Here is a 121,896-nt window from a genome sequence, read left to right as displayed (position 1 = left end):
CAGAGGTGTGACTTTGCTGATAAAGTTGATCCATATTCACCAGATCCTTGAGCTGTCTTGATAAAGATAACGCCACAGAGGGGTTAAGAAGAAGAAAGAGAGGGACCAGTGTTGCTTTATCAACAGCCATGATATAGACACCACCTCATGAAAAATCACTATAACATTCCTATCATTTTTCTAGGCAGATACAGCGTGTCTGTGGCAGACAGTAAGACAGTTTGAAACAAAAAGGAGATGATGAGATAACTATATACTCACATAACTTACATCAGTTTGATACTACTTAGGCCTGAATTGATCTAAACTATTCCTGCAAATTAAAGAGAATGCAGTATTTTTCTATTGCTTACAGGCTTGTTTTTTTTTTTAAACAGAAGTCACTTTTTCAAAACACTTAACACAACCCTCTGAACAGAATCACTCTTAACAAAATTAAAAATGTTACTTGCAAAATGCAAGTAACATATTTATAACATACTCTCAAAATATGCCACAAAATCAAATAAGTGCATCAAAACGGAATAATTTTTCAAATAATTTTTCACTTAATGAAAAGCTATCTATCTCATTTCGAAAAGTAGCTATTCTTTCACAGCAGTTCATCATACAAAAAACTAAAGGAATTATGCTGTAAATACAGTAAATAAAGTCAAGTCTTTTGCATTAAATGTAAAATAAACCAACATACAATATATAAAATAAAGTAATACTGTAAATCAATACAGTATACAAAGCTACATAGCCATTTGAGAAAATGCAACTAAGCGACTGAGAAAAACCAAACCCCTTAATTTTATCCCTGAAACGTCCTTAATTTCTCATTACATAAACATTAATTATCCATTAAAAATAACATAGTTTTAAAAAAGTAAGGTTAGTATCATGGGTTTTTAAGGGATTTATTCATGGGTTGGTTCGTGGAGACACTAGAAATTAGGGGATTTTTATGCCGTCTGTGCAGGTTTACAGGGTTATGGAAAGTTCTGAATTTTACATTAAATTAGAAAGTAAGCAGTCAAACATTAAGGGGTGTTTAAGGTGGTTTTGATGGGATCTCCTCCATTAATAACTCCCTTAACTCATTTTAAGGGCATTTTTGCATGAATTAAGGGGTGAATTAATGTAAATGTAGGGTTATTTTAAGGGATTACTGGTTCGTAGAGATAGCCTACTGAGGACCTGACAAGAGAGCAATCAAGTGTGCTGGTTTAGCATGAATACCCCCAAGCCCTCCGCCTCCTCCAAGTCTACTTTCCTGGTCTTATCTGGGCCCTGTGGCGGCTTCTCATTAACATAAGCAGTGGGCAATAGATGCTGCGCCCTATTGGTCAATCAGCGCCAATAATCAATCCCAGCCGTGTAGGTGAGGAGCGGCTGGGACATCTGTATCTGTGGAGAACTCCGTTGTTAGCCGCGGGGCCAGACATGACACCTTTGGTGCTTCTAAACGTTTTCTTTTTAAGCGTGTGCGCTCTTTCCAACGTGGAGGAGATGGAGAGCCAGGAGCGCTTGTTTTTAAGCTCTCTGGGGCTCTCCGGGCGGCCCAAGCCCGCAGGAACCCGCCGCAGGGTTCCCTCCATGCTGTGGAGAATGTTCCGGGGGAGGGAGGACAACAAGGCCCCGGACAGCGACCCCTGCACGGTGTCCGAGTACGGGGTGCGCGGCAACATCATCCGATACGTGCAGGACCAAGGTAGGCATGTAAAACTAGAAGGGCACTCGGAGAGCGCAGACCTCCGCCAAGGCCAATAGTCCAGTCTTCTATGATATGCAAATGTGCAAGCGCAACCAATATACGGATCCGCTCCAAAATTTAATGGATTCTTCCTTGGCCCATGCTACACCCTTCCACGAAGTTTCATGAAAACCGGGCCAGTAGTTTTTCCGTAATCCTGCTGACAAACAGACAAACAAACAAACGGCACCGAATACATAACCTCCTTGGCGGAGGTAAGATCCTGACCTCTGACCTCCATATGGAGAGGAGGGCGTGGGGTGTATTTCCCGACTGAGATAAAATATTACGTTATTATTACATTATTAAAATTAAAGCAAATTATGGTACTTTTAAAAAAATAAAATAAATGGTAGTAGTCCTAGGCTGACAAAATGCTAACACTGTTGCAAACTGGATAATCTGTTACGAATGATGAATTTAAGGTAATGATTATTGCCCATTCTTTTCAATGGCTTTGATATCAAACAGCACACTTCTTTTGTGAATAATGTCCACATAGCCTAGGCCTACTGTAGCCATTCATGGATGTAAGAGAAGCAAAGTATGAAGTGATGCCAGGTTAAATAGCCTACAGAAGTCAGTAAGTCAATAACTTTATAAAGAAGACACACTCTTATCTGGATCAAACCCTGAGCAGTAACTCACACTGAGTACTGTACTATGGGCATAGTAGTAGCCTAAATGCCACTTTGCTGTCCTTCACTTCAACAGCAAGACTGAAACAAAATACGTAAATTTACATGAGAAAAGTATGCAGTATGAGAGAGCGAGGATTATTGGTCAATGTGAAATATAGTAAGACATTGCTAAACTGAAAAGCAAATGAAAATACGAAACATGACTGCCTAATTTGCTGTCTAAATGCCTTTTTTATAGACATTTTTATGGAGATTCAAACAATAAGAAGGGTCCATATTTTTAAAGGGGAAGGGGTGTTTGCTCAACTGTCCTTCTAAAAATGCAGAGTGAGTAAAACTACAGTATATGCATTAGAGGGAGGAATGATTGAGGGTGACGATTCATCCTTCTCCTAATAGTGAGGGGGACATGCCCCCTGTCTCCCCCTAAATCTACATCTTTGAGTAACAGTAATGATTGTGTCCTTGTCAAAGAATGCCACATGCTGAACTTCATTTCCTCTTCATCTAATGTCGTGCAGGTAGGCTGATGTCTGGCCGGATCAGCAGCTGTCATGGCTGTCTGGAGAAACAGCTTTTCTTCAACATGTCAGTCGTGCAGTCTGTGGAGCAGCTCTCTCTGGCACAGCTGGAAGTCAAGTTCCACTGGAAGGTGTCGAGAGCCGCAGAGCTCTTGCTGGGCCCCCAGGCCCTCAGCGTGTCTCTGTATAAAGTGATCCGAGCCACGCTGAGGGGAGCGAACCACGAGGCCAACCGCCAACTCCTGCTATCCCAGTCTGTGCGGCTTCGACCTGAACCTGCTTCCCTCACGCTGGACCTCACCTCCCTGGCAGAAAACTGGCGCAAGCCGGGCCACAACTATGGTTTGGTTTTAGAGCTGCTGCCGCACAACACGGGCCCAGAAGAGCTGCTTCCTTTTCACCCAGGTAACTCCCTCCCGCTGGAACCCACCTTTACCCTGCCGGAGATCCAGGCCTTGTTGGTGGCCGTGTCCCTCAACCCCCACCAGTGCCACTCCAGACGGAGGAGAAGTGCCGTCCACCTCCCCGTGACGCCCAGCAATGTGTGCAAGCCACGCCGCCTCTACATCGACTTCAAGGATGTGGGCTGGCAGGACTGGATCATCGCTCCGCAGGGCTACATGGCTAACTACTGCCACGGCGAGTGCCCGTTCCCCCTCAGCGAGAGCCTGAACGGCACCAACCACGCCATCCTGCAGACCCTGGTGCATTCCCTGGACCCGCGCGGCACGCCCGAGCCCTGCTGCGTACCCATTCGTCTCTCGCCCATCTCCATGCTCTACTATGACAACAATGACAATGTGGTGCTCAGACACTACCAGGATATGGTGGTGGACGAGTGTGGTTGCCGATAAGACCGCCGGACATTTCTGATTGGCCCTTGACTACCAAATATCCACCAGTTCTTCTCCAGGAAATTGTTATGCTTCCAGGAGCAGAGGTTCAAATTCTTTAGGTCATGGATTGTTTGTTGATATGTCAGATGCATTTTAACTTTACACCAGGATTTGTTTGAAGGCAAGAATTTTAAAGATTTTGTATGTATGTAATGTGAATGCTGATGTTCATAATAAAATTGCAATAAAGCCACTTTGTTGGATTGGATTTGAGGTCATACAGGTTTCAGTAATGTCAGCTCTGCATTTAGATATTACGCATTCAGTTATTCCTCAGACAAACTGAATTGGGTGTGATTTTTCCTTAACAATCCACACTAGAAATTAATGTTCATATGCTGCACACTGGAAGAGTTATGGTGCCCTCCTGTGGCCAGAGTAGGAAGTGGTCTGTTCAAAGATTGGATTTTCAAAAAAGGAATTAAGAAATATGATTGCAGCTTTTATTCTATACAGTCACCGTGATGCTTCACTTTTTAGGTTTTCTGACAATGCAGAGGACACTCCTATGATCTACTGCAGGATGTAGTGTTGTAACAAAATAGCCAGAGGTCTAAAAGCGCTTTCAGACTTTGACTTTATTAATTCATACTTGCAGTAAGGTATACTGAAAATGCCGCAGAATTTTACATCAAAAACATTAAGATCATAAAACATGGACATAAAAAGGACACATTTGTACACGTGAAACAAGACAAGGTAAAAAAAAAAAAAAAAAATTAGAAGAATACATACAAGATTACTAGGAATAAGTGGAGCTCAGACAGTATTTTAAAACATGACAATGTCGCCTAGAGAGCTGTTCAAAGTGATCAAACAAAAACATAAATAAGTAAATACATTTAAGTAGAGGCAAGTATACACAAATGAAATTCTCATCACCTGCTTCATAAAAAATTGACAAGCTCTTTTAAGATGCTTGATTAATTAGCCTAACTGCGGTATGCAGAGTTGAATTTTTCAGTCGGTTTGTTTTGGCCCTGAACTCCGCCCGTTTGTTTTGGTTTCTTAATGTTCTGGCAGTACAGCTGCCTCGCGTTGGTGGCAACAGATCATGGAGGGGAGCTTCCTGTTAGTCTATTGCAGAAGTGCAAAAGAGGAAGTGCTGAAGCTGACAGAAACCATAGCCAAGTTTGTCAACATGTTGTGCTGCATGTTGAAATAAAACAGATAAAGCCCTATAAAGATAAAACACACATGCTCACAGTGCACACACACAGACAATACACCTGACACTTGCTAGTAGTCTAGGTCAATATGAATATATTGCTCAAAAGCATCATTAAGAATCATTTTCTGAGAATTTTAAATAATGTATTGTGAGTTAAGCAACAAATGTGCCATCCCAATGAATTTTAAAAAAAAGGCCAGTAAGAACAACTGTGCCAGAATTTGAAAACTCAATCTTCTACATTTGGGACTGTCCAAATGATGTGCAGTCTTTATTGTACTGTAGTGTCATTGTATTCTTCTGCTAGGTCTGTTTCATGGTTAAGTATTTAATACATATTCTATATACATATTCTATATTTAATTGCATCTTTCATCTTCCGCCTTTCTAATTTCCTATATTTCAATGTTACAGTTAACATCTGTTAAAGAGAAAGTGCTGTCAATGTGCTTTTAAGGACACGACTGGATTTAACTGAACTGAACTGAACTGAACTGAACTGAACTGAACTGAACTGAACTGAACTGAACTGAATTGAATTGAATTGAGTCAAATCAGATCCAATCAGACTGAATTGACAAGAATTGCACTGATTAGAATCAGATAAAATTGAATTGGATCAAATCTGCATTGATCCGTCAAACTAATTTAAAATGCGTAGTGCTCTGTCTGTTTCAACTGTGCCAAACACAGGATAAATCCTCTCGGTGTCGTCAGAGCTGATATCAAAGGTGTAAATGTGACATCTTTGCCCTGCATCATAGAAAGAGACCTGCCCTTCCTCCATGTCTAGAAACACCCCCACCCTGCTGGGTGCAGATCTCTCCAGCTTGGTGACTGGTGCTGTCATGGCCAGGAGCCGGCCAAGCTGCAGACGCAGAGTCCAGTAACCTGCTGTCGAGTTTAGACTTACAAAACCATTTCTAGGTGCAGACTCTTTGATGACACCGATCCTCCATTCTCCCTTCCCACTGACATCAACCTCCCAGTAGTGCCTTCCTGAATAATAGCCCTCAGATCCCAGTACACACCACCAGCCATCATATTTCATGCGACTCCTGCTGAATCCATCCCATGGGTTCTCTTTGCTCTCAATGATCTGGTCCATTTTCACTGCTTTCCTGTCCTCAGACAGCTTGAGACTGGGGTTCATTGTGGATGGATCCAGTGTGATCTCAGCTGCATGGTAAGAATTAAACAATGAGGCATGAGGAAATGAGAGATACAAGTGCAAGTAGAGGTGTGAAACTGGTGTGGTAATACTAGGGAATGAAACAAGCATTCAAACAAGTCTGAGCGGTTTTGTATCCACTGTTGTATTTGCATGGACATCTACGTATAGGAACCAATGAAAAGAAGCAACTTTTCTCACATGAAAGTAATGCAATAGTGTTTTGTAATACTAACCTGATGCTTTTGAAATCCATTTCCAAACTATAAAAAAAACACAAGGGTTATGAAGAGAAATGTCAAATAGCACTATAAATGTTAACTGCAGAGTGAAGTACAACTTACCAGACTCAGGAATATGATCTAGATCCGCTAATAGAGGAAGAACACAAACAAAATCATGTTTCGTAAGATATATATGAGATGACAGATTCAATTGTGATACCACCATGAGCAGAAATGTAAAAATTTAAATGTAAACCAAATGGTAACACATGATAACTGACATTCACCTGTAGTTTTGAACCTTTGTTTATTTCTGTGCCACTGTTTTGCAATTGAGCCCTGTAAAGAAAAACATGAAATCCATTTAAACTCTTGATTGAAGTGAACAATAATGAGAAACTTGTCAGTGTTTGCAGACCTTTTGTGTCTCTTGTTGAAGCAGACTCCAGATAATGAAGTCCATGACAGGGAGCATGTTGACCAGTTGGCCTCTCTTCCACTGTTTCTCCAGATCCTGCACCACCTCACACACATCCTCATCTAGACATACTGAGTCCTGCAGAAACACAGTATAATTAGACTTTTTTCTTGATGTAATCCTATATTGAATAACATTATATTTTAAGACCCAACAATTGCATTTCACCAACAACTATGATGAAGCTATGTCTGCTATTAGAGCATCTGTATTAGAAACGTTTCAGTACTGAGACCTTCATCAGGTTATCTTTACAGAAATGGGACAATGCTATCAAACGAAGAAAAAATAACTACATAATATATAATGGATTATGTATTTACATACTATTTTTTGGTTTCGTAGTTCAATCATTGTTGATGGATATAACACATCATATATGTGTTTGGGTATGTTTATATAGTTAGGCTTGATTGAACAATTGCTGTCTCTTCTCTATTGTTTTATGTTCCTCATAGCCTGCCATGTTATGCACACTGACTTGGTCCCAGTTTCCCCATTTTGCCTATCCCATATAACAAATTCTAACCTTTAAGTTCCATCACTGGGGGACATTTTCATTGAAGAACTGCTCCACCTCATGACAGCCCCACCCCCATACCTGTTGTGTTTGTTTCAGTGACCAGGCCCAGCCAGACAAGACCTTTCTGGCATCCTCCAGTCTCTGTTCCTTGTCTGCTTTCTGTTGGTCAGACTCTTTCACCTCTTCCTTCATCATATGATCTGTGGTTGAAGAGAAGATTCTGCCTGCTGTCTGCTAAAAAAAAATCAGGTGCATTCTTGTAATACATTTTATTTATATAACACCTTTTTAAGGAAGTAAGTGCTTGAACAATGTTAGATTAAAAGAAGATGCATTACACATAGATACATTAACAACAGAAAAAACAGCAGTAATGGAAGGATTGATTGAGTGATTCTTGCTTTACTTTCATTTTCATTTGCTGCATAGATTTACTGTAAACACTGGGTAACTGGTTGAAGAGGTACTGCTTGATTTCCAGTCATGTCAGTTAGGGTGTTCCCTGTAGGAATTTTATTTCTCTAACCTCTTGTGGTAGCTGCATGACGTCCTCAGCCCACTGTAGGATTAACTCTTGTCGCTCCTCCAGACAAGATCCATCTGCAGTTACTTTGGTCAAGAGTGAGGGTTTTCTAGTCTGCATGGAATGAATGGTATGACACAGTTGATTAAGTAATGACTATGCATAAAACACAGAATTTTCCAGTGGGAGAAGTCCCACCTGCACTATCCTGTCCAGCTCAGCAGCAAGTTCTCTGATGATCAGTTTTGACTCATCCAGGGAAAAATCATCTAGCTCTGTGTGACTTGAATGCTGCAGAAAAAGATAAGACAAAAAAAAAGACAGTTGATAAGGCTACATTCTCTTTTGCATTTGAGGAAGTTATGCAAAGTTGTTGGAACAGTTCAGTTTTTCAGTTCTTACCTTTGCCTGTGACAGAATCATACACACTTTTTTCACGAGTTTATCCTTGAGCTACACAAGAAGGAAGCAAATACAAAGACATATACTCACTCTTCAAAATATTTATTGAATTTCTGAAAGTAATATCACTTGCTGTTTTTGTGACAGCATATATATGTGTAATTCCATTGATGCAAATACACATCACATTTGTAAATGTCTGAGTGTTTTCTGTAGATGTTATTAATACCCCTTGAGTAATTTACCTTTTGTAAACCCATCATTGGTTTCAGAAATGGCTGTGAACGACAGGTTCTGGAACTTTTATTTGGCTTACAGGCATTCCCAAAACTGTTGTAACTGCCAGCCACTCGCTCTGCAAACACATAGAGTTGAGTCAGTCTAAATAATTTTTAATTAAATCAAATGAAATTAAGCAAGTTATTGATAAAATTTTAAATTCAATTTATACATTGAAAGATTTAAGCTTTACTTCAAATGATATATTTTTGTGCAACCTTTTTCTACAGTTCAGAAGTCTACATTTGACTGATTTGATAAGTTAAATTCAGCAAACATACCGGCTGTTTTTGAAGTCATCCTTGTCTTATGAAGTTAAACATCCACAGAAAGCAGTTAAGCAGTCCTTTGAGCCTGATCCACAACAAGTATGAAGAGGTTGTTTTTATTTAGCAGCAGTTTCATGATCCCTCCCCTCTGTGCTACATGGAATGTGAAAGCTCAAACTACCAACTGTTACTTCGCTTATGCAGGAGTATTTTCAGCTTAATGCCAGTAGAGTATCAGAGAGATGAGAACATTTCAGATCACAGAATACATACTGTACATCCTGAGGTTGTTTTGTTGAAGACATTACCATAATGTAGTATGAACTGACACTGTATGTTTTCTATATACCTTGTACATGCAGTTAACCCTCTGGACTCAGCTTCCTATACAGCTCATTGTGGGCTCATTCTGACAGTAAGCATCAAGTGTGTGATGGACTGAGCAAGCAGGCATGAGGACACAGAGAAGGGTGCAAAATATTAAGGGTTTTATTTACCCCCCAAAAAAGGCAAAAGGATAACAAAACCAGTAGTGCTGCATTAATTATAACAGAAAATAAATTAAAACATAATTGTTCTGGGCTCAAAATTAAAATACAGGCACCTAAACAGAAAAATGTAGCAGCACAGTCTGAACAGAAACAAAAACTGCCTCACAAATGGCAAACTGAGGGTATACAGTATATAGACTTGGCCAGGCTCATTAAACAAAAGGGGGATATATTAATTAAATTTTACAAACAACTTATATTCAAATCAATTTAACATAAGTAATTAACTTAATATAAAGAAATGTATATTCAAATAAAGTAACAATTCGTTTTTAACTCACAACTAAAACAAAGGCAACAGCCCGCTGTTCTGGTGCACTTGTGTTAGCTGGACACCCCTCTTCCGCTGTAATAGTTAATTCCAAACCCTCGATTCGTCTTGCCGGTTTGGATACGGGCGGACATGCAAGTAGGTGAATAATGGTAAAAAGGTTTGAGTATGTTGTTTGAAACAAAACCTGTGTCGTGTCGTTATGTGGTTTGTGTATGTGTACTGTGAATGTAAACGTGCCATAAACTTAACCAAAACGTGGACAGTAGTAAAAAGAAAGGTGAGGTAAGGGAGTGAGGTGGGACAGTAAGGTACTAACACTTAGGTGCGGCGATTTGGTGCAGCTGTCACAAAGTGCAAGGTGGCCATTTTCATATTCAGCTTTCTTGCTGCTACCAACTGTCACTGTAATGTATCACTGTTGTAATGTCAAATTGACTAAGGTAAAAAACAAAACAAAACAAAAAAACAACAACTCTAAAACAGTGTGTTTAGTTGGATGAAGTCAAAATCAACCTGGGAATTCATTTTTTGGCAGCGCATAAAGTAAAATAAGAATTTTTGTGCAAATGCAGCTTTTCTCCAGTCAGCTATTTATCAATCTGAATAGTTTTCAACACTCATACATATCAGCTCATGTTAGACCCAAGTGTTCCTAGTTTGTCACCTGTGGTATATTTTCAATCCAGAACTATCTGGTCTTTGTCATATGCATTGCACGGGTTTAACTATAAATTACTAATAATTTACTATAAATGAGGAAAACCAGACACAAGATACAAGTTCTGAAATTCTATGCATAATTTCTTGATGATTTCTTGACCGATGTCGTTAATTGGGAGATAAAATTTCCGATAACAATTATGAGTAATGCATTCACTCATTGAAATGTGCAACTAAAGTGCATATTTCCTGGAGACTGAGGTCCAATGATGAAAACATAGTCTACTGGAAACCCCTATATGGCCTATATGAAACCCAGCAATGTTGTTTCCTATGAACTTTTATGATTAAAATGTCATCTATAGGCTTAGCAGATGAGATTAAGCTTGGTTGCTAAGAGTTGCATGTTGGGCAATTTGAGTAATTAGCATAATGAGCCAATTAATCGCCAAAAACTGGAAATGGCTATAATTTTGCTTCTAGTTAACTTAGAAAGGTGATCTAAGAGTCTAAATCCATATTTGTGATGTCCAGAAATTCATCTATTACCATGGTGCAGTCATGCAACCTTTCCTCATTAGCATAATTTGCATAAATTATGTAAAAATTAGGTCAAAATCAGGAAATGGCTATATTTTTCACTTTTAGTCAATTTAGAAAGACGATCTTAGAGTCTAAGTCTATGTTTTGATGTCCAGAAATTCATCTCTTGCCATAACTAAATCATGCAACCTTTCTTCATTAGCATCATTTGCATAAATTATGTAATAATTAGGCCGAAACCAGGAAATAGCTATATTTTAGCTTTTAGTCAATTTAGAAAGGTGATCTTAGAGTCTAAATCTATGTTTGGATGTCCAGAAATTAATCTCTTGCCATAACTAAGTCATGCAACCTTTCCTCATTAGCATAATCTGGATCCACGTCCATTTTTTATTTATTTTATTTATTTATTTAACCTTTATTTGACCAGGTGAGTCCCATTGAGATTACAAGATCTCTTTTTCGAGGGAGCCCTGGCCAAGATAGCAGCAATACAGATTTTCAAACAACATACAAGCAAGGATTAAAAGCACATAAAACAAAACATACAGTAGTAACTCACAGAGTCATATGCCTAAAAGACAGACAGGAGGAAACGGGTCTAGCTAAGGAAGCAATTACAAATTCCAATTGAATTTGCCTCCAAACCCTTCGCTACATTTTTGAATGCCCTAATCGGGATCAGCTCATCTAGCTGCAAATCTGTCTGCAAGTGGTTCCAGGCTGCAGGGGCGGAGAACATAAAGGCCCGTTTGCCAAGTTCAGTGCGAACCTTAGGGATGGACAGTAAGAGGGTGTCATTTGAGCACAAACAATAATTACTAGTTTTGAGTGAGATATACCCACAGAGGTAAGAGGGGAGCAGACCAAGGATGGACTTATAAATAAATATGTACCAATGAGTAAGTCTGCGCAAGGCCAATGAAGGCCACTGAACTCTGGCATATAGAGTGCAATGGTGAGTGAGAGCTTTGCAGCCTGTGACGAACCTCAGAGCGCTGTGGTACACAGTATCCAGCCAATGCAAGCATTGGGCAGAGGCGTGCATGTACAACAGATCACCATAGTCAAGCAAGGGAAGGAACGTAGCCTCAACCAATTTTTTCCTGGCAGCATAAGAAAAGCAGGATTTGTTTCTAAAATAAAAACCTAGCTTAAGCTTTAGTTTCTTTACTAAGTTTTCAATGTGAAGTTTAAAAGTTAAACGATCATCAATTAAAATACCTAGATACTTGTATTGTGACACTAATTCAATCTGACTGCCCTGTAAGGTTACAATGTTAGGAAGAGAAGCTAATGTCTTCATGGCATTAGAAAACAACATCAGTTTAGTTTTTGCAACATTCAACACAAGTTTCAGATCAAACAACCGTGACTCTACAATACCAAAAGCAGACTGCAAATACTCAAGTGATTGAGCAAGGGTGGCACCACAGCAGTAAATGACAGTATCGTCGGCATAAAAATGAAACTGTGCATTAGGAATATTTTGACCCAGGTTGTTAATATAGATTGTAAACAAAAGTGGACCCAAGACAGAACCTTGGGGGACCCCTGACGCAACATCTAGTACACTGGAGGAAGTGCCATCAAATTTGACACATTGTGTCCTTTCAGAGAGGTAATTTTCAAACCAGCCAACAGCCTGCTCAGACAACCCAATATTGAGCAGCCGTTGCTTCAGGATAAGGTGGTCAACTGTATCGAAGGCCTTAGAAAGATCGATAAAAAGAGCTGCACAAGTTTTTTTGTGATCCAGTGACTCAATTATATCGTTAACAACCTTTAAGGATGCCGTGATGGTACTGTGCTGTTTCCTGAAGCCAGACTGGTACAATGAAAGGATATTATTAGCGCTCAGGAAGTCCTTCAGTTGATCACTTACCAATCCTTCAAGGACCTTCGACAAGACGGTGACATGGTATTAGATATTATTTAGTTTTTTATTTTTCATTATGCTATTTATTTATCCCCGACTCTGAATGTTTCATAACATGTTGTAAAAAAGATTTTATGAGCAACGATGTGCAGTCCCCCCTCCCCCATCCTTCTCCCACTGGTGTCACCTGCTACTCTCCACTTGACTCCCCTATGATGCCCCACGAATACACACGATGAATGATAATACCTCCAAAAATGATGAAAATGCTCCACTTCCCAATGTTGTCCTAGTTGATGCAAGTCAGCTGCTCGACCACATTGTCTGGCCTGTGGCAGGTACGATCAGGGACATTGCCTCTAGCATCAATGCACACCTCGCTAATGCCTATACTGCAGCTGGAGCTGATGAGACCCTCGTCATCTTTGACCGTTACAATGATGAGCACAGTGCCAAAGATCATGAGAGGAGAAGACGAGCAGGAGTTGGTGCAACTGAGTACAAGCTGACAATCAACACACCCCTTCCAGGTCGAGAAGCTGTGATGAAGAGCACATCAAACAAGACACAGCTATCACGCCTTCTGTGCACATATGACCTCACCGCTGATAAGATCCTGCTTGTGAACCACATGGACTGCATCGTCAAGCATGAGGAGGCTGACGTCACCCTCATTAGCTACATGCTGCAAGCAGCTGGAGCAGGGGCACCCACCATACGTATCCTAAGTGATGACACTGACGTATTCGTCCTGTTGGAAGGCCGACGTTCAATCAGCAGTGCAGATGGAGAAGTGGGATGGCACCATCCTGGACATAAATGCCACCGTTAGGGCGTTGGGTGACAAATGTCAGGGTCTCCTGGGGATGCATGCGCTGTCGGGATGTGACACTGTCTCCTACCCCTGTGGAAAGGGCAAGGCATCTGTGCTGAAAGTACTCCAAGGAAGTACCATGCCTGGTCTCAATACAGTGCTTGGGGAACCTGATGCCACTCACAGTGACCTAAAAGATACCGGGACCGAGTTCTTCCTCGCACTGTATCGGCAGAAGAAGGCCAAGTCGATGTTATAACGCTCGCTACCAGATCTACAGACGGAGGAAAAAGCCACCTGAACTTAAAAAGCTTCCTCCAACTGATGTCAACGTGATGCTGCACATACTGCGTGCTCATCTCCAGGTCATGTTGTGGAAGGCTGCAGATCAGAGGGAGCCACCTGCAGAGGCCAGAGACATCACTAAATTCGGGTGGGAGGTTGCTAAAGGAGGGGCTGTCATGCCCGATGTTTCCACCCAGGCAGTGGCTCCAGTTAATTTGCTTGACGTCACCTGCAGCCAAAAAAACTGCAGCTGCCACGCTGCAACTCTCAGTTGCACTGACTATTGCAAGTGTGAAGGAGGTGAGGTCCGCTGCTGCAACCCATTCACAATACATGAAGACGAAGACAAAGAAGATGAGGAGGCTGAAGGGAATGAGGAGAGAGATGATGAAGAGGGTGAAGGCCATTGAGTGTGAGGTTGTACAGACAACGTCTAAAACAGGAAAAAACGTTTTTTCGGGCAGTTCAACGCTGGAGTGAGGAATCCATTGCCACTCTCCAGGACTGTTTTGAAACCACAGACTGGCAGATGTTCTGTGTTGCAGCTGATGGGGACATTGATGAATACACAGACTCTGTCTCAGCCTACATCTCCAAGTGCATTGATGACGTCGTCCTGAAAGTCAATGTTAGGACTTTCCCCAACCAAAAGCCCTGGATTAATGGTGATGTCCGTGCTAAACTCAGAGCACGGTCCTCTGCCTTTAGCTCTGGGGACCTGGAGGCCTTGAGGAAGTCCAGATATGACCTACGGAAAGCCATCAGAGATGCCAAAAGAGCCTACAGAGACAAGTTGGAGTCTAACTACCACAGTTCTGACCCCAGATGCATGTGGTGTGGACTGCGCTCCATCACAGACTACAAAGGGAGAAATAGCAGTGATGCCCAGCCCGCCGCCTCTCTTCCTGACGAGCTCAACACCTTTTACTCACGGTTTTAATAGCATTGTTTCCTCTGTAATTTTATGCAGCTGTGGTGCTTGGGGGGATCATTCTAGTTTTGTGTTGCTGTTTGGGTCTAAGTTATGTTTTAAGTTGAGGTTGTAGTGCTAAAAATGTTTTTAATCATAATAAAGTCATTACTTCTAAAACATTTGGACTACACTTATTTTAGTTTTAGATGATAGTAAGACTAAATTACAATGCTAATTTTAATTTCACATTTTCTCTAGCAATGGTGGTAATTTCCTTGCTGCTAAATGAATACAGAGGAAACACTGTAGATGAGTTTACACAAATGAAAAAATTCCCCAAGTTTACAGGGTCATACAAATGCATATTGAGGCTTTAACACCCGTGGGTTATGTGTAGTGACCTTACTTTAGGGTGGGCCAATGTTTTCTACTTTGACAACGCCACCTTCTGTTAATTGAGCATAAGGAGCTCGACCTGATTGCAGATAGGTTAGTTGCTTTGGTTCTTACAAAATCACCAAGTGAGGCATGATTCATAAAAAAATAAAATAAATTTTAATACAAAAATAGAATTACAATTTAATATTTAAAAGCCCAAGAACAAAATAATCATTCCTGTTTGGCCAGCCACCTGGTACTGTCTCCGCCCTGAGACCCTCGGAGTGCCTGAGCGCGCTCCCACGCTCCGCCGCAGCCCCCAGAGAAGCGCCTGATAAGAGTAAAGACAGAAAAGAAAAACAGCACCGCAAGCCAGCATGCAAAACCAAATCACTCTAAATGGGAAACATGCAGTTCCTTTACCACTACAAACCAAACCATATCACAGTTATGTCTTATTACTGTACCACCTGAGGTGGGAGATGAGTTTCCCTTCCTCCAACAGAGTCCCTGGCGTGCCCTGTATGAGAGAAACGCACAGCATAAAATGCCAGCCCAACAGGTAAGCTTCTCCTTCCCCGTCTGTGGTGCTAATCAGACCTCCCTAATTGCTCCCTCCACACGGGGAGTGTTGATTGCGCAACCTCGTGAGAATGTCAGGAATGTGCATTGAAGGGCGCCAATTGGACCTCTACTGGTTGGGCTAGGGCACCACATATGGTTTAATTACCTCTGTCCTTACTCAAACTCTCTGAGTGTTGAGCAGTTTTACACATCTCCAATTGTAAACAATAACTTGACACTTTTTAAACAGTTATAAATACATGACAGTTTGGAGCAAAAGTTAAAATTCCACAAGTTTTAAGCTTAACTTAAAATTCCACTGGTCTGTGCATCACAAGTTACACAGCCTGCAGCAGCAGCACAGTTAATTTGACAAACTCAAGATAAAAAAATCTAAAAAAAATCTAAAATCTTCCTGGGCGGGAACAAATCTTCCATATTGGAAACACTGCAAAGGCTCTACTCTGAGGAGCTTTTGCAGACCAATCGCACCATCTGCTGGACAGATTGTGTATTGCTAAGCTGTCTGAAAACACCACAGGCGCCCCATTCCACCATTATTTTGAAGACTGTTACATTTGCCGATACAGATATATCTGTGAAAGGCCAACATCAGCCAACAACATTGGCTCGCCGATTAATCATCTGGGCCCTAATTCAAATATAAAATGTGCATTCTGTTAACTGTATAGTACTAAAATACACTATCCTACACAGGCAGCACTAGGAGTAAGAATGACTACTCACAGATCTCTCTCTCTCCCTATCTCTCTCTGTCTCTCTCACTCTCTCTCTCTCTGTCTCTCTCACTCTCACTCACACACACACACACACACACACACACACACACACACAAATGCCTTTTGAAAAACCACATTGGGGGTTGGTTATCTGGATACAGGAATATGATAAACTTCTACACATTCTACAATTTGAATATTGTGAATACCATGGGTAAATAATGTCTGAAAGTGATTTAATGGCAAAATGTCTACAAATATTTTGTCTCATGCCACAAACTGAAGGTGCATTTCCACATGTAAGTATTCTAGTGAACCTGTTCTGTCAGGAACACACAACACAGAGTTCCGCTTTCAGTGACATAAAACATTTCTACTAAACATTAATTGACAAAACATTTTGACTTAATTTTCAAGTACAATCTGAACTTCTTTTTCTCACTCATTCACACACACATATGCTCACATATTCAAGCATTGCCTGCTGTTCATCACACACATGATAGGCCTATAGCCCTCATAGCCCTCTGTGCAGGCTGCGTGAACCCAGCCATCACAGAAGAGGCATTTGACCCGCGGCTCACCGGGGATAGATTTATGATTTATTTATTTAAGTTTTTATATCTATTCCAAGATGTCACTCCATGAGCAGTCCGTATAGGCTACCATTTTATTAGAACGCTATGTAATATTTTCCATAAATGCAACCTGTAATGCCTACATTAAAATAAAAATAAGTAACGTGAAGGTCTGGGTTGTTAGAGCAGTGAGTGTGGGTGGCGGTAATGCACCTTTTAAATTGTTTATCAACCGCCGTTAAACAAAACTGAAGAAGAAGAAAATGAGCAGTGAGTGTGCAGTCGGGAGTGTTCAGCTTGTTGATTCCTCGCCTGACTGCACTCGGCTACTCTCGTCTATTTTCCAGGCAAGCAGGTAGTCATCTCAAACGAGCCTATTGACTGTGCCCGCGATGGTCCCGCGAGATCTCTGTGGCTCGCGCAGTCGGGTCCTAGGGGCAAGTCGGACAACTTTTCTACCCATCTCTCTCCATATGCAAGGTGCTGGTCAAAACTACGCAGGACTTATGGCAAGCCCTTTTGACATAAGATGGTTGTGCTTGACTATCCATAATTACATTATAGATAGCTGCAAATGCAATTTGACTAGTCATAGTAGACTAATTATAATGTGACCAGTCAGAATATCTGCAATTACAATCTGATTTGTACTGATGATAATTAAATATATCTGTAATTACATTTTGACTAGCCTAGTCAAATGAAATACTTAACCTCTTTTCAAAAGCAAACAAAATTGGTCATTAGTTGTTATGCTCATATTTTACTTTACTCCACTTTTTGAAATGAAGAGTGCGCTATTTTGCTGTATGGATTGCTTGACATGAAAATGACATTTTTTCGATATCTAGCCTACAATTGCATTTTGACTAGTCAGAATGATAATGCAAGATATCTCCAAAATAAGATTTATATAGCCTAATCAAAATTCCTTTCCATAACTTAGATATAACCTTAAATGGACTTTTGACTAGTCATAACTCCAGTTCAAGATATCTACAATTGTATTTTGACTAGTCATGTCTTAGTTTCAGATATCAAAAAAGATAATTTCGATATCTTTAATTATGAGGAATTAAAGATATATTTAATTGAAATTATGACTAGTCAGAGCTAAAGTGAACATAATTTCAATGGCGATATCTGAATTCACATTCCAGATAGTCAAAACTGATTTGTAGATATCTTTAATTGGAGAACTTAATGGCAAAAATAACTTCAATCTTACTAGTCAAAATGTAATTAGAGATATCTGAAATTAACATTTTGACTTAACTAGTCGTTAATGAATTACAGATGTCTGTAATGTGAATCCGGTCAGGCCATTGGAATGGCTTTCCATATGGGTGACGTCACTGCACTCCCATAGTGCACCGCACGAGGAGACAGAAAAGTAAACAGGAATTCACGATGGCTGCCGACAGTGATGTGAGTACTTAAGCTAAAAAACTCAGACTGCAGGTGGCCAACGACATACTTGTCTAAGCTGACATGTCTTAGAAGTCATAACAAATATTACAACTGAACACTTTTTGAAACAGGTCAATTTATTTCTCTTACAGCCCGAGTCAGAGGTGTTTGAGATCACCGATTTCACCACCGCCTCGGAGTGGGAAAGGTAGGCTAGCTTGCTATGTTGTCATTGCTTTGCTGGCTAATATCACACACTAAATCATAATTCTAATTACATTTAGCGACGTTATATACATTAGGAATTTCCCCAGGTGAATATGCAATTCGACAAGTGTAAAGAAGTGTAAAGCAGTTAGCTCACTAGCGCACGTCTGTCCATGCAATATCTCTGGGCTACGTTTTCATCAGTTAGGGTTATGTCAGCTAATAACATGTCAGCTAACTAGCCAGTAACTACGTGTTGTCAGTAGCTTGTTTGAAGCATGTGTGTTTTCATACTGTTGTGTCTGTTGGAGCTTGTGTTTTCCTAGCAAATATGGCAATTGTGCCATGATATGATACTGTGTATCCAGCTAGTTTCCGGTGCAGACAGACAAGCTCATTTTATCTCTTTGCAGGTTTGTTTCGAGAGTTGAGGAAGTGTTAAATGATTGGAAGCTGATTGGGAGCTCTGTGGGCAAGTTGTCTCCAGAGAAGGTATTCTGCTCCCATTTAACCTTGCATATTCACCCTAATAACACCACTCCCCAATCCCAGTTAGCATTATGCTGCCGTCTGACCATTCTCATGAATTCTTGCACGGCTCCTCTTTCCTTTAACACAGGGTGAATACACCAGTGGCTCCTGGGAGGAAAAGTCTCAGGACATTAACTTTGCTGACTTTAAGTTTTCCATAACTCACCACTACCTGAAGCAAGAGTCTGATGAGGGCGATGGGAAGGAGGAGCCCGAGGAAGGTACGGTGATGTTTTGGGTTGCCATAGTTTCTAGGCTAGATGATATACCAGATTTATAGCAATTTGTAGCTGGTGCATTTAAACCTCATGCTATTATTAGTGTTTCTTTGGGACACAATTTGGAGTATGCACTGATTAACACTGGTGTGTGCGCGATGCACTATAGTGAGAGGCAACCTTTTTCCAGTATGTCCCACTTCCATAGAGAATGCATAAAGTTAGTGCATGAGCATAAAAATGGTGAAAATGTGAATTTTAACACCAGTCCCTTGACATTTATTGAAAGCATACCTTTGTTTACAATGGACAAATGGTAGAGAGGGGTTAACAGATGAAAGAATCCCTCCAAAGCTTCCAGCTTGACCCAATTCTGATTCGTCTGTCCAGATGCCTTCCCCATGGCTATGCAGGACCTTCTGTGTATGAACAATGACTTCCCTCCCCGAGCCCACTGCCTGGTCAGATGGTGAGTTCAGTCAGTGTGACACAGCCTCAGCTGAATATTAAAGGCATACAGTGAGTTTAGTAGATTGTCCCGGTGGTCAACTTAGAGCTATGGCCATGCAATAGCCTATTCTGGCTATTGCCTTGATTAATCCCTGGTGTGGACAGTTACTTTCCTAATAGTTGGATCGCCACAGTGACAACACAATAACTCAAATTTACTCTGCAAAGTAGCTAGCATTGTAGCTAAGTTAATGATGGAAACTTGATCTACCCAGAAAAACAAACCAGAAGATCTAGTACGAGAATCTTATTTCAACCAATCAATCAGCCAATCAGTGCTGCCTTTGGCTCAGCAAGTTCTCATTATCGCACGTTTTATGATGAGAATGTCTCCTGACCTCTGTCATTTGAGCTGTAGGTGTAGCTACGCTAGATTAAGTGATAGTAAGCTCCATGCTAGTACTTGAGCATACACTACATTGAGTGATAGCAGGCCACGAGCATTATCTCAAAAGTAAGAAAATAAGAACTTGTAGCAGCCCTAGAGTTAAATGGTAAGTAATCTTAAATGCTATGAATATAAGCCAGCAGTTTTGTGTAAGAGATTGGTCAAATTTAAATGAAATATAATAGAAAAAACAACATACTGTTTTTGACTGGCAGGGACTACTTTCTCTGTTTCCATAGGAAGTGAAAGTAGTGGGTGATGGGAGACTACAGCTAAAAATCACTGCACAATGGAGTTGTTCGTCACCTGAAATGGGTCCAAAACTAAACGTGGCTGCCTCAGCTATTTTAGGTTAATGACATTTCCTTTTTATAATTTATGAATTTATAGGCCATATAATATAAAATCCAAATCCAAATCTTACTCTGTATAATGCTAGTGGCCTACTATTACTCAACATAGTGTATGCTTAAGTGTTAGCATGGAGCACCAGATCTACTGGACACACATGGTTGAGTTTGGTGTCTATGTTCTCATCAATAAATAGAGAAGTTGACCAATGGAACAATCTCCCAAAAACTTGATGTATTCCTTTAAGTTTAAATCCACCTGCATGTAACTTGCTGTTTACCTTGCTTAGTTGGGTCATCCAAGTGTTTTTTGTTTTTTTTCTGACCAACCAAAGCAAAACATGAAATATCTCATAAATATTTGTGTATTTGTGTTATATTAAGGTTCTGAATGAGTTTCAAGATTTTCTCCTAGCATGGGCTTTCTGGAGGGATTTTAATGGTCTTGCTTCTTGCTGCTTTGTATGCCCCTCGAAAGTCAGCTCACCCTGCTGGTGATGCCATGCCAAAACCAATCTTCAGAGCCCTGTGTGCCAAAATGCTAGTGGAGTAATGTAGAAACTTTGACGCTCTTGACAACCTCAGTGAAAATATGTTATCTTATGTTTGCGAAACTAATAGGTGCTGAAATACTGGGCCACAACTTATTCAAAACATTCCCTGATTGCCAAATAATTTTAAAAACTCTGTATTGTCTACTGTATTTTATCAACAGTCCTCTATGTATAAATGTTTGTCTGTCTTGCTTGATATCAAGCATTATATTGATATCCTACTGCTATACAACTTTGTAAGCTTTAATTGTACGTATAACCCATATCAGTCTTTCTCACGAAATGTCTCTTGGTGGAGTGAAAAGGTAAAACAATCTCATTCGTGTTGGAGAGTGAATGGAGAGTTTTAGTGTCTGATTCTGAAGAACTTTTAGGGTTTTTGAGTTTTTTCCTTAGATTGAGCTATCAGTCTTCATAACAAGCAATGTCCTGTGTCCCTTACCGCATTTACTGTCATTAAGTGCTGCACACCCTTTAGCCCAGCAGAGGGCACACCATTAGGTGTCAGGGTTCACCACAGATTTGGGTTTGGGGTTTAGTTACTCTTTCATTATTTTCCCAGTAAAAATTATTCTTGGCAAGTAATTTTATTTTTAAGTTTACCAGACCATGGCAGCTGAACCATTAATTTCACACACTGAATGGAATTTGAAAAAATTGTGAGGCAGATGTCTGTCTACTGCTATAACTGTGTCTGTGGTGACAGGTATGGCATGCGGGAGTTTTTGGTCATCTCCCCGGGAGCCAACTGTGAGGCCATCATCAGTGAATCCAAATGCAACCTGCTCCTCAGCTCCATCTCCATCTCTCTGGCCAACGGCGGCTGGTAAGTCACCTTCATCACACACCACAGGAGGTGGCTAAAGTCAATGTCCAGTCTGTCAAGAATGACTCCCATTCTGTGTTATTGAATCTAGATTTCGCATGTTGTGAACTTATACCCAGCTCCTGGTGGTAATGTCTCTGTGCAGATCCTCATAGAGTTTTGGTATTAGCATAGCTATTACCAAAACTAGCTAGAAGCACAGAGAGAATGTTGAGAAAACATTCTGCAGTTGTTGGCTGTTGGGAAGCGAATGTTTCATTCCATAGCCTTCCAAAGGAGACAAATATTAGAAACAAGTGGCGAGTGAAATAATAGGCTAACAAAGGATAACAAAGATAAACAACCAAGAAGATTACAACAGAACATTTCAGAATGGTAAATTCTGTTGTAATCTTCATGGTTGTGGCGGTGATTTGTTGTCTTCTCTCTCCGATTCAGGATCTGACTCTGGCTCAAACACGTTGGATCAAATTACGTTGAGCGGTTGCCATTGTTTACTTGCTGGAAAGTTTTCGCTACAGTTCAACACCTGTAGCTGGCCGGGGCATGGTGTGCCGCATTTCACTCTTGAAACGGTTAGCCAGTCAGAACAGAGGGTTGTTAATATTAATGAGTATGAATGTAAGAATGTAAAGACACAGCAACAAAAAACAGCCTGTTCTTGGTAAGGCTCAGAGAGATGCTGGATAATGAACATGTAAAATTGGATTGAGATTGTTTTTGGTACATGACACCACACAAACGTTTTTTAATGGAGCTCAAGACATAAAACACTGGAAAGTGTAAAATATGGGACCTTTAGAGAGAGAGAGTGTGACAGAGATATGGGTCCCATAGGCTTTCCTAACGATTGTCTGATCACAAATAAATGTGACTGTTTTGATATGCAAGAGTTTGTGGACAATATGAAGTTAATCCCTGATGTGGAAAAGTACAGTGAGATGTCAGCATTGTGTCTACAAGGACCCGTTCAATGAACTTTGATGGAAACTCGAAGTGGGAGGAACCAGTAGGTACCATTGTTTTGAGCTCAAGAATGATTCGTTCAAAATGGTTTGTTTGTTCTTTTTTGGCCAGCACTATTTCTGACGTGATATTTGTAGTTGGGGTAGCAGGTTAACCTGCTAGTTACAGAGATTCCCCCATAACCAAAAGAGCCAAAAGGTGAGATCACCACAACAGGCCAGTTTGCTTCCCATCACCAGCCATGTGCCCTGTCAAAGTGTCCTTGGGCAAGACATTGAACCCTTACTCACACATTGTAAGCTGTATTGTGGGTTAATAAGAGTGTTAGGTAAATGACTAAAATATAAATGTAATGCTAACATGCCACTGTATGTGTGCGCACACGCATACGCATCCACTAGCTAATTGTTTTCATGATAGAACTCTGCTGCTCGTAATGTATCCACATTAACACCCTACTGCTAGGTAATTATGGTAATTATGCTGATGTGCCTCTTTCCAATGTCTTCATTCCATAAACACTGTGTGTCATTGCGCATTGAGGTTTGATAATATGGACTGTAAAGCTCTCTGTTATCATTGCAACTTTCAATACTTGGGCTTCCTGTCCTGCCCTGTCCACTGTAGGCTCCCATCCTATTTGTGCTCTCTTATATCTCTAGAAAACCTTGCAGAAACCACTTTATACAATCAGAGGGATTGTTTTTGCTATCTGTTCCTAACGCCTGAATTGAAATAAGCAACTCATTGTAAAAAGATTTAAAACATGAAAGAGCTGGTCTCTCTTAGTCAGTTTAAAATAATTACAAAGTATCTTGAGACAGACCAAGTAAGGAGCCGTCTTTGCTTTCTAGAGCCAAGATCTGTTTAGCCCTGGCCTCTGATCCTTTTTGCTATTCATTGCTATGCACTATGCACTCATGTAGTGAACTTTGACCCAGGACAGAAAGCTCTAGTGGGATTTGAGTCATAATTATGGGTCCAGAGGTGGGGGAGTTAAAGCTACACTAGGCAAGATATTCATTTAAAAGTCTAGCTGTCTTATTAGCGTAAATCACAAAGTGGAGCTGCAACAGAGAAGAGCGCCTCATTTCTGCTAATTGAGATGCTGTAGATTCACTCATTCATTCATTCATTCATTATATTTGCCCAAAAACAAATTTGCTGTTGGGTATAGATACTGGTGTGAAATCAAAACTTAAGACTGAAATCCAAAAGTGTCTCCTAGACAGCAGTGAGCAAGTGCTCTGTCCAGAGAAAGCTGGGCTCACCAATGTTAGATCTTTTGCCACTCTTGTCCCTTTGGTATCTTTTGGTATAAAGCATTACAGGCTGGCTGTGGCTGTAGCAGTTTACTGACGTCACCTTAGATGATTTCTGAGGATTGAAGTCCACCGTTGTGACCGTTTGGGGCCACAACGTCGCCTAGTGCAATTTTAACCATTCCACAATGTCTGGGCACACCTTTTCAATGTCTCTTTTAATATACGTAGTTGTGTGTTTTTTTGGCTACTACTTATATGTTTGTCATTGATGCTGCTTTTCTGGCCGGGTCTCTCCTTGAAAAATAGGTTTTAATCTCTGAATGAAGGATAAACAAGGCATCCATGGGAACATTGTACTGCTTAGTAGTGGTAGCCAAGTTAATGTCCTTCTGCAGGGTAATGTATCCACAGCAACTGCCCGCTGCTAGGTAACTGTATCCATGGCAACATCCCACTGCTAGGTAACTATATTCATAGAAACATCCCACTGCTTGGTGTCTGTCTATTCATCTATCTATTCATTGTAACACCCTGCTGTTAACTAACTGTATCCATGATAAAATTCCACTGTGAGGTAACCATATCAATGGTAACCCCCTGCTGCTAACTGACTGTATCCATGGTAACTCTCCACTGCTAGGCAACTGGATCTTTGGGCAACACTCAGTGTTGGTGATGATTTGGCGATGTTTACAGAAATGGCCAGAAACCTGTCCCTTTGAGGCATGCATTCAGAGTTGCAGTACAATGTTTTAATACAACCTCAGTGAAAATATGTTATTGGTTTATTGACATCTTGTAAAGTATGATTGGCCGCAGTTGCTTCTAATGCGATTTAACAGAATCAGTATACGTAGTTGTTTTACTTAGTAATCATAGACCAATGTGAAAACCAATCGTAAACTGTGAGCGACAAAACCCTTTTGTTATTTTCTCCTGCATACTTGTTTACACAAATCGCTTTTTAAAATAGAAAAAAAGGTGGGTGAGAAGAGCATTTGCTGTGGCATCGGATTGCATTAGGTCATTTGGTATCCATGGCAACTGACGTGCCAGCAGCATGGCCCTGGGCAGCATCGGCATCATCAGTTGTGGAGAGAGCAAGGTCACTTGGCCTCCCTGCTGCTCCTGGGTACTGTAGTTTACAATGTGGAATTACACTGCTGTCTGCTGAGGCAAACACTGGCTAGGGAAAAAAAGCTTGGCCAAAATAATAATCATTATGATTATTATTATTATTATTAATATGCAAAATACGTTTTTTGTTTGAGTTACTGAGACAAAAACATTCACCTCTCTGGCACAAAAATATTACGTTTAAAATGTATTATTACACAACCATAGGGTAATATTTAGGGTAATATTTTATCTGTCAAGATAGTGAGTTTCATAATTTGATATTGCCCATCATCATCCATGTGCACCAGGAGGTTTATGTCTCTTAGATTCTACCTGCAGTTGCTCTATTGTCCACCTGGTGTTGCTGTGTAGCTTCAGTAGAGCAGGCATATTGGGAACGCCTGCCACAGCATCTTACTGGTATTCGACAGAACAACCTGACACAGGCTTATATTACTTCTTATTAATGCTCCTCTTTGCCCCTGTGCTCCTGTGCACACAGCCAGGTGCCGATGTTTGTGCAGATCCAGCAGAAGTGGAGGCGGATGTACGCCGGAGAGTGCCAGGGCCCTGGTGTGCGCACCGACTTTGAGATGGTCCACCTCCGCAAGGTGCCCAGCCAGTACAACCACCTGTCTGGCCTGCTCGACATCTTCAAGTCTAAGATAGTGAGTGTTACGGAGCAAGATGAGTCTTAATTTTTGGTCCAGTGCAAAATGAGTCTTTTTATAGAGGGCACTTGCATTTTGTGCTCCTAGCTCCAAGCATCACATACAAACGGACAAGGATCTGCTCTTTTCGGTTTGCTGTATGAACTGAAAATATTTTGTGAATATTTTTGTTGGCAACTACAGTGGTCCAGGCTGTATAATCTTCTTTTCCTCAAGCTTTATTGATATATCAAGGCCATAGCTTCCTTTGTGTACTGCTGACCCATTTCTCTTCCACTATTTTCAACCATTCCTCTTTCTTCTCCTCCTCCTCTGTCTCATTTATCTTTTGTTTATTTTATTTCAGGGCTGTTCCCTGACCCCTCTACCCCCCATCAACATTGCCATCCGCTTCACTTATGTTCTCCAGGACTGGCAGCAGTACTCTTGGCCACAGCAGCCTCCAGGTAGGCACAGGCACAGGCACAACAGGGTATAATATATCATGTTGCAATAATTTAGGGCATAAAGGAATACACCAACTTTTTAGCAAATAAGCCCTTTGATCAAATTACAGTTGCACAACAAGAACATTGGTAGAGTTTGATAGAATAGAGTATTTCCTGCCCTCCACTGTTTTTGAGATAAATATACACATTGTACTTAAGCATTAGCATGCACCAAGGTGAACCAAATAAATCCTGAACACACAGAGGTGAAAGGAAATGCTCAGAAATAATATTTGAGGTCTAGAGGAACATCAGAAAATAGATGTGAAGGTACAGTGAGAGACACGGTGGGCCAAGTGAATAATGTAAATAATATTAGCTTTAAGTGCTCTGCGAACTGAAACCTGGGGCATTTCTTTGCCTCTCCGCATATTGCTTCCTTTTAGGATACTGATATGCTCTGCTCTGTCTGCCCTAAATTCACTAGTGTGTTCTTGTCACAGCTAAGCATTGCTCTCTAGGGTGGCTTTTAGCAAAGTAAAGAGACGCTTGAGTTGTGGTGGTGGTAGTGGTTCAGGGCAAGACAGAAAATGCAAGGAGGTCAAAGAATTTTGTTTTAAAATGCCTCACAAGTGCACACCTTATCCACGGATCCCACGGTTAAGACGGAGAGGAATTGTAGTGGATGGAGAGAGGTCAATTTGAAGATTATAGCTTAAAATGTGAGTTTGTGGGTCTGCGCTTTGCCCTTTGTTGATTTTATGTGATGAGTTTGCCTGCCTTGAAGGCATGAAATACGCTACAGTAGGAGCTGCTCATTTATTGTCTTTTATACCAGTCCTTTGGGCATAAATAATTTTAAGCTGAGCCCACATGAAGATAATGAGAGAAAGTGCATTAAATATTTTTTTTTCTGGCAGACTTTGACGCTCTCCTCGGAGGAGAGGTGGGAGGGGTGGAGTTTGGGAAGCTTCCGTTTGGAGCCTGCGAGGATCCAATCAGGTAGAAGCGCTGTAGCCATGACGACAATGTATCCCTAATTTATCTCATCATCAGCCAATTGTATTTTTTGTGTATTCTTACAGGTTTCAGTGTTACTTTTAGATGTGAGATCTTTGTCACAAATTAGAAGTGTTATGGTTTGGTGAGTCAATCACTGTGTGCAAAATTGAATTAACTCTTGTTTCCTTTTATGGCTGTCGCAGTGAGCTTCACCTTGCCACCACTTGGCCACACCTGACAGAAGGCATTGTTGTGGATAATGATGTCTACTCGTGAGTGTGAACTGCACTACCTTTAAACTACATTTGACATGCCGCACCTGATATACATCAAGAAAATACTTCATTAAACATGATTTTATGAGCAGGGATCTTTTTTTTAATTACTGCAGTGTTTCTCACAGGTTGACAATTTACTTGTGGCGGTGGTTGTTGGTTTGTGGGGGTGGGGGTGGGAGCTTAATTTAAATAGGATTAATTACTTTTCCTTACCTACAGCGTGTTCAGTGGAATCCAATGGTAAACGGGGACAATATGCCAGTCTTTGCACTGCAGTCATGTTAACTCTCTGAGTGCTGAATAGTTTTACACATCTCTGATTAAAAAGTGTTACTTTTTACAAATACCGTTACTAACACATGCAAGTTTGGAGCAAATTGTATAATTTCAAGTTTCACTTTTCGCTTTCACAATGGCAGGCTCTGTCAGATTGAGTACAATGCTGCTGGTCTGTGCATCACCAAATGACAAACATGACATGATGCACACATTAGGTGCATTAGAGATTAATTTAGATCCATTTTTATACATTGACCAACTTTTGATTTTATTTTGACCAACTTTTGATTTTGATGAGCTTATATATGGGAAACACTGTACTGTAAATGTCCTCTTTCTTATTGACAGCCCTAGTTACAGCAGGCTCATGAGATGGCGGTGAACAAATACCAGCCAGGTGCTCTTGATAGAACAATGTCTTCATGGCCCTGTAACAGTGTGATAGCTATGTCATTAGCCATATTCATTTCCTCTGTGCCAGACAGTGTAGGTGTGTGAGGAGGTGAGAGTAGAGGAAGTGAGTTAGAAGGGGAGAGGGAGGAGACTTCAACAAGTACTTCAACTCCACCGTTCTAACTGCATTAACGCCATAAATTGATTCATGCTGCATGATTTTCTGCCCTTCAATTTGGTGATGAAACGCTGCTCAGTGAGCCATTGAGTCATTTTACAATGTTTATGTTTCCTCATGTTCCTCCTTTCCCACTCCCACTACAACACTGCCCCACCTTCTTGCCTTTCCCCCAAAGATTTACATGTAATTTAGTGGAAAAAGATGTAGTACAACCCTGCCCTCTTTGAAGTACAAATCTGCACCTGAAAAAGAGGTTGTGCATATAATCATGGAGATTATCTAACTGCTACTTTTATTTTGATGTGTGTTTCTGGGAAAATTAAATAAGTGAACTAGATGTTTTTAGACTAAAAATGTTTGTTCTCATTGACTTGGCACTGCTGTGGCAATACAGCGTTTCTCAACAACATTTCTTCATATTGGCGTCATATTCTTGGCCATGTAAACCAATTGCTTAAGCTAACATTGGGCAAATGGTGGAGTGGTTGTCTCAGCAAACAGATTTTTAGCAGTTTTATTTAGTCAATTTACAGATAGAAAAAACATGGGCTATGTGCACACCTGATAGTGTGGTTTTTTTGCTGGTCTAAAAGGACTTACAAGCTCAATCATATGAAAGTGAAATATGGCATACAACACTACCTGCTGTAAAAAAAACAACTAACATCTGTAGTAGAATTAGCCTTTGTGTCCCCTAACCCTGACAGTAATGAGCATAGGTGAGGTTCTGTGTTGGAAGCAGCCCAGCTCTCCCCATGTGATTTTACCATATGTCCTGTGTATGTGTGACCCGGCAGTGACCTGGACCCTCTCCAAGCCCCTCATTGGTCAGTCCGAGTCAGGAAAGCCGAAAACCCTCAGTGCTTATTGGGTAAGATTGATCCCTCAGTGTTTAGCAAGGATGCACTCATACTTGTGTCAAATATTAGGCTAAAATAACTGTCAATATTGGAGAATTTACCCAGTATTAAAATATGATACCATGAGCAACATGTGAAATGTCAGAAATAAAAGTAAACGTGACTTTTTCTCTGATCTTTCCACACAGAAGAGATATGAAATAATAGCTCAATCATTTTGTCTCGTTTATTGTATAGCATTAATGTTATGTTTTTGCAATAGGAATTTCCATGATCATTGTCAGTATGGAAAGGTGTCAGGAGGATTTAACCCCTTCCTCTCTTCCCATACAGGCGACTTCCTGACTGAGTTCTTTAAACTTTGCTGTAGGAAGGAGTCAACTGAAGAGATTCTGGGGAGAGGACTGGCTGAGGAGGAGGGCAAAGGTCAGGATTATGGTTTTACTGTTTACCATAGTGAATGGATGGTATTGTCGGGAACTCTATAATCACCCACTAACCACCATTTAGGCAGCATATAGACCTCACTTTCTCACGGGTTCTTTGATTATTTGTAGGACTGGTTGGCCTGGGTGTATGAAATCTATGTAGTGAGCAGCAGATAACACTGCACAAGCAAGACAAGGAGCACAGTTAAAGGAATACACCAAGTTTTTGGTAGATTGACATCAAAATCATCCATTGTCCCGAGTAGATCATTGACCCTGGAATAGTATACTCCGGGCTAACCCTGTCACATACACTACATTGAGCAATAGTACATGTTCAATAGAGGCTACAAGCAAAAGGCTTTTAATGTGATAACATTGATTTTAATAGACCTTTAGTAATACATAGGATCTGACGTAACAACATTGGTAAATGTTTAATACATTCACAAATATGTATGCAGAGAGTTTAAACATGGAAATTCATATTCATTCATACAGATATGATAATATTAGAAGGTAATTGCTACCATGTTAACTTGTTGTTTGCTGTTGTTTTTTTTTTTCCTCTAGAAAGCGGTGACATCGGTGCTGCTCTGTCCAAGCTGACAGAGCCGGCGGCCGTGCCCATCCCCAAGCTGTCTGTCTCCAACATGGTGCACAGTGCCCGCAAGCGCATCCAACGCCACCGACGCGTTGACGAGTCGCCGCTCAGCAACGATATGCTCAACTCCATCCTTCTGGTGAGGGGGCGTTCATGCTGTCTGTGGGTGTGGGTTTAGAGCTACACAACAGGACTGCATGGTACTGACAAAAGAAAATCAAAAGCCGTTTGTTTTCACTAATCATTGCCATTGTGATATGAATTCCAATACATGTGGACTAGGGCTGCACGATTATGGCTAAAATGATAATCACGATTATTTTGCTCGATATTGTGATCACGATTATTTATCATGATTATTCATCCATTTTGTTTTATTGCACTTGAGCATTTTAAGTTAACCGAAATGCCTTCACATTCATAATGTATTTTATAAACCTATAAATAAAAAAACATTCAAATGTACAAATCTTTGAACCTGTGATTCCGGTGCACCGGGTCCGTTGTTTTTTTTCCCGGGACCATCACCTCTGTAGCCTTAGTTTTTGGGCATTTGTATTCTAAGACACTTATTTTGTAAGAAGTCTATTTGGGTGTTTGTGGGCTTTTATTTTGAAGTTTCCCATAAGGACCCGCGGGAGAATTAGTGTAAATAAGGAAGTAGTACGTTTGCCTGTGTACTGCGTCTCTGGTCGGAGATTAAAAAGGAAATATTTTACCCCGTAACCCGTGCTTCATTGTATACTACACTTGGATCCAAGCTAATGGAAGAGTTTATACGCACTTTGAAAGGTCAGCGGCAAACTGGGTCAAAATTCAAGTAATTTGAGTTTTGATTAACTGTTGCAGCCCTACACCAGAGCAAGCTAAACCCAGCGTGAATAATCGCCCGCGGCCACAATCAATTAATTGTGGAAGCCAATATCGACATCGCGATTAATATACGATTAATTGTGCAGCCCTAATGTGGACACAGGAATGGCTGGTGATTTTTGAAAGCCAGAAATATCAGGACCTGGCCAAGTAATCGCTGAGCCATTGGTATTGATCAACAACCCTATCAACCCACCCACAGAGATATATGGTCATTTAGTGCTATGAGACGGTAAAAATTTGCACCTGTACATGTATTAGAAATATGTTTGTTTGTGGGGAAGTGACGCTCAGGATTTGCTCAGTTAAATAAGCATTTAACTGAGCAATAAAGTTAAATAAGCACATTAAATAACAATGTTAGACTTGATTTAAAGCCGCCAGGGATTGTGCACACTACAGCACCAAAACTGAACTTGTTCATAATGCTGTCTGTAACACCTCACTCAGAAAGCAAAAAGCTCACTCAGAGTGTGGGCCCATTTCCATTCCATCTTGACCATGGACAGAGTTGGGGTTAGACCAATATTTTGGGCTGATATTAGCCTTTTTTAAATATTGGATATTGCCCAGTAAGGTTCCTCCCTGATCACAGCTACATCAAACAGTCTGAAAAACCTGTAGTTAAAGAGTCTTTCTTGGCGCATGTAATTATTCATTTAAAGAAGAAGTAAGATATGTCTTTCTCTACCCTTCAGGGAGTATTGTGATCACCGGCAAAAATCTGTTGAATTGTTTCCAGAGCCAGAATTACCAGACCCAGCTGGGTCAGGTCACATGAGCAGTGTACCTTGGATGCTAATTTGTCACACCCCCTTTTCAGTACAATGTAGGGTTGGGTGATGTGACGATAGTATTGGATATCAACAATGATGGAAGCTGGACATTGTGATGACAGACAATATATATATTTCTCTACCTTGTTGCTGCAGTAACACATTGTTAGAGTGGAGTACTATTGCTTTAAGACTGTTGCTCTATGGGAGTTTGGGGGCCATCTTTGTTTTGGTTGTGTGTGTGTTTTTTTTTCTTCTCTGTTGGGGCTACAGTGCAGTGTGTGTGCTGATGGTGTCGTCGACTTCATTCAAGTGCTTTGCCCCGTGTAGAGTGCAAATGCAGTGAATAGAAAAAGCACTTGGCCAAATAAAGACGGTAACGGTTTATTTGCAGTTCATCATTTCTGGGGTTTTGTGTACCACAGAAAGATGTGATTGGGGGTTACTCCATCGTTTAGCCTGAGGTTTGTTAAGCTGAGAGGGATTCTGGAAATTCATGAGGAAGGGAATTTCCTGTGGGTTTTCGGACTACGGTTTGGGAGCAAGCCAGGAAAAGTAACAATATGTGTAGTGCGGCATCCTTCAAAAAGGTGTATGGGGGGGGATAGTACCGTATATCGTGATATTCCTTGAGTACAATATCATGATATTATTATTATTATTCACTCATATTGCTGAGCCCTGGTACAATGCATTATCAGTGGGAATTGGGATCAAAGACCTGAACCTGGTGATCTGAAGGCAAACTGAGAGCTTATTTGAGTGAGGCCATGCGGGTTGGCCTGTGATGTCCAGAGCTGAAGACTTTCTGACATGCAGAAGTGGCAGCTGGGCCTCAGTGGCTATCTGAGAAGCTGATTGTGCACCTCGGCGCTGCTACCTCTGCCACTACTCAGAGCAATGACCAGCCTTCTAATCAGCCCCAGAAGCTCATGGGTGAGCAGCGTGGTGAATAAAACATCACTGCTCAAATCTCATTCACTAACTTTGGCTGCCGCTCCACCGAATGCCGGCTTGTTCCGCTAGTGTAATTTATACTAAGAAGGATGGGTTTTAATCAATTAACTGCCTGGGTTAGAGCAATACATCTCTGTCAGGTAAGAGGTGGATATTTGGATGTAGATGGTTATTTTTGAGTATATTTGAGTATTTTTCTGTATGTTTTTGTGTGTCTTAGTATCTCTTCCCAGACGCCGCTGTGGAGAAGTCATCTGAGAATAGCGACAACAAGACCGCACGGACAAACACCAATGGGAAGAACGAGCAAGATAAAGACTCTGACTATGTGCGTCTGCCCTGCTAACATACTCACTTACACTAAACACGGATTTGTCTGTAATGAATGGAATGTAGACGGCGAGGAATGTTTTGGGAGTGGAAAAAATATTGGTTCTACATTATATGCAAGTGTTTGCCTGGCTGGAATTAAATAGTACAGTGATGAAGCAGCTGTTAGATTAGGCATTTGATGCTGAGACCACTGCACAGCCTTTGTCAAAGATTAACACATCCCTCTCCAACCAATCAGAATTGTTTACTCTCTCAGGCAGATTTGTTCTCCCAGCAGTACATGAAAACACAATTTATAATGAGAAATTGTTTGGCTCATTTGTGCCTTTTGAATTCAACAAAAATGAAAAATGTAGCTTTATGATTTTTGCCAAAAAAGGAACTCCATATACAATGACTTTTGGGAGTCCATGGAGCCAGTTAATATAAATGAGTTAAGCTAGCTTTTCCAAAGCAAAATTGAACTTTTCCATAGAATGATAATATCCACTACTCTCTCCTGCTTCTTTTCCCCCTTTGTCCAGAACCTGTTCAACCAGCTGAAGTCAGCACCCAGTGACAGTCTGAGCTACCGGCTGGCCCTGTGTGTGTGTCTGGTCAACTTCTACCACGGTGGGGTGCGGGCTGTCGCCCACCTCTGGCAGGAGTTTGTCCTGGAGATGCGCTACCGCTGGGAAAACAATTACCTCATCTATGGGTGGGCAAGACAAAGGGCCCCGGCTCTGCTCCTAGTTTTTTTGGGCTGGGCCGGCCCAGCACCATACATTACCCTGGGTTTAACATATTGCCAGTTTAACATTTTGAAGTGCGCATGCCTGGCATACACATGGTTTTATACATCTGAAAATTTCTGTGTGTACACACCTTTCTAGTTTTGTGCGTACGCTATATTTCAGTGTGAAATACACACAGACATGAGGCCCCAGATCACCCAAACCAGCTCTGGAGGTAGTCAATGATACATTTGGCCACATTAACAACAAACTGTAAGCAATGCATCTCCAATCTAGATATAACAACTGTGTAAAGGTAAATAAGCTGTAGTGCACAAATCCAGTTAGGAAGCACATGCAAATCATACCAGCGGCCTGCAACTCAGATAGTAACATAAATGGAAAAAATGGATCGTAAAGATACTTGTGGATGGGGAACAAGCCAGATGAAATGTGTTCAGACATAAATATTTCTAGTTGAATTGACACATGCTGCCCACTGTGTTTGATAATGGGAAGAGAAATCAGATTTTAATGTGTATAGTGGAGATGCATTTTAATGTCAGGTTTGAATGTTATCCAGCTAAATCATTAGCATTAGATACAATCTGGATAGGAGACACATATTAATGTCAGGTGGAAAGGGGGCCATATTCTGCTGTCATTTCTTGTAAGTTTAACCTCATAACAATGTTTTTGTCGAACAGTACAGACTCCCTGTACTGTTTGGTATTTTGGTATTGAGGAGGATGAATGTGGCATTTGAATCCACGAGTTCAGTGTCGAGATACATTCACTCATCTCCATCTGATCATCTTCTTCCAAATTTGTAGACTGGCTGGTGGACCTCCTGACCTCCGGTGCTGTCTTCTGCATCAGAAACTCCAGGTGACCATTAGTGCGCGCACGCACACACACACACACACACACACACACACACACAAACACACACTCACACACAGAGACCTAACTATGATTACACAGCTGTTTACGACTGTCCTAATAGGCGTTGTCAGCCTTTGCTGTCTTTGTAAGGGCCTACAACTAAGCAGCGTGCCAGGACTTTGATAAAGACCAGCGTAAGCCCTTGCTAGTAGGAACAATAGCCACAGTGAAAGCTTTAATCTTGTACCAAAGACAATTTGTCTGCTCAAATGAATTGTTTATGGGAAGAAATTACTTAAGATGGATTAAGATGGGCAGTTACATGTTCTCAAGGATCTGAAAACAGTTGTTTTATTCATTTTTTATTAGTAGAGCCTGCCCGATTTCTATACAAAATCACAGTACCACAAAATTGCTCTGACTCCCATGTGGTTCTCCATCAGTTTAATTTTAATTGACGCTGATGAGGATGAGCTGAGAGGGGAAGAGTATCAAATGGTCTGCGTTAGATAACAGATGCAGTGGTGAGATGAATCTATGACTTCCCACGCACAATTATATTGTCATCTGAAAATAGCAATTGGAGCTTAACACGTACAAGTACGTTGAGCTTAACAAGTACATGATGAGTGCTTAAATTATCTTTCATTTTGAGACAGAACTTGGTAGGACTTTGCTTAACAATGGCATTCTTTCAGTGTGTTAGCCTATGGAAAAATATTGTAAGTACACAGTAATACACTTGTATTATTCAAGTGTTATTCATGAAAATCTGTCTAAATACCTAATGACTTTATGAAAATCTCTAATACATAATATTATTACTATATATGTTATTACTTTATAAGTGTATATACATAATATACTGTATAAGGATGTAACAACACAATCTATTAAGTACTTACACTTACAAAAAATAGTTCCAGTACCTGACGTGTTTCTGAGTGATATTACGAAGTTTCCCAGTGTTTTCTTTAGTGAAAATGTGTTATGTTGTGTCACGTCTGTGTTTAAGGGGAGGTCAATATATATGAGATGATACATTTGCCAGCAGAAAACTGAATTGGAATAAGTGTTGCCATACCATTTTGTTTCTTGAGTTGTCCTTGCATGTTCAAGTTGGGCAACCACTTAGCAACTGCAACTTCAGCAGCAGGGGGCAGGGAAAGTTTATTCGTGGCCTGGATCCCATTTCACATTCAATCTCAGTTTTTTTTGCATGTGTATATGAATAAACACAATGAAATAGTCGGGTAGTAGTTACATAACATTCATTTAAACGGCAATATTATTAAACACAATTCCCATCCCTAGTGATTCAATTTTTGATGAGGTAACTAGTAACTGTAATGGAATATACTGTATTTTTAAAGTAACTTGCCCAACCCTAGATCAAAGAGAAACATCTAGTGAAAGAGTAATATCACCAAAATACTATAATAATAATAATAGTGCTTTGTTATTTGTTTTTTGGCTTGGGAACAAGTCTTTTACGCCTTCGTAGTTGAAATGTGTTTGCGACACCGGTTGCTCGCTTGTAGCACCATCCTTCATCTTTGAGCAGTTGAAAATGCAGGCGGATGGGGATGTCTCAAATGGAGTACGGGCTAAAAAGTGAGTTTGAAAAAATCATTGAGCCAATGGTACTGATGAGCAACTCTATCAACCCCCTACAGTTATATTATGGTTATTTTGTGCTGTGGGATAGTAAAAACCTTATTGCACTGTAATAAGGCTGTTAAGTGTTACTCAGAGCTATTTTTGGGTGAAAGGTTGCTATTCATTGGATTCAGCTTTACATAATGAGCTACATGGAGCACATCATCAATAACAATTTGGTAGTAGCTAAGATGTACAGGAGCCAGACTTTGGGACTGGCTTGGAATCCTCAGTGTCTGCCCCATAAACACTGATGTTATTCAGCCACCCACGCCTCACCTGTGGGAGAGAAACACACATAAAGCTAATAAAGATATCCAGGAAGAGAGGGAGGGAGAAGGGGTAATATATCTGTGGTTGAGAGGAAGAGAGCAAGAGAGACTCTTTATCTGCAATCACTTCAATAAGAGGAGACGCCCAGACAGAGCTGCACTGAGAGCTGAGCCGAGCTCTCGCTCTATTTATCCCTCTCTGTCTCTATTTTGTTTTCTCTCTGACTTCTTGGTTTTCTCACTTTTCTCCCTCTGCTTCTCTCTCTCTTGCTTTGTCTTTCTCTTTTTCCGCTCCACCTCACTTTCTGCCTGCTCCCTATTTACCTATCAAGCATCAGTCTAACAGTGCGAATTGAGTTTCATTCACAGTAATATAGTGCTAGGCAGGATGTCTGGAAGTTCACTGTGTATTAAGAGAGTAGAGCTTTAGACTGGACATATATTGCAGTAAGTATGAAGAATGGTGAGAATGGAGAACCATTTTATATGGCAAAGAATAATAAAGAGTCCATTGTATTCATATTCAGACACATATGCACACATTAACCTTCACCCCACACACACCTATAAAGGCACACATGCCCATACTCAAGCTTTTCCCTCATCACACTCTGTCTTTGTCGCTGCTCAGATGCTGAACTGCTGCATCGAGAGGAAGAGGGCGAGGGACGAGGCTCGCAAGGTGGCGGAGGGAGGCAAGGAGAGGGAGAGCAAGGTGTCCGGCGGTTGCCAGAACGGCCGCCTCGGGCTCGAGCGCGCAGCGGTGACGACGATGACTGCGTCCGACTCAACCAGAGAGGCGTCTCCAGGGAAATTGTGGGACTCGTGGAGCGACAGCGAGGACGAGTTCTTCGAGTGCCTCAGTGACCAGGAGGAGATGAAGGAGGCCCCATCCGCAGAAGGAGAAATTGGTGGGGCTAAGGATGCCAGTAAGGCTAAACCAGAGGGCAGGCTCCACCCCCACGGCAACATGACACTGCTCAACTCAACAGAACCTCTCTACATTCCTGTCACTCAGGTCTGGCACACACACACACACACACACACACACACACACACACACATAAACAGACTAGGGATGTGCACATGTACATGTCAAGGTTGACTATTCAGTGTGGTCAAAACAAATATTCAGATATTTGGTATGTACTAAAATTTCCAAAGGTTATAGCAGCACTCCTATCACTTTCTGCTCTCTACGGTTCTGATTAGTTCATATCTTAGGCAATCATGTTTGTAATGAGGGCAGAGATTCTCTCAGTTCAAATGTTATCGTGCTAGTTTAGCTAGCTCCATCTTCCTAGCTGGTGGAAATAGCTAGATGGAGCCATGTTAAAGTTTGCCCATGCTGGACTTTAGTGAGGCTTTGATGAAGACATAGTGGAGGATGAGTAAAAACAATGCCAGAAAGAGGTGGAGGGTTTTTAAAAAAAATAACTTTTTCAACTTGTTAGTTAATTCTCTAACCCACACACAATAATAAATCCCAAAACTATAAAAAAAACAAAAAAAAACATAGTTTCTCATGTTTTTATACCAAAATCCCATTACTTTTACTTCCTGGAAGATGGTGTATTTTTAGTTGTTACTTCAAAGCATACTACTAGATGTACATAAAAATTTCAACCAATAATAGCATCACAGATTTTTGAACAGTCCCATCATATAAAATTTGCAAATTCACAACTTTAAATGTGGCACGATTGGCAACATGGTACAGTGATGAAAACCCTGTTTCCTTCTCCTAAGACACCTTGTGTCCTGGTGGCTGAATTTTATTAATTTTGAAGAATCAGAATTTGGGACACCTTAAGATTATGCACAAAGCACTGAGTCACTTTCCATTTTTGTTCTGGTCCAATGTGCCCACCTTTGAACAGTCGTTTCCCATGTTATGTCCCTCCCTAACATCCTGTTTCAAACAGACGTTCGTTGAATTACAGAAGCAAGACTCCATTGGAATTCTGTTTCCCTGTGACTTTAAATGACACCAGGAGCCCTCTAGTGGCTGGCCTCAGCCATAGAGCTCTGCATTGTTAGTTCACTCTGTTAATATTATTTTAATGACATATCTCAATATTTTAAAAACATGTTAACAGCCAAATTACAAAAGTCAATATTGATCACTGTGAACAAATATTCCAACATGATTTTTATGACCCATCCCTAAGACATACACACACCCAGACATCGTTCCCCACTCTTATGAACTGGCAAGGCAGATAAGTCTCTGTTATGATACACACACATGATGCAGACCTGTTCAGTCTTGTCCTTGAGCCCTCTCTCACCCCAACACTTCATTTTCAAACACGTCAGAAAGGAAGAGGATCTCAGAAAAGAAAGGAAGGTACTCACTGCTCTCAAAATGTGTCTTAATAAAAAAAACTGGTAACAACATGTGCCCTTTTTGGTGGCTTTTTAAAAATAAGAAAAATTATTGCATTTGGGAGCAGCAAGACGATGAGTGAACATTCCTTCCTTTTTATGACGATTTTAGATAATGTCCAGTCTAATTTGGATGTGCGTAAAACTTCCGCTTTCTATTTGCATCTCTAGCTGTTAACAGGAGAGAGAAAATTCCACCGTAGGCTATCAACCACAACTCTAAACGCATCTAATCTCCTCCTCTCTACACATGTGAAGGTGTGAGGGCTTAATCCACCCACACACGCTGTCCTGATCATTACTACAGGTCAACCATATATCATGGTAAAACAAAAGCCTAGAGAAAAGACAAAGTGTTCACTACACAGTTCAATCCATTATAGCAACGAACCTATACGTCATAACCCGATCCCCATCACCTTAACATATTCACACTTTGGACAATTTGTTATTGCACTCTGTACTTAACAATAAATCACTGCAGCATAATTCCCCTAATTGGCTTGAGGGAGTGTGCCTGGCTATATAACGCTACTCCATAAAATAGCAACTGCTCTGGAAATCAGTCTAACAATGGTGAATATATGAAAGTGGCATTGTCTCGAGCACATGCAATTACCCATCCGTCTTAGTAGAGCGTTACTAAGTGACCACCACCTCCACTGATTAGGGCCGGGAGACGCTAGCTGAATTAGCTGGAAGCTAGCCTGGAGAGATTTGTGGCTTCTCTTCCACCTCATCAATTATAGAAGGGACTGAATGGTTGGGGCTAATGAATGCAAAAAGGCTGACCCTGCTCAATAATTAACAGTGGGAGAGGTGTGAGGACGAAGAGAGCCTGGCAGACCAAGACACTGTATCACTATCCACTACTGGCACACACACACACTCTCACACTCTGCAGATATGTGGATGTATCTAGGTGAGGTTTGGACAGAGCGCTGAGTTAAGAGAGCGGAACGGAGCGGCAGTGGATGGAGGGGAGAGAAAGAGGGGGGTCGAGAAGGAGAGAGAGACAGAGAGAGAGAAGGAGATAGATGGGGTGTGTGAGTGTAAAAGAAAACGAGCATCAGCACTTCTGCTACTGGCCAGACGGCCTCTCCTGGGACTGCTTTGGCTGCTGCTGTATGTGTGTGTGTGTGTGTGTGTAGTTGGGTAGACACACACATAAAGAAAAATGCACACGGGCACATTTATGCACACATTCAGAGACTCTAACTATTTGGCTATATCATGCAGGGTTGGTTTCCAAATGAAAGAGCTCTTCCTTTATATTTCTCTGTGCCTTTCTTTAACAAAACACGTTTTTTCCTCTGTTCTCCTCACTCATACATCAAACACGTCACTTGTAATGCTGTCTATGTCACTTTCACCCTGTTTCATCGCTCTAAATCTATCTGGGTATTTGTCCCTCTCTCCTTGACATGCAGCCTCTGCCTGTTCCTGCCTCTGTCCTTACATCCATCCATTATCTGTGTCTGTCTGTTTCCCTGTGTGTCTCTGTGTCCGTTAGTGTTGCCACTTGCCACAATACCAGAGTTTTGACTTTGATACCAATAGTATGTTTAAAGGGGAATTAAAGGAAAAATGCACCCTAATACCCTAACATTGTTATGGCTATTGGTGATGTACCTTGCATTTCTGGATTAATTTTGTTGTACAATGGTGTATTTTTCTTATTCCTTTGGATAACTAGCCAAACTTAGACAATGTGACGTCACACTGAGATGAGAAATAGTCATAGCATGAGGCAAGAACTGCTAAAGCTCAGTGCAAAATTGCTTTATTGGATATAACCTTAATCAGTCCGTACTAGTGTTGCTTGGCCAGACCTTTGTCCACAGTACTGTGACAGTGAAAGGTTGGCAGAAAAAATGCTCTGGGTTGTTTGTATCTCTTAAACCAGTCAAGCTCGTCAGGGGCAGCAGTTAAGCCAAGGTGCCGTAACGGTGCCCTTTCAAAATAGAGTTGGGGGAACTGTTTTGGTGGTGGAATATGCGTATGTGAGAGGTGAGTGTTGTGGAAATGGACAAATTACTTCCACGAAAAGAAAGTTACAGATGTATGTTTTCTATGTGACAAGACTAAAGATAAACACAACAAAGACAATTTGATAATTGGTAATTAAATTTAATACATTTAGAGCTACTACCATTCGAATTTGAGACTTGATGACTTTGGCAACCCCTTGAGTTTCTTAGTGGTAGTATTTTACGTCACTGTTGCTAAGACAATTGGACGTAATGTCACGTTGAGATATTTCCAGCGCAGCTACAATGGAGTGTAGCAACTCATAATGTAAGGATATATCGCAGATATTGTAATAATTTGTGAATAGTGTAATAAATCTTTTAAATGAAAACTGTAATGTCATAAAGTAAAATGTTAGGGTTAGTCCCCATAATGCTATAAAATGATGGACACATAACATAATAATATTTTGGTTACGTTATTACATTTTATGTTGGTTATTACATTATAAGGTGAGATGCCATTTTTATTTTTATTTTTTCAAAGTTTTCCAGTGTCTGTTACTAGACTATAAAGAGCTTGCAGCAACTCGATGTTACAACGGCAGATATTGTAATATTGTAATAAACGGTGGCTCAACCAGTGCGTACCATTTAAAGCAAAGTCCTTCCCGCAGAAGCACTTGCCCTTTGCTGCCATGTCATCCCCCCTCTCTCTGCCCTCACTTTTCTGTCATTCTCCACTAACTTATCGAATAAAGGCAAAAAGCCACAAAAAAATTATTAAAAAATAAAATAAAATTTTAAAACCTCATAATACCCCCAATGTTAAAATGCTGGACACAATGTATGAACCCTCTGGCAGATAATGTAATAAGGTATTACATTTTAGTTATTACACTAGAAAGTGATAATATGTAAAATAATGCAATAACTTCAACATGCAATGGGATATCAACATCCGGATTTTAATGAATAACTTTCAAATTTATTTTGGCTGCCATACTGCCTTGGAAATCTTTTGATCGTGTCATGACCGGCTCAAAGCCATGACATACTCTAAACTAAACTACAAAATACAACAATTGGAAAGGGGTGTCTTCAGTGAGTACAATCAATATGAGTGTAAGGTGTTGCATGAGGAGTATTGGGTGCATAAGCAAGAGAAAGCAAGAGGAACGAATTTGTTTCCTTCACCCAATCGCAAACTATTGCCAAATCTCTATTTAATAATTCTGACAATATAACGTAGAGTCGTCAGCATACATAACCACAGTAATATTATCTAATGTGCTTGGTAAATCATTGGTGAAAATTGAGTATAATAGTGGACCACGGCAGCTGCCCTGAGGAACACCACAGTGAACATCTACACTATCAGAGTAGCTACCATTGGAAAAAGACCCCTTGCTTTCTTGTGGATAGGTAGCTACCCATCCATGACAGAGCAGAGGATGAAAAGCCATAACATTCTCATTTTCTAAACAGTATTTCATGATCTGTCAGATCAAAAGCAATGCTGAAATCCAGCATAATTGCACCAATTAGGCTTTGAGCATCCATTTCTGTTAGCCGCTTGTCTGTCATATGTGTTAAGGCAGTACATGTGGAGTGACCCACGCGATATGCATGCTGAAATGTAGTCATGCCATTGCTGGAAAAATATTTCTGGATCTGTTCAAATGGACTTTTCTCCATAACCTTACTCAGTATTGGATGAAGACTAATGGGTGGGCTATTTGCTCCTGTAACTGTGGACCTCTTATCCTTGGGCAATGTTATCACTTTGGATTCCTTCTACTTCTCTGGGAATATTGGAAGCCATTCTGGGAATATGGCTTCCTCCTCACAAAAGCCGCTGAGGCTTTTGTCACAGCAGCATTTGTTTTTGGTGATGGCAGGTGAGGTGCCTGTGTCTCAAGTCAAGGTCTGATAAGGGAGGATGATGGCGCTACTCTGGTCCAACTTCTCTCAGGGTTCCTGTTGCCATGGTTACCCCTTTGAGCTGTGGCCTCAGGCTTGGCAGAGGGGATATTATATACGTTGATAATTGCAGAGTATACATCTCTCGTGGACTGGATCGTCATTTGTTTGACCTGTTGAGAAGCTTCATCCATAGACTTTGAGGCAGTTGTTGTGGGTTTGTTCTCAGGGTGTAGAGGCTGCTGCTCCAATTGGGTCCTTGATTTGACTGTCCAGTCATCCACCTTTCTGTGTGAAGGCCACACAGACCATTGTTGGATATGTCAGCTGGGTGACCAGGTAACTGCTGCGTGGGGTTTGATGTCATTCCATCACTCTGACAGCTAATGATGTTGTTTTTACCGACTGTAGGAGCATTTAGCCAGCCTCTGGAGGTATTCTGCGAACTGTTGGCTCCATGGAGCACTGTGGCAGGCTGTAAACTCCAGATACTCTGTTTCCCCTGGAGAGTGCCTAGCTCTTATGATGCGTTCAGACTACGGGCTACAAAAGCTACAGAACGGTCTGGCGTACAAAGCTACACTGTTGCCAACGGAGCAGAACAGTGTTGCCCAGGTGGTCGCTGACGGTTCAGCATTATCATTGTGCAGCCAGCGTGACGCTGGCTGCACCAACTGATAATGTCAGACTGCCATAGCTTTGCTTTTGTCTTGTTTTTATTTTATTTGGCAAATACTCGTTCTTCTAATTCATCAAGTAAACAATAATAACGTAAATGTAACGACCCTACACTACCTTGATTTGTTCGCGCTTCACCGCGTCATCAGAGCGTGGAAAAAAGTTGAAGCCAGCTGTAGCGGCGCTCACCCGACGCGCTGCTACATTTTACGCTCCGGTGTTTGTAGCGCCGTGTCGCCGGCTTCCATTGAAAACGAATGACTTCCTGTCGCTTTGTAGCCCGTAGTCTGAATGTACCATTAAGCTATGTTGAGGGAAGCCTCAACAGGAAGACAGACTTTTTTTTGTTCGTTTAAAATTATTCATTACTGGCCGATCTGTTACACCACGGGTTAAGGCGTGTAGCAGTATCATGTTCTCTCTTTATCAAGAGTGTGAGCCAAGCTTATGAGCTATGCTGCATTAAATACCCTCTCTTTTTTTTATGATTATTTTTTTGGGGCATTTTCGCTTTTATTCGACATTTCAGAGTACAGGAAAGATTGGGAGAGAGAGGGGGATGACTAGCAACAAACGTCTTGGGTCGGATTAGAACCCAATAAACAAAGTTTTCTAATTCATTATTTCGTTATCGTGCTAAATGTCAGCCTTTGTTACGGCTAATGCCTCCGCACAGCTTGTGGAGTGAATGTCAGGCCAAGGTCCAATCAAAAATCACTCTGGCAATTTGTTTCTGCCTTACACATGGTACCTTTTACTAGAACTAAAAATGTGATACTAGTATGATACCACGGCAGAAAAACCATCAGGCAGTGTGTCACCATGTTGACCTGGACAGCTTCATAGCAACTATTTTACAGGGGTTTTGATGTCGGCTAGGTGTTTTTCTTTGACGGCTCTGTAAGTGAAATGGCACCAGTTTGTCAACCAGTTTAGGTGGCCTAGAATCCATTCAAGATGTGGTGGACTGTTTGACACTGTTGCCATGTTTTCAACTATTTGACTCTGACTGCTGTAGTCGGCTGTCAACAGCCAGATTGACACTTTGTGTATTCTAATAACTTGTCGTCGTCTTCTTTGAACTATTCCAATCCATATGTATAGAGCCTATGGAGGTGACGTAAATGGAATTTCAGCTTTCAGAACACATTTGGTGAAAGTATTGAATGTAAATATTGAATTCAGTGTGCAGCTGTATTGAAATTTCTATTATTGTGACAACAGTAAGTACTGCATCCATATCTGACCACATCTCCATAGATCCTAGCCAGTATGGTACTCTCTCATTCTATCCCTCTTTCTCCAGACCTCTCTCTCCCTTCTCCCACTGTTCCTCTGGCTCTCTCACTCCTCTTCTCTCTACAATTCTTTTTCCTCCAGCAATGGGTAGGTAGAGTAGAGAAGAGAGTAGAGGGAGGTTGGCAGCCAGAGACACAGACCGGTGTTTGAGATTCATGGCGACGCTACTTCATTTGTAATGAGGCGGATGGCTCACTCAGCGGTCTCACCTTCTCCAGGTTTAATTAGTCTGCATGGATAAAAGTCTTGTTTCGCCCACATGCCTCTGCACTATTTATACTCTCCACACTCTCAAGAGCCTGTCTAATGGCGCCTCTGATTCAGGTGATGTTTTTTTTTATTTCATTAGTAGTCGCTCAGAAGGTGTTGAGGTGGGGAACTATTTTTTTTTCTATTTTCCCCATTCCTCACCACCCCTGAGTGTGGTGAAAATGTGCCTATATTGTAGTCAAGGCAAGGCGCATTAAAGGGGCTACATGACGCAAACGCAATCCCACTGGCCTAAATGGTGTCCAGTTTTATAGGTGCATTGTGGTCTTGGCAGATATGAATTGCTTATTCAAAAGCAGGTTCTGACTGCCTCAGTGGCATCATCTACATGTCATGGGGTGCCATATTAAGACCATTGTTAGTAGAGCACTATTTGCTGGAACAGGGCTTTAATGGCTGTGGTACAAAAGGCCAGAACAGACATTTAAGTCAGGTTAGAACAAGTATGGAATGTTATAACATTGTCACTAATGACGGAATCATAACTATTGTGGAGCAGAGGCCAGAAGGGAAGGGAGAGCTTTTCTGTGATTTTGACATATTTTGTGACTCTTTTGACTATGGACCTACTTTTACATAAAAGTCCAAGAATGGGCAGAGTTCAAGCCCATATTTCTATCTAAGGAATTACTGTAAGAGCAGTCTGTAGATCTTTGGGTTGCTCAGTTGGCTTCTCATCAGACAAGCTCTGTGGGACTAAGCATCTCCTCTACTTATGGGGAGATGGATGGACAAGTGGTTTAAGAGACCGTCCTGGAACAGAAAGGCCACAGGTTAGATCTCCCACCAACATTCCAGTGTGTGACTGTCAATGGCCATGTGCCCTGTCTAAGTGTTCTTGAACAAGACACTGAAGGTGCATTCCATTACATAACGATTTCTCCTCTCCTCCCACTCAACTCCTCGGTGAAAGGTCACGGGGAAAACGAGGAGAAGATGCGAGGTAGAGAGGAAGCGAGTGAACCGTGTCCTGCGAATTGGAATGTCCTTGCATGCGGCACATTGAAGTGTAGCTTGAAGCATGGTGTTGAGGCTCCTCCCGTACAGGATTCCATGGATTCCATCCATGGATTCTCCATGGATGACAGCTGTCTTAAATTATTGTGGGACACGTTCTATCCACATAGAAGCATTGCACAAAGTTAAGGTTAATGTGTAATTCATCTTAACTATTTCAATCCCTAATGAGCCTTGTCTACTTCAAGGAGGTAGAACATTTAATAGAAATTTCTTAAAGGATAAGGCTGGTGTTTTTTAATGCATTTCTTACCGTCAACAAATTCTATGAAATCACAAAATCAGCAATGAATTTGTTTCGCTAACAAGTCTCGTCCATGTAGCCAATGCCCAATAAAGCCATGTCTCAGTAGCCACAGAACTCCATTGTATTAAAAAAACGATTTAAAACACGTCAAAGAGCCATGCCGTTGTTCTGGGCAGCATATTTCATCATCGCGATGCACCGGGCCAGCCTACTTTTTCCTCAAACAACGTAATAAGTCGACTGTAAACACGTTTTCCATCTCAGGAAGTGGTTCCGTAGCACCGGAAATAGTCTACGTAGTAATGAAGAATTTGTTCCCATTTGAATTTGATTTGGTAATAACTACAATAGCCTGACTTTTCATGGTAACAGTTAGCAATTTTTAAAATTGAAACTATGTCTTTGTGAGCTGTATTTCAAGGTTTTTAGCTTACAATTGGAGCCAGTGACTTCCGGTTTGAAGGCTAAAAAGGGAACGTGGGAAGTCGGAAAGTAATGGGAGTAGAGCAAACGCGTTGTTGATTTTGTTATTTTCATAGGATTTATTGACTACAAGAAATGTATTTAAAAACACCAGCCGTATCCTTTAAGCTGATATGTGTGTGTGTGTGTGTGTGTGTGTGTGTGTGTGTGTGTGTGTTATTGTTGAACTTCCTATCCTTTTTGCGGCTCTGGTTAGGGAATGATCATATAGGCTATTTGACATCTCACTAGCAATGAACCAAAGCTTAATTCTTTATATACCACTAAATTACCATACATCTAGCTGTAAGAGCATAATGTGCAAAATCAAAGGCTGTTAATGAGGTTTAGTAAAAATGTATTATCTCCAAACGGTAATTCTGTCACAACACAATGTCCTATAGCTGCATTCCATTGTACTCAGAACTCGGAGAAAAACGACTTCCAACACGGAAAAGTACAAAGGAACGGTCGTTCAAGTCAGAGTTCCCAGTCGGAAAGTTGGACAAAATTCTTTCCGCCCAAGTTGTCCGACATAAACACAGCTGACGTCACAGCATCAATTTGTACTTAATAAAACTTGATTTTACTTGATATGTAGTTTTTGTGTTATGAACACATATTGTAACAACTTTGTAGCTTCCATTTGTGACGTAATTCAGTTGACTTGCGCTTCGTTAGTAGATAGAAGTCTTTGCTGTATGAACTCGCTTGCTAACGTAACTAGAGCTGTCAGACACCTAACGTTAACGTTAATGGGCAAAGGCTGCTGCGTCCATGTTTTCCCGAGAAGACGCACTGGAACGCATTTAGATCAGAGGTCGGTAGTTCCAACTCGGAACTACCGACCTCCGACTTCCAATGGAATGCAGCATTAAGATACATATGAGGAAAAAAACAAACTGGGATTTTGAAAAAAAAAAAAACCTTAGAAAATTTCAAAGGAGAGAAAAGAAACGGTTGAAGGGGGTTCAGGTTTAGTAACGCAGTAACGGAGCGTTACTGGGATTAGTAACTGTAATGTAATCAATGATTTTGAAATTGTAATCCCTTACAATACTCGTTACTGAAAAAAGTAACCACATTACTGTAACGCGTTGCTGAGTAATGCATTACCGCCCAACACTGGTGGCGTCAGGGAGTCGAGGACGGGGGACGGAGGATAAGATGCATTTTGGCCAAATAGAATGCACCCTGAACCTTTACCTGCTTACTCATTGCAAGTCACTCTGGACAAGAGTGCTAGCTAAATGCTTACAATGTAATGTAAATGTAGCTCCATACAAGACTAATGCTGCATCATGGTTATTGCTTTTTTTCAATAGGAGAATGACGATAAAATCTGCCAACACTGGCAGAAAGTGCTGCCTTCAACACCTGCAGGTGCAGCTTGGTGACAAAAGTTTAATTTTCCCTTGTTGGAAACTTGCTTGGAAACCGCAGTTTGGAAAATCTATCAAAAAAGATGTAGCCACATACATTTGTCCACCTGCTCTTCCTGTGTCCTCAAATGAACATAAAGAAGAGAAATGAAGATGAGCAAAGGTGTCTAACTGTTCATTTTGGAGTCCAGAGAAACTTTTCCAGGAGAAGATGTACCGACAAATTTTGGTTTGGCTGGGTTATTGTAATTCCTGGCTTTGGCTTCCAATTGGGAAGCATATTTAATCGTTTCTGCAAAATAAAAGCCACTAGACATTTTTAAATTAAATTAAATGAAAATTAACAGTCACACAGACTTCACAACCTACTTCAAGTATTTTCTGAAGATATGTTGTGGAAATTTGGTGAGTGTTTCCAAAAGTATGTGTTGATGAGTGATTTCGCAACACACTTGGAAGATACACTTAATGAACCCCACCCTCCCCCGGTGTGACTGGAAACCAGTAGGTCGATAGCAGACTAATCATCTTGCCAAATCGTGCTGTACTGACTTACATTATTGGAAACAATATGGTATCATTACCTACAAAAATAAAAATGCATTTAACCTACTCTGTTGATTTTGAAAATATGCCTATGATTCCATACATGAGTAAAGTATTTTGTCATTGGTTTCCAAGATATGTAACATAATAGCCTGTCTACAAATGGCTGAAAACGTTGTTGTGGGTACAGTAGTGTAGCCAGATGTTAGGAGCCAACGCTGTCATCTTTTGTTAATTGTGTTAGAGCTCATTGTGAATACAATTGTCATTGGCCAACTGTCCTTATCCATTCTTTTTTTGTAGTCTTGCTTATCATTAAATGAACGGCAAACTAGATTTGAGTATTTTATATTGCTCCTGTTTTAGTCTGTCAATCCTTAATTATTAACACAAGTAACCCTAATAGGATTTTGAATAGCTTTGGTGATTCTGCACTTCAAGAAAAAAGCACCCTTGGTAGATATAAATAATGTTATTTTTTTCTACTTAACATCATGTTGAGGTGAAAAGGAAATGCTTATAGTGTTTTGTTATAGCTATCATATGGAATGGTAATATAGCCATGGTCACTCTGAACTGCTACCCATAAAGAGATACTTCAAAACTCATGACAAGTCCAAGGATGTTGAGAAATGTCACAAACTACATGGGTTACGACATGCTTTTAGAAACATTCATGGAAGCAAAGATTTTCCTCAAGAGATACATCAAGACATTCTTAGCACCTTTTGGGAAACCCACCCTGTATCAGTTTCATTGTACATTATACATCAAATGGTGGGATGTTGGTTTATCAAAATTGCCTTGACAATGAGAAGGATAGATAGATATATAGATATAGTTCTATTAATGCGTCGTGCACCACATGGTGCCCAGCCCGTATGGGCTTACAAGACACAGAGACGTTGAGCTCCACCAAACAAGAACCAGAAACAAATAGTCAAAACATACAAATCAAAGTCATACATTCAAATAAACAGCTTCTCCATTCTCAGTTTCCTTGCTTTCCCAATGAAAGTGGCCACACTAAAAACTTCCTCTCTGAATAACCATTCCAACTTAAACGCATCTCCTAACCAGAACAACTCGGGCTTCTTTTGCATTTTCTCAAATAAAAGCAGTCTTAGTTCCTCATATAGCGTACAATGAAACAAAAAATGAAATTCATCTTCAACAACACCCAGTTCACATACAGTACAAAGTCTCTCCTCCTCAACAATAGAATTGAACCTGCCCACCTCAATAGCCAGAGGGAGGGTGCCAGTTTTCAACTGGGCACACAGAGATCTTCTGGATCTTTCCACGGGTAAAGTAGGCTAACATAAGGTTCTGGACTATACATGTTTTTAATTTGATTATGTGTTTTAAGTTTCGGTTTGAGCCAGATGTCAGTAGCCCATTTTTCTTTATAGTCGAGAAATAACTTGTAGTTAATATAATGAATGCTCCATCCTAAACCGTTTCTGAAAATATATTGCTGGTCAGCTTCCCTGAAAACAACATTCATATCATTACACCATGGATAGTTATGTGCTTTATCCCAGTTAAAAACTGGGATATGGCGTTTTGTTGTTTCTGTTGATGTTAGAGCCATCCCACGAGGTTGACTGGTATGGTTTTTTCTTCAGGCCAGAATGTGAACGCAGCACAAAACCTTCCAACCTAACATTTTAGGTTGAGCGACTGCTCAGAGACTGTTGTCTGAAGCCTGCTACTATGGTTGTTACGGTTGCTGCCTTACCGCAGTTGATTAGTACGCAGTGATTGGTTTTCCTGGTGATGCAGCTGGTCCCATGGTTCAACAGTGCATTAATGATATCAAGGTTCTGTCAGATCCTGGCCAGTGCAGTGCTAAGTGACTGACAGGGGTCACTGAGAACGGCACTGTTGTCTGGGTCTCCTCAGCCTAGCTCCCTTTCTCTTCACTTGTCATCATAATAGGTCTTTGAGTTGGATTATTTTTACCCTTTAGTTATTCAGACAGCCCAGCATACCACTACTACTTCTAAATGCACAAAGGTTTGCACAGTAGTTGGGTCCAAAACGAGGCATACTGTAATATGGGGCCAATCTTCCTGATGGTGGCGCTGTAACAACCATTGAAAGTTCAAAACTTCAAAAAATCATTAAAAATTAGCCATATGTACTACAGGTGTACAATTTTCTAAGGATGTAGGCCCATGGAAGAAGAATCCTTTGTACACTGCTACCTAGTGGAAATTGTACCACCAAATGACACCATACCAGCTTCCAAATAATCTGCAGTACACTGTACTGTACTGTAAATTGTACTGTACACAGACATTTTAATTATTAGCCCAATACTTGACAAATCTTTTCAGAATTGTTTCTGCAAAATTGAAATTTTGGTAAACTCACTACATTAGACAAATGTGGAATAATTTGCATATCAAAACGTATGGCTCTTGAAAGGCTGAACAGATTTTATTTATCTACACCAATATCTGATCTTCAAGGACTTCTCTATCAATTCATCAATTCAAGTAAAAACATAATTATACAGGCTGCCTTTTTGACAAAATAAATTCAATTTACTTTTACATTTTTTCACTGCCTCCTTTGTTCAAGCAAATTCCATAATAACAGTGGCAAAAGATTTTTTTGGACATTAAAGGATAATTCTGGTTATTTTCCACCTGGTCTTTATTTTCCTATTTTTTGGCATCATGACGATTATGTTCAGAATTTCATTGCTTACTTCACCGTAAAGCTTGGTGTAGCTTCAGTTAGCCGGGAGCGCTGCTGTCCAACACACACCAACAGGACAAATACACTCTCCAACAGTTGAACCTTAAAAGCGATTAAAACATGTCCTTTCAACACAATAACACTCACACTACAATAGGACCTGCCTACATCCAATTTTCAATTATCCATTGCCTGAAACTTGCGTATATTGCGGTATTACGTGTTATTATGTGTTATTTTAACTAGCATGAGCTTGACCGCTCAAGTAACTTTGATGCTGCGTTAAGTGCATATTGGATATTCTGTAAATACAACTGCCGACTGGGAAAGACATTCATGACAACCTCCTTGTGGTAATTACAAGTACAATATGTGGTAATTGTTAGGGGGCTCCATTATCTCCCACCTGGCATCATGAATTTAGGAAGTGTGTCAACACAAACAGTAAACATAGCAGGGATCCACCAAAGTCAGCAGTCCAAGGTATTAATTAAATATCAAAATTATCAGTTATATTCACTAATACAATAAACCGTACCTAAGAAAATCGAGAAATATCTGCCTTAGTTTGTTTATGGTTGATTTTAAATTCATAAATACAAATGATTTTGGATGTGGGTGTTCCAACAAGTACATCAGTAGCTGAAGCAACCACTTCTGATAAAAACTGAATGCAGCAGAAAACTGGCAGCCAGTAAAGTAAACAGGAAGTGTGTAACCAACCAAAAAAAGTATCAAATGGGCTATTATAACTGAAATGTCATGATTTTCTTTTTTTATATAAAGACATGTTTAACTACAGTGCAAATGTTATTGTGTTGAAAGGATGTGTTTTAATCGCTGTTGGAGAGTGTGTTTTCTCTGTGGGGGCGTGTGCAGCAGCAGTACTCCTGGATAATTGAAGCTACATCAAGCTCTACAGTGAAGTAATTGATGAATTATTGAACACAATCAATCGTCATGATGGCAAAACCTAGGAAAATACAGTCCAGGTTGGAAAAAAACAGAATTACCCTTTAAAACCACCAGGAACATACTCATACATAGTCAGACATAGCCATACTGTGAAAAAATACAGGTGGACTCACTTTCTAGCTGGCTCGACAAATTTGTGACCTGTCTATGGCAAGAAAGGTCATGAGATCGAGTGCTGTGTGGTCCTAGGACACTAATGCAGCTATGTATACTGGCTGGTTTATGTGAAGTGTCTCCAAAGGTTAAAAGGCATTATTTAAATCATAAACATATTTCATTTTGATAGTATTGTCATTAGCCCACATTGTTGAAGCCACATGTTTGAAAACACAAACAGGAAAGAAGATACTTCAGAAACATGTCGGCCACTCATTATATTGTGACAATTCATACATGCCATTGCAATACAACAAAGTAAAAATCCTCCAGCACAAATTAATTGAATGGAGTAGGTTGAAATAAACTGAAACCTTTGAATGCCAAATAGACAACGCCTCATTTCCATGCTGATTGCACTGCCGTGTGTGTTGGATCTTCCAGGAGCCTGCTCCCATGACAGAGGATCTCCTAGAGGAGCAGTCAGAGGTGCTAGCCAAACTGGGCACGTCAGCCGAGGGCGCCCACCTCCGCGCCCGCATGCAGAGCGCCTGTCTGCTTTCAGACATGGAGTCTTTTAAGGTGAGACAGAGACACCATGCACTAATGTACACTCATACATATACACAAAGGTAGGCTGAACACACACATGCACATGAACACAAATGCAAGTCATAACAGATCCACACACAATAAGGCAGCAACACATGCTGCCACACATTTACGTACTACTGTTATTACTACTACTGCTGGTGTTGCTGCTATTACTAACTTCTATTACTACTGCTGCTGCTACTACTGCTGATACTACTACTGCTACTGTTGCTGCTCCTGCTATTAATACTGCTACTACTATTACTACTATTGCTACTACTACTGCTGCTACTACTATTACTAGTACTGCTGGTGTTGCAGCTATTAGTACTGCTATTATTACTGCTGCTGCTTTGAATGCTACTGCTTCTGTTGCTGCTACTACAATTACTGCTACTGCTGCTATTACTATTGCTATTACTACTACTACTACTAAAGCTGTTACTACCACTTCTACTACTACTACTATTACTTTGACTATTACTCTGACTCTACTATTGATTGATTGATTGATTGATGATTTTATTTGTGTCATACACCATTTGGTGCCCAGCCCATATGGGCTTACAAGTTTAGTTTTGGTTAGTTTTCAGCGTGGGTTTAGTTTTTATTTATTTGTTTTATTTTATTTTGAAAGGTTTTCATTTTTTTTTAAATTTAGTTCCATTTTGCTTTAACATTTTTGTTATGTGTCGTGTAGACATACAGTCTATAAACACGTGCACCAATACCTCCTCATGCTTATGGTGTTCAGGTGTATTCATTGTCCAGCTATCGGGTTGTTGGAAGCATTATGCCAGTGTTTTCTGTTTTTCTCCATTGTGCACTGCCTGGCACTCCCTCGCAGTGCAATCTGGTTGACGAGTGGTTACGTTAGCTTCTGATTCACTCTGTCTCGCCTTATTGGACTTGATGAAAGCTTGGTTGGCCTCTTTATGCAAGCTTTTCAAGAGTACTTTCAAGTTCATAGGTTTTTTTCCCTTGATAAGCGCTCCACAAATCTTACCGTTATTGTTCACTACAAGACACTTGCTCTTATCTGAGGCAGAATCATACTCAAAATAATCCCAATTATTCTCACTGCTGGCTCCATTGCTTGCCAATTCTTTTTCCAATGTGAGTGAGCAACAGGTGCCCAGGCTGCTCATGAGACATAGCACAATCTTGTTGCATAGTCACAGCATAGCCACAGAAATGGCAAAATGAGAGAGAAAAAAATCTTCCACTCACAATACTTTTCACTAGCTGGCTAGCTGGCAAAAAGAAAACTAAGGAAAACTGCATTTTTGTTTTATTTTAGTTTTAGCTTAGTTTTCGTTTTTTTGTAAACTCTAATTTTTATTTTTATTTCAGTGAATGTTTTTTCACACCTAGTTTGCATATTTGTTTTCTTTTTAGTTCACAATAATAGCTTTGGTGGGTGCGATGTATACTATTCATCATCATGCTGGGGGATTGGTGGAGGGACACACACAAGCACAAACACAGTAGGCACGATGATTTCAGTTGAGATGTAGCTTTTAAATGCACAAGAATCACGTTTTTACATTTTAAGAAAAATTTACTCTAAATCAACTTTATTTCATCATTATTTTTGACCCTGTATGTGCGTTTCCCACAATGTGTTTGTCAAGCTTTTAGTCACTGACTAACCTAAACACCTAAATAAATACCAAGCACACCATTTCTGTGTAACATGCAAGTAACATGCAAAATAAACTCAAATTAGTTTGCATTGCCATTGCAAAGTCAGCTTTCTATCAGCTTGCTTGTAGGCCAATGAAGTATAGCCTACCAGTAAATACAGGGAGGATGCAGTGCAATGTGCAGTCATGGTTTGCAATGGCATGAAGAAAATAAATTGAGGTCACTAACTTGACTTATTTAACAGACTTATACTCGCTAACTGAGCTAAATGCCATATTATGTCTTTAACATCACCTTAAGTTTTAACAATTAGTTAACTTTACTCCCATAATTTGATGGCTTCTCCCAAAATAACATGCTATTCATTCATTGCAATATCGCTTTTGTCCAGCAGATGTCACGGTGAGATGCTGTGTTCATCAACATGACTTGGGTCTCGAAAATAAACTTTTTTTTACAGGTGGGTTTTACAGTTAAGGTGGGGTGTCCTTTTGTTAAGGCAGCTATCTATGCTCGTCAAGCGCTGTGGGAAACCCTGAATGTCTTGTACTAGGCTACATTTTAAACCTGCAATAAGCGATTTCAGACCCTATAACCAATCCTGAAACTAATATGTGTGCTATGTGGAGATTTCCTTGAGACATAATGATATAAATCAATATTCACACACGCGGGCCAGCTGTGTTGCTGTTTTCACCTCTTTTCTAAAGCTTGTTGTCAAATTCCGCTCCGGAACGAACGTCCTCCCAGTCCACTCAGTAGCTTTTCATGTTTTTGTAAACTAGCTTGGCACCTCCCTCGCTGTTTAAAAGCGGCCCTCACCCCCTCCCACTCATGAAAAAACCCACCTCTTCACTTTGTGGAACCTTCAGTGGGAGAAACTTATGGCAAAGCGAGACTGGTAACCGGCAAGACTTCTCAGCAGGTATGGTTAGCTTAGCTATTAGCATTTATCCTTCCATTTGTCCTTCTAGGCTTCCGTAGTGCAGTAGTTTTCACTGTGTGTTATTTACAAATGTGTTGCGGTTTCTGTCGCCCACTAGTGGTCAGAAAAATCGCTTATTGCAGCTTTAAATGGCCAAATATCAAAGTTATTTAAATTATATTTCCGGTTATTTTCAACCTGGGCCTTATTTTCCAAATTTTTGCCCTTTTTTTATTGATTGTGTTCAAAATTTCATCACTTACTTAATTGGAGAGCATTCACGCCTCCAGGTCGCCAGGAGCGCTGCTCTCCAATACACAAATACAGGGCCAAAGCAGTAATCTCCAACAGTTGAATCCAAAAAGTGATTACAAGACATCCTTTCAATACAATAACACACACTGCAATGGAACCTTCCTATATCCTTCTGATTATCCATTGCCTGATACTTGTGTGTATTGCAGCATTAGACATGTTATTTTAGCTAGCATGAGCTTAAATAGACTGCTGAAGCTGTGTGTGTTCATCGGATATTCTGTAAGTACGACTGCCAACGGTAGAAAAAGTGTTCACATCAAACTTCTAGTGGTAATTATAGGTAGGATTTGTGGGAATTTTGTTAGGCTCTATCACAAATTGTGGAAGTGTGTCAACACAAGCAGTAAAAAAATATCAGCAAATGAAAAATCGCAATTTTCAGTTATATCTACAATAATACAATCAACCACACCCTCAAGAAATGAGAAATATTTGCTGTAGTTTGTTTATGGTTGATTTTAAATTTATAAATAAAAATGATAGCCTTTTAAAGATACGTGTAACTGCGGTGTGAGTGTTATTGTGTTGAAAGGACGTATTTTAACGGCTTTTTGGATTCAGCTGTTGGCGATTACTGCGTTCACCATGTGTATTGGAGAGCAGCAGTAAAGTTCTACAGTGAAGTAAGTGATGAAATTTTGAACACAATCGAACACAATCAAAAGAAAATAAGGCCCAGGTTGAAAATATTCAGAATTATCCTTTAAATCGCCCCTAAAATTGGCAAGGAAATTTGCACTGGTGATGGATTCAGCCTATTGTTGGTCCCCAGTAACACACACACACTAAGGTTGACTCGCAGACACCCACAGCTAGAAGCTAGACACTTGCATTGAGGCAGGCACACACACACATGCGTCATTATAGTCATTGACAGACAGGAGCAGACACACACAAACAGGCAAACAGACACACACACACATACACATGAACACAATATAGACAGACTGCTGGTGACTGGCACAGGAGCCCATTAGTGTCATGGGGCCTCTCTGTCAATGTGTCAGACTTGGGGGCCTTAGATTAGATCCAGTCCACCTCACACCAACACAGGGCACAGTCACGCTAATTACATTATAAATGAAATGCCGGCTCACTAGAATCTAGTATGATGTCTGCACTGGAGCAAAGTCTGGAAATGGTCGTCAAGAGATGCCCTTAGAAAGTTGAAGGCTGAAAATCTGATTGAAGGACTTAAAGGTGCATAAAGTAATTTATAAACTATATCGACGTGGGGGAGTTTGAAAGCCAGAAATCTCAGCACTTCGAAGAAAGAAATCGTTGAGTCATTGGTATTGATCAGATAGAACATTTTTAAACATCCGTCTTTTGCTTATGGAGCATTCAGTCTTCATAAAAAAAATCTTAGTTTTCTAGATTAAGTATGCAAATTATCAGAATTTTACATTGTAAACTGAATTTTTGACACTATTTTGAATTCTCCCTCTCTAGGGAAGGACCAGGGGTGGACTTGTAATTTGGGGGCCCTAGGCAAAGGCAAGCATGGGGCCCCCTGAATCCCAGCCTTTACCCTTTTCAAGCCATCCTTTCTATACATTAGTCTTTCAAAACTTTTTTTCATCAACAACCGTAATGTGACACTAGTATACCTCTGTATGCTGGCAGGTTTAGGTGAAGTTCCTCTAACAGTTTAAAGGCGATACTTGGGCCGGTTTTTCTCAAATGGGGGTGCTAGTACCCCTAGGGGTACTTTGAAGGACTGCAGGGGGTACTAGGAAATTTCTAAAAATGTGTCGTTTTTTATATATATATATATATATATATATATATATATATATATATCTATATATATGTTATGAACAATTGTAAAATAATGCCACCTTAATAAAATTTATTAAAACTAAATAAAGGAACACCCTGAGCTGGGAGAGAAAGCTTTGGAGCAGCTATTACCCTTTGGATCCACTTATTTGTGCGAAACATCCTTTTCTGCAATGACCCAGATCAAAACGAAGCAAAGAAACAAACTGTCTGGAAAAGGGCCTGATCACTGCAGTTGCCTCCCTGCTACCCAGAATGACAAACATCATAAGTGAAGCACAAGCCCATGTTTCTCACTAAATTGTAAAAGTATTACAAAAGTAATTGACCAACCCATTTAATGTTCATGTTTACTCTGCCAAATAACATGCAAATGCATTATTTATAATCATTTTGCTTTTTTTCCCTCCCCAAAATGTTTTGTGCTGGTGAAAGGGGTACTTGGCTGAAAACTGAAAGGGGGTACATTCGTAAAAATAGTTTGAGAACCACTGATTTAGGCCAAACAGATTTCATTTTTCTTCTTTTTACCTCATGACTAAATGGCTAAGTTGCTCCCGGTTGCCTTATTGCTGCTTGCAGCTATATTTTATTCTTTATTCTTTATTCTTCTCTGCAAAACTTTGGACTCATAATTCTTACATACTTTCAGCTAGCAGCTCCATTCAAACTTTAAATTGTCAGCTGCTTTAGGAGATGTGTGGGATTTATTATCAATTAAATATATCTGATGGTGGCACTATAACTGCAAGCCAAAAATAAAAATTTAAAAAGACTAGAACTCCACAACAGTTGGTCCTATAGACCTGAAACTTGGCAAACTTATGTGGCTGTCCTTGCTCTACAAACTTCCCACTAGGACCATCATGTTCCACATGTTGGATTTTCTGCAATTTTAAATTTAGCGAAAAACTTATTTCAAACTACTCCTGGCGAGTGGCGACCAGAAAAAACAAAACTTTCCAAGAGCCATCTCTGGACCAAGGTCATTAAAGATTGTATTTGATGTTTTAATATCTTAAAGGAATAGTTCACCCAAAAATCTAAATTCTGTCATTATCTACTCGTCCTCATGCCAGTTGAAACTGGAAGTTTGTTAGTCCATATAACTCACAAGGAACTTGCCAGCACAACTCAGTAGCAGCCTTCTCCAAAACAACTGAAGTCAGTTAGACTTCCAAACGAATACGATTTTTGATCAGTTTGTTTGTCCATAGATGGTTTCTGTGAAGTTTGGTCGCAATTGGACCAATGGCGAAAGAGGAAATATCAAATGTTTGTTTTTCAAATAAGCCAAAATTGTGCAAAAACCAATGGCAGACATGGGAGGTCCTATTAAAGTTTTAGAGAAACTCTGGCTGCATATGTAAACCAAGTTTGGTGTCAGTCAGACTCATGTTGTGGGAGTTATGGCCTCCTATGTGTAACGTGTGTGTATTTTTTGGATTATATCACCATCATCTGGCCAATCAGGGTCATACTTCTTGAGTCACAAGATACCACCAATGTCTATCAATTTGTCAAATGGCATTTCTCTATCACTTACCATTTCACGGGAAATTACAAAAATGTGTGAGGAGAATAAAAAAGAAATATAGCCGCAAGCAGCAATTGTGGATTTCAAGCCTTTCTGGCCATGTTGTGGAAATCCAGTTACCATAGAGCAATGCAACGCTTTGTAATATTAAATGCTATTTCTCTTATTCAAGGATATCATGACAATATTATAGGCCTAGAGCCTTTGTTGCAAGTTTCATAAAATTAAATCGATTTTGACATATGAATTATTTGCATTTGTAGCACCTCCTGATGGCCAAGACAAATGCACCTTGTTCCATGTACTTAGGTCCCTTTATTGGCTAATAACTCTGTGATGATTTAAGATATAAAAAACAGCTTTGAAAGACCTTGGTCCATAGACCTTTCCTGTCAGGTTTTGTAACGATTGGAGAAACTGTGTAGGCTGATACTGTGTAATTGACTAATGCCATTCCTTGTGCCCCCATCTCTGCTTGAACTCTCCACTTGCAGCTTTATTTATTCTATTTACCCTAATTAATTGCATTCATTGTTTCTCAAATAAGTCAAAAGAAAAGGGAAAAAATCATACATTTTGGGGAAAACAGGTTTTGTACATGTCTGATTTATCATACCATAATGACATCTTATTCAATCTAAACAATATACTCATTATAACAAATTGAGCTAATTATGTCATGACACAAGAAATACTTGAAGCTATGAAAGCAATGACAATCATCTTTTATGGAATCAAAGTAAGAGATCCCAGACACTTATAAACAATCCCAGCCACTTATAAACACCCATGTTGGTAACAAATGAAGTGATGAATTAATACTGACAAACATATGTCTGTTCCAGAAAAATGAATAAAATTGGATATAAAAATCCATAAAATTGGAGTAGTAGGTGTATGGGTGCTGAGGCACTACCTAAACCTCTTTTTGAGCCAGAATGAACTGCTATCATGGCTGCATGAGTTCTGCCTTCAAGATTTTGCTATTTCTGAAGGTGCTCAAACAGTGTGTCATTATATTGTTATGATAGTTCTATATATATGAATTACCCTCAAGAGAATAGAACAAGAAATTTCATTTGTAACGGCTATTCAATTGCACACTGAACTGTAACTTCTTTGTCTGCATGTTTACTAAAAACTGTCTTGTTAGAAACATCTTGACTATCTAAATGCATCAACTTAAGGATTTGATTAATTTGTGCCATGGGTGTTTTTCTCTCCCTATCCTTTAAACAGTGGTAGCTTTAGTATTAACATCCACAGCTTCACTGATTTTTCTCCAGAGAGCTATTGATTATCATAGGCATTTGTTTAGGTTCTAAAGAGGTCAGATACTCTGGATTTTCCAGAGTACAACTCTACCTGCCGAGATTTTAAGTCGAGGGCACCGTTTCTGCGCTAATCTGGAGGGAATACAAACCCTGCCCGTTTTACCTGGCAAGCGTTAACAAATGATGTTCACCCAAAACGTTAAGGGGGCGCAACTTTTTTTGTCACATTGCGGTGCCCTGTTTTTTGTAAGTGTCCCACTAAGTGCTCTACTTTTGAGTAAATTCTCTGGCACATCCTTTTCACAAAGCTTAAAGTTCAACAAAAGCTGAGGTTGAAATGAGAATGTGTGAATCCTGTGTACTCAGGTACTGCAGTAAATGGGCCCCCTAAGCTAGGAGAATGGCCTCTAAATTTAGCGGGAAACGGGCCTGTAATTGTGCTTAGCCAAGCATAATCTGGCATTTTGGCTTTAATTACCAGCTCCCTCTGGGCGCAAAGCAGACACAGGATGGCTATGATGAATGGTGTGACTTAGGAATATGACAGCCTTAGCATCCTGGATGATCCACCAAGCCCCTCGCTTCCCCTAATACCACTACTACAGTATGCTCTCTTTCTCTCTCACTCGCGCACACACACACACACACACACACACACGCAGCATCTTTTCCTGAAGGGGACATCAGGAGCAGCTCAGTCCCCCTGGGGCTACAGAGAAACCTCCTGTCTCTAAAATGCTGGGTGAGACCCTGTCATCAATCCCTCCCAGCAGCCAACTGTCTCCCCACTCCCCATCCCTCCCATCAGTCTCCTCTGCTTTAGTCCAGCCGTCCTTCTCATTAATTATCCAATGTGAGTGGAGCACAGAAAGTTCCAGGAAAACACACACGTAGAACACCATGCAGTGTGTAAAGGTCAAACACTAGCAAAAGTTCCACTGGATGGATTTGTCAGGTGGTCTCATTCCCAGAGAGCAGACAGGGAGACTGAGCCATTTCCCCATTGTGCCCTGATTATGAGCTGGTGGTTTTGGAATGAGGCAGTCCAATGATGTCTTTGCCACTGATTATCCAAGAGTGGGTAGAATGGCTTTTTGCGCAGTGTTTGCCATTAGATGATGCATAACACTGAGATCTAGCAAAAAATACTTTGATACCCACACACACAGTAGGGATAGTGTCTATTGATGTGCCACATGTTAATGTGCCTGTCAGACTGTATTTCTAAATTGAGGGGAGTGGGCAGTCCACAGTATTTACTTTGTTATTGTCAGAATATTGACTGAGGAGAGACTGGAACGAATTAGAGAGATCACAGCACACAGTAGCTTGAGCCTGGATAGTTAATGCATACCAGCAACATCAACCGAAGGGAGCTTGAATGATTTCATGAGACTGAATGCTTACCAAGTCAGCCATCCAGGCCTGGCAGGGCTTTGCCCTGTGCTGTTCACTTTGGGCCAAGTTGGAGAGGATCACCTCTCTCCCTACTTAAGTATTTCTGTAATCCCAGATATCAAGATAATGTTCCTAATTCACAAAGGCAATACATTAATTCCTGATGTTAGTTGAGATGCAATGGTTGGTACAACTCCACAGCTCTTTATTTTAGAATGTTTAAAAGTTTTACGAAATGAGTTCCAAATTGACAAAATGGTTCATTGCAACTCATTTTTGATGCAATTGCTGCAATCAGGCTTCCACAAGAGCCTGTGGTGTCACAGGAATGAAACATGGAATATGTTGTCCATCTGGAGCTCCTGCTGATGGGGGAACTGCTAAGTGTCAATACTAGTGCCAACTAGTCATTTCAATTTTAGCTGTCCACTAATGCTATCACTGTTGTTTTTTTTATGAAGGTTTTCTGATTTGTGGACTAACAATAAAAACTTAATATAGGGCTTTCAGTGTAATATGTTTGAGCCCTTATGGAGCATACCTTACCCCATACACTCTGTATCTGTATATAGCGACTGTAGCATTGCACTCAATTACATGGCTCTCTATGGAAGTCAGAAAATGTCCTTGATCCCACGGTAAGAGAGACATGAATGCAGGTTCAGATCAGTGTAACTTGAATTCATTGCTGTGAGCCCAGATTGAAATGTTGACACATGGTTCCTCCTCTCTCCATAGGCAGCCAACCAAGGCTGTGTTCTGGAGGACTTTGTGCGCTGGTACTCACCCAGGGACTATGTGGAGGAGGAGGTGGTTGATGAAAGTGGTGACACGGTGGTGAAGGGCGAGCTCAGTGCCAGGATGAAGATCCCAGGAAACATGTGGGTGGAGGCCTGGGAGACAGCCAGGGCCATACCTGCACGCCGCCAGAGAAGGCTGTTCGACGATACCAAGGAGGCCGAAAAGGTAGCCTTGCAGTAAAGCTGGACATGGGCTTGAACAGTCCATGTCCAGTCCAACCTGAATCCCAAAATTAAAATAATTTGCTTTTAAAAATGACTAATGATAGTTTTTTTCATCAATATTTTTTAATATAAGCCTAGCACAAGCCTAAGCAATTGTTTGAATGTTGACGTTATCCTGTGTTGTTCTCTGTTCTGTATTGTGCTTATATTGGTTCTTTTTGAGTGATCCCTTATGACTATATGATTATTGCTTTTAGCCTCTTTGATTGCTTTTGGTGTTCTTAATGTGTGAGTAAAGTGTGACAAGTGAAATGCACTTTAAATCCATTTGATTTGTTATGGTTTGTATCTGACCCAACCCAAGCCCATTGGATCTAATCATATCCTGTTGGGTTTGTGTATAAATATCATGCTTTTCTATGGAGGGAGTTATATTTAGAAAACATCCATTAGCTTTTTTGTGGTACTCTGTTTCCTGGACAATTAGCCATGGTCAAATTCACGCACTGCCAGTAGAGACTGTTTGAGTACAGGCCTGAACCTTCAGTGCTGACATTTCAAAGTGGCATCAAGTATTCCCTCTCTCTCCTGTTCTCAGAAGCAATCCAGCAATCCTTGCTGTTCCTTTGTCACACATTGAAATGGTGGGAAAAAGACGGCGGATGATGCTCTTTTCTAGTGGTTGAGATCTCCATGTCGAAGATGAAGCAGCGTATTAAAGTTACAGTATGAACGGCACTGGCAGGCAAGGGAACTGCTGATACTGCCCAGCACCCAGGTGCCACTGCAATCTGCCCACTCGGCCCTGTTTCTGCCTATCACTGTGCAGCGAGCTGCTTTAAGTGGGTCAGAACACAAGGTGTCCCTGACAAGGGTCCCTGCACTGACTACCCCCCCCACCCCTGTCTCCTCCCTTCCCTCTTGGAGAGTTTAAACAGAGTTCAGGGGGACCTTGGCAAGCCTTGAAAGTCACCATCCCCTCCACCCACTCCACTAGACTTGTCCTTCAGCAGTCTGCCAGCCATGCCACAGCCTCTCTTTGGGGAAACTCCAGGTGCAGGATTTAGTTTGGAATTAATTTGCTGGTTTAATTTTTCTCTTTCCCCCCTCCTCCTCCCTCCCCTTTTCCTTGCTCCAGTAAGTTGTCCTCGGAGATGACAGAAGTGCTTATATATTCACGCTGCTCTGATTGCAGTCAAGATCATCATCGTAGCGAGGTCACCTGGCAACAAGAGTCTTCCGTTTCCTAATGTACAGCCTAAATGTTTTTTTTTCCCTAGCTCTCTGAACAGAAGTGCCTCAAGGCTTTGTGCTGTTATTAGGGGACAGTGGAATCAGATCAGGCGCCCCTCCGAAATCTCATCACCCACCTCCACACCCCCTAACCCCCTCTAACAGTAACAAATGACCCTCTACTCTCCTACTTCATATAAAAAAAGGCACATTAAAATGCAGCACAGCCTCTGCTTGGCTACAATTGCGTTTATGCGGCAGCGCCCTCATAACTCAAAAAAAAGAGAGCGAATGAGCCACTTACTCAAAAGAACAATGCCTTTTGAAATGTCAAGTACCATGCTGGGGTTCATGACAGCCTCTGCAATCATAATAGGTGTAAGAGAGAGGAGGGAGCAAGAGGCAAGCAGAAGCAAGAGGAACGGGAAAGCTAAACTTTGGTTTTGATGTCTCTCCTCTCAGGTTCTGCACTATTTAGCGGTGCAGAAACCCGCAGACCTGACTCGCCATCTCCTGCCCTGCATACTCCATGCTGCTATTCTGAAGCTGAAGGAGGAGGGTGAGTGCCAACCCCAGTGACACGTGTTGGGCAGTTTGAATTCTCAGCGAGGCATTATTTGGCTCCTAGATATCTAAAGCCTATTAGAATTATTGGTGTGTCCAGCTACTTCTCAGTTTAACCATAACATATTGTCAAAGTGCCATTGTTGAAAGTGTAGCGAAGACCAGGGGCCATATCTCCTCTCCTCAGAGGCTTTCTACATACAGACCCAGGACACTGTGTCCTCTCTCCCTCACTATCATTTGGAGGAAAGTCTGAGCGTGCCACTCTGTATGGTCATGGCTCAGCAGACTAAAGACTGTGTTTATGACAGATCAGTCAGAGAGATACTCATTATCCCTCTTTATTTTTCTGATTTGATCTCTCTCTTTTATTCTGTCTTCCTCGCTCTCCCTCCTTCATTCATTCACCTGCTCTATCCTTATCACTGTTTTCGCCGTTGTATCTCTATCATTTTTCTCTTGTATTTTTCTTTCTCTCTCCTTTCTCCCATCTCCCGTTACAGAGTCAGTGGAAGACATTCCATCGGTAAAGAAGGCCATCCAGCAGGCTACCTCTCATGCCAGCAAGGTGCTGCACCACCCCAGCCCAGACTACAAGAAGCTAGAGGTCAGTGACAAGTAGGACTTGAAATTAACTCTAGCGGTAGCTGGTCAGTTTTCTTTATGGGGCTGGTAATCTCCTGTCAGCCACATTGGCAAGTAGCTGACTTGTATTAAGTTATTCCATTCTACTCTAAAAACTACTGTGGTTGCTTAGAAATTAAATTAGCTGGTAAATTCTGTTGGTTGGTTGACAAAAATAACGTATTGGACTAGGGCTGGGTATCGCCACTGATTTCCCGAATCGATTCGATTCCGATTCACAAGGTCCCGATTCGATTCGATTTCCGATTCAATTCGATTTGATTCAATATCGATTCAATTCGATTCGATTCAATATCGATTCGGTTAGGGATATTTCAGTTCAAGATCAATTTTGCTTGGATATGAAAGAGATTCTTAGAGAACTAATGCTATAAATTGTACAAGGAACCCTCTAACCTGGTGCATTATTAAAAATATTAATGTTTACATTAAGAATTGACCCCAAAGCAGTTACATTAATGTACTTTTTATTTAACATGACCAACACACTACAGCAGTCAACACAATATAGTGCAAGCAGGGGGTTCCCCAAATTTTTGAGTAGCCAGCCAGATGGGAAAAGTAGCCGGCTAAGGGATGTTTGCGATGGCAACATACATTTTTCCGGTGATGCATTTTTACCGAATTAATAAACAAACCTTAAATATGTTTATGAAAGTATGACTTAAAATAACATAAATAAACATTTTTATTACAGGTTCAATGCTCAATTGAAAAATAAACTGATAATGTTTGACAATGTTTAATTGTGAATGTTTAATGTACTTTCTTCAGTCAGTGCAGAAGAAATAAGTAGTTTAAAACTAAAATATTATTACAAATAGTAATAAATATAATACCAAAGTGCATATTGTAGTCTTCTTAGAGCAAGACTAGATCTCTCTCCTGAGTACTACTGCACTCACAGAACTGAGATCCAATAATGATGGAAACATAAATCAGTTTAAATAATGATTTTACATGGTCATGGTAATGAAGCCCCTAAAATGATCTCCTCAGCTAAGGCCTTGTATTTAGCGTTATACAGTAGTTTCAGCTGTAACACTTCAGTTGAGTCCGTCGTTACCATGGCAACCGTTCGCTGCGCGTTGCGCAGAGGCTTGGCAGAGATCGCTATTATTTTGAAACATCTAAAAAAACGCACAACTCCCCTTGCAATTTCACACACAGTTCAGTTATTAAGGAGACTGACAACCGCATTCTATAACCAAACTCACTACCTGAAAAATTCAGGTACTGATACTGAATTTGAGAGCGGATTCGGTTAGTCTGAATAGTGAGAACCAGAACGGGACTGGACAGCTCGTTGTTACGTGACGTTAAGGCTCAACACTCGTTATGTTATGTAACATTATCATCCTTAATTTGAAAGAGACGGAGGTAAGTGTTGTGAGACATTCTCAATTTTTCGATCCAGTCTGTTTCCTCAACATTGCGGTTGTTTCAGTTCTGCGGCCTTCAGCCCAAATGTTGCTGTTAAAAGTATGAAGTTCCTGTGATGGAAAAAGAGAATATGATGCCGCTGTCAGTGGCGGTTTATTAAGATCTTATGGATAAACTGACGCCTCTGGTTACTGGTGTTACTGGTGTCAAATAAACTGAAAATACAGGCGATGGTAGCCGCCATATTGGTCTGAAGTAAACTTTACTATGGTTACAGACATTATTTCCAGCCATCGTGAGATCGGAGGAGTGGAGTGACTCCTGTTACCCGTACAGACAGTCTGAGTCTAGTTATTTTACTTCAGTCTGCTCCAGTATGTAGGCTAACAGACATGCGCAGTCACTCTCATTCAAAAATTCTGTTGTCACTACCAAATTCTGGTAGTGTGAACATTTAGTGACATTCAGTTATAAAAGCAGCCGGCCAGACAGATGTGAGTAGATGACTAAATAGCCGGCAGCCGGCGCTAGCAGGTTGTGCGACTCTACAGACTCTACAGGCATATATTGGGCATATATTAAAAGATCGATCTCGGGATTTTATGAATCGATATCGGATCATTCAAATGAAGATCGATTTGAATCGGAAAATCGATTTTTTAAACCCAGCCCTATATTGGACTGTAGCACAGCATGACATTTTCCACGAACATTTTCACCTGCACTCACTGATTGTCCTGTAGCACATTCTCTGAATACATAGCCTTAGTGTTATCATCAAAATTATAATTTCCCCTTTGGGATTTTCAGTATTCAGTCAGTGTTTCAATCATCGAGCCATTCCTGTGTTCATTCCTTGGGTCATTCAGTTATTCAGTCATACATTTGTTGATTTGTTGGACCATAGGCAGGCCTTATGTGAAGTCATTGGCCCTTGTCCTGACAGTGTGTGTGTGTCGACTTCTTCCAATGGCAGGATGTCATTAACCAACTGATGGCCGTTGAGACAGTTATTGCCCGTGCTCGCTCGCTCAAGGCCAAGTTTGGCATCAGCAAGGTCGAGAAGGGAGAGGACACAGAAGAACTAGAGAAGTAAGTTACACTCCCAATTTTGGAGTAGACCCCTTTACAAAAAAAATCCCCTCTAGATATAGCATGAGTAGATCCCAACGAACTGGATTTATATAAAAGAAGTACGGTGTAAGGCTTGTCAGAGCCTTCTAATACTTTGAGGTCTGCTCATAGATCTTTTCACCAGCTGAAACCTGACTGAATATGAAGCCATGCTTATGAAAGGGTGAACTTTCAGCTCAATTTGACTAGAATTTTACGGTAGGTTGTGTATAAGATTTCCCCTGCAATTTTATGTGGCAGACATATTGTATCCATCCCTCCTCTCCACGCCTCCTCTCATCCCTCTGTTGCTCATCTGCCTCCTCTCATGTGTACCTTTCCAACCTGTCTCTTTATTAATATCACCAGGCTACTTTCATTTCATCAGCAGCACTCCTCTCCAAGGGAGCTTTGTGGAAGTGCTAATAAATGTTGGATAAACAGACACAGCGCGAGACGACATTTGAATGGACCTTAGTGGGGGGGTTATAGTACCCTCTCTGCCACCTACGTCCTCTGTCAGTAGCCAGCACACTTTTATTAAAGTCCCAACAACAACACAATGCTATCTTCTCCTCATTCAGGCCATGTCAGCCTTTAATAACTAAGAGTTTGAGAGCACTGTGTGTGTGTGTGTGAGCGTACACACACACACACACACACAGGTTTGATGTTTGATGGCCCAAAGTTTTAAATTATGTGTTATACCCAGAAATGCATCTTAATGGGGTTGACTGGCAATACATAGAACACGTGACACTAGGTCCTTTAAAACCAATAGAAACAAAATTCTTTTAGGTGGGCCACCCCACTCTATTTAACGGTACAAAACTTGCTGTGTGCTTGTTTTAAGGAATGTTACGAATCTGTTTATAATTTAACAGATTGGCCGGGACAGACCCAACTTCCCACAGTACAGCTATGGGACAGTGGCCTAATGTGTAAACAGACAGGAAGATTTTATCAGGAGAAAGTGAGAGAGAGTGTTCGTTAGTGTTCAAGACCTGCAAGGGGACACACACACACACACACACACACACACGGCTGGCCTCATTAAGAGGACACCCAGGGCTGGCCCTGGAGCACCAGCCTCTTCTCTCCAGACCCGGCGTCCCACCCGAGGTGCCCTGTCACTGGAGACTGATGGGCAGTATTTTCTACTATTAAATTCTCTGCAATTTTACCTAGTTAAGATGACTTTAAAAAAATGTTGTATTGGTAATCAAATCGCTGGAAAACAAGGCAAATTTTGAAAACTATTTTCTTCTAAATTTACTTCACTTCGAAATCAATTTCCTGGCTTTTTTAAGTACTTAAAATTAATTAAAGGTGCAATACGTAAGATTTTACTGCACCACAGCCCATAATATACAGTATCTGCAATAGGTTGATAGTGTTGTTGATGAATACTAGGGTTGTGCTGATGATCTTCGTGCCACACCGCTAGTGTGGTTACTTACCTCATTCATTTAGTTAAATTTTACTTTGTTTGTTTTGTCATATCACCATGTCCGACCATCTGCTTTTAAAAAAAAATATTTATATACATTTGTATGGCTCAAATATACAACAGACCGCTGCCTAGTTCGACAAAAATAGGAGCCATGCCTACGGCTCAGATCCGGCTGCATGTGCAGCCAGTGAAGCAGCTGCATTGAAGGAAATGACTGCGTATCTGATCCGACCCTTCTGCCATGAACGGGCGCAACAGAAACGCACCCAGTTTAGTTGAGCCGTTGTACTGTAATATTAGTAAAAAAACAAAACAAAAGATAATGAAGTCGTTGATCATGATTGCTTGTGTGACAAATAATCGTCAGATAAAATTGCATAATCTGCACAGCCCTAATCAATACCAATGACTTAATGAGTACGGGCTTCAGACAAAAAAAAAACAAGAAACAAGAGCAATCAAATTATTGTCATACAGTGACACATTTTGATAAATTTGATTTATATTTTTTAGGAAGCTAAGAAGTAGGCTAGATGACAAACTTAAACTGAGGTGGTGATCAACTCACTATGTGTATTATTGTGGTGCAAAATGTATAATTTGGTAGGTTCTTTGTCAGTGGCCATTTGGGGTTAGGGTTAATCTTGGAATGATTTGGATGATGTACACTCTTTCTGTTCACTGGAGTGTGGAGGATTATTTCACTCAGAATTAAAATATAATTGTTAAAATGATAAATGATTTTGACCATGCCAAAATATTATATAAAAGGAAAATAAAAAATGAAAAGAGAAATGGAAAAGACTAACAGACAATTTAATGCAAAGTGAAATAGAAAACTTCTAAAAAAGCTCTTGATTTATGTTTTAACGACCACTACTTGTGAAATGATGCCCCGTTTTCATTCTGAGTGAAATAATCCTCCATACTGGAGGGGTGTCTTCCCTGTCTTGTGCAGGCTGAAGAACCATCACTAACTATTCAATCTGGTGATGTATGGCTGCAAGAGTAATAGGCATTGGTGCACTTACTTTTCGTGTACTATAATCCTAACTCTCCAAGCAAGTCTGTAGAGATGAACAGGGGAAATACCCTCTTTTAAAAACAAAACTTAAGGAGACATAAATGAAACATTTGGTAGGGTGGACACAAAAGTTGCTAGTACCCCAAAAAAACATCCATCATTGGTCCAATAAGTGGTTCTCAAGCTTCTTGGCTTCTGGGCCTGGAGCTCTTTAAAGGATAATTCTGCTTATTTTCGACCTGAGCCTTATTTTCCTATTTTCAAATCAAAAGTGATCAAATTTCATCACTTACTTCACTGTAGTTCGCAACAAGCACTGCTCTCCAATACACACACATAGGGCCAGCGTAAGCAATTAAAACCTTTCAACACAATAACACGCACACTGCCCTTAGACATGTGTTTGAATAACTGTGATTGAACAATTATCACATGGCATTTCAGTTAGAGTAGTCCATTTGATACTTTTCAGCATTGCTCACACACTTACTTGTTTACTTTTCTGGATGCCGGTCTTCTGCTGGCGTTCACGTCATATTGGAAGAACTTGGGAAGTTGGGTTGAGTTGCATGGATGCATGTGATTAGAACTCCGAAAATTATCTTGTGAACCCCAGGTAGGGAACCCCGACTAGGATGTGATGTTTCAGGCTTTTTCAGGATTTCAGGTATAATTCTGATTCAGTCTAGCATGTTGGTCTGACTTATTCCACCTCCCCCTTTTCTCTCCCCCTCTCTCCTTCACTCATCCCTTCTCTTCTGTCATCCGCAACTTCTCTGTCTTTTCTTCTCTCTATCCCCCCATTTCTTTCAACTCTTGCTCTTCTGTCGTCTTGCTCTCTTTCCATCTCTCTCCTTCAGTGGCTGTTTGGGCTGATATGCTGTTGATGTTTGCAATGTGTGGTACTATACTGCTATATGAATTGTTACATCATGTATTGCTGCTTTGTTAATCATTGCAATGTGTACTGATGTATGTTGTGTGTATTGTTGCTATCTAATATTTTAAAAACAATAACTCGGTTTTATTTTGTCAGCTGACTTTTTCTTTTCCATTTAAAAAACATCGCCTAGTAAATCAAATAAATGTAGGCTATCCAGTATATCCATTCATTCACTTTATGAATGGCCCTCAAAAAAAACAACAACGAAAGATGGATGATGAACAGTTAATCAAGGAAGTAGGTAAATATCCGGAATTATACGCCACCAATCACAGATTATTCAAGGATAACCAATGAAAGTTGGCAGCTTGGAGGAAGATTAACGGGATGTACCGGTAAATTGTAACATTATAACGTTAATCTATTTTACATATTAACATCTAGTGGAGCTCTCTGTGCGACGCTTCCTATGTGGTATACCTGTGCCTTGTCCTATCTGCGACGCAGCGCTTCTCGTCCTGTGTGCGACCCCCTTTATAGGTATGGGGTGTTTTTCTGAGCACACTGTGGCTGCTTTGGGTGTCTTTTAGGCAAGATGTTTCAAAAGTTAAGTCTCTTTCTCTCTGTCTCTTTGTTTCTCTCTCTCTCTCTCTTTCCCTCTTCCTTTCTCTTACTCTCTCCCCCTCTCTCTCTTTGTCTTTCTATCTCTTTCTCTCTTTGTCTCTTTCGCTCCCTCCCTTTGTCTCTCTCCCTCTACCTTTCTCTCTCCTTTTTCTAGTCTCTCTCTCTTGTTCTCTCTCTCTCTCTCTTCTGCCTGTCACTCTCTCCCTCCCTCTCATTCTTCCTCCCCTTCTCTCCCTCTCACTATATCTTTGCCTTCCCCCTCCCACTCCCCCCATCTCTCTCTCTCTCTCTCTTTCTCCCTCTCTCCCTCTCTCCTTTTCCTAATCTGTTATTGCAGTGTGGGGCTGCAGTTGTGTGACGGTGTGTGTGGATGTGTGGGCGTGGTGGAGGTGTTCTTGGCAGCATGTGTGGGGTTTGAGATGTGGGGAGGTTGTATTTTATATTGTGTATGTCAGGTTTTTTGAGGTGTTTTTCTTGTAAGTGACATAAGGTCATCAAAGGTCGACCCTATGTTGCCAAAGCTGTACAGTACATCAGTTACAGATTGATATTTTCACATTAAATTCCCTTCCCCCTTCTATCACTGTGTGTGTATTTCAGTACCTGGACAGGCTCTTGGTTGCTGCATACTTAGCTCCTATACCCAGACCCTTCACTATACAGTGAGTGTCAGTAGTTTTATGTGCAAGTATTTCATGCTTTGTGTGAATGTATGTCTACTCATGGTATGCATGAATCAATCAGTCTAAAAATACAAAATACGTTAAACCAAAAATGCAGTCTCCATGGTTACCTTACTTCCACCATTGGCAGTTCTCCCTTCCGATTACTTCTGTCTTCACTGAAAACACCATTAGGCAGACTAGACTGCTTCTGTTTCGGTTGTGAGTTGATGCAAGTGTCTTCCATTCAGACCAATATCTCTTTTTCTTCCAGAGGCTTATTTGATTTAGGCAAAACAGCATCATGTTTAAGGTCTTTACATTAGCAAAAAACAACTTTGTTTAGCAGCTACTCAAAAGAAATTAAAGATGCAGATGCAGTTTTCGTACTGTATTTTTATATACATAACGTTTTATATGCATAAAGTTTAGTTTAGATCTACGAGTCAACAAAAATAGTCTTTGTATATTTCACCAATGTTCATTTTGGGAAGGTTGTGGAGTGATTTAGTGAAGGCCAGAGCTGGCAACAGGAAGTTGTAATACACCTGTTTCTCAATGCAGTAGCTGTTACCATGACGATGTGAAAAGGGCCTATAGACTCAGTTAGGGATGCATAATTAATCGTATATTAATCGACATTCCAATTACGGCCACAGCGATACGGTAATCCTGAAAATTTGCGATTACTGCATTCCTTTTAAAAGGCTACACCCACAAAATCAAGTTTTTCTAACTTAGTTTCAAACTGCTCTAAACCACTGCTCTAAACAGCAAAAGAGCGTTGTAACCAATCACAGACAGATCCGTTGATCCGAATTGGTGATTCAGAGGCATTCACATTATATGACCAATCCTGAGCTGTGCTGCTGAACCTGCATGAGCAAAGTTGAATAAGAGTTTTGTTTTATGATGCTGCTAAGAGGAGCAATTTGAAGTTGAAATCATATTTATGTTGATTTATTGATGTTTAAATGTGCAATTAAGTAATTTCAGTGGTATATCGCCACAATATCGACACGACCAGCACAAAACCAAAAGTAGGTCAATGTATAGAAATTGATCTAAATCGATCTCCAGTGCGCCTAATGTGCGTATCACGTCATGTCTGTTATTTGCAGATGTATAGACCAGTAACATTGTACTCAATCTGACAGTGTCCCGGTGTGAAAACAAAAGTGAAACTTAACATTTCACAATTTGATCAAAACTCTCCTGTGTTAGGAACGGTATTTGTAAACAGTAACACAGAGATGTGTAAAACTGCTCAACATTCAGAGAGTTAACATGAGTGCTGCAGACTGGCATATTACCCCTGTTTTTCCATTGGATTCCACTGAACACGCTGCTGTCACTGTAGGATGGACAAGTAATTCTATTGATTAAACGACCACCACCACAAGTAAATTGTCAACCTGTGGGAACACTAGATTTGTTTTGGTTGTTTATACAGAATGCAGTTGGCAACACAAAATAGGTATTTAATTGCAATTCTATTAATCAAAATGATAATTGCAATTACAATATCAAGGGAATTCATTGTCAATTTAAATTTTTGTGATAATTGTACAGCCTAGACTCAGTTACTAGCCTCCATACTGACCTGACTTTTGATGCCTCCCCAGAAAAATGTGAGGAGTTTCTGATCTATTTTATGGGAAAGATAGAGAATATTAGGCACCAGATTTCTCCCCAGGGCTGTGAGCTCTCTGTTTCACCTTGTGGCCATTCCTCACTCAGCAGATTTGAGCCCATCTCCCTGTCAAACCTAGCAGAAACAATTTCACTAATGAAGTCATCATCCTGCTCCTTGGACGTTCTACCCACTAGGTTTCTAAAGGAGGTCCTTGAATCAATTAGCCCTAATATTTTACTGCTAATAAATACTGCATTGTCTACTGGTCTTGGCCCATCATATTTTAAGCACGCAATAGTCCAGCCACTCACAAAAAAAATCTGGACCCCTCACCCTCAGAGATTATAGACCCATCTCCATGTAGCCTTTCCCTTCAAAGGTACTGGATAAAGTAGTCTCATCCCAGCTGATTTCCTATATGAAAAACAATAATATTTTTAAGAGATTATAGTCAGGTTTTAGAGCTTGCCATAGCACAGAGACTGCTCTTCTTAAGGTCATAAACCATCTTCTGCTGGCTTCCGACATGGGTTTGTGTCGGAATTTTGCAAATTTTGCTAGCTCTTAGTGCAGCATTCGAAAGTTGGGTTGGTGTCACAGACACAGACCTGTGGCTTTTCAAGTCCAATCTTACAGGTAGATCATTCTCTGTTGTTTTGGTATGTTTCCTCTTCTCCAGTATTAAGTGTGATGCTCCACAAGGGTCAATTTTAGGACCTCTTGTTTTCTATTTATGTGCTCCCTCTTGGTGACATCATTCAGAGACATAATATTCATTTCCATTTCCATGCAGATGACACCCAGTTGTATGTTTCCTTAAAACCTGGTGACACCGGTAACCTTACTAAGAGTTTGTGCAGTCTTGCTTCATCCAATTAAGGAAAAATACGCAAAAATAAGGTCCTTTTTATCCTTTACTGACCTTGAGAAAGTTATTTATGCTTTCATGATCACATTTAGACTACTGCAATTCTCTATATTTCTTTATTTATTATTTATTATAAGTCCCCCCTTTGTCCCAGGATCTAATAGACGGTACCATATCACTCCTATTTTAGCTTCCCTCCAATGGCTGCCTGTTTCTTTTAGTATAGATTTTAAGCTGTTATGCATTACTTTAAACTAGGGATGCACATTTTCAAAAAAAATCTTGATCGATTTACACTAGTTAGTTAACGATCAAATATCGATGTCTGTTAGGTCCAAATATGTTACAAGGCCCCCCCCCCCCCAAAAAAAAAAACGCCATGCGCCACTACACACACTTCGAATCGAAGCATTATCCAGACAAACATCATAAGTCACACTGACAAGCATATTGAAGCTGAATGGAGGCTATAATCATAAAGAACAAAATAAGAATATTATTATGTAGGCTGAGGCTATAGTATTAGTCTATGTAGGCAATGCAGTTATGGCTCGTAAAATCCTGCCACATTGTCATCTGGCATTCTCATATTCCAATATTAATCCGACTGAAATAACGTTTCCAAACTCCAAATTAAATTTAAAAAAAAAACTATTGTTGACCAAATCATCTGGGGTTAACGGTTTTAGGCCTGTTGCCTAAACATCTGTCGTTCACCAGCGGCAGAGAAGACGTGCTCTGATGGGACAGAGGTTCCGGGGTGCAGAGGCACCGCTGCGTTAGTGCTGTCAGCCTGGGAATCCTACTTGGTTGGCTTTCCACCGGTCCAGTGGATTCGTATCAAGTGGTGGAGGCATTTCTTGCAAGTAGCTCTCCACTTTGGTTTAACGGTCATTTGCGCGGTTGGACTAACCGGCTGCGATGACGCAATTCAAACAGCCGTTAACCGTTAAGATTAATCGACGTGATACATAACAAACAATAAATCGATCATCGATTTATGTTGGATATCCCTACTTTAAACGTTCTACGTGATCTGGCCCTTAGCTACATTACTGATCTTTTAACTTCCTTTGAGCCAGATCGTAGTCTGAGATCTACAGGCAAAGCATTTCTGGTCTTCCTTGGTCCCAGCTGGTGACCAGAGGGTATTTGTTGTGTTGTTGTTGGAATGTCCTGCCTGAGGAGCTCAAACTAGCTAAAGCGGGGTCTTGTTTTAAATCACGTCTTAAAACGTATTTTTTTAAAAGGGCTTCTGATAAGTTGTTCTCATTTGATACTTTTTCTTAGTATCTCATTTGTGCTGTTTTAAATGTAGCCTATGTTTTTGTTTCTGTTTTCTTATATTTATATTGATGTTGCTCTATTTTTTGTAACCCATGCTGTGAAGCACTTTGTTACTTTGTTTTGAAAAGTGCCAAATAAGGTTTATTATTATCATTATTGTTATTATTATTATTGTTATTATCTGGGGACAGCCCTATCTCCCTATACTTTTCCTTAACTGTATGCACCTTGATCTTGTCTTCTAGTTCTTCTAGTTCCTGCTTTGTTGCTGTCACCCTTGGTTGCCACCCTTGTTTTTGCTAAATAGAGCCTTAACAAATTTAAATGTGTCTTTGTAGAAAAATATTGTAGCTCCTTCTTTTTTCTGCACATAAACTTTCAACCAAATATTCACGTTACTATGCAGGACATTGATATCCTCTTTCTTTCTCTATTGCTTTCCTCCACTGCTTCCCAAGCTGCCTTCTTTCTTGGATGAGTATCAATCTCCTGTTGTCACCTAGACATGACTGGTTCTCAGGCTACTTTCTTCTTTTTCTCATACACTCCAAACCTCTCTACCCCATAATCATAAATAATATCAGCCATTTTCTCTAGCTTTTTCTCAACTGTCCCTTTAAGCCTATCAAGCATCCTTATCAAATCTGTATTAAGAGCTTCCCATTCACTATTCTCAATAGCCCTCAGCCATTTTACTCTACGTTTGTGCCAAGTGTGCTTTTCTTTTCTTGGCTGGCTGACCTCACTGCCCTCCTGGCCCTGCATTTCACTGCTAGTGCCTGCCTCCTCAGTGACAGGGCTTCTGATATATTGTGAACTTTGGTTTGTTACCTGCTGCTGGACTTCACCTGACTGACTTGACTGACTCTTTAAGAAATACTGGTCAATGCAGGGTCCCTGAACACCTTCTCTCAAGCATCTGTTCCTTCCTTGATGTATTCTGAGGCCCTTAAAGCTGCAGTAGCAACTTTGGAGAAATGAGCAAGAATTTGAAAGTACACAACAAAAAAGGTGTGCTAGCTCAGTCTAGTTGTTACTGAAATATTCGCCGGCAAAACTTTTTTTTTCTCACACATAGATTAGTTAGCACAGTTGCAAAGCCATAGCTACCTAACACCGGTTGACTGACTGACCTGAATGTGGCTCCTTCCTGATAAACAGGTCTTGTGCCGTGGGGAAAATGACTTGCTTCGTTACACGTTTATTCCAGTCCCAATATTCAGTTTCGATTATGGCTGTTTCACATCATCTCTTCTGTGGATATATTTGTTTTCTCTCTGCAGTTTGCAGGATGGTCAGAATTAGATTGAGCTATATGCATGTGTGATTGACAGGCAGTAGGGACACCTTCTTGCAGAGGGCTCACCTGATTGGCTGAGGCCTACCAGGAGTGGTGAGATTTTGGATAGGCTGAAAACAGAGGCAGGGGCTATCAGGCCTGATCTTTTATTATTATTATTATTAAACCTTTATTTAGACAGATAATCTCATTGAGACACGGGGTCTCATTCACAAGAGAGACCTGGTCGGGCAACAGCAGCAGACAACACAAAGTTACAGACAAACAGGACATTCAATACAGAGACAAGATAAAACACAATCATAAAGGTGATAAGTGCAAAAGTGCCAAAGTGGTAGCCAGATTTTAGGACTATGTACAAGAGCAAACCCCCACAGACGCTCTCTCCATATTTCTTAGAAGTAGTTTAAAATCCCCTAGGGGAATCAAGCTGGACAGCTTCAGTTTCTGCTGTAGCGTGTTCCAGGTTGAGGGGGCAGAGTAGGAGAAGGCCTTTTTACCAGATTCAGTACGGACTGAGGGGATGGAGAGAGTGATGAAGCCCTGGGAGCGCAGCCTATAGCAGCACTGTTTACGTGACATATAAGTGGATAAATAAATGGGCAGCAGTCCAAGAATGGATTTATATATGAAGTTATACCAATGCAAGGCTCTGCGCATGGATAATGATGACCAGCTGACTAAAGAATACAGAGTACAATGGTGTGTGAGGGGTTTACAATCAGACCATTTGAATTACTGATAGCTGAAAAGGTAATATGAAATTTTTGCTAAATAATAAAAAATAAAGTTGCCTACAAAAGCCTAATAAGTGCCTTAAAGTGCCTTTAAGAGTTGTTATCTTTTCCCGGCCACAGGAGCACACCTGAAGCTTCTTTCCCTCCATATCTGAACTAGTGACTTCCATTGAAATGCCTTCTTTAGTTGTAGTCAAGTCCATTCCAAGGTCTATAGCTGTGCATCCTGCCTGTGAGTCTTGATAAAACTGTCTCCTTAAGTGCTGGTTACATCAGGTTGTGCACCAGTCCATGCAGTGAAATCACCAGAGATGTTTACGTTCCCCTGCCCCTGGAAATTACATCTCTCTGTCTCAAGGGAAGGAGTATGACCTTCACAAAAAAAGGACTCAGAGGAAGGAATGTAAATTGCACATAAATACACATCCTTCTCTATGGGGGTCATTTCTTTATTTTCATCCAAATTTGTTTTGTTTTGTTTTTCAATTTTTAGGATTTGAAGTGAATTTTGTAGCTTGGACTTTAACCAAACAATTAGTCCCCTCTGAATCTCTTCCCTGATGTTTATTCATTTGTTTCTGTGAAGGGGCAAAAATCTCGCCCATGTTTCTGCTATGATTATAATATCTATATTACTGATTTTGTTGCCAACAAGACCGTAGATATTCCAACAACTAATCTGAGATGAAGACAATATTCACAACAGGAGATATTAACAACAATAGGATATTTTAAGATAAGGTACAAATAAGGTACATCCCTACTCCCGACTCTACACTTTTGGATTACATGTTTGAAACTGAAATAAAGTAGTGTTAATAAAAGGAGAAAAATTACATCACATTTAAAATAATTATTTATTAACTATATACCTATACATTTTATACATTTTATACATTTATATACATTGAGAAGTTACATTTGGATGACTGATATGTTCTATTATTCCTACCAAAATCATACCATTAGAGGTGTTGGATACAACACATTGGCATGGGAAGAGTCCCATTCCTACTGGAGTCCATCAGTATGGCCACCTGTGGCTCTGGCTTGGCTAGTGCAACAGGTCAAGGTGCAGGGGTGGGGTCAGCCTGTGTATTGTCCACTTAAGAGTTGTCGTCATATCAGGGATTTCAGTTTATATCTATATCCTTTTTTTTCCATCTGGTGAAAATGAATGGAATTTTCGAATCCCATCATTCTGTTCTTAAAATGAATGAAATAATATAAGTAGAAATTACATGACCACATGACCAAGTTATTACATATTTTAACGCGTTAAAAAATGTTTTGCTAACAACTATGGTGTGGATGCTGTGTTATCCTCGCTTGCTGGAATGCTAACTATGGCTAGCGATTTTTTATTTTTAAGCGTGCCACTGTAACGCTGAGTATAGGACCCAAATGCAGAGATGACTCAGAGGTAGTTTAAGTCTTTTATATAGACTCAGCAAGATAATACAAAAAAACAACAAAAACTACTTCCAACAGGGCAGAACTAACTAAAGCCAAAACACCACAGCAAGAATGTATACTAACAAAACCTAAACTAAACTGAAGAATAAACAGATGATCTGAGGCGGACAAAACCTCGGGATCTTGGCGGGCGTAGACTGACGGAGACAGGTGTAGACTCAACAAGAATGCTCTGTAACACACACAGTTATATAGCACACAAGGCAGGCGCAAACAATCACACGCTGATCAGAAGGAGCATACTATTGGCCGTCATCTCCCGCTGGCGGTGAACCTACGCGCCCGCGGGACATGCGGCGAGTGCCTTGGACAGCTTCCGGGACTCCCCCGGCGCTGGCAGCCACTACAGCGCTGGCCGACACAGAAACAGCACCCCGGAGAGATCTTCGAGCGGCGCTCCGACCAGTGATCGCGTCATCCACTACTTGTAGTGGCAAAGTTGCCCAGCAGCACAATTGGCTGTTAATCGACCAATCAGAGCTCATATTCCCACTGCTCGTCTCTCCCCACCAAAAACGAAACAGACAACCAGACACGTTTTTGATCCAGATTTTAGTGTCTGTCAGACCCGATGGAGCCAGTCAGTTTATTTAGTGTTGCTGTTTCCACCGGCCGCAGACACGGTGCAGGGAGCCATTTGGTATTTTCTGCCGGTCCATTCTTTTTCCCCTTCTGGTCTATTTTTTCCTGACCCACTTGCATCTGTGAAGTGTGGACATACACTACTTTGACTTGTGTGTGTGTGTGTATCTATTCACAATAAAGAAATAGAAAATCTATATATTAAATAATCTGTTTCTTTATTGTGTATTTTGAATGTACAATTGATATACTTTGGTTTGATACTTCAAACTGTTAAATTTGTTTGTTAGTTTCACAGACAAAACAGGTGGCGAGCTAGAAATTAGGACTAAGCTAGTTTTCACTTGTTTTCATTGCAGCTTCAAAACCCATCAGAATCCACCTCAACAAATGAAGAAATCCATAATAGAGGAATGCTCAAAAGCCACAATAGTCGCAATTAGCATTGGGCGTAGATAAGGGCGATTATTTTACATGCCTATTCATTTTCATTTTAGACTGAAAGCAGGCATGATCCAGAATCCCTTACTTAGGGATTGAAATGATGTCATACTTGAGAGGAGAACCACCACGGCTTATTCCTTCTTTGTATGTTGGTAGTTGTTCTGTATGGGTTATTAAGTTGTTTTTTACTCTCTTGCCCTTAAGTATGATCAAATCGACATACAGGCATTCAGGATCCACTTCTCAGCACTCTGTGTGCGTGTGGTTTCCATGGTATTCGATGTTAACAATTGTCAGCTGACAGATGCTAGCCCTTAACTTTATAAACAGCAACATTGTATTGTATTGTACATTTAATTATGCACAGTAACAGTAGAGAGAGAGAGATGGGAAATGTTGGGGGAAAGAGAGGGGGGTGACACGAGACAAAGATCAAAGAAGATGGAATCTTATTTTATCTCTTATCAGTCTACTCACATTCAACCTATGCATCTACATCTATGAATTTATTCATTTATTTATTTTTGTAGTTAGGGTGCACGATATGTGGGTTTGAGAGAGGAATCAAGGGAGGGTGGGATGTATTTAAAAAAAAAAAAGTGGATGTTTATGTCTTTATCTTTTCATGTATATCTACTTTCAAATCCATAGTAAAAACACAATTCAAAGATCCCAGGCTGAATGTGAACCCAGATGTCATGGTTACATGGTATGCGCCAACTGAGCCACCAGGATGTCCTAGCTTAGTCTTTCTCTGGTGTTTCAATCTCTTCATCAACAGTTTTTAAATTGTTAGCGCATTTCACCTGTGACCACTCAGCTGGGTGCAATTCTCGCTCTGCCTTTTTGTTGGTGTGTGTTTTGTTGTATGAGTTTCTATTGAGTGGAAATGTGACAGTGAAGGTTTTTGACCCCCCCCCCCCCAACCCTCTCTCTCTCTCTCTCTCTCTCTCTCTCTCTCTCTCTCTCTCTCTCTCTCTCTCTCTCTCTCTCTCTCTCTCTCTCTCTCTCTCTCTCTCTCTCTCTCTCTCTCTCTCTCTCTCTCTCCCCCTCCCTCCCTCCCTCCCTCCAGGTTTGTCAGTTCTTTGCTGGAGGAGCCAGAGGTGGCGGTGATGGGAGCTGGCCGAGGGCCGGCTGGCAGCATCATCCACCGTCTGTTTGTCAGCTCTCAGAGGGTAAGGCAACTTCTCCGTCTCCCCGTCCCTCCTGCCACTGTTACCCCCACAGACCCGCAGTCCAGGGGGTGAATCTGCATGTACAGACACACACACCAGGGGAGGAACCCACATGTACAGACTGACACACACACACGGAGGTGAACCTACATGTGTGGACACACACACATACACACCAGGGGGTGAACCTATATGTTTTGACACACACACACACACACACACACACACACACACACCAGGTGGTGAATCTATATGTATACAGACCCATTAACACACAAACCGTGTTGAACTTACATGTACAGACACACACAGACATAGCATGTATGAGAACAGTGCAGCTGGATTGTTACTGAAAACATACCTGGTCAAATGCAAATATCTGTTTTCATTTGGCCACAGCGAAATAAGGGCTTTATTTAGTTAAGGTAGACTTGGCTTTGTGTTGCCAGCAGTCATGTGGTTGGGGCCCATTCCTTTTAACATTCAGGTATAACATTGCTGAGTCTACCTTAAAACTTCTTACTGAGTGTGACTTAAGTCAAGAGGCTGTGCTCACAAAGCACAAGCTAAGCTGTTTTCTGCTTTCTTTTTGTTACAATCAGCAGAAGTGAAGCAAAACAGATGTGGGTGTATGTGTTTCATTTAGCAAGATCTGAGATGACAGAAACAAACATACACACACTGACCCACATACACAAACCTGGCGCCAGTGGACTTCTTGCCTGTATGTCTTGTTGATTATGTAAATCAACCTGTCTGCAACAGTTACCCCCTGCATCGTTTTAAACCTGTATGCACCTATCCAAGTTGATTAAACAAGCATGTGCAATGGAATACAGGAGCAGATCTTGGGTGCATCTGAAAGGTGCTGAAGTGTTTTATTTCCCCAGTAACAGTCAGACTTGGTGTTAAACTTGATTAACACGTCACCTAGAGACAGACGTTCATCAACGGCTTCATTTCCTGGCTCCAACTCCAGATCCTCCTCATAATAATTACTTGTGAAAACATAAAAAACGGAATGAATGCTTGGCTCAACACCTTCTGCGTTCCTCTGCTTTTTTTGTTCCTTGCAGTTAGAACAATGGTGAGAAGAGTTGGAGCAGCACTCTCTCCCTCCTCCTCGTTTTCATCCTCCTCCTCTATCACTCCTTTTTTTTCTTAGACCACAAGATGTCTGAGTGTTAAATTATAGGCTGTGTTGCCAAGCTCTAAATAGCAAGCTAGCAATTATCCCAAGCATATGGAAATCAGGTGAAATCAGCACATCAAATGAGGTGAGTTTCAGACAGACAGAGCGAAGAGAGGGGGGCAGAGACAAGTCTCCTCTGACCTGAGCACTGAAATTGAGTAGACAGCTGACGGCTAGTTAAACTCTGTTTGATTTCCACTCTGAAACTGTCACTTGCTGCTCTTTGGCATGAGTGACTTGCGTGTGCGTATGCATGGAGTGAGGAAATGACGCTATTATGTTTGAAGTTGAACCGTTCTGCAAGCCCTCTTCTTAATCACGGATTTGTGCCGTTTTTTTGTTCTACATTCTCTCCATCCTACTGTCTTTTTGTGTTTGTTTCTCTCCTAACGCTGCTTGCCTATCACCCATGTCAAGCTGGCTGACTTCACCAGTGACGAGGTAACCATTAGCAACTAGAATTTTCCTCCCAACCACCAATGTACACACCCCACCCCACTACCTCTGTACTCTACAATCTGTCAATAACATCACCCCTCTTTCCACACACATAGAGATTCACATATGTGCACATACATGTTACATATGCAAACATGCATGCACAAACTCAAGTATTATACCCTCACACCCAATCCCCAAAGTCCTCCCCTAGTCCTTCACCTACAGCTCATTTACAAACATACACAACACACTTGTCCTTCCCACCACCTTCAGTGTTCCTGCATTGCTGAAGCACGAAACACGTGAATATAGTCGTTATCAGTCTGTTAATGCTCTGAGAACGCAGCCAGATGTCTCTCCCCCTCCTAAGAGAACAAAAGATGAGATTCCTGAGGCAACACCACTTAGGACAGTTTAAACCCTCCATAGACCAGTCTAAAGCCCAACCCCACTCCCTGCACGACACACCTTGTTCCAACCACAAACCTCTTAACCTAATCGTCTGTGTTATGTTGTGTGTTCATTTGGTCTCATGTTTCTCCGATGTGGCCTGGTTTGAAACCAGGGTATCCTGGTTGAGGTGGAGGTTTGTACTGCAGAATATTATGTGTTGTACTTTTAGCCTGCTGCTTCAGTGTTGCAGTTAGAGAGAGCTGTTGGGCTCCGTTTGATCCCTCTTAGCTCTAGTTCTTAGCGCCAGCCTAGCTTTGTTGTGTCATGGCAACCCTCCAGGTTAATGTGCCCCTACCAAAATACATGTAACCATTGATCCAGGAAGCATATAGAAGCAAATCACTCAAATTCATTAAATGTTGTCGTTTCTCCCATCTCAGCTTCCTTTCCTTTAGATGAGATTCAGGAGAGATATCATTTGTAAATTTGTATTCAGCTTGCCTAATTTCTGTGATTTGTTCTTCCTCAGTAGAAATTGATTGGGTCATTTGCTTTTCCACTCATCCCCAGGTCAACTAGTGTCAAGTTTTTATACACACCTCAGAATATCCATAGAGTGAGATGTGTAGGGATATTATTTACTGCCAATCTCAGCTGTCACCTTGTTTTCCTTAGTTATATTCATAATGGAATGTAGCAGGCCTGTGGTAGACATTGTATTAAACATTAGAACGACTTTTTTAATGTTTGGATGCATCACCTTTTGCACAATCCTTGTCTCAAGGCTTAAAAACCCTTCTTTAACCTACCCCCCCTTCATTTAAATCCCCCCGTCTTGACTCACCCTGCCTCATAGAAAGATTAGATCATGCAGTCAAAGCGTTTTATGCACTCAGTGTAAAGCCTAGTACAATTCAGCAGCCTGTTGCACCAGCTGGACAATAAATGTTACATTCAAACTAGTTTGACACTGAAGCTATGTCTTTGTTCAGTTGCACTATGGAGACTGAAGGTTCACCTGAACTAGTAAAGCATAAAGGAACCAATGACCAAAACATATCCTTTCTGTGCCCGTAGTTTAGAGCCTTGGAAGAGCACTTCAACTTGAGATAGTTGTTAGCAAGTTTCAAACACAAGATAAGGAGGAAATGCTCTCTGAAAAACTTTTCAACACTATATCCACTCAAGTTTCATCTTTCCATAGCGTGACTGGTCAGACCCATGGATTGCTGTGCAAGCGATCCCTCCAATAGGGTTTGACATCTACGCATTGTTTACACTGGGGAAAGATCTTAGCTAGTACAGAGATGCAGACAATCGTCTTTTTTCCATACATCATCATAAAGACAAGACCCACATGCACCATCGCAGTAAGTTAAAGTAACTCTATAAGCAGTCGTTTTTGCAGGGGGAGATTTAGCCAGTGCGTAGATGTCAGACCCTATGGGAGTCATAGGCTAATCTCTCCGCAATATCAAAAATCTCAAACCACTTCAAGAATTCAAGAGGGTGTTTGCAGGGGGCTCTGTTTATATGTACCAATTGCCACTTTTGATTGGCTGAATCCATTCAGCAACTAAGTGAAGGCTGGATATCCGGTAAATGCTCGTGCAGCATAATCCAAGTGTTCTGAAGCCAAACAATTGCACTGTGTGTCCAAAAGTTTAATATTCACCTCTATACCTCCTAGATTTGCCGCACTATTTCTGCACCACGCCAACCGTCACTACAGTAGCAAGCTGCCTTCAAGTGCAGTCAGAAATATTGTAATTATGGGTAGAGTGTGCATGAATGACCCAAAAGTGGTACATACTGTCAGTGGCAAATATTTTGTTTTTATTCTGTGATGTTGACCTCCAATTACTTGAATTTTTTTCAGATCTTGTATTTTGTTCTCTTAAGTAAGGCATTATGCCAAATGTGCCTTTGATTTATTTGTTCTGTTTTGAAAAGTAATTCTGAGACAGGAGTAACTCTGTACAGCAATGCCTGAATGGCACCAGAATTGGTAAAATGGTAAATCCATCCGTAGGCCTGATGCTGTTCCCCCTATCACTAATAGGGTGGAAAGACGTTTATTTTATTGTAAGCTTGCTAACATTGTTGTTTGTTTCTTCATGAGTTCAGTGATCTAATTTCATGTTGCCCATGTAAGCTGCACTGTAGTTATTCCTCTGTATTTATTCCTCGTTTTCCATCTATCAAATTGATGCCCCATGCCAACAGCAATTTTAGGGGGGCGGTGTATGTTTTAAGTTGTAACTTATATCTACATTGGAACTGTTTCAGTTGGTGCAACTGTTTTAGTAACCATTTTAATGATGCGTGAACTCTGATTTGGTGAGAATTTACATTCAAACTAGCCTACATTTCATCTTAAATTTAACTGGTGCAACAAGCTGCAGTTTTTCTAACTATGGGGAGACCTCTACAGAATCTCCCCAGTTCTTCTCCCCTTTTCTGTGACAGACCAATGAAAAGTTATATTTACCCTTTTCTCCCCGTAGGCTGCCCTCCTGGCACCACTGGACGAGGATTTGGGGCGTGCGGGCGGAGCCGAGGACAGAAAGCCAATGGGAGGAGGCATCAACGTGCCTGACTTCCCTTCTGCAGCAGGGCGGGAGATTCTACTGCGTACATGCGTGCCACGGCCAGCACCCTACTCCAAAGCCCTGCCTCAGCGGCTCTTCTGTGTGCTGATGAGGGAGGAGTTCAGGCTGGCGGGGGCCTTCTCCTCAGACACCTCCTTCTTCTAAGACCCTGAGCTAAAAGACGCAAGAACTGAATGAATGGGGGAATGGGGACTCGGTGGGGGGTGGAGTGTTGGGGGGGGGGGGGGGGGGTAGACGTGCATCAGAGACGTCAGCAGAGCAGTGCAGTCCATTGTAGGTGGAACTGAATGATTCATTTAGGTTGTTTCATCCTGAAATTGGCACACAACAGCCTCACCCACCTCCTCCAGTGCACTCAGTAACATCAGAGAAAAACCTAATAGCAGTGGCCCTTTATAATGGTGTCATTACACTGTGCCACATTTAGTATCATCAGTAAGTATTGTCACGACCTGGGTATTTGACATTTGTGTGCTCCAAAGTAATACTTTTCGCAAGGAATTTCTTTGTTTTTACCTGTTTAGCTTTGTCTTCTTCTTTGTACATTTCCCAGATTAAAGTATCTATAGAGTTATTTCGTTTTGGCCACTTGTTTGTCTTGTCTTTTATATGTGGGTTAGACTGTAATCACCTCAGTACTGACCAGCTAAGTAACACCCCTTTTTCAGTTTCGCTCCTCTAAATAACACACAGTTTAAAACCAGGAAAACGTGTAAATATGACAGAGTAACTGTGTGAGAAAAGAAACTACATTTGGACTTGGAGTAAGAGTGGTACCAAGATGTCACCATGCTGCTTAGCATGTCCTTCTCCTTCCCACCTTGTTGTGTTGTAGTGGGCTTTCCAGATTCCCAGTTGTTGCTCAAGTTATGGCATTTCTGCACTAGATTCTCCGAGTGCTGTACATTTGTTGTGTAGGCTCATATACTCCCATACTCACCCTTATAATTAAGCAGTTGTTGGTTACCAAAACTATAAAGCAATTTGCACAGGAATGCTTGTTGATGCATAAATGCTAATACTGAATCTGTTCCTGCCCACAGAAATGTGTAGATTCCTGGTCTAATTGCAATTACATACTTGTAATATTGTAAGAATGTAGCCTTACCTATAGCAGCAGAGACCAGTGTGATGATTCATAATGTTGATGCAGTTTCTATGAAAAATGTTTAAAAAAAAGTGCTATTAACTGTTCACTAAGTCAACCCATTGCAAACATTTTTATTGTTAGTATTTGACTAAAGGGATGGGAGTCATCTGTGGCATTAGCCAAAGTCTGTACATGTTAAATGTTGGTCCTAAATGTCCTCTAGTCTAATACTGTTACATGGGTAAGAATAAACACGTATCTCCTGTTTCAGTGATTCATTGAACTTGTATTTGCAGCAGTGTGCACCAGCTGATATGACTAAAGACATCCACATTGAAGTCTGGAAAATGTTTTAACCTTGATGTTATAGTGACACCCTGTTGCAACGTAAATAGTTGCAACATAGTGTTATACAACTGATAAATTGTTACTGCTTAAAAATGGGAAGTATATTCTAGGTACGATAATATTTGAAGCACCATACAGAAATATGGATGCATGTATTTTTTTAAAGATTTATTTTCAGGCATTTTATGCTTTATTTGACAGGGACAGTGTGAGAGAGAGACAGGACGGTATGGGAGAGAGAGAGAGAGAGAGGGGAGGACATGCAGCAAATGACCGCGGGTCGGATTCGAACCTGGGTCGCTGCAGGAAAGACTGAGCCTTATATGGTACGCGCTCTACGCGGTGATCCACCGGGGCGCCCCTGATGCATGTATTTTTATTGTGGGTTGCATCAGTGTGAGTGTAGTGGCAGTTAAAACATAAGTGTCCAAACAGTATCTCCAGGTAGAAAAAATACAGCATCAAGGACAAAGAGCAGGCCTACAGCAAAAGCAGAAAAATCACTGCGCACCCACAGTCTGAGGCAAGAAATCAGTCACTTTCATTTGAGAATTTCATAATTAAAATCTACATTTGGAAATAGCCTAGCTGCCTTTGTCAGGGTGTCTCAAACTATATCCATAATCACAGCAAATCATATCAAGATCATTCCATGTAGGGCTGAACAGTCACTGTTGCATTCCTCCTTTATACTTAATAGAAGGTAAAGTCAGCGTCACATCCGGCATAGACTTTTGTACTTTACACTGCATAAATTACAAAATATGTAGAAAACTATGCAATATACAGTTCTGCCTTGCCAATTTGTGACAGGATTTTGGGATATGTTCCCATCTGAGGTAAATTCAAGTTTTGATGTAATCAACATCGGAGATCAAGTAGAACTTCATTACCCATCATACACTTGACGCACTTAACAAATCCATCTCTTCCTCTCCTTGATGTCTGATTTAAATATGTAAAACAATAAATAACAATGGTCGCAATCACATGTAGAACACGCAATGTTGATAGTAATTCTATCCTCGCCTATGTTTCTAATTTTGTGTCCAACAGTACAAATTTGTGGCCTGTCTGTCATTTTTAGGAAAAGACAATGGAAAATTGCACTTCATTTATTTGTTTATTATTTAAAATTTAAGGGGACAGAGCAGTATATTGTGTCATCTGATTATATGAAGATGTAGCCACACTAGCATAGCTACTGGCTCTATACCGGATGTGGATTTCAGCAAGACTTCTGCTTTACCTCCCTATACCATTAATCCGAGGTAAGCACTTCCCTATGAAAAGTGTTCATGTCAGCCGAAATCACTCCTATTGCACATGGCACTTTTTATCCTCCCGCTCAATTGAAATTATTGTTCTTTGATGACATTCACCAGTACAAGTCTCTTTGATAAGGCAACAAAGACTTGCTATTTGATGCCTGAATAATAAACTTGCGGAAATCACATAAATGGAGCAATTTGACTCGATGAAATGATTATTAAAAGGCATCAAATACTGTGAAAAAACCCAAAGAGCATTTACCCAGTGCATATAATAGCATGTATTTTAAAAAGTGTATGAATTTCAAGGAGAGTTTTCCGCTCCAGACAATAACAGTTCTCACACATTTTAGTGTGTCACCCAGTAAGGCAGAAAGAGAAAGCCACACAACTTTCTCTTTTAGCAGTTTATCAATCAAACACCAGTATCTCTCACACTCTTTCTCTTCCCCCTCTCATTCTTGCTTTGCTAAATTTATGAGTATGTGAGACAGCTTGAGATATCGTCTTCCTTTGCACAATGAGATCTGTTCAGCAGGAGAGCTGTTCACAGCTTGATCGCTGACTGCTGGCTGGTCCCGTGGCGTTTCCATAAACAGAAATGTGGCTGCGAAGCGGTTTAGCACTCCCAAGTGCAGCTTATCACTCGTCTCTGTTTCCATGGCAACGTGCCGGCACTTTCCTCAACCCCTCTGTTCCCCAACCTGGCCTGGCTTCTCTAGCAGTGTACAGGTAAACAGAAAGGTAAAGTTAGGAGGGACCGTTGTGTAAGTAAGGAATGCATTCCGGGAGCCCAGAGCTGGATTGGGCCCTTCAAAGAGGCAACATGCCACTGTACTAACTTAGACACACTAATCCTAGCAGCAGCCCTGGCTCCAACACTCACTACCACACACATTTATCCACCTGTCTCAATAGAACACGTAACATGAACCTTTAAAGCTCTACCAGGCAAAATTTTATGTACAATCTTATCACCCTATTTGCCCAAATTTAATGTGAAAATTTTGTCAGGTATGGTCACTGGTGATAAATACAAGCAGAAAGTGACAAATTAAAGGAAAATCCTCCCTAAAGCACTAAACAGCTATTGACAATGTATCTTGCATCTCTGAGCCCATTTTGTTGTTTGGTGGTAGTATTTTTCTTATTCCTGTGGATAATTGGTCAAACATAGAAGATGTCATTATAAACATTTTTTATATACATATATTTGTCTTGTTACTGTTTTTGCCATATACATAATGTTTATATGCCATTATTTTTTTTGTATGTATGTTTAAAAAACATGTTGAAACGATTTGAGAAACTACTGTTTACAATGTGGAGAAACACCAATAAAAAGAGTTTTGGGGAAAAAAAACAAAAAAAAACATAGAAGATGTCACGTCAGGATATTTCCAGCACAGCTACAATCTGATCTAAAACATCAACATTAAACGTCCAGTTTTTGTGGCAGTCCCTCAGAATCAAAGAGCGAGGACGTCTTTCTAGGCTCACATTTTCTTGACATTCAACAATCATACAGGGAGAAATCCATTGTAGAAGAGGCAGAGATACCAATTTCTCCACTGACAATAGCCTCAATAGACCAGAACGCAAGACATGTTGCATTTTCAGTAAGGCCGCAATCATAGACACGCCCCAATGTTTACAAACTAGTTGGCTAGCTTTATTTATATGCCCATATGCCCACCTTTATCTGAAAGCAACAAATTCACACCCCTTCTCTGGGGGGTGTCGAAACACATTCTGGGAAATGTAGAAAATCACTAACTGAAGTAGAAGTAGAAGAGGCAGGTTGAGGGAAAGTGGGTTCACCAAAGAAGCAAATTACAACATTTCATTACAAAATAACGATGAACGTCACAGATTGATGAGATCTAACAGTGGAAGAGTATCTGACAGTCAAGTTTTCCTTTAAGCCTAGGACAGACCAGAAGACTGTTCAAGTGTCCTACTAGGGCGGTTCAGACTAAACATCTGGTCTGCTTACCGTCTGGTCGGGAGGCTGTTCACACAGTGCCCCATTCTGTCATTTCAAAATGTTTACCTATTCATCTGGAACACCTCACTGTAAATAGAATTATGGGTATATAAATAGGTGTTCTATCATTTCTTGCTTCGTCGTACAGAAGCTACAGTTTGCGGTGACATGCACCTAACGGACTTATAGAAGCGGCCACTAGTGGCCTGCTTAAAAATTTAATATAAACAACAATGTAGCCAAATGCAGGGTTACGTAAACACATGCAATCAATAATTACACGTTATGTAGAATGTACTGTGTGGGAAGTATGGGGGGAAAGTATGGATTACAACATTAATATGACTTATTGAGGCAAAGAAGAAATGAGTGCAGAATAATTACATGAAAAATATGCCAATATATGAAATATATGCTGTATATAAATATATATAATTATAGCATTGTGAAAATATAGAGAATGTCAATATGTATGCAGTATGCAATAGATGAAACTATCATATCAAATATATATGTGTGTATTATGAAACAATGAACTGAAGAAAGCAGATATATGAATTTACAGCAATATATATGTGTAAAAGTAGGTCATATTCACATTAACAGAAGGCCAAAACTATACACCTTGTCAACATATTCACTTATAGATGCCGATTTTCTTTTATATAGCCCTTTATCACAAGCATGTCTCAAAGGGCTTAGCATACCATACAGTTCATATACTTTACTACATCATATACATATCATATACCATAGTACATCACACTCACAGGCAATTTAGAGTCTCCAATTCACCTGACCTGCATGTCTGATGGAGGTACCTTGTGTACAAATGTCAACACATGTATTAATATGAACCTATAAACCTATAGATTGAATGTCTCTGTTGTTTTGCAGATGTATTGCATAAAGAAAATGCCACTGAAATGATGACTCTGAAGTTCAGCGGCTCACATTTTGCTGATAGAAACATCAGCCAGAGCAGAAAAAGAATTGCCCGAAGTTTTGTGGTGTGCTGAAAGAGAAGGCTGCTCTTCCGCTCCCCTAAAAATGTGACAAAGCTAAACAGGCAAGTAGATGTCAGAACTTTCCTGGGAAAACTTGAGCGCACTTGAATATGCAGCGAGGAGGCATTGCATCTGCTATTTTTCACAAAGTTTCACACCACTTAAAATAGCTGTGGCACTTTTTAACTGTTACCCCCTCCTCTCTTCTCACCTCTCCTCCCCATCCGTTCTCTCTCCTCCCCTCCCCTCCCTGCCAAAGCCAGATAAACCTGTCATAAATCAAGCCTGACTCAACTTTAGTGCCCTGAGTTCTGGGTGTTAGACTTGAATATATGGCTGATAAATTTGGATTCCTTAGTTTACGCCCTTGAATCCGGGCGTCTGGCCAACACTCTTTCACCATATCACTGACAGAATTATGACTCAGATGACCATAAGGTTTCAATTAGGTGGTTAAAGCAGTAATCCTCAACATTTTCATATAAATGTATGTGTGTTTGTGTGTATGTGTGTTTTGCTACTCTGTATGGTTGATCGCTGTAACACAAAAGTAAATCAACTGATAGCCAGTTCATGAAAGCTTTTACATTTGCTGTTCTAAACACCAGGTGGACTTTGACCCAGACCAGCCCACCACAACCGCCGCGTGGATACTCCACAGTCCCTAGCAGGGTCACCATACCTTAATCTTACCACGATATTATACCAGCCAAGGTATCACCATACCAAGTAGTATAATAATAATATGATATTATTCTAAACTGAACAAAAATATAAAAGCAACATGCAACAATTTTCACTTCATTTTACTTGGTTACAACATGAGAAAATCAAAAGGAGAAATGCTCAGTGACAGGGATGTAAACAAACTTGTACAGAAGATTAGAGAAAAATAAGCTTTCTATGGAAAATGAATGGGATATTTTAACTCAGGAAACATGGGACCAAAACTTTACATGTTGCATTCATATCTTTGTTCAGTATAGTTGAACTAGAATACTCACCGAGAAATGGAAGACACAATGAGGGCACTCTCCAATGACTTCATCTTTTTATCACATATTTTTTCAGCACCACCCTTTTCTTTGCGTTTTTTGCTCTCCATGTTGGCTTTGGCCCAATCCCAAACCGGCCCCGGCCCACCACCACTTCACCACCGAGTGCCACTCCAAATCAAGTTACACTGGCAGCTGTGGAGGGCCTTCTGATGAAGGCGGAGGGTAGAAATACATTGACAAACAGTGGGACGCCTTCGCCACTGTATCAGAAGAATTGAAAGCAGTCATCACAATGGCAACCGATAGATGCCCTGCTCGCGCGGCTATTTTACCGTGTCAAAAAGACAAGGATAACAGGTTGCAACTGTCCTGTAAACACATAACATCCAAAAAGACTTTTTTTATGTATGCATGCATACCTTTTTCTGTATGCTAACCGTCTGACTGTAGCTCACGATCTGACTTCCGGTCGCTTACTTCTTCGGCTCAGGAACCAAATGTTTGCATTAGAGCCCTCTGTGGCGACTGTCGATATTATTCTGACTCCGAAATAATAGGAACTGTGTCATTCAGATCTTAGCAATGTGTGCGCGGCCGAATGGGCCAGGCCAGCACCCGTTCTGGACTTCTCCAGAGCTTCCAGATGGCCAATTCATCTCTGCTACACACTAGTTCACTGTTTTGCTAATTAATTAATATGGTTTTAGTCATTGGTAGTAGACCAACATTTATTGTATATACTGTATGTTTGAATGTAGCTAAATTGGTATTGGGGCAGCAGCCATTAAACAATGAATATAAAAAATGTACTTTTTATTGCAAAAAACAGTTTTATGAGCATAAATGTATTTACTACTTTTCTCTTTCTGAATGCCTGGTCACATGACACATAGTGCTTATCATTGCTAGGATACAGGGGGTGGCACAACTTACCCACTGGCTCATCTTACCCCGCTCTCCCCTACCTTAAATGTTGAAAGGCTCGGGATGGCTCACCAAAATGACTTGTGTGTTGTAGTATCATCAGCAGACCAATAAACTAACAGCTGAACGACCAATTAGATTCCACATATGAAGAAGGACTGTGGGAGTCTCAATTAAAACTGAGCTAAGGTTGTGCAAAAATTCAGAGCTAAGGTTTAATCGAACTTTTAATTCGTTTTCATTAATTGTATACAAGTAAAATATCAGCACAATACAAAAGATATATAAACATACTGTTCACTATATAAACGTGACTGCACCGTAACACAGGTTCCTTGTCCTTAGTTTAAAGGAATAGTTCACCCAAAATGAAGATTCTGTCATTATCTACTCACCCTCATGCCAGTTGCAGCCTTCTCCAAAACAGCTGAAGTCAATGGGGAACGGTTCTTTAGAGTTCCATAAAGCTGTGTGCCATGGGAAAAACACCACAGCAATGAGCGATTAGCACCAAAGATGAAGACAAAACTTTAAAAACAAACAAGGTTCTTACTTTGGCAAAGATCACCACTTTGTCACATGTTAGGAATATAGACTTTGTGTTTTGGCTATTCTACGTGTGAATATATTTTTGGAATATGCATCTTGGATCTGTGGCATTGTAACACAGCGATGATCTGCATCAGTTTTGAGGCCATACGCACACTTTCTCTTCCCAGATAAATGATGTCACCATATTATATTATGTGCGATTGCTTTTAAATGTTTGAATTGTATCCTTAATTGTATATTGCATTTAACCTATTATTAATTTATTACTGTTTTTTGTGTATTTTTTATTTTTTATTTTATTCTTGTGTGACTTGTAACAGGGCTCTCCTGAAAAAAAGAGCTTGCTCTCAGTGAGTTTCCCCTGTATAAATAAAGGTTTGAATGAATGAATGAATCTGTAGTGTAGCCTATAGGTATCAATCACAAACAGTGCAAAAGGTGCGACACTTCCTTAGCAACGAGAGCGGTAATAATAGACATGGCTGGTGTGAGGTGGTGGTTGGCTCTTGGTTGTGTTTTGGTTGGTAGCCAATGTTCTTTAGATCCAGAGCTGGTAACCGGTAGCGATCATCCTTGTTTCGATCACGGAGCGTCTCTACAGCTCGCCTGTCAGTCGGTCACACAGAAACACAGACCGATTAGAGTGTGTGTGTGTGTGTGCGTGCGGGTACACGTGCACACAATTCTGCCTGCATTTTTGTGCATGTGTGTATGTGGTAGAACAGGATTAGTGCGTTTCCTGAATGAAGGAAGATAAAACAGTGTGGGTGGTGGATGCTCCTTCTGCTCAGCACTGCTATGGATTTTGCTCCAACACCTCCAGCGATGTAAAAATGCGTCGAACTATAGAGCAAAAATCTTCCTGTTACACAACTGCTTTTTTAGAAATGATCCCATTATACAACCTCTGTTTGAGAGTGGTGTGTTGAACTTCAGACTTTACCTCATTGATGTCCCAAGTCTTTCTGTGATAAGTTCTTTAGAGTTTGAATGGGACTGTAGTTGGAATGCCGCTGTCTTGTTAGTTGTATAACGTGACCGTTGTTTGAGATATAAGGCTGTAGGATTCATGGCATAATGTAACCCCATCCCAACTCATTTTCAACTCCGAGTAAGAGATTCACAGCCCAGTCTGAAGCACACTCTTCTTTACGCTGATTAAAAACAAGTACAGGAATAAAAAAAAATTCAGAGGACGGATAAAAAAGCACTTTTGTTCATTTTGGTCAATCAGGACGTAGTCTTTCTCTGATTGAGCCGTCAGCTGGCAGTAGACAGGAAGGACTGCTGAACTGCAAAAAAATCCATCTTATAAATTGTTTAATCAAATCAAATCAAATTTTATTTATATAGCACATTTCATGCAACAATGTAACCCAAAGTGATTTACAAACACAGGTAAAAACAGTTCAGGTAAGACAAGTAACATTAAATCTTATTTTTTCTTAAAAGATTGAAGCAAATCAAGGAAAGATCAAGAATTTTCTTCAACCAAATGTCATTTTCTTGATTCTTGTTTAAAGGGTCTAGGTCTAAATGTGTAACAACAATGAATGTTTCACCGAGTTAGCGCATTTTTTTTTGTTTGATGGACGCTTGCCGTGATTAGGATACTGATATTACCACGATTTGTGTTGTCTGTGGATTACTAGAAGATATCGAAGGGAAGTAGTCGCCATTTTGTCTGTTTTGTGTCCACTCCTGTTACATAAGAGGGGATTGTAGTTGCTATACCATTGGGATTGTAAAATGGTGTACAGAGATAAAATTGTGAGTTTTCACACTTTCAACGGATGTATTGTACGGAGCCCGGGAGTGGCCATTGGGAGAGAAAAAAAGTTATATCGAGTCCACGATTTACTGTAACGTGCGCACATTTTAGTTCATTCGTGTGCACGAGATACAATTCGTTCCCTCGATTTCATTAAACTGTGCAATTTAGGAAAAAATGCAACTTAAAAGGTACCTTTTAGGTATTGCAGATAGGCCTAGTGAGGATTTGGTATGTTAATATCCATTGTCTGTTTACACTGAATAGGAATATCCCCCAAATATTACAACATATTTAGCCACTGAACCTTCAGGCCATGTAAACACAATCAGGTGGCTGCAAGACACCCAGGACAGCGCCACATTTAAACATAATCACCAATATGTGCACTGACTCTTTAGAAATCGAGGGAACGAATTGTATCTCGTGCACACAAATAAACCAAAACGAGGGCTCATTTTAACCAGATCGAGGGAACGAATTCTATCTCGTGCGCACAAAAAAATAAAATGAGAGCTCGAATTGCATATCGTGCGCACGTTACAGTAAATTGTGGCCACGACATAAAATATTTTTCTCCCAATGGCCACTCCCGGGCTCCGCAGTATTGCATGACAAATGCAAAATGTAATGAATGTGAGTAAGACCGCTTCCCAGCCCATATACGGGCCAGTGCATTAAAATTCGAGCTGTTTAGAGGATTATATACATGCAGAATAGAAGAAGTTATATTTTCAGATGTACGTTTTTGCCGATAAGCAAGGCAGAAAGAAATTGGCAGATTTATGAATGGACCTTGGCCTGACGTTCTATCTACAAGCTGGAGGCGTTAGCCGTAACAAAGGCTAACGTTGAACATAATAATAACAAAATAATGCATTTTTCTGTGAGCTGTTCACTTACAACCATTCAGCAACCCCATATATATTATGCTTCAGGAAAGCAGAAATATTACACATTGATCCTTTAAAGGTAAATTCCCGAAACAAATGAACCTGCATTGGAAACAAACCATCTCACTATCCAACTGGCAGATTTGGAGTGTGGAGTCACTTGGTGGCAGCTGGAATAAAGAGAGCAAATGTCCTCGATCTGCCAGTTCTAGTCTGGTAGGAGGGTCACAACATGGACGGGATTTCTTCAAGGAACGAGACGTTAGCTACTATAGACAATGAATATTCAAAGCTGAAGACAAGTCCCATTTTGCGCTAGAACGTTCTTGGTTTTGTGTGAAGGAAATCATTCTGGCGTTTGATCTGTTGACAGAAAAATTGGATTTTGGAAGCTCTCTTTTCGCATCGTTCACATCGTCACTTTCAGCCACTTGTGCCTTACAAGTGACGCTCCTCCAAGTTGTTGTGCTGAAATGTCAGATGTCGGTGTTATTAGCAGGCCGTCCAGCAGGCCGGGATGCTTCAGCCAGGCTGTGTGGACAAGGCTTTGGAGCGGATGATCGCCACTCTATAATCTCTATTACTGCCAGGGAAATCAATGCAGGGGGGCTTTAGTCTCTCTGTGTGCTCTCATAAGTTTTTTGTCCTCAACTAACCTGCCTGCCTTCCTTCCTTACTTACCTACTTTCTACCACCTTTCTTTCTTTTTCTTCCTTCCTTTCTTTCTTCACCCCACTCCCTTCCCCTTCCTCTTCCCGTTTCCTCCTCTTTCTTCTTTGCCGGCTACTGGAAATAACATTAAAACAGTGATAGAAATACCCACATTAGTAACGGCTGCCTTAATAAATAAACTGATGTATTTTGCTGACATAGGTTTGCTTCACGTTCGGAGCTGCTCTCATGGTTGTGTTTGGTCTCTAGGGTGGGGTAGAGTTGGAAGAGTGGCGGTGGAGGCTGAACGCTGGTATTTGGTATTTCAGGCTCCAGCGGGGCCCCCAGGACTCTTTACACTGAGCTGCTCTGGGGAGGAATCTGGCTGCAGAAATCAATGCCTGATTTCAGTGCAACAACGTTGATCTTGGCTGAGGAGCAGCTGAAAATTACTCAAGCACCTTAAAGTAGCTCTTAGGAGGAGTGACATCACCCAGTAAATACGCACACACACACACACACACACACACACACACACACACAGGAGAATCATCTCCCTGTACAGCTCTCCACAGGGGCAGACCCTTCACCGTATTGGGCTAATCATGTTTGCTGCTGATAGCGTTTATTATCTTGGCCATTTCCTGCGTGAGCCAGGAGAGATCTGCCAGCCAAAAAGCCAGCCATTGATTTGTGAGAGGGCGTCTCTGTGGGCTCTTGTGGGAAAATGGCAAACAGTATCAGAGGGCCGGCCCGGCAGTTGGGGGGGCTACAGGGGGGGGGATCGATGCCAGTATCACTGGGCCCCCAGGTTCCATTTCCTCTGTTAACTGCCTCCCCCCTCCGCCCCCTATCCTATCCTCCATCCTCAGCCCCCCCCCCCAACCCGCTCACTCCCTCCCACTGTCGGCATCTTGGCATTGTTGCTTGCTTCCAGGGGGAGTACAACCCACGCAGCTCCAAATCGTTTATCTTCTCCCTGCACAAAGCCGCAGATCACAGAGGAGAGAGAGAGAGAGAGAGAGAGAGAGAGAGAGGGAGGTTGCCCCACCGCCCCCCACCCCCACCCCACCCCACCCACCGCCTCTCTCTTTGGGTTGCTGTCTAACGGTAAAGTGGATACAGACAGTGAGGATCCGGGGGGGGGGGGGGGAGTAGAACATGCTCTCTGCTTCAGCCCTGCTGGGTTGTAGGTTATTGTTAAAAGTTAGAGGGACACAGCTGCAGCAATTCTGCTGTTGTCTCAAAACATCAGATATTTCACAGCCTCTATTACATTCTCTTTATGATTCACTCTAGCTGCTTCCATTTTTGTGTCCGGCACAACATTTTGGCCAAAGTGAAGACGGATATAGAGATTGTTTGGATTGTATTACTGCCAAAGTTATTTTGAATCTTTTTGTATAATATTATTATCTAAACATGCTTGTTCGTGGCCTACAACTAAAAAAAGCTGCTAGTTTTTTCACAACTTCAAATGATGATATTTTCTAATAATGTTCAGCAGATGAAAGGAATAAGAGTAGCACTTTTACAAAGTAAATAAAAAAAGAGAATCAATGTGAAAGTAAAAAGCAATGTTTGAAAAGCAAGAAAAGAAAAGCAAGAAATATAAAAATAAACATTAAAAGGATCAAGAACAATTAATCATACTTATCTATCTATCTATCTATCTATCTATCTATCTATCTATCTATCTATCTAAAATCTATTTATTTAATCTATCTATCTATCTAATCTAGACTTTGGAACGGCCAATAGGAACCACTTGTTTTTAATTTGGACTGACTGTGGAACAGCCAATAGGAACCACTTGTTTTTAATCTAGAGTGTGGAACGGCTAATAGGAACCTCTAATTAGGCTCATACGGTGTTCAAATGGTCTATGATGATATCTTGGTGCCTTAAAACTGATCAGTAGATTCTGAAACTGAAAATCAGTTCTGAAACTAACAGGTAACCAGTGTAAAGATACATTTGGGTGATGTGGTCTTGTCTTAAAGAGCCACAGTTCACCAATAAACCAAACACAATTATAAACTCTATTCATTTGAATGAGAGCAGGCGTAGAAATTTTGTTGAGGATTGTGGGAAGGTGAGCATCAAAAAATTCCAAGTAGATCTCAAGTCTGCTGTAAATTTCCATCATCTGGAGCTAGTGTTAACAAATAGAATGGCAGGAGCCTGTTTGATTGATGTGTGCCTGATATGTCCCCATCACAGTCCTGCCTGTTCCAGAGAGAGCATAGAGGAAAAGCAACTTGTATGTACAGTATTTATAAGCAAGTAGCAATGGAGAATTGTTTTAGGAATAGGCCCTACACCAACAAATTTGCGTACACCCATCTCAATATAACTTTACATTTACATGAATTCACCCCTTAATGCATGAAAAATCCACTTAAAATGAGTTAAGGGAGTTATTAATGGAGGAGACCCCATCAAAACCACCTTAAACACCCCTTAATGTTTGACTGCTTACTTTCTAATTTAATGTAAAATTCAGGGAAACTTTCCATTAATAACTCATTAATAACCTGTAAACCATGCACAAAAGGCATGAAAAAATCCCTTAATTTCTAGTGTCTCCACAAACCAACCCATGAATAAATCCCTTAAAAACCCATGATATTAACCTTAATGTTATTTTTAATGGATAATTAATGTTTATGTAATGACAAATTAAGGACATTAGGGATAAAATTAAGGGGTTTGGTTTCATAGTGCATTTCCACACCCAGAAAGTGTCCAAAATTTCTGAGCAGAGCGTGCTCGAAAGTTGTTCACTGTTCCCAAAGCAACACTGGGCAGCCATGGAGGCCGATGGCTGCCTCTCAGACAGTGGATTAAACCCTCATCTCTCTTGAGCTAAACACCCAGTGCACCCACCGGCCTCTGTTAGTTTTTTTCCCCGACGCAGCGGGACTCAGGAGAGCAAACAGTCTGCGGACAATGTCCTCATCGGCTTGCATTGAGCTCTAACCTCATAACCTCATAGCACCCACCCTCACCCCCAACCCCCCATCTGAAAAGGCACCGGAGATATGCCGCGGCGCTTCAGCAAACACGGCGATATTGAACGAACCTTTTTTTTTTCATTACGACAAGATATCGTATTTCTTCTCCCAATATTGAAAGGGAGTTGGTTCTGTTTTGATTGCATGCAGAGAGGCGGTTGATCTCCAGTGATGGAGGTCACTGCTATTTATCCATTCTATTTTTATTGTTCATTCATATTTCATTCATTTTTCATGGCTTGGTTTGGTGGTGTAATGGGACCATAGCCTATTTTTTGACAGTGTGACAGCAGCGCTTTCCTACAGAGCTGGGCCGATGCACCGCAGGGGAAGTCATGTACTGTGAGGCACAGCAACAAGTCCTCCCAGACCTGTGTTAAATACTATCTGTCAACTTTATGAAAGCATTTGAAAACCCTCTAAATCACAGCTCCCTTGTTGAAAAGACAATGTAATTACACAGTAGGACAATATTTGCTTAATAATGGGTTGTTTTACAGAAGCTACAAATACTGCAAGAACAAGGGAGGCCAGGGACTATTCAGGTCGGTTAGTTTTGGTGTTATCAAATTCAGATCAGTACATATTCAGTCTTATATTTACTATTTTTTTTATGAAATTCTAAGCACTCATAACATGGGCATTAATGCAGCACTTGGGTGCGCTTCCTGGTGTTCCTACACTATTCTCCTTTTAGTGGATCAGTGCCCAGCTGAATAAAGAGTCAGCAAAGATAGATTTGTCCCAGTGTTTCCCCAATCTTTGTGCCATTTCGTTTTATGATAGGATATACATAGACGTGACAAGCTGCTAACCTCATGAGCTATGTAGTGCTTGTTGTCAGATGCAGTGAAGTAGTTTATGTGTTGACTGCTTCAATAATTTCAAAGTCATCTTACCAGCGCACACACTGTGAAGCATCTCAACTCTCCAGATGATGCATGTCAAAACAGCGCTGACTTTTCTTTATGATCTTCCCCTGATGAGGAGACACATTCATGCCATATATTCACTATCTGTACACGCACGTCCTGTCAGCTGCTTAGATTTTCCATACAGTACAAGGAGGTACAGTGTGATAGAGTGGATGGACACTGGTAGTGTGGACTAAACTTCACAGAAATGTCTCTCAATTTTCGGCAACGCTTTATTTTCTGGGTCCACAATTTCCTAACAATTTCCTAGAAAGGAACTGTTAATTTCTTGGGAAGCTTCCTGGAAAGAACCATGAAATGATGTAGTAGTTATATAGAAAATGTAAGCAGTTCGTTTGTTGGAGTCGATAAGATACTGTCAATTTCTGAAAGAGTTTCCTGGAAAGAACTGCCAAACTATAAACTATTTAAAAAATTTAAAAAATAATAGGCAGAGGTCAATTTGGTAACCCATGTCATTATTCATATAATCATTATTTGTTGAATTCTTGAATTCTAATTTTCTATACAACTACTACATAATTTCATGGTTCTTTCTTTTTTACCAAATTACCAGGTACTTACCAACTACCATTGAACTCTTTCTCTATTTTCCCTATAATTAGTACATAATGTAATGGTTCTTTCCTAAGAAATTAGCAGTTCCTTTCTAGGAAATTATTAGGAAATTGCAGACCCGGAAAATAAAGCGTTACCGATTTTTATGTAAAACTCCAGCCGTCTTATCGGCCTAAATCACAAAGTGAGGCTGCAACAGAGAAGATCGTCCTATACCCGCTGATTGAAATACCACAGATTCACCCTATTTGCCCAAATTAAATTCTGGTGTTGGTATGGTCACTGGTCACTGGTCACACAGGAAGTGATGAATCCAAACTTAAGATTAAAATCCACAAGTGTCTCCTGAACAGCAGTGAGCGAAAGCTGGACTCACCGACAATGGCTGAACCTCTTTAGCACCTCCACCCCACCAGCCGCTAAGAAGAAGACCTTTAGCTTGCTGACATCACCTTACATTGTTTCTGCAGCTTCACCTCATCCGCCATGTTGAACGCAGAATGTAAACACGTCTGCTTATGATGATGTTATAAGGTGATAGCCCATAGGAGCTACTGTTATGAAAGGGGATGCGTGGATGAAGAAGGCGAGAGAACCAAAGGGAAACAACTTCAAAGGAGGTGACAGAGTGACGGCTCACATCGTTTTTCCACGAGCATCTGCATGAAAGACAGGCCTTCGTCTTCAAAGAGACCATGCATGTGTGTATATGTGTGTATACATGCCTGTGTGTGTGTGTGTGTGTGTGTGTGTGTGTGGTGCAACATTGACTACAGCAGTATAACGAAAGGATAAAAAGCACCACATGAAAAGTGCACCCCACCACGGTGACAGGGTTTGATTCAGGTCAGGGAGGAGGAGGTGTGTGTGTGTGTGTGTGTGTGTGTGTGTGCACTCACATGTATGAATGTGCATTTGTATGGGCAAGGAAGTGCAGACAACGTGCAAATTGATTTGGGGTGAAACTTTCCTTGTGGGATACGTACGAAGGGAAGGGGCGATCTCCCTTAAGCTTTTCCTGTAGCGTTGGCACCTCCGCAGGATTCTCACCTTTTAATTGGCATATTTTCCCTCTCTACAATGTCGCTAATGGTGTGAGCTGACACTGGTGCCTCCTGCTCCTTCACTACGCCTATAAGGGTGTTGAACTGGTGTGAAAGCCCAGTGTTTGGCTCGTGTGACACGTTGCGACTTCTACATACAACTTCACAGTGGATTACGGCAATTTCACATATGAGGCGGTTTCGCCTGCAGTTAGGTCAGCGGTTCTCATCCATGTGCCACGGAGGCCCAAGAGCCCGCAGGCTTTCATTCAGATTTCACTGATTAACAGATCTTCATTCTACGGAAGAGGATTAGGGCCACATGTGAAAATGTATTTGAGTTCTGAGTTTAATGTCATAATTCTGACTTTTTTCTCATAATTCTGACTTTAATCTCAGAATCTCAGAATTCTGACTTTAATCTCAGAACTCAAATAAATGGTTCACATGTGAACCTAATTCTCTTCTGTATCATTCAGAGAAGAAGATCCAATCAGAGAAATTAGCTGCTGTAGCGTTTGGCTGAAATGAAAACCTGTAGACTCTTGGGTCACAATGGCAACACGATTTAGAACTACTGCTGTATGTTGTACTGTAAACACTGTAAAACCCTGGAACTCAGCAGAGCGCGTTGAATCGGAAAGCTTGGTATCCTTGGAAACTGGTAAGAGCAACAAGTTCAGCATTCTCCACGAAGTCTTCGCTTTGTTCAGAGGTCCGCGGATGCTTCCTGCAGTTGTTTTCCAAGTAGCTGTGTTGTTTCTTTTCAAGGTGCTCTAAAGTTAAACCTGTGCATTCCTGTAGTACATCTCAGCCCAGGGTGGAGTTATGACCTCTATCGCTCTGAAAGCCACAAACACTCTCTTTCATCAGGCTTTACACACCGTAACCTACCATGATCTCTCATCCTCCACTTGATGTGCAGCCAGGCTCGTCGAGGCCCGGATCACCCCCCTCCCCTCCCTTGCTACCTCCCTACCTTGCTTCAAACAGCCCAACACTTCCTCTTCACCAGCAGGGTTTCTCTCTCTCTCTCCATATCTCTCTCCATCTCTCCATCCACTCCATCCTCCCACCATCTCTCCCTCCTCCTCTTCCACAGGGATGAAAGCCCTGCTCAGTGCGCTATCCGAGTGTGGGCGGCCTGGAGATAGAGTGAGCCCCCTAATGGCACACACACTCCCACACGCGCAGCTAAAACCAATCCCATCCTGACAGATAATAAAAGCCATTCTCCATCCCATCACTTACACATGGCCAATCGATGGGTGCCACTGACTCACCGCCCAACCGTCCACCCACAACTTTTCCTGGCATCTTTAGCCTAGCCGAAACAAAGAGAGACAGCGAGTGGGGAGGCGTTTGGAGAAATGAGAATGGCCGCAGTTGATCTAAGCGAAGGTCGATGACGAGAGGAAAGACATCGATAACCCCCCCCGCCCGGTCCTCCTCGCCCCCCCTTTGCTGTTTCTCGGTGTCATCGCCGGTCCTCGATTCCGCCACGATCGTATAGCTCCATTCATCGGCTGTAATCTCATTACAGATTGAAACAGATCCCCTCTGAAAACATAAACCCTGATGGAGAGAGGTGGCTCCAACAATACCTCCGGGATTAAGCTAATCTGACAGAGTGTAAATCACTGTTCTCTCTGCGAGCTGCTTAGGGAGCTAAGTGCTTTAGCAGACGACCATGTCCTCTGTGCTGCTGGGCGTCAGATAAGGACACAGAATCACTCCTATTTACCCTCAGCCACACACTACACTCTCCAAATATCTCCCTGTCTAAGCCTTGCACTCAATGACGGATTTGTGCAGGGATACGTGTCTGTGTGTGTCTGCGTGTGTCTATGTGTGTGCCATTTCCACTTGTTCGAGCACGTCTTTGCGCGTTCAACCCCGCTTGTGTGCATCCGTGCTTAATCTTGTGTGTCAGCATGTGTGAGTGCACTCAGACAGACCGACCACCTCGCTGCCACCTCCCTCTATATGGAGACAGAGCCTGGCATCCATCCTCGGGTCGACCGAGGGAGGGAGGCATCAGCAGAACGCTGCCTCGGCTTCTCTGTCAAAGCCGGGCAAAGAGGAAAGTAAAGCTGATGGAATGCGGCTCCTGTTCGTTAATGCCTGTCACAGCCTCCGTCCGTAATGGCGAGAGCGGCGAGGAGCAGGCAAGGAGGTGACGAAGCCAACGGTGAGAAATGTAGGGTCACTCCCCTCTCAGCTGTACACCCTGTTGCCTTTTGCTCTGGGCACAGCTGCCCACGGGTGAGCGCTGAATGACAGACCGGCTGTGATTACATGGCTTACACAACCATTTTCTCCTCTATAGAATTTGCGATTGCTGTTGGAAAATGTCATGAGGCCGGTGAAGATGACGGGTGGCCCTCAGGACCAATCACCACCTTGAGCAAGCGAGCTGACGCATTGTTAGGCTGCTAAAAATGGACGGCGTGTTGCTAATGCCTTTCCTTGCTGCGTGGAGACGAGGAGTGCTCAGTACAAGGCGAGTTACGTAGTGAAAGTGGTGTTTTCTCGAAGCTGGCGGACACACAGATCCCTACGGTCAGGCCGAACCGACCCACTGCTGTGACTGGCTGTAACCCCCGCCGAAACACAGTGGAGAGAGCCGGAGAGCCCATGGTGCATCAGTATTGCTGCAGTGACTACACAGCCCCATTAGAAACTATTAGGAGCTCTCACTGGAGGCACAGGCACTTATTCCTCCCAGGGAAGCAAGGAAAGAAGATCTGCATAAAAAATTGCTTGCTCTTAGATAGGATGTGTCATTTTCAACGCATCCATGGGTAGCGCTTTATTTTCCGGGTCCGCAATTTCCTAATAATTTCCTAGAAAGGAACTGTTAATTTCTTGGGAAGTTTCCTGGAAATAGCCATGAAATTATGTAGTAATTATAGGGTAAATAAAGAAAGACTTCAATGGTAGTTGGTATTTGGTAAGTACCTGGTAATTTCTTTAGGCGTTTCCAAGACAGAACATATAGAAAATTAGAAATTAGAGGAAGGAATTCAACAAATAATTATATTACATAATTATATTAATAATGACTTGGGTTACCAAATTGACCTCTGCCTATTTTTTATCGTTTTGGAGTTCTTTCCAGGAAACTCTTTTAGAAATTTACAGTATCTTATTGACTCCACCAAACGGACTGCTTACATTTTAATTTCATGTTTCTTTCCAGGAAACTTCCCAATAAATTAACAGTTCCTTTCTAGGAAATTATTAGGAAGTTGTGGACCCAGAAAATAAAGCATTAGTCCATGTTTTTAGTTATGGACATGTCTCAATGACATGTGTCATTAGTAATGCGTTGCGGTTTACACACCTTTTCATTGAAAAGACTGACTAAAGTCAAGTTCAGTTAAATCAATGATGAGAAAGGGTTAAAAGTGTATCTATATGGAGAGTATAACAGCAAGACTTCAGTTAAAAACAGATACCTTATAGTAAAATATATGGAAGTATATAGTTAACTTAATTCAAATGTTAATGCAAATTGGAAAATGAAAATGCAATCCCACAATAGCATTTTCATTTTCCACTTTTGCATGCATTATTTGGATCAAAATGAAATTTTAAATGCAATAATTAAATTTTCATGTACTAGTATGCGCATTTGCTAGCAATATTAAAATGTTAATGAAAACGCCATTTGACATTTCATTTTCATGGAGGATTTGGCAGATCATGTTGAAAGAAAGCAGATTTCCTGGTCACACGCTGATGACAGAGCAGAACAAATAAATGAAAGTTTAGCTGAACTCTCTGTGATCACTAATAATGATATTAATATGGTAGTGTTAGCAAATGTAAGAGAAGCCCATGAGAGACTCTCTTATATGACTCGTCCAGAGAAAGACCAACTCTGGATATCCCAATGAGGCCATATAACAGCGATTAAAGTTTTCCATCACTACGATGGATTTCAATTAAGTTAATTATATCCATAAAATGGATTGTACTCTGTCTTCCACGACTCTATATGTAGAAGGATAGAGAGTTTTCTTTTCCCTTCTTCTCATGGACTTTTTAGGGGGGACCAAGCTGTGGGCATAGTGGGGGAGGAAGGGGATGAAGAAAGTGAAAGAATACCCCATTCAATGTTATAACCTGTAAGATTTAGATGTAACAAGAGACATGATTGCACTTGATAAATGAAAATAAAAAGTCAAAACAAACCAAAAAACCTTTGCTAGGCACTTCGATGTGCTGAAATCAAAATCTTTCCTAAAAGTAGAAAAGATCTTCAGTCGAGAAAATGGTTCGCACCCAAAAAAGAAATACGTTTTCCAAGACCATTTATGTTCTCATTATATTTGTTTTTTTCTTTTTATAAATGCAGAAGGGAAATCATGCACATGCATTTTCTCGACTGAAGACATTTGATTGGTTCTTACGCACCAAACAAAACAAAGGTGAGCACGGTGATTCCTCCTATAGACTAAAAAACAAAGAAATAAACCCTCTTTTTTGACTGCAGACTGTTTCAGGCTTCTTTGAAGAGGAATCATAGACATTCTAATGTCCTTGGATATGTGTCAGAGGGCATCTGGAGGGGGTCTCAGAGTGCTAATTGGAGTGTTATGTGTCTCCTTGCGAGCTACGCTGCAAGACACTACTCCTTTCTCTCGCTCTCATTGTTATATTTTTATATTCTGTTCTGTTTACTGCCACTAATCTCTGTCTGTCATTCTTTGTCTCCATGTGATTCCTCTCTCTCTCAGCACACACTCACTCGCAGTCACACATACTGTACAGTACACACATACAGTATATCGGTTTGCCGATATATGAGGCTGATTTTTAATAATACTTGGATATCGGCCTGTCAGCTCACTCAACAGATTCAGGGATTTCAATCTGTAAAACCTGCAATAAAACCTACAGAAAACCACATGAATTTCCCATGTGGAAAAACATGTCATCACATGTACTCATGTTATCACATGTTATAACATCTGGAGCACCTGAAAATGTTCCAAAACCACATGTGGAGCACCTGAAAATGTTCCAAAACCACACATTCCATAAGTGCAAAGTACATGGGTTCCACATATTGCCCATGTGATGTCATGTGTTTCACATGGGATTATTCCACATGGGGGGAGGGGGGTCGTGGGGTGCATACAATTTTTCCCTTATTGGTCAAACCCTAGTACACACTACACAAACACAAATTCTCAGACACATCTCTCTCTCTTCCTTTCTTCGTGTGTTGGTTTGGTTGACACTGGCTCCTTGATGGTCGGGAGTATGGATGAGGCTGAGTCTGGTTGGCTGCCAGTTCATTTTCTGTGACCTTCACTGACCCGTAGCTGCTGTCATGTAGGGAGCATATGGTTCCCCTCCCCTCCGCTGTGTTGAGCCTTTCCAGCCCTCCTCATTTATTTGTATCCAGTTCCTTTCCATGTGGGTCTTAACCTTAAATTCCATTCCCTGCACACATATACTGTAGTTTCAATCAACATTACATCTTCTACTGGTGCTACCACAGTGTTGATGAGTCGCATTGACTATAGATCTGTTGCAATTTTCATAGGATAACCATGCAAGAGAGCAAATTATGTTTTCCTGCATGTGCAAGTTAATGGAAAAATCAAGAGCGGCCTCCCTTGTGGAGGAAATAAACGGGTGTAATAAATTGTGTCATTTGCAGCCTCTCAGTCCACAGGGTGCGAAAGGGAAAAGTAATTAAGGAAAGAAATATACCTGTGAAGGCATGGTGGTGAATTAAATAGTGGTCTGGCCAGATCTATAAAGCTATCAAGATGTCTCTGGATGTCAGTGTCCATGATAAAAAAAACAACCAAAAAACCCAAACAGCTGGCTCTCTTAGACAAGAGACAAGAGATTTATAGTGGCTGAACATTGACACTCTGGATGTTCAGTTTTATCAGACTGCCCTTGTCACTGTGATGAAACCTCACAGTAATAGAAAAATGCAATGAAAAGCGATATTGGACACAGACAAAAATGAGGGGACCTCAATAAATCCATAATTAAAGTTGTCTCCGCCTCCATTTGCGCATGCATATGCACACACAAACACGCACACATTAAACACATTATTTGTGTGCTGGGTGAGAGGAGAAAATGCTATAATAATAATATCCCTCAGTAGATAGCCATCTAGCCAGATGGATTATTGAGGCTTTCCTTTGAGTAACAATGACAGAAAATGTAACCACTCACTATTGCGGCATGTGACATGCTCATGCTCAACATTAAACCACATTATTACTGTCAAGATATACATAATGCATTTTGGTCTTGGCCTCCACAGCTTCAGAATGGATTGAATTATACAGTAGCCCTACAATTGCCTATGGCTCTTGTCTTAGCCTAAGATTACATTGTACTAACGTGTAAATTCATTCAACATAAGGTGATTTTATGATGCAGCTAGTTGGGACTTTTCATTGGATGTGCTTCTAGACAATGACTGGAGAATGACTGACATCAAACCTAATGGCTAACATCTTTTAACCTCTCCCTATCTTCCATTTTAGTAGCTGTGGACATTTGTCTCCAGAGGCGCTGCAACGTCGCTAAAACAAAAGACGCACGCTGTGCTTTTTTTCTTGTGCCGTGCCACAGCAACGCTACTAATTGTCTTCTTCACCCTGAGAAGCCGCCTCTCAAAAGGCCAGGGCCTTGTATGGATTTTCTCAAATGTCATGTGAGTATTGGGCCCCCTTCCTCTGCTGCCAAGTACCTGCCACTGCACTCACCAATATTCCTGATACATAGTTGGACCACCTGGCCCTGTGGAAATATGTATATTTGCCACTAACAAAGGGATTCATTATTGGGGGGATTTCTCCAGATCGTGGTTGATCAAATCTCTAAAGATATACCTTTCTATCAAGATATTGAATTCAGAGTTCGATGTGGAGTTACTCTTAAGCAATTAAAAAAACATGGTGACTCATATGAAATGGCTCTATTTTCACTGTAGTACTTGGCGTGTAGTCTGCTCCTGCATGGGTGTACATAATTACCTGGGATTTCACATCTAAAGGTCAATGTCTAGGAAACATGAGGAGGGAGAGGAATAGTCGACAAAAATCACACCACTGGTTACAAGGTGTGAAGTTCCAGTACAGGGATTGAAGTATAGGAGTTGGGAACTTAATCTGCATTCTTGATTTTGGCAACACCTTTGGTAATAGGTGGTCATTGCATTGGTGTTTTGCACTCAATGTAGGCACTGGCCAAATATAATAATAAAGACACTTAATGTAGACTGATTAAATGATTGTGAAGCCTACCAGTCCAAAATAAAATGAGCCACATCTGCATCGTTCCTCATCATCCTGTCTCATCTTGGAGTGCTTTTCATCTTTGGAAGGCAATGCCGATGTTCACTCTACATTTGGCTCATACATGGGCGCTTTCTTTTTTTAGTATGCTTGCCTTCCTCTGTTTGTTTTTCCTTGGATTTTCTGTTGATGCAGAGTTTCTGTAGGTGGCGCTCTTTTCTTTGTCTGTTCAGCCATGGTGGCTATCGTTACCCATGCTAACTACCCAGTTCTTCTCTTGTTTATTCCAGACAAAGCAATGTTGCTGCTTCAGGAAATGTAAAATGCATCACTCCCTGTGCTGCAGAGGATCTTTTTAGCCCTTTTTAGGATTTCTTTAGCCCTAGACTCTACTCCAAAACATTCTGAGTTTTAGCTTGAGAAGAGTCAGCTCAGTTCACCTGAACAAACAGTTAAGTACATATTACATTAAATTACATAAAAAGTTGTGAAATGAACACAAACTCTGAAACGCAGATTTACTTGCTATGGACACAAATTATTTGAAAATTACGTTCCTCCACTACAAATTGGATTCTGTGACAATAACACAAATTGGATTCTGTGGCAACAGCACAAATTAGACACGGCATTTTCAGCCAAAGGTTGGGTAACGGTTATGTTTAGGCAAGTAAAACAACTTTGGTTAAGGTTAAGGTTATGGTGAGGTCACATTCAGGAGTCCACAATCCAGTCTTCCCAACAATTCCCGGAAATACGTAACACAGGAAAAATTGGGTAATGGGTAATACTGGGTAATGGGACAGGCCCATGGAATTCTAACACTTTACTTGCCACCAACACGTAATTTGGTGTTAACAAGTCATTTCACATATCTGTGTGAGACCAGGTTGATTTTTGCTTTGTTAGCTAGTTAACTAGCCAACAGGCTAGTTTAGCAGTTAGTTTAAGTAACCAGTGTTAATATTAACATGCGACTACTAGCCACTCACGCTAGTTTCCACAAGTTATGTTAGCTACTGCTAAGATGTGTTTACAACAAGACAGTGATGGTTTGCTAACCAGATGCTATGGTTAGCAAACTAACAAGCTGACATTATCATAACACAAAATTGAAGGTGGAAATCAGTTCCCCGTCAAAAACAGCACAAAAAATTGTCTACTGAATTCTGTTGAGATGGTATGTTGAGAAAAGCTATTCACAGCCACTATGCCCAAGAGATGACCTCCAATATGACCACCAGAAGGTGCGTTCAGTCACCTGAAAGCCTTCTATAGTACAGCAAAAATGTGTCTTCCTTTCCTTTCCTTTTCCTAAGCTGAGCCAGTACAGACAGCAGATGTCAGCGGTAGCCACCGTGCTCGGTCAGTGTTGTGGCATCCATTCAACATCCATTCAATCCCCTCAACCCCATGTTTGGTGTGTGGCGGGGAGGAGTGTTTGTACTGCATGGTAAACTCCATAGCAGCTGGCTGACAGGCATCTCAGCTCTTCAGCCCACATCTGCACCTCAACACTTCCATGTGTTGAGAGAGTGAGAATGAATGCTTGTCCTCCAGCGCAGTCTTGTGTGAAAAACCAAACAAGTGGACTGTCAGTGAGAAACGCAGTAAATTAGACTGGGTGCAATGCTGCTACCTTCATGAAGTGTTTCATGCCTACAAGCAATTTACTGAACTAGTCAGCTAGTGTAGAGCAACAACAACTGTAGGTTTATGATGCCTGTATTCAACTAGATCACATTTCAAATGTTATGTTTGTACCATTATTGGTATAAAATATCAATGAAATGACTATTATTGTATTATTATTGTAAATATAGAAACTATTACAGTATAATCATCTTGAATATTATTCAGCTATTCTTTCTTGGATTGCACAAATATATATTTTTTTATGTGAGCAGTAACCTACTTACAAAACTACTAGTTAAACAGGCATATACTGTAAGGCAATCTAAATAAAAGTCCTTGTCGCCAACCCAACTCATTTTATGTTTCAAAAGCACATTTACCATACTTCTGCCTATAGAAATGAGTTAATAATTAATATAATGATTTATTAATGAAATAAGAAATGGTATATTGTCATTGGAAATTATAACAGTATAAATGATGCATTACTGTTTTAGAGGTTTTATTGATTAAGTTGAAGTTCTTTGTGTTTTTGTTTGCATGTTTAAAGCCCATGCATTCTGATTGATTTTGGAGTATTAATATCTACTCATGTTATAATACTTTCAATGAGATATGTTAATTTCCATGCCATACAATACCATTTCCAAAGCCTTTCCTTGCTGTGAGGAGATAAGACTGGTTCAGTACAGGGGAGTTTTTTGTGTTTTTAGTTGCATGTTCAAAGCTTGATCTGATTTTTGGAGAATTATAACTACTATATGATACTGCAAAAAGCTAACATTTTCACTGAAATCTCCATACCAAAAATGATCTAGTATGCTATGAATGGCTTATGCTTTGTTAAATATTTTTCACACATAGAGGGTAACATGCCAGTAACACAGGTTTTAACAGATAGATGGTCATTAAGATGTTAAGTAATAAGATATGTGAGATATGGAAGCTCACGCTCACTATCCTCTATAGAGCACCCAGGAGGTCTGGCTCTAAGCTGGAGACGTCCCCATCTTCATCTTTGCCATCATCCCCCTCGCTAAGATAATGCTCTAACTAGGCCAGCCGGTTTCCATTACATTATTCATTCCCATAGCCATTTCTCCTAAGCCAAGGTGACTTACATGGCTTCATTTTGGGACACGTTTCCTCTATCCATAAAGCCCTCTATTTTTACTGTTGTTGGAATGATCCTGGCTGAGGGAACATGTAATGTATGTACAGTGCTTTCCCACTCCATCCTCGCCTTTCCCTCACTTTATATTATATCTAAATCCATCATGCCAGTTTCTGTTGGCAGCTGTGCTTCAGGGCATTTCTAACCTGGGTTGTATCACAGATTAATATTGTTCAAGAGAGTTTTGCGAGGAAATGCTCTTAGAAACTTTTTTGCATTGCCATGCGTAAATGTGGGACTGCAGTACTTTAACATGTACATCAATTGAAGTGATGTAATAGGCTTTCTTAATAAATGAACGCTCAACAGTGCTAATGTTTTAAACTAAGGTGGTTGTTGTGGTGATGCCTCTGTAATATTTGGGCATTGGTTTGTCATGACGAGGGTAAACTCAGGTAAAGTCTCTGCCTCCCTGGTACAACTGAAGACCAGAGGCGAGGAGGAAAGGATAGGAAGCCTTCAGTGCCAGGCGAGTCTCATTAGGCCACGTCACAGTAAGGCCTGTTGGCTTGTCAGAGACGAGACACATTTCTGGCTACGTGGGGCTGAGACGACTCATCACCCTCCATGGGGAAAAGCTTTGTGATTGACATGCATGTGGGCTCCGTTGTCTCCACATGGTTAAAAATATAACGCTGCCGCAGTCGCCACAGCAGCAACGACACCATCCAATCCAGCGTGTCTCAGCTGCCATCTTGTTAAGAAGCACATGAGAAGCTTAACAGGCCTAAAAAAGGAAGGAGAAAAAAAAAAAAAACTATATGCCCAACTTTTCGAATGTGGCTCGCTGCCATGGATGCCTCACCGCGAGTCCCTCTTTGGGAGAAAACTTGCTCTTTCCTCCATTATAACATGTTAGAATAAAGTTTTAAAAATTCATACTTGCACTTTAATTGCATGTCCTCTTGCTCTCACAAACTTAAATAAAAGTTTCTCCCTATAAACCATATTGGTGTTTTAATGTTACCTGAAAACAAAGATGAATAGGAAGAACTACATAAAATGAGTCCCTTTGAAACAATCAGCCTGCATATGTTTCCACCAAGGAACAATACAACACCCATATTGAGAGAGATGCTTTCTAGTCGGGCACAGACTGCGAGCACAAAGACTACCTCTAATGGGCAGCGTTTAGTAATGCACTCTTTTATGGAGAGAACTGGTGAAATGCCTTTATCGCAGCACTGCAATTGTGCCACCTGAAAAAATCACTCATTTTGCATTCCTTTTGTGCAGCGGACTTCTGTGGAGTGTATTCATATTCATTAAGACAAGGGCACAGGGGTCAACACATCTTTCCTGCTACTCAGCTCTGAGAGATCTGAATTAATGTCGCTCACGCTGCTAACATGTTTTAGTCACAGCGCTCTCAGCTACAGTCCATGTTCACTATAGGATCTGGACTGAATGAACAGGCTTTTCTGGAGCCGCTGACAGAGGTCACTAATATGAGGGAAAGTGATGGAGCACACCTCTGCTGTGTTTAATCGAATTTGGAGACACTGACACTGACACTGCAGCCATCTCTACTGTGAACAGGGCTCCAGGGGCATGCTGCGAGTAAACACAGACCAACTCACAGCACGCGGGCTAATAGGCCCTTTTCACAAACATGGCTGCCGTACTTCCGCAGGGTATAACTCGGTTCTCACCATGGCCAGCAATGTTAAAAAGCCAACTTTCTGTCGCCCATAACTCTGTCTGTGATCACGTATTTTGTGTTTAAACATAATGTATAACACAATACAGGTGTTGTCACTGACATATCTTTCTGCTTCTGTTGTCAGACGACTGCGAAAGCTAACTGTGATCGAGGGTTACAAAATGTTAACTAGCTAGCCAAGGCTAATGCTAATTTCTGTACTGCTAGCATTCTGTCACCCTTGAACAAATCACTTTTTTTATAGTTGCGCAATCGTCTGACAACAGAAACAGAAAGATATGTCAGTGACAACACCTGTATTGTGTTATATATTATGTTGAAACACAAAATACGTGATCACAGACAGAGTTATGGGCGACAGAAAGTTTGCTTTGCTGGCAATGGTGAGAACCGAGCTCTTCATAGTATTCTGTTACATCACCACACGGCCATCTTGGTAGGAAAATAACAGGTGATTGTAATAAATTAACAGGTGATTAGAATCAAATGACAGCTACAGCCAATGAGCTGTGTACATGGTAAAGCACCATATTGGTAGGAAATGCATGTGACATCATGGGAATACTATGAATACCCTGCAGAAGTACGGTAGCCATGTTTGTGAAAAGGGCCTATAGAGTCAACTAGAGATTCAGTCCTATCCCAAAGCTTTTAGACTGCTCTTCACAAAGATAGGCCCTTGATTTTTACTAGTTTGAGGCATACAGTGGCATTGAGCAGTGTTCAGTGTGTCATAAACTGTCTTCACTGCTAGATGTACCATGTTGTTGTATCCAGCATTGGACATGGAAGACATTTCAAAAGAAAGTGGTTTATTTCTTTGTGACAGCTTCTAGAAAAAGATTTTAAAATACCTTAAAATACCTTATGTTAAGAACACCAAAATCTTCAGTATGTTACTGGCTGCGTAAAAAGCCAGACACAGATCCATAGATGAGGGCATAACTTGGTAGACACAGACACATTTGATTTTATAGCTCTGTTATTATGGATAAAGCATAAGAGCAAGCCTTGTTAATTGCATGGAGGATGAGAGCCAGGCATATTAACATCTGTGTACTCAGTTCTTTAGCAACAGAAGCCACAGAATGTCAGAATCTGCATTTTTATGACATTATAGCTAGTCTGCTCTTTCCGATGGGAAATCAGAAGCTATGCGATAGCAGAAATCCTGGTTCCCTGTCTCCTAATGATCAGATTGCCTCTATTCTGAAATAATGCCTACTGATAGTTTCATCACAGCACCATTAGTCTAAAAATAAAAGGATAAAAGGTCGATGGGAGAGGGTTTGGGTGTGTGATGCCTATAAACCCAAAGCTCAGGCTCTTTGTGTTTTGAAATAACATGCAGGCCATATTTGGAAAAGCTGCCAATTAAGAAAGACACAGTGATGGAGTGAAATCGTTAAAGCTGTGCAGCCAGGCTCCTGCTGTTGCTAGGTTTCCAGTTTTCAGAGGATTTCAGTGGATGGTGTGATTGATTAAATTCATGGCAGACTGCCAATTTCTCATGTCTGCGCTGATTGCTTGAATCTATATCTAAACACTGACTTAGGGTCACATATAACACCATTTGACAGAAAGCTTGAAGCATTTGAATTGAGAGTATGATTGAACAACAATAACTTCAATAAATAATATATTATAGATGTGAAAAACATGCCTGGTGTTGATTGTGGTTATCAAGGTGGTGAATCCTAATGAAACTAAAAGCTTTTTCTTGTTCATCTGTCTCATTTTTTGTTATAGATAATGAATGAATCAAGGAGCGTGTTTTGTTTCTCCTCCTCCAGTTGCGGTTCAGGAGTAGTAGCTCACCCGCCCCGGTTGAGGTGTGGCAGCCGATGCTGGTCGCCGCCTCGGAGGTGAGGGAGTGACTGGCGGGCAGCCCAGAGACAGGCGGGGCAGGCAGATGTCCTCTCACTGGTGGGGCGAGGGCCACGGTGTCCTCACCCGGCGGGCGTCCTGGCAGGGTCAGGGGGTGAGGGACGGCGGTCGAGGACAAGGTGTGTCACCGCCTGACAGAACACAGACCAGGAACACCGGGACACAGACGAGGATGTCGGCTCTTATTAGGATCTCAACAGCATCCGTGATGGGATAACATCACGCCAAACTGAGCTTCTTTACTAGTACACAGAATCTGATGTGACTACTGCAGTAGTTCTCAACCGTGTGCCAAACACTGCAGCACAGTGTTTGGTTGGAATGAAAACCTGCAGACTCTCGGATGATTTCACTGATTAATTCCTTCTCTCTGGTTGAAGTTAGCTGCTGTAGCGTTTGGTTAGCATGAAAACCTGCAAACTCCATGAATGAATGAAGGAAACCTTTATTGCCCCAGAGGGAATTTGTCTTGCACACAAATGAGCAACATTAAAAACATTAAAGACATTGGGCAACATTAAAACATAACAACGGCCAACAGTATAGTGACACCTCAAGTCACAACAAATAATAATACATAGGCATAAGTCATTATCAACATCCTCATACAATAACTATAATAAATATGTGTTTTATGAGCAAAAGGAGGTGAAACTGACGGCTTAAAAAACCAAGACAAAACATCTGATTAAAATTTGCCAAACAAAATTTCTTCAGTAAAATCAGTGGATCAGTATGTTCAAAAGCAGAAATGTGTCTCTGTTGCCTGTGGGTCAGTTCACATTGTGTCACCCTGTTATTTCCTGGCTGTATCTGCGACTTGTTGTCACGTTACAGCACCATGTTACTTGTTTTCACGCACATGTTGATGTACAATTTTAACTACGGCATCTCATATCTATTCCTCTTTATTCTCATCCTCTCTGTTTTGCCCGTTTTTCCCTGTCTGCAATTAACACCTCCTACACACACACACCCCTCCCCTCCCCCCCTCCCCCCCTCCCCCCTCCCCCCCTCCTCCTACTGCGAGGCGACCATGTGATCTTCCAACCCAATCCCTCTGAGAAGCAACCTGGATTAGTCACCTTGAACATGGTAAGGACATTCTCTCCTGCAGGCTCCACCTGCCCTGGTTGGCTGCTAATGGTTGGAGTGGAGGAAAGACACTATAGCATGCACACACACACATACACACATACACACAACACAAGCATGCATGAGCACACTTACGCATGGACCGATACACACGTCCATTTATGCCGACACGGATACACACCTGTCCCACGCGCGCGCACTTATGGGCCTCCGAGGCTCAGTTCACTTCTTAATTACTGAACCGCTCCCAGTCTCCCACTTTTGGGGAAGGGACTGGGAGAAATGGGAGAGGTGATGCAGTTGCCTAGTGATGGAACGTGATTGGGGCCCCCTGCATACTCATGGCCTGTAAGAGATGGGGTTGCTCACATGGCCTGCCCACAGGGTGTGTGTTTTAGATTGAGATGTATGACCGGTAAGACTCTATTACACTTTATTACTAAAGGGCATTATGGAACATTGGCCCCCATTAGCCGTCCAGTAATGATAATGTCATGACCAGGTCTGCAACACTGTGGCCAGAAGGGTTTGGACAGGGGGGCTATTCCATCTTCATGGATCCAGCTGGTCCCAGGACAACATCAGTGGCCCCGGGGTCTGTGTGTCTGTGCGTGACCCCCCCCCCCCCCCCCCATTCTATCCAGGAATCCAATAAGATGCCTCACTGCCTCTCAAATTGACCTTTGCTCATGAGGGGCTGCAGACGGCGGGCCAAGTCATTTGCGAGGACAGTCTGAGCGTCAGTCTCTCTCTGAGTTCTCTCTGGTATACTGGGCGCAAAATGATACCTGTAGGCTACTAATATGATCAAGGCACATTTCTTCACTTCTACATGTTGAGGCCCAGCAAAGAGTCGGCGGTCATTCTCGTTGGCAGAAAGGGTCATTAGTGGTATATGAAGGTATTTGAGATATTGATAATGATGCGTTAGTAGGTGTAAAGTGCAACAACTTTTTCACATGTAGTTGTAAAAGCATCTCAGTGGAAAAAGCCTTAAAAACCCTCCCTTCCAATAAAGGAAGTATTCCACATCATGTAAAATAACTTTTCTGCTTGTTCAGCGCCACTGCATTCTCTTCTCACTGAAAAAAATCTAGGCTGGAATGTCAGAATATAATGCAGGGTTTCAGATGAAGGGCTTTTTCATGGCAAGGACCCCCAAATAGATATACTTTTGACTATGGACCCCCCCCATTTGATAAAGGTTTTGTCCTCAGGAACCCCATCTGAGAAGACTTTTGTTGTTAGATATGACTTTGTACAGAATTACCATCATCTTTATACATCCTCTTATTATGCCTTGAAATCAAACCATTCCTCATATTTCTGAGGACCCCAGTGGAACCTCTTCTATGACCCCTGGTGGTCCCCGGACCCTACTTTGTGACCGACTGATATAACGCATTGTATTGTGTATAGAAGACACGCTGCAACAATCTATTCTGCCACAACAGTACGACAGTTAATCATTTCCGCATTCTTTGTCACACAAAGTGGTGCAAAGCCGTCACTGACTCCCACGGCGAGCTGGCGATGAGATCGATGGGAGGGAGCGGCTGGACGCACAGCGGGGCGCGTTCCCTCTCAGCTAACCGACTTTACAACCTTTCTCACTGGGGGCTTCATTCCGCCAGCCTGCTCTAATCACGTTGCCTTGCCCCTGGGTCTCTCGCCATGTGTTCCGATCAAATTTAACATGTTCAGAGAGCTCCAAACTCCAGCCCCCCTTTCCCCGCTAATTGGAGGTGAGGAATCTGGAAGTGTGAAAATGTTCGCACAGGGAGGTGAAATTGCATACTTTGCAGTCGACGAGTCTTTGCTGCTGTCGTTTTCTCATACTTTTTTTTTTCACACCTTCCTGGCATGCTATTAACGGTGTGTCGAGGAGATTAGTTTCCTGAGTTGTGGAGAGCTGTCTCTCGGAGGGGCGAGCGCACACAACGGCAATAAAACATCTCATTTTCTGCTTATTTTAAGACTCCTGCTTTTCCATCACTCCAACTCCCCTGGAAGTACGCAGGGCACCCAGGCAATGGCTTATGAAAAGAAAAATGGAACAACAAAACATCAGTAAGCTACCCAAAGTTGGTTAAAAGACAACGAAACAGCTCTTGTTTTCGTCTGTTTCTAAAGGATCAGAAGCCTAAAATGTATATGTTATACACTAGAACGCACAAACTATGCTTTTTGTAAGGCTTAATGTTATATTCTAACCTTTCCCTTTCATTCTTTTCTTTATTTGGAACAAAAATGGTCCAGCAAATATCAGAGAAACACTGCAGAGGGAACGTAGGCGCTTTCCAAGGTGCTGAATCTCACAAGCCCTGTGCTGGTGCTGAATGGACAGCAGTAGAAATTTACAAGCAGAGAATCCTACATTTATATATTCTCTGGGTATGCTACTGTAACTGTAGGGGAGATGATTGTAACACTTTTCGCATTTCTGTCCATATCTCCTTGCTCATTTGAGATAGATTTTTCAAAATCTGGTTTTACATCTGTCTGTTACAAAACTGAGCAGTTTCAACATCTCTGTGGTAAAATACTAATTCTGTCTCAAAGACAAGGAGAGAAATCTTACATTCTACCCCACATCCTGGGTTAGTTATAAGTCAAGTCAAGTCAAGTCAAGTTTATTTATATAGCCCTTTATCACAAGCATGTCTCAGAGGACTTTACAGAGGATGTGTCTAGCTAGATCTAACTAAACACACTCACTGGTGAACAAAATTATATAGGACAAGCATAGTGAAAAACACAGGGTAGGCAAGAGCAGATTTTAGCAAGACAAACAATCTACCTATTCTACATAGCCTACATAGACCTAACCTACATAGACCTAACCTACATATACCTAACCTACATAGCCTGTAACAACACATCCTAAGCTCAGTCTGATCATTCTGACAATAAAACACACTGTGCTATCCAAAAAACAATTTTGATTAAAAAATTACTTTCTCACCTCAAAATCAGAAATTTGTCTATGAAATTGCTTTTATAGTTTTCTATAGAACTTCTTTTCTTTCCATAT

At 41.0% G+C, this 121,896-nt stretch overlaps 3 protein-coding genes across 6 annotated transcripts; 2 read left to right on the top strand and 1 right to left on the bottom strand.

The window, feature by feature from the left end:
* The first annotated feature begins 1,314 nt into the window (after positions 1-1,314).
* Positions 1,315-3,940, top strand: gdf3 (growth differentiation factor 3). The gene is made up of 2 exons (XM_071912436.2): positions 1,315-1,696; positions 2,901-3,940. The coding sequence occupies exons 1-2, from the start codon at positions 1,315-1,317 to the stop codon at positions 3,752-3,754; spliced, it is 1,236 nt and encodes a 411-aa protein (XP_071768537.2). The 3' UTR covers positions 3,755-3,940.
* Positions 3,941-4,459: 519 nt separating this feature from the next.
* Positions 4,460-8,975, bottom strand: LOC139922005 (uncharacterized). Of its 4 annotated transcripts, none has more exons than XM_071912433.2 (12): positions 8,849-8,975; positions 8,534-8,643; positions 8,289-8,339; positions 8,085-8,177; positions 7,890-8,000; positions 7,442-7,597; positions 6,781-6,918; positions 6,650-6,701; positions 6,483-6,509; positions 6,375-6,401; positions 5,547-6,146; positions 4,460-5,446 (listed from the first exon to the last, which is right to left on the bottom strand). In XM_071912433.2, the coding sequence occupies exons 1-11, from the start codon at positions 8,865-8,867 to the stop codon at positions 5,611-5,613; spliced, it is 1,320 nt and encodes a 439-aa protein (XP_071768534.1). In that variant the 5' UTR covers positions 8,868-8,975; the 3' UTR covers positions 4,460-5,446; positions 5,547-5,610. The 4 variants fall into 4 exon arrangements, with proteins under 4 accessions (XP_071768534.1, XP_071768533.1, XP_071768536.1 ...); XM_071912432.2 differs by having other exon boundaries at positions 4,461-5,451; XM_071912435.2 differs by having other exon boundaries at positions 4,461-5,451; positions 7,442-7,594.
* A 9,428-nt stretch (positions 8,976-18,403) lies between these two features.
* rab3gap1 (RAB3 GTPase activating protein subunit 1) lies at positions 18,404-87,274 on the top strand. The gene is made up of 24 exons (XM_071912427.2): positions 18,404-18,443; positions 18,578-18,633; positions 19,046-19,124; positions 19,252-19,384; positions 19,772-19,850; positions 21,890-22,009; positions 25,862-26,027; positions 26,377-26,476; positions 27,379-27,460; positions 27,664-27,732; positions 29,389-29,462; positions 29,785-29,877; positions 30,453-30,622; positions 33,310-33,417; positions 33,947-34,119; positions 34,969-35,023; positions 37,583-37,969; positions 53,358-53,495; positions 63,127-63,354; positions 65,049-65,145; positions 65,654-65,757; positions 68,155-68,270; positions 82,340-82,442; positions 86,976-87,274. The coding sequence occupies exons 1-24, from the start codon at positions 18,426-18,428 to the stop codon at positions 87,222-87,224; spliced, it is 2,997 nt and encodes a 998-aa protein (XP_071768528.1). The 5' UTR covers positions 18,404-18,425; the 3' UTR covers positions 87,225-87,274.
* The last annotated feature ends 34,622 nt before the right edge of the window (positions 87,275-121,896 follow it).

Source organism: Centroberyx gerrardi, chromosome 10 (genome assembly GCF_048128805.1).
Source record: "Centroberyx gerrardi isolate f3 chromosome 10, fCenGer3.hap1.cur.20231027, whole genome shotgun sequence".
Classification (NCBI taxonomy): Eukaryota; Metazoa; Chordata; class Actinopteri; order Beryciformes; family Berycidae; genus Centroberyx; species Centroberyx gerrardi.
Note: the sequence above shows the minus strand (reverse complement) of the source record. Positions and strands in the feature narration are given on the sequence as shown.

Coding starts and splice junctions, on each gene's coding strand:
- rab3gap1 (XM_071912427.2), top strand. Junction 26,028..26,376: donor ACATCTTCAAGTCTAAGATA/GTGAGTGTTACG, acceptor ATTTTATTTCAG/GGCTGTTCCCTGACCCCTCT. Junction 65,758..68,154: donor CAGACTACAAGAAGCTAGAG/GTCAGTGACAAG, acceptor TTCCAATGGCAG/GATGTCATTAACCAACTGAT.
- LOC139922005 (XM_071912433.2), bottom strand. Junction 6,919..7,441: donor CACTGAAACAAACACAACAG/GTATGGGGGTGG, acceptor GTGTTTCTGCAG/GACTCAGTATGTCTAGATGA. Junction 6,510..6,649: donor ACAAAGGTTCAAAACTACAG/GTGAATGTCAGT, acceptor TTCCTCTATTAG/CGGATCTAGATCATATTCCT.
- gdf3 (XM_071912436.2), top strand. CDS start 1,315: ATGCTGCGCCCTATTGGTCAATCAGCGCCAATAATCAATCCCAGCCGT. Junction 1,697..2,900: donor CCGATACGTGCAGGACCAAG/GTAGGCATGTAA, acceptor AATGTCGTGCAG/GTAGGCTGATGTCTGGCCGG.